This window comes from Syngnathoides biaculeatus, chromosome 11 (genome assembly GCF_019802595.1).
Source record: "Syngnathoides biaculeatus isolate LvHL_M chromosome 11, ASM1980259v1, whole genome shotgun sequence".
In the NCBI taxonomy this organism is placed as follows: domain Eukaryota; kingdom Metazoa; phylum Chordata; class Actinopteri; order Syngnathiformes; family Syngnathidae; genus Syngnathoides; species Syngnathoides biaculeatus.
Window position 1 is genome coordinate 13,359,364 of NC_084650.1, and position 144,179 is coordinate 13,503,542.

A 144,179-nucleotide genomic window follows, 5' to 3' on the forward strand; every position below is an offset into this window, starting at 1 on the left:
ACGCTGCAGCTGCTCTGGGGAGCGGCAAATACCGCTTTGGAAGGTTCTGGAAGCGAATGCGAGCTTCCCGCCTCGGGCAGCGCGCAACCAACGTGAGGCCTCCGCCGGGGTCGGCCTTTCCAAACCATAACAACCGACAAGAGCGCCATCGATTTTGAACCATAAACATGCAAGGAAGCGCACGGTCGCGTGAGGTCGACTGGCAGAGCGCTACGGTTCAAAGGTCACGCCATTGCCGTTCAACGCTCACTTATTGACACATTTTACAGCTGATGTAGCGATATTTTTGCGTGAAATATGAAATTTGTAAACAAAAACATTTGGATATTCACTTAATATTTTTTTTTTGTATGTTATTTTGTATTTTCATTGATATACGATATTCAGTCAGGGAGCGACGCGACCTCGTTGGTGCGAGTTATTGATCGGCGCCCTACTCGACAACATGCAAAGTGTTCAACGCGCTACGGGCACAGAAAACCGCATCAGCGGATCACACAAAACTAGACAATATTGTCACAGTACGGACAATATCTTGAATACGGCATACTGTACGTACAGTACGGTTGGATGGAGTTGGTTTGATCGCAAGACCAGGGCTAAGATTCCAAGACCGTCTGTGCCGTTCAGCATAGGGTTTCTATTCAGAGTCGGTCTTTCAAGCGTCACTTCCCATTTAGCTTATCTTGCTAGACTTGAAACCCTGTCTGGAAACTACAGCTCGAAAACCCTAACTTGAAACCCAAACCCCGGCTTGCAAAATAAATCAGAAACCATAGCCCCAGATTTAAAACACTACTTCGAAATCCTAACTCTGTCTGGAAACCCTACTTAGAAACCCAACGCCTGGCCTGAAAGGCTAATTTGAGACGCCGATCCTTGCTTTAAACTGTTATTCATGTGTGAAGCCTTACTTTGAAACCCAAGTACAGACTTGAAACCCTTATTAGAGACCTTAACCTGGAAACTGATGAAACAGTTTTAAATTTAGTCACCAAACTGTGAATGGAGAACCTTCTTTAGAGCCCTAAACCAGACAATCCATAATCTGGAGACCCTAAAATGAGACTTTGCCCTAACCCAAGATTGAAACCCTACTTGGAAACTCCTTCTCCTTTGAGACCGTAACTCTCGTATAAAACCCTATTTTCTGTCTTCAAATTCTGAAACACTAACCTAGACTCAGAACCGGCTCCTGAAACTTGAAACCCAAACTATGGCTTTAGAGGACACTTTAAAACCCAACGCACGACTTGAAACTTTCATTTGAAAAACCCCAACTTTTGTCTGAAAACCGCAACCCTTTCTTTAAACCCAACATCACAGACTTGAAAACCTGACCCTCCCTTCAAAACTTTGAATAATATTTCTCCTGTTATTGTTTGTAATCAATTACTTCACCGATTTATTTAATAGAACATACGAAGAGAAATACTGTCAAAGCCCAGAGGAGGTTTTAAAGACCACGTTTTGAGTCACGTCAGCAAGCGTCGTGTCCTCTGTGGGCACCCGCACTGCTGTATCCTGCCCCCCCCCCCTCCCTACGGATCGTCCCCGACCCGACCTTCACATCCCATCAGCCAATAGGACGAGGGCTGCCGATCCGCACGACTTCACGTTTTCACGTAATTTTTATGATTATGGCCGGGGCCTGAGCAGTCACGATGGCTAAACCGACCCTCCGCCGCCGCGTCTTCTCCCCTGCGGTGATGCGTTCGAGGCGCTCACGTTTATCTGGCGGATTCACTTTGCAGGTGCTAAGGCAGAGATAGCTCGCGGTTTTTATCCACAAGGTAGTTTGCCAGAAGCGGGCTAAGCTAGCTCCGTAAGCACGGTCGCCAGGGTTACCATGAAAAACTTAGATACTCTACCGATGACTAGATTTTAAAAGTAACTTGGGTACGGCGCCATGACGAGGTCACTCCAAAATCTTAAAGATTAAATTCATTCATTCGATCAACAAGTGACTCGTTGGTGTGTTTTGGCGCGTCTCCGCCATTCGACGTTTACGGTGAGTCGCTAGGCCCCGCCAAAACGAGAATTTCAAGCCGCCGAAAACCGTCTGTTTTTCAGTTTCAGACCGAAGCAAACCGTCCGAGATGGGGATGTTGTGATGTCACAAGGAAAACCTACACCTGATTGGTTAAAAGGGCCACGATTGGGAGTAGAGTCGAAGCTAACGTAGCTAACGCCGCAGACTGAAGTTACGGTAGTGAGAAAACGAAGGGAGCCGGCGACGCGTACGGGATTAACAAAAACTGTCATTTTTCATTTTGGGGAGCAATTTTTCCGTTTTACTGCATTTATATGCTAAATGGCCAGATTTATATTTAATATATATATATATATATATATATATCTGAGCAAAACAAAATGCTCAACGTGAGCTTTTCCTGAACGAATGTTGAGGCAAAACATAACGCGTTTGTGCTTGCTTCAGATGTTTTTAAATTGAGAAAATATCATGTTTTATTATCATTATATTGTTTATGAAAATGGAACACGGTAATAATAAAAAAAACCATGAACACTTGGATTTTTGAGAAATGCTATCACGCATGGCATAATGTGCAAAATACAACAGTCGTGTAATTTAGTTTATGGAGTCCAAAATCGGCGTGTCCTACTTTGCAATTTAGCGGTCCGATCTATTTCGGAACCCGCCGGTCCCCGCGCCGAACGTTGCGGAACCTCTTCCCGGAGGCAGGCAACCAGGCGCTCGGACCAAATCGGGGCGTGTGAGGAGTCACCTGATATTCTCGGCTCGGGGTATGCGACAGTTCAGGGTCGGGTCCTGAATGCAAGGGGGGCGGGGGTGGAGTGGGAGTGGGGGGGGGGTCGGGGGTGCAACCAACAAAACAACCGACCGATCAATCAATTCCAAAAAATATCGATACAATGCTTTTGCCATGTGACTGGAGTGGTCAGTACAAAACCTTCCATCACCGCCCTTCCCCCCTCCCAAAATGTGATAAACAGGAATGTAAATTTAAAAATAGATTAAAAAGGTGGGTCTTGAACCTTGAACAATCCTTGCAGTCCTGAGGTTCTCCACCAGGCTGCGAGAGGGAAACTCCCAGCGGACCTCAAAGCTTTCCAGGGATCAAAGACTGGCAACCCCAAGCCCACTTAGATGTCAAAAAATATAGAAAAGAACTTTAAAGGAGACATATTTTGCCAAAACATTTTTTTTCCAAGATTTGTGATGCAATATTGTCTCTATGGTGCCTCATTAATGTGAAATTTTGAATGAAAATCCTCCAGGCGTTCCCGAGACCAGGATGTTTTTCTGCTGAGAGGCCTGAAATCAGGTCGTTGGAATTTCTCCAACTTGTCTAAGTCACTAGCGAAGATTCTCCGGTCCCGAACACGTGGTGTGTTCTCTCGCAAGTGGGTTTTTCCTCCACAGAGGAAAGGGAAGGGGCGGCGGGGGGGGCGGGGGGGTTGTCTTAGCCCGGGTTGGACAAAGCAGATACGAAACTGGGTCAAACAGAAGTACCGCGGCTGTCACAGGGGGCATTTCCTGGACTCTCGGACGACACAGCCAAGGTGTTTTTTGGAAACTTTATACTAAGATCAGCTGGTAAAGCGTTGGCCTCACAGTTCTGAGGTCCCGGGTTCAATCCTGGACCCGCCTCTCTCTCGTTCTCCCAGTGCCTGCGTGGTTTTTCTCCGGGAACTCCGGGTTTCCTCCCACATCCCAAAACATTAATTGGACACTCTAAATTGCCCCTAGGTGTGATTGTGAGTGCGGCAGTTTGTCTCGATGTGCCCAGCGGTTGGTTGGCAACCAGTTCAGGGTGTACCCCGCCTCCTGCCAGTTGACAGCTGGGATAGTCTCCAACACTCCCTGTGACCCTTGTGAGGATAAGCGGCAAAGAAAATGGATAGATGGATGTACGAAGTCCATGTTGGAGAGTCACTGTACGGAGGTCCAAATAGCCAAAATACAGGACCTTTAAATTGGAAAAGATCTTGTCCCCCATTCCTCAGATTCTTCCAGTGGGATGCGCCGCAGCCTCCACGCCACACGGGGCACCGCTTGCTCGGAATAATCTCTATGGTGCTTCTGTTGAACGTAGTGAGCATTCTTCTTCTGAGGACCCTGCTAAAATAATTTTCGATAGAACATTTCTAAAGAATTTCTAAAGAACTATAGAACTTTAGGACCCAAGTCCTACAGAATTTCTATCGAAATTCTATTGTTCTGTAGAAATTCCATAGAAAATCACAGCCAAAGTTCTGTAGAACAAGTTGTTCTGTGCAAATTCTATAGAATTCTAATGAATAGAATATATAATTTTTTTAGCTGGGGAAGTAGTATTTATTGAAAAATATAATGCATAATATAGTGTATAGTGTCAGCAAACTACCATGTTTTCATGCTTTTATTTTGTGTGCCAGTATTCAAACGGCAGCGCTACAAGCTACGCAGCCGCCGCGCGGAACGGTAACGCCGAGGCTCAGCCGCCGCCGGTACTGGCGGTTTGACGGCTGACAGCGAGGAACTGACGCGGAGGCCCAACGGCCGAATGACGCGCTCGCTCTCCGCTTGCAGTCGGCAGACTCGAAAGGAAATGTCCTCGGGTCAAAGGCTCGTGCGCTCGTAAAACGCGGGGGGATATTCTCGCTACCGCCGCTGCTCACGTTCTCTTTTGCGGATGCAGTATTGCGTCGTACTTTTCAACTGAGTGCACTCCGATGACAAAGATATTAAATGATCCGACTCATCAACTGGATGTACAACTTCAGTTGCTCGACGGCACGTAGTCGGACAGATCGACTAGACACGTGCGACATGTATTCAATCGGGCGTTATTTTATAGTGCCGTATTGTAAATGTGCTGGAATTGTGTCATAATAATCATCCCGCAAAACAATCCGCTAGCTGGGCGACGGCTGTTTTGCAGGACTTTCGCTGGTCCACCCGACACCGGACACGGCAGCTTTGTTTGAAACCTTTGTGTCGGGTGTTTGTGCGCGGCAGCTTGTATTTCACAGACTGAAACGCGCTCGCATGCACACGCGCACACACTTAGCATGCGTGCTAAGGTCAGTCATGCCAGCCGGGCCTTGAACGCCACGTTCCACTGTGGCCGTCACCTGTCTCAAACTGTTAACCTTTTCTCTTTCCACACACGCACACACAAAACTCGCTCAGTAGACTTTGGCCAAGGCCCAGCGAAAGTACATAACTCACTAGTGCACGGAGGACGGCGGACAGACAGACTGACAGCGTTGCACGACTACAACATTCTTGACTCTGTGAATGATCTCGAGCAATTACGTTCAATTCTATTCGGCCAGAGGGCGGTTGTCGTTAAACTCAAACGAGAACGCGCCCTACAGAGCGCACCTGGTGAGAAGCCTCGGTACGCAAAGAGTTTAACGCAGGGGTCGCCAACGCGGTGCCCGCGGGCAAATGGTAGCCTGCGAGGACCATGTAAGGCGCCCGCGAGGTATGTTCTAAAAATACCATAGGCCACAAATTGTTACTGTAATTTGTGCTTTAAATTCTGAATCCGACTTGCTTACGTGAATTAAAATTTGAAATGACCTGTAATGTCATTTACTACAATAAATGAAAACGAAAATATTTTATGTACGTGTAATGAACTGAGTGTGAAATTTGCCGCAAACAGGTCACGTAGCCCTCAATACGATAGGTACTCACGAAGTAGCCCTCAGCCTCAAAAAGGTTGCTGAGCCCTGGTTTAACGCTAGCGCGGCGGCGCTAATGCTAACGCGGCGCTGCTAACGCTAACATGGTGGCACTAACGCAGCGGTGCTAGCGCCAACGCTAACGCGGCGCTGGTAATGCTAACGCGGCTTTGCTAACGCTAACGCGGCGCTGCTAATGCTAACACGGTGGCGCTAACGCGGCGCTGCTAACGCTAACACGGTGTTGCTAGCGCGACGGTGCTAACGCTAGCACGGTGAGGCTAACGCGGTGGCGCTAACGCCAACTAGCAGGGCGGCTGTGAAAAAAGGCCGGGAATTACGGTAATTTTCCTTTTTTTTCGGATACAACTGACTCTTTAGAAGTGTGTGCTAGGGTGGGGGGGGGATGCTGGTTCACGTGAAGATCAGCATACTATTCATGTCAATAAAGCCGACATTGTTATTGAGTTGTCTCTGTTGCTAATACCGCAGATAATAGTTACGGGAAGAGGGGAAAACAAAAACATTTGCAAAATTACTCATTAAAACAGTCCCAAATTTGTAGTAGATAATATTCTCCTTTGATCCGGTAGGTGGCGATAACTTCAATTTATCCATCCAGCCATTATCCAGGCCGCTTATCCTCACAAGGGTCACGGGAGAGCCGGAGCCTAACCCAGCCAGCGTCGGGCAAAAAGCGGACTACACCCTGAACTGGTCGCCAGTCAGTCGCTGTGCAGATATCGACGCCGTCACTGGGCGGGAATCGATCCGCACAAAGTCGGGCGCGTGTACCGCGACACCATCAGTGACTGGAACTTCAATTTAAAGAAGATAAAAGGTAACAGTTCCGAGTCAGCTGGTGAAGATGTTCATGCAGGTAAAAAAAAAAAAGTAAGTACACTGCTCCCAAACATTCCAAAGTGTTGGTTGAGGCACGTCGCGAGCAAAAACGTGATCAATAAAGTGATGATTCACGTTGCGAGGAATGACGAAGGAGTGCCGCCGGCCGGATCCAAACAATGTGAAAAGTCAACTACGGTATATTTACATGACGCTTGATCACAACATGAAAAAGAGTTTTTGGCAGGGTTTTTAACGTCTTGTATCGGGAACAGAACCCTGTCAAGAATCCATGTGTGCCATTTACTAGCCACATGTGTGCGCCACGTGTCGTAGCGGGGAGGGGCTCGGGGAGCCTCCCCAACCATAATCTTAACTCCCTTTCAATTCTCAATGAGGAGTTTGTATGGAAGTAAATTAGGGCCCCCGGGATCTGAATTTGAAACATGTCACGTAACCCTTCATACAATCGGTACACACGAAGTAGCCCTCATCCTGAAAAAGCTTCCTGAGCCCTGGTTTAACGCTAGCTAATGCGGCGGCGCTAAAGCGACGCTGGTAACGCAAACGCGGCGGCGCTAATCTGGAGGTGCTAGTGCTAACGCTAGTGCAGCGAACGCGGCGCTGATAATGCTAACACGGTGGCGCTATTGCGGCGGTGCTAGCGCGGCGGTGCTAAAATCACATTTTTAATAATAGTACAGCCTCGGTTCTTGAACGTCCCCATTCTCGAACAGATCGGTTTTCGAACGAAAATTTTGAGATTTTTTTTTTGCTTCTGTTTTCGAACGAAAATCGGTACTCAAATGCCCCCGACAAAACCTGGAAATAACAGAATCTGTCATCGAACCGCCTTCTGGAACGGATTGCGTTCGAGAACCGAGGTTGTCCTGTCGTTGTATTTCAGTGTAACTTTTCAATGTTAACGATTCAATTGGCTACAATTTGCTGTCTGAAATCCGACTGGCTACAAACCAAGCTGCCAGCCAATCCCAGTCACCCTTTCTTAATATGTGACGTCACGTGACCGAGAAAGCGTAACTGCGATTGGCCGGGTGTTCGGTTCTGACCTGAAGTAACCCTGCCCGGTGGCACAGACGGTGAATTTCAGACAGCGAATTGTAGCAAATATTGAAAATGTGATCACTTTACATTTAAAATTCAAATCCTGTTACCGCGAATTTACTTTGATAAGTTTGCACACCCTGCTAAAAAAATTTCCATAGAACATTGCTAAAGAATTATCGAACTTTAGTGTAGAAATTCTATAGAAAATCACAGCCAAAGTTCTATAAAACGAGTTTTTCTGTACAAATTCTATCGAATTTCGATTGAAATTTTTTTTGGCAGCGTCAAGGCAGGCACGTCTTGCCTGTCGATAAAAGTGTTTTTGTAGACGTTGACGGTGCTCCTGTGCCGTTCAAAAAATGGCAGACATTTAAAATGTCTCTGAATATGTATAACAATATGCGGTGGGTTAAATTTAGACTGGATGACATGATCTTGATTTTTCGGGGGGGGGGGGGGTGACGCACAACGCTTATGCCAACTACTGCATATAGTTTACCTGCTAATGCTATCGCTACGATATTCCAGCGGGAATCTTGCTAGCAGCCAATCATTTTGCAGTTTATAACTCAACTGGGATCCAATTTCTAACTTCCAAGTCCTGGAATACGCCCAACGTTGGCCGTGTCCGATCAATATGGACGACTTCCTGTGCAATTTCAAGTATGGCCGTCCTTTCGTGCATCCTGAGATTACAGCTCTTATTTTGAGTTATTTATTTTTAATATGAACAGTTTGGCATTACATCATCGCTCTCCGGAATATATGCAAACCGCTTCAGGCATGTCGAGGCCCTCCGGCAAATAAATGTGTTGATAGAATCATAAAAATCAAGCCAGATATTCCAATAAATAGTATCAACATGTTATGCCTTGGTCGGGGGTGACCTTTCACCCTAGTTAGTGTCATAACTGTTGTGTTTTTATATGGGATGGAGTCCAGTTACTGTTCCTGATCTCCAGCGTGTGCATGTTTGATGCAATTGGACGCGCGCGCGTTCGTGTCCGTGTGCCGTGTAAACAGAAGCGCCCCCCGCCGGCACGCGGCGTCACTGCACCCGCTCCTCCTCTTAGCCGGCCGCGAGGCTCGGCGGCGCCTCATTCACTAGAAGATGGCGGACTGCGCACCACTATTAGATGAGGAACTCTCGTCCTTCGTCTTCAGTTACCTGACAGAGAACCCCGACGGCCAGGTAAGGGTCCCGTGCGGTGTCCGCGGCGGGGGCTCGTCTCCGCTTCCTTGTCCGTCTTGGTTCGCCACCACCACCTCCGCCATCACCAGCGGTGCTCGGAGCAGCGAGAGGCCGGCTTGCCGGAGCACTTCCCCGGCTCGCCGCGGCGGCATCTCCGCGGTGTCTCGACTTGCGGCGTTCACGTGCACCGGGTGTTGGGATATGTCATCATCCTCGCTTTGGACGATTGGAGGCGGATAAACGTGTTGGCTCTTCCGCGGTGGGGATGTGCGTTGTCGTCCGCCTCGACCCCCCCACACCCCGCAGCCCACACCTCCCCCCTCCGCGCCGCAGCTGGGGGACTGCGGAGCCGCACTTTGGAAACTTTTTTTGACGCATTCTCCGCCGAGGAAGTTCGCTGTCAGTGTCGCCCGCCGTGGACACGTGGTGACAACGTCAACTCGTGCACCGAAGTCCGGCGGACCAAAGGACTTTTTAAACCCACGTCGAGTCCCCACGACACGCTCGTTCCCACATTTCATTGTATTTGGTGTTTTTGTGTGTTGCTGGTCGGATAAATACGACGCGTGCTTGTGGAGAGCACTGTTGCGTTCAGGTTCCGAGGAGGGGGATTCACTGCCTCGATGCGGACCGAACTGGGGTCAGCCGTCGCGCGGGAGGCTCCCGGTCGTGGCGAGACAATTTAATAATTTGACGTTTGCGCTTGGAAGCCGGCGCACTTCGTTTCAAAAGTGGGCTACGTAATAACAGTTTGCGTAAGGGCTTATGTTACCAAACACGTGACCGGGGTTCCTTGCGGTTCTTGTTATATATTGGCTGTATGTATTTGTGCTGCTGGTTCCCCGCCGTGAGAAGGGGGAAAAAAAAAATAAATCATCTTTTAAGCGGATTGGGAAGATCACCCGACTCGCTGATGCGCTCGTGCACCTTGCAACCGAAGCGGTACATTTTCCAAGTTGAGACGTGGCACGCAAATCCGGCCGTTTTTTTGGGAGAATGCCGGGCAAGCCGATGTGACCCGGGGGCCGTCCTCTGCGGATGGGATCTAGCGTCTTGCGCATAAAGGTGCGCTGGTTTGCAGAAAAGACGGAGCCCATCTTAAATGTAGGCTTTTTTCGAACCGGGTTCCGGCGACATGACAGGAGCGAAGGGGATCAACGCCGTAATCCCTCATTTTGCGTCCTGGATGGCTGCCGCGCTTCCCAAACACGCACGAGCGGCGCTGCTTACTGCTCCTCACGAGCTCCGTCTCATCCCCTCTCCAGGATGCGGCCCAAACCCACATCCCACCCACCTTTTTTTTTTGCAGCCCCCCCTCACAAATCCACAGCACCCACCGCTGTTTGCTTGTTGGCTGCATTACGCGATCAACCAGATTTGGCACTAGGAAACAGGTGATGTGTGTGTGCACTACTTATCACACACTGCATTAACTTTTACGTTGCACTGCATTGTGACATTGCAGCATTTAACCCCCCCACACCTCATACATATTGCCTCGTGACCTTGCTCTTAATATATTGCCAGCTCCCGTGAGGTGAGCCCCCCCCCCGCCCCCCTGCCAAATTACAAGATCAACCGTGAGTCCCGTTTGTCAACTTCCGAACGAGGGCGACGTGTGTCGGGATCGTTGCTGCAGGACAAAAAAAAATAATAAATGAAAACAAAATTAAAAAAAATTGAATATTTAGATGTATGTGCCGGAAGGCCCCTCTTGACACAAATAACAAGTGTCCCCATTGACACTTATCTTTATGTGTTAATATTTACTCTGGGTTATTAAACAGTTTTTCCTCTCTCTCTCTCTCTCTCTCTCTCTTTGGTTCCGCCACTGTGCGCCTATGTCGCTCGCCCGAGCCCTTGCAATACTACTCCTCGTGATGTGTTACAGAACCCGAGCTGCTGCAGTCATGTGATTCGTAGTGGAGGACGAAGGGAGGCGTTGACGTGACGTCCACAGTGGCGCCTCCTCCTCTTCCTCCTCCTCCTCTTTCTCGCCTCGAGCATGTGACTCTTCCTCCTCTTTTTCTCTCTATGGGCCGGCTGGCTGTCATTCCCTCGATTTTCCATTCACACACTCATTATTATTATTATTATTTTGGTCCGTCTTGACTGCAGCTTGTCGCAGCTGATGAGCTTTCAAAGAGGATATATAATATGCAAAATTGACCGTGAGTGTGTGCGTGTCTGTCCATAAATCAATCAATTTTTCAGCTCTAAAAATGTTTTACAAATGCCTATATTAATCCGTTCGTGGGCAGGGTGGCATTTTTTTGCCTTATTGAGGTAAAAGTCTCCTAACTAGGCCACAATCAAGGAATTACTTCTTTTTCGTTTATGGTTAAGTTATATGATAACTTGAGGCAGCCATGTTGAATCAGGGAGGAAAGGGAAATCACTCCGTGCTAACTTTGACCAATTATCCTCTCCTGATACCAAATTATGGCTTCAGATTAAAACACTTCAATATTTTGATATACTGAAGGATATAATGCGTGCAAATCACAATGTCTCAAAAATGGGACGCTGCCCACGAATGGGTTAAAAATGGAACCCCTAAATATACCCCAAAACACGGTCCCTGAGTTCGTTCGGTGGCCAACCACGACTGAAACGGACCCTCGTTTAAAAAAAAAAAAAAAAAAAAGTCAAATGAAAATTGGCGACTCTCACCCACGCATTGAGCAAATGCGGCCTTGCGCATCTCTTGCGGTGGAAAACCGGAACACTTGACTGGTGTTTTGAGGCATGTGCGATGTTGTACCCCATTATTTTTGTTAAATCATTTAAATGTGGAAGTAGATTAGCGCCAGCAGGATTTGAATTTGAAATATTAAGTCATCACATTTTCAATCGTTGCTGTAATTCGCTGTCTGAAATTCAACCGGCTGCAATTTGCTGTCTAAAATTCACCGTCTGTGCCACCACGCAGAACAGCCAGCCAATCGCAGTTACGCTTTCTTGGTCACGTGACGTCACACACGAAGAAAGCGTAACTGCGATTGGCTGGCTGTTCGGTCGGTTCTGACCTGAAGTAACCCTGCCTGGTGGCAAGGACAGCAAATTTTGGACAGCGAATTGTAACCGGTTGAATTGTTAACATTGAAAACTTACCGTATTTCCCGCACTATAACGCGCACCTAAAAGCTTTTAATTTTCTCAAAAGCCGACGGTGCGCCTTATAATCCGGTGCGCCTTATATATGGGTCGATATCGAGCCTTAAGCGCAGCTCCATCTAACGGATCCATAACGTTACCCCAGCCTCTACTGTAGCGTCTATTCTTTGCGCTTTATAATGCGGTGCGCCTTATATAAGAAAAATATTTTACAATAGGCCATTATATGAAGGTGTGCCTTATAGTGCGGAAAATACGGTGCACTGAAATACAACGATTGAAAATGTGATCACTTTACATTTCAAATTCAAATCCCCGGTGGCACTAATCTACTTCCATATTTAAAAAGAATTACAAAACATTGTGATGGTCAAGGAAGACGGAGGGAAGCAGGCGAGAATAAAATGGACGATTGATGGGATTCTATTGAATTGATGACGTGCGTTTCGCCACAAGAGACTGCACGCTTCACTATTTCATCCACAGATAGATATGAAATATTGTTCTATGGCATAATTTATGTGTACTGTATGGAGTTGACCCCCCCACCCACAAAATCACCTGCAGATTCGCCTATTCACACACGAGTTCATGATATTTTTAACGAGACTTTTAGTGTTTTCTTTTTTTTTTTTTTTGCGGGAACCAATCTCAAAAATGCTAAGTGCTGGTTTAACGCTCTTATTCAAGAATTTATTGGGTTTGAGGAAAAACTAAATTGGTCTATAAATATGTAAATATTTATGAAAGTAACAATTAATTATTTATTAATTAAATACTTAATAAATTATAAAGATGTTGGTCTGTAAAATATAAATAAATCTGTAAATTGGGGGAAAAAAAATTCCTTTGTGTGCTTGCCGCCGGGGGAGCCAGGTTCCGTTTACGCAACTCGGCCTGGTTCTGGTTTTGAGCCCGTCACAGCGTCGGGTTCCGCATCCGCGCACAAAAGATGTAAAGTTTTGCTACTTACCCGTCCGCTAAAATATTTTACTCATAATTCAAGTTGCATGACTATTAATTGAGCATTGACTGACAAGGCGCAGATTAAAAAGAAGGGGCGGGTGGTGGTGGTGGTGGGGGGGGGGCAGAATAGTTGTCGGAGGTCGCGATAATTGGGAAACTCGTTAGCCGATGGCGAAAAACCGCGCGCGTGCGTTTTGAGACGACCAATCAACCTTCATGTGGAAACTCTCATACCTCGAGTCGCAGATGGAAAAAATTAATAAAGCTTCAAGTCATTTCACTGGAGCCGCCCCCCCCCCTTGCACTCCCCCACACTGTGACTCAGCAACATAACTCGTGTGAGTGTGTGTGTGTACCTGTGCATGTGGATCATGTGACCATCTCAAATGTCAGTTCCTCGCTGAGCGCATTATCCCGATGCTGCAGGTGCAACCGGCCCACGTTTACATGGCGGCTGAAAGTCACCGCAGTGTATTGAATATCGTTATGAATCAGAATCGGAATCAGAATGAATCATTTTGATTTGACAAGTATTTCAAGGATTTTTTTTTTTTGCTTTCTCTTGTAATCGTAATCTGCTTGATTTTGTCTCGGAAATAATGTTTCATGGTGTTTAGGGAACTGGTTTGGTTCAGTCCGGTATGTTTTGGGTTTACGCCGTGTGTACGTAGTTAAGGTTGAAAATATGTAAAGCATAGTCATTTTTGGCAGCCTTCAGGCGGGGTGTGATTGGGGTTGGCGTTTCGGGGGTTCGGATTTAACCTCGTTTGTAATGTTCCTCCTTTGGTTTGTAGCTTGGTGTTACGGGGTTAGAGGTTTGGGCCTGGATGGTTCAGGTGAGAGGGTCAGGTTGTTAAATTTTAAGTCTTTGGTTTTAGATCGTGGGTTAGAATCAAAGGTCTTTGGGTAGTTGGTAGGATTTACAGTTCTTTGGTTCACTGAAGACTCTAAATCTTCCATTGGTGTGATTATGAGTATGAGCGCTTGTTTATGTCCATGCGCCCTACGACTGGCTGGTGATCAGTCATCCGGGATAGGCTTCGGATCAGCCGTGACCCGAGTGAGGAGATGCGATCTAGAAAATGGATGGATGGCCTGGTTGGTTGGGATTGGAGGCAGAGGGTTTCGGATTTGATGGCTTGGACTAAGTCTAGAGGGTTCCGCTTAGAGGTTTACGATTATGGGTTTGAGGGCTTTGAAGATTGCAGTTGGAGAGTTAGCGTTGTGGGAAGTGGTTAGGGTAAGGGGGGTTGATTTAGAGATGGTTCGGGTTACGTTAGGATTAAAGGGGTTCTGTCTTGATGTGTTAAAAGCAGCTGTCACTGTTTGATACAGTTGTGTCCCAATTTGCTGGATTTCGTATGAAACGCTCAGGGCGTAAATTTCCCGTCAATTTTGCTGTAAGGATCCTAGCGCCCTTCGGAGAGTTTTAGCTGTGGCGTGGGAACGCTCAGTTCCTGCCAAACCCCGGCCGGCGCGCCATTCGCCGCAGACGAACGGACAACCCCAAGGAGCGCGTCACCGTGTTGGCGCTCAATAATTCATCAAAGTGCTGACTCGGCTTCTGTTTCACGTTTCGCGGCAACGTTTGCTTTTGTGCGAGTGAGCGGACATGTTCGGTCGTCGTGCGAAAATCCAAACACTTGACGAGATGAAATTTGGGTAATAATATGCGTAAACATGAACACACACAGAAAAAAAACTTCAAGAAAACATGTCTGAAAAGACAGGAAGTCAGCCATGATGGTTTGAAGCGTCCAGTTTAGGCTCATTTTGACCGTTTCCACGGTGACCTTGAACTTGAAATTTGCTAAGCATGTCTGTTGCAAAAAGACACACACCTGCACACAAAATCCACAGAAATGAAATTTTCATCTGACGAGGCAACAACTAAAAATAACAACAAATGCTTTGTCAAGTGGCGTAACGTAAGACGACTGAACCGCCTTGTCGCGTATAATTCATAAACAAGAACATGCTGACACTGCTCACACCGGCCTGTACCTGCCCGTGGCACCTGGTTGCCACGGAGATGAAGCATGCTGGCACCTGTGTGTGTATGTGTGTGTGTGTGTGTGTCCATTGGGCAATGGAAATTTCCTTTCACCTTTTCTCTATTTTACCCTTGTGAGCCCGTATGTACACACACACATATGCGCAGAAAGCGTCAATGTTTTGTCGTAACTACAAACATCTGACAAAATCCGCCAAACGGTGCATAGTGGCCAAGTTCACGTTGTAAAATCATCAACCGGGAAGTAGCTTACCGATAAAAGGAGTGACCAACATCCATCCAGCCAGCCGCTTTCTGGACCGCTTATAAGCGATAAGCGACCCAAAAAAAAAAAAAAATTAGCAAAGTTTTTTGGGATCGCGACCTGTTAGCATGCGACCCGAAGTCCTGCAGCGGTGTTCGCCGGATTTCATTGCGTGAGCTTCACGTAGGTCACATGATTTCTTTTCAGCGAACGCGACAATTTGTTCATTTCAACTGCTAGCTTAGCTTGTTAGCGGCCCAGGTTTTGTGTTTAGCTTTTGTTAGCGTCGTGTACTCACGGATCAGACTTACTTGTTCACTTTTAGACAGGTGACAAATTCATTCACTGTTTTAGCTCTTGGAGGAATAATGCCGTTAAAATAAATCTATAAAATCCAAAGCAGAGAGCTCGTGACGTCACCATTTTTACGGCGCCATATTGCCGGTCAAACAGAACCGCTCGACATTGAACCGGAGAAGAATATTTAAAATACCCGAGACCTGTTTTGCTGTTGGTTGTCACAACAGACGAGACAGATATTCAAAGAGATAATTTTATAGAGTACCAGCTGAAAAGACCAGAAAATATCGATGGATTTCGGCAATTGAACGTGATGGATGGCGCCCGACCAAAATACACACTCGCCTGTGTACCCATCGCTTCATTTCAGGTAGGAATTATTCTTCACAATCTCAAATTAGAAGAAGTATACGGAGATTAAGTGTGGCCGCAATACGCTTCCGTGTACGTTCCACGGAGACGACTCCATCTTCTTTTTGTGTTTTTCAATCATAGTTAATGAATACGAGTTTGTGTGAAACCGGGGGGCATTTATTTAAATATTGGTATTTGTATGGAATACAAGCGGAAATGATCGATGGATTCCGGCAAATGTTAACGTGTGTCCGAACACGCTTCCGCGTTCACGAGCCGTCAATCCGTCACTATGTGGGATTTATTCCTGATTGAGAACAGATCCAGCAACGAAGTATTTATATTCGTCCAGACTTTTATTCGCTTTCACACTTTTCCGTGTAAATCTCGACAACTTACTCACCAGTGGATCTAGTTGTCCAAGACAGGCGGAAGCGAATTAACAGTCCAATTTCTTATCGGCGAAAACATCGATTTCTCTGTTAAATGCGGGCCCTCTATGCCGAGTTTATTTAATTTTTCCACGTACAGTTGTTTATTTTCACCTTCTAAATGTCTTATATATCGGACAAGACTTTGGGCGTCGTGCTACAGGATATTTCCGTGTCGTCTCCAACTGACTTAGCATTGAGCAATGCTTAGCTTGACCGGCAATATGGCGACGTAAACAAAAGTCATGTGATTTTATGACGTACGTGCACGAGCTCTATACGGGCGATCGGTCTACCTTCAGAGGTTGATTTGTTCATAGGTGGAGATGTCCATATAAATTTTGATGACCACTGGTCAAAGTTTAGTGACATTAAAATACGTTAAGATTTTTCTCCATAGTGAGCTCTTGCAGTCGCGGAGACGCCAAAAGGTCTCCAACGAAATCAAAAATGTTCGATTTCACCGCAACTCCTCGACTAACTGGCTCGTCTCCAGGAGGACTGGACTCGCCTAAATCAGGTCGCCGACTAATCTAGCTATCCAACCCCGCGTACGCCATTACCACGGCGACGGACGGCGCTCCTCTAATCGCCGAGCGACACTTTTGCGGACTTTGGTTCCTGCGTGCTCTTAAGCAGCAGGTTGCTAACTTGATGGAGTGACATAGCCAGCACTTGCCCCCCCCCCACCCCCGTTAATCCCTCTAACCTCGTAGATCCCAAAGTCTTAATCACATACACAATAATCCCGCATGTGGATTACCGAAGGTGGAAACAACACACTGGTGTATACGTTGAACTTGTGTGCGCGCGTTAACGTGCTAGCGTGTTAGCATGTGCGTTGCGTCGGTGCATTTGCGTGGAAGTTTGTGTTTGTGTGTGTTGAGTGTGTGTACTTTTGTTAACGTGTGTGTGTTTGCGTGTGAGAGTGCGTTTTATTGTGTGTTTTGTGCAAGTTAGCATTAGCATGTGCTTGTTTTTGTATTAACGCTGTGTGTTTTTGTGTTTGTGTGTGACGGCATCTGTGTGTGTTAGTGTGTACAGGGTGTCCTCGGGTTAAGACGGTCTCGACTTAAGACGTTGTGACTTTACAACGCCCGTTCCCCGTCCGCCATTTTGTCTGGCTAATGCTCGCTTGTGCGCCGGGAGTGTCTTGGCATTTTTCACCCTCCTTTTTCGACATTATCGCCCCAAAGAAGAAAGCTGTGTCTTATAGCGATGCTTCTGTAGCCAAAAGAAAGTGTGTTAGCATGGAAACGAAGCTCAAGATCATAAAAAGATTGGAGAAAGGAGCGACACCAATGCCAATCACCAATCTGTTCCAGAAGGATGGTTGAAAACCAAAATGTTCTAAAACCAAAGCATGTTTTCCCATTACAATGAATGGAAAATGAAACAATCCGTTCCAAGCCCAAACATTTTTTTTTAGCGATTTTTTTTTTTTAGCTTTTCCTGTTAATAAACTGCATAGTAGAAATACATGTATAGTTTAAATAAATTATATAATTTTATAAAGTAAAAAATATATTTATTTTTTGCTTAAAATATATGCTTTAGTCTAGTAGAGTATGCTAGGCCGGGAAAATACTTCATCTTGGTTCTCAAACACAATCCGTTCCAGAAGGCTGGTTGAAAACCAAAATGTTCGAAAACCGAAGCATGTTTTCACATAACAATGAATGGAAAATGAAATAATGCGTTCCAAGCCTAAAAAATGTTTAAGTGATTTTTTTTGGTGCTTTTGCCTAAAATAAACTGCATATTACGAATACATGTATAGTTTAAATAATTTAATAATTTAAGAAATATATTTTATATTTTAATATATTTAGTTTTTGCTTAAAATATATGCTGTAGCCTAGTAGAGTACGCTAGGCTGGGAGCGCATTGCCGTATCTGTAGGCTTCGAGCCTTGTAAACCATTTTTTATTAACAAAAGTGCAGAATAACTTTAAACAAGCAATAATGAGGGTGGGGGGGACAGACAAATTTTTTATCTGCACAGAAAGTACATAACGTAAAAAATTTTTAACTTGCAACTGGAGGTAGGGTTAATGGAAGAAAAGAAAAAAGCAATGCAAAACAATAATTTTTAATGTCTTCGGTGGGGGTGACTCGCCCCTTTTTCCACAAAGAACGAATCTAAGTCCGTTTGTTTCTGCCGTCTTTTAAGCACTTTTCTGAAGTGGCTCATAACAGCATCATTAAAATTTTGCCGTGCTCTGCAACATTCCGCTTCACTCGGGTGATGCAGTTCGATCCATTTAGCGCAGACGGCTTAAGCATTTTGACGTCAATTCCGACTTTAACGGCGGAGTCTGAGAAATCCGACTTCAGTCGAAATCCGGGTTAGGAACGGATCTCAGTCGTAGACCGAGGACTCGAGCGCGTGTCTAGATGCGATCCGAGGTGAGCTGCAGTCAAAAGGCCGACATCGTGTCAAGAGAGAGAGCGAAAAAGAGCAAAGAGTAGAAGTGTTTATAAATATATCTATTTTTCTCCCCCTTCTCTTCTTTTACTGTTATTGCAGCGAAAATGAACAGGAGCCACAAAGTGAGCGTCGTGCCTTAAGTGGGAGACACCAGGGAGGGTTTAAGCCGTAATACATCTGCGGGGAGAATCCAATTATTAGCGGCAGTAGCAATAAGGGCCACTTTAAGCACAGCAGACGGCGAGCGACGTCATCGGCAATAAATTACGCTTTCGCGGAGATGGGCCACGATGACGAGCCTCGTAATTGAACGTTAAACGCCGTTAAATTTAGACTGTTGCCCGGCTCTGGATCACATTCCGTGTGATGTACCCCGTCAAGGCATAAAAAGAAGATTCATAAAGAAAATCCCGTTAATTGAAATGTCTCTTTTATGTTGAAATTTCACTCAATAGATGGTAGGTTTTTTTTTTTTTTTTTTTTTTTTAACTTAAAATAGAAATTACATTTAATGAAACAGTACTTTGATGGAGCATTGTATTTTTTAAATTTTGCATTATATAATCACAGTATTATATGCAAGCATCCATTATTTTCCCCAGTATAAACACAGAAAAAAGTATAAAAATGTCATTTAAACCCATATTTCTAATTTTCAAATATTTTTTAATTTTCATTTTTGCTGTAAATCATTGTTGACATAGTTTACATAAAATACTTACACACAGTACGTTATATAATTTAATTGTTGCGATTTGAATTGCAAATATATATTTTTGCAGGATAGGCGAAACGGAAGATGAATGAATGAATGAATATATTTTTGTCTTAAAATGTACAAACCTGCAATTGGCCTGCAACCAGTCCTGGGTGCACCCCGCCGACTGTCCGTTGACATCTGGGATTGGCTCCAGCGATCCCGCGACCGTTGTGAGGATAAGCGGCTCGGAAAATGGATGGACTGATGATTGTAGAAACAATTCCATTTTGCAAACCTCGTTTATGGAATGGTTCAAAATGTATTTTGAGTTTTATATATTTATTATTGGGATTTCACGATTCAATTTGTATCATGATTTGCGGTCGCCAATGTACCCTGTGAAGGCATAAAAAAAGATTCATGAAAAAATCTCGTTAATTGAAATGTCTGTTTTATGTTGAAATTTCACTATAGATGGTAGATTTTTTTTTTTTTTTTTACTTAAAATAGAAATTACATTTAATGTGACTGTCCTTTTTAAATTTTGCGTTATATATCAGTATTTTATGCAAGTATCCATTATTTGCCCCCAGTATAAACAAATATAAAAAAAATATGAAAATGTCATTTAAACTCATAATTCTAATTTTTAAATATTTTTTAATTACGTCGTCGTCGCGATAGTCAACGGAAAGGAGCGAAATCGTTAAAAAAACAAAAAAAACGCTTTTTGATTTTTATTTATAGAAACGTCGGCAGCCAAGTTTGAGACGCTTTTTCAGCATGCGAGGACGGGAATTGGGTTTTTGTTTACGAGGAGGGACAGAAGGCTACGTGAAGAAAAACAAAATTCTTCTTACAAAAAATGAGTAAAAAAAAAAAGCAAAAGCAAAATAAAAGAAAATTATCTCTAATAATGGACAATATAACAATAAATAAATTACAAGCAAAGATATTAGAAAAAAAATACGAAAACAAACAGATCCATTAAATTAGTAAAAATAGTGAAAGAAAATTACAAATAAAATGAAAATATAAGAACTCAAAATGCAGAAAAAAACTAAATGAATAAAAAATGACATGAAATTTAGAAAAATGCAGAAAATTAAATAAATCAGGAAAGGTTTTTTTCTTCCATCCATCCATTTTCCAAATTTGTTTTTTCCTTACGAGGAGGGACAGAAGGCTACGTGAAGAAAAACAAAATTCTTCTTACAAAAAATGAGTAAAAAAAAAAAGCAAAAGCAAAATAAAAGAAAAGAAAATTATCTCTAATAATGGACAATATAACAATAAATAAATTACAAGCAAAGATATTAGAAAAAAAATACGAAAACAAACAGATCCATTAAATTAGTAAAAATAGTGAAAGAAAATTACAAATAAAATGAAAATATAAGAACTCAAAATGCAGAAAAAAACTAAATGAATAAAAAATGACATGAAATTTAGAAAAATGCAGAAAATTAAATAAATCAGGAAAGGTTTTTTTCTTCCATCCATCCATTTTCCAAATTTGTTTTTTCCTTACGAGGAGGGACTGAAGGCTACGTGAAGAAAAACAAAATTCTTCTTACAAAAAATGAGTAAAAAAAAAAAGCAAAAGCAAAATAAAAGAAAATTATCACTAATAATGGACAATATAACAATAAATAAATTACAAGCAAAGATATTAGAAAAAAAATACGAAAACAAACAGATCCATTAAATTAGTAAAAATATTGAAAGAAAACTACAAATAAAATGAAAATATAAGAACTCAAAATGCAGAAAAAACAAAATAAAATTAATAAAAAATGACATGAAATTAAAAAAAATGCAGAAAATGAAATAAATCAGGAAATTTTTTTTTCTTCAATCCATCCATCCAGCCTCTGAGTATAGGATACTTTCTTGGAGTTGAATCTGTCCAGTCACAAAAAAAGTGTATATGTCTATTTTTTTTGTCTAAAATATCTCGCCAATTTGACTGCAGCCCCCGCGACCTCCGACCCGCATTGGCAAAAGGGGGCCGAGCGAGGCTTAGCCGCAGCGCTGCCGCTGTTTATTAGCCGCCGTGGCTAATTGCGACGTCGGTCGCGTTCAGCTGACGTGTGAAGTGGCGCTGGGTTTATGTTCGACACTAATCTTGGCAGATCAGCCGAGGGGGGTGGGGGGGGGTGATTGGCGGGGAGGTCAAAGTTCGCAGTGTGACAAAGTGCTCTTGGAACGGACGCGGAAGTGTTACTTCAGCGCAACAGTGCAGTGTCGTGCACACTTCAAGGTCTTAAAAACACTCGTTTATTTTTGTCTTCTGAGATGTTCATTTATTTAAAAATAATTCCTGTGAAGTCGCTGATGGTGAAGCGGTAGACTCGCCTGATTTCAATGGGGGGCAGCGTGGGATCGATTCCCGCTCGGTGACGGTGTCGATACGTCCCCCTGCGATTGACTGGCGAGCAGTTCAAGGTGGAATCTACCTTGAAGTCAGAATAGGATAGGCTACGGGACTCCTGCGACCTTTGTGAGGATAAGCAACTCAGATAATGGATAATATTTGGTACATACATACGCCGCAGCTGTGTAAAAGCCACAAGTGGCCACTTTGAAACCCACATTGAAACACGAGATATTTACAAAGATGGCACACAGAGAGCGTAACGCTTGCGCCGCCACGGTAACGCTAATGCTAGAGCCGCCGCGCTAACGCTAGCCCCACGCTAACAGGGCCGGTTAAAAAAGAAAAACATACCGGTAAAAAACCACTGAGTCACGGCAGTAACACGCTAGCGCAACGCTAACAGGGCCGGACTGGTAAAAGTCACTTCCCTGGCACATATAGTCCACCGGTCTCACTCTTACCTTTTCTGCTCGAGTGCCCCCTTGTGGCCGTTGGAAAAAAAAATGCACAAATTAGCCGCATCACCGCATTAAGTCGAGGTTTATTGGCCGGAAATTACGGTTATAAATACGTTGCCTGTGCCTGTAAATGCGATTTGAAGGTAAAATACGATATCTAGAATTTGATGTGTCAGGATACAACATTTTCTTAATATTGTGTTGGAATTTAGGCCCTCGGAAACATATAATTTAACAGCACGTATGGAAAAAAATGAAAATTATTTGGAGTCTTTCTGTTGTTAAGTGTTTGTTTGGTTATTGCAAACGTTCCCGTGAGGCGCTGTTGAGAAGAGTTAATTATTGCAATGGTTTTTTTGGCCCGGCACCCATCCAAGGGTCACTGTAGGTTCTCTTCCTCTTCTTTCATCCCTCTCTCTCTCTCTCTCTCTCTCTCTCTCTCTCTCTCCCCCTCTCGCTGGCGGGGTGACCTACTTCCCAAAGGCCCGCCCGGGCTTGCGTGACCACGGCGCCGCAGCAGCTTCGCCCACCTTTCCGCTCGCTCGCTTTGCGATGCTCACACGTGCACGTTTACTAGTGTACACGCTTGATGAGCGTACACCTGATGGCGGCGCGTTGAATTATTTGCGTGATGCCGCCGACTGACTCAGCGGAGGCGGGGGAGGGGGGGCTCCTGTCACGTGACTCGACCGCAGTCAGAACTGAGTCGACGATTTTAGGACTCGGGACTCGCTTGACTCCAAATTTTAACTTTGGAATTTAGCAGGGACTCGAGCTGGTTTTTGAATTTACTGTAATTCCCGGCCGACAGAGCGCACCTGGTTATTAGCCTCACCCAGTACTTTTGTAAAGGAAATACCATTTGGTACATACATTGAAACCCACATTCAAATACGAGATATTTACAAAGAAAATACGGCAACAGAAAGAGTTTCATGCCAGAGTGGCGCTAACGCTAGCACCGCGCTAACATTTGCGCTAACGCCATGCTAAAGCTAACAGGTCTGGTTAAAATAAAGCTTACCGGTAAATATCACTGAGACACGCCAGTAACACAGCAGCAACAGGCTAGCGCAGCGCTAACGCTAGCGCAGCGCTAACAGGGCCGGTAAAGTCACTTCCTCGGCACATATATTCCACTAATATCACTCTTACCTTGTCCGCTTGAGTGCCCCCTTGCGGCCGTTAGAAAAAAAATGCGCAAATTAGCTGCTTCTAGGCCGGAAATTACGGTATGTCTTTTTGAAAACTTGAACTTTAAGACTTTTGACTTAATCATGACTTGCACATGTGGGACTTCCTCCCACGTCTGCGTCAACTTCCCGAGGGGGCCTCGCGGAGACCAATCCGCCTGCAAGTCCCCGTGATCTCTCTGTGACGTCACATTAGGGGTGACAAACTCATTTTTCCCGCGGGGCACATTGTTGTTCTGGTTTCCCTAAGAGGGCCGTTATCTCATAATATTTACATGTACCCCGCCTCCTGTCCGTTGACAGCTGGGATAGCCTCCAGTGCTCCCCGCGACCCTCGTGAGGATAAGCGGCAAAGAAAATGGATGGATGGATGGATGATTGATATGCAAATACGCCAATGCCAATTTGTAGCGGTGACAACTTTGCTGTCTTTCACGGGCCATTTTCCATCTGCCAGTGGCATCTTGTGGGGTGTCCAGCGCTCCCCCGCGACCCTCGTGAGGATAAGCGGCAAAGAAAATGGGTGGACGGATGATTGATATGCAAATATGCTAATGATTTGATGCCAATTTGTAGCAGTGACAACTTTGCTGTCTTTCAATGGCCATTTTCCATCTGCCAGTGGCACGTTGTGGGGTGTCCAGCACTCCCCCCGCGACCCTCGTGAGGATAAGCGGCTGAGAAAATGGATGGATGGATTTTGTATATTTTTCTCAGCGCTTTTCACGGCCCTCTGAGCTTCGAACTTTGGTCAGTTCGTCAAGTTCCACTGACTGGAGTCACCACGTTACTCTGTGAATAATTGACGCTCGTAGTAATTGCCCTTCAACTAATAATAAATGAATAAATATGAGGATAAGCGGGTCAAAGGTGAATACTACTTGAATCTGTGAATGGTGAGATGTGACGTCCCGCTGCGCAAGCATTACTATTTTGGGATGAGCCGATTAAATAGTATATTTCAAAATAAATTGAATGACGCGAATCAGAATCATCTTCATTTGCGCTTTGTCCTGCCGTCGCCGTTTCTGTCCAACAGGGGGCGACTATCGTCACAAGCGCGGCTTTGTTGCCTGCAAAATGTACATTTTGAATGCAAATAAGAAAAAAGATCTAAAGTTTGCTTATGGGCAGAGTCGGATTGAAATGAGGTTACGTTGGAATACTCTATCGTGCGCAATTTTAAAACTCTCATATCAGTGATGATGACGGAATTGAATTTTATTGTTCCTCTAAACATAACTTGAGTTTGCGATTGACTTTGAGGATTCCTTTTAAAACCTAAAACCTCCGATAAGGCCGTTCTCGTGGGTCTAAGGTTCTACTGTACGCGTGCAATCATTAACACGCTCTGGTTACTAAGTTACCGCTGCTAGCCTTCGATTGTTAGCGTCGTGCTAACGCGCGTCTGGCCCAGGCGTACGCACGCTTCTCATTCACGGTTATGTTTATAGGGTGTGTTTAAACTACACGCCTTTTATTTTAGTTATGCAACACTTTCCTGCCTGTCCTGTCCTGCCCCCCCCCCTCCCTTCGCTTTCCTTATTTGTTTCTTTCCACTCGTCCTCTTCTATTCACTCACATTTTCTGTTTCCCTTTGGCTAGAGCGGGGCGTCGCGCTTTCAAACGCACCCGGGGGTGGGGGGGGGGGGGGGGGGTCAACGTTTTGGACGGACGTTTAGTCGATACGCGAGCGGGGCGGCGCGTGTCCACTGATCTAAAAATAAAAAAATGAAAAAATCAAGACTGGATAGCGCATACACATCGAGCGGTATGTCGATTGGTTGAAGCCAGTCGGCCGCCATCTTGGTGCTCCCAAAACGTGTGGAGGACGTTGTTGACACGTTGGATTACATTTCCCTCAAAGTTTGGCATGTACAGTTAAAACTGGTCATGTGAGCTTGACATTTTTTCAGTTATGCTAACGTAAAGGATTTTTAATTGAACTTGGTAATCCAAAAAAGGCGAAGTGCAAAGGAAAGACGTAGAACACCGTGACTAGCAAGAAATCTTGCATATTAGCTGGGGCCCGATTTCCGTGGCATGTTAACTTTTCCCAAAATACGCTGTGAAGCACGATCAATAAAAACATAGCAAAAACTAAGCATTTTTTGTCATTAAAAAAACGAAATTTTAATTCAATTAATTTGATATATTTTTGGAAATAAGGACTCGCAATGGGAAAATAAACTAGCTAAACGCACTGTTCATTTGTTGTCTTTGCGACAACAGACAGAAAATTTACACTTGTTTCCTCGTATTTGAAAATCAAATTCAATTTGCAGAGTTCTGTATTATGAAATTCATCAAAAAAAATCACAGTTTTGTTTTCTCGCTGATGAAGTTTGGGAAAATATTTGCTTAATAAGTGCTTTTTCGCGAAAAACCGTCAGCCTATAAAAGTGAAGTGGAGAGTGAACGGTGAACAACAACCGTAAACAAAAGTTGTTGTTCAAGTGAATTAAGCTCATCAGAAAATAATTAAAAAAAAAAAAAACCTTTACAAACAAATGTTAACAGTGTCAAAGTAAATCTTTCCGACTTACCTGTGGAATGTTTTTTCATAGCCATGTAACTGGCGATTAGCGTCGCTGCGGAGGTCGGCACGGTTGTTTTGGGAGTATCAAGATGGCGGATGGGACTTCAGTCTATTTTTTTTTTCCTTTTTTTTTTTTTAGATCAGTGTGCGTTACCCATCGATATTGCCATGTTGGATTTTTTACTTAATTTTTTATATTGGACGAGTGGGAATGGCACACAGAATAAAATAGACCTTGGAAAAAAAAAACAGGCAGTTGAGAGAAGAAGGAGAGGCAAGATATTTTTTTGACAATATTATCGCAATATTTTGATGGTAATGCTAATACCACAACTGGCATTTTGAAATGCCAAATAACTCGCATTAGATTTCGCCAACCATATCAGTAATATTATGATTGGAAGTAGGAGTTGCACAATAACCCACAATATCAAAATATTTTGATCATACTGATAAGTTACCATTATGAGGGGTGGGAGTTCTACACTCGTACACACTCGTAATATTATTGCAATATTTTGACGATACTATGATGAGAGGGGGAAACTGCACAATAACTCACTATACTATGGTAATATTTGACCACCTATTTCACTTCTAGGGAGGGAATTCCACGCTTACGCTCAATACAATTTTCCCATATGCAGTTTTGCCCATCGTCCAAATTTTATCATATTACACGAACAAAACAAAGTCAAAAATATGACAGTACATATATATGACGAGTCACTGATGGTGTAGTGTTACACACGCCTGCCTTTGGTGCGTGGGATCGATTCCCGCTCAGCGACGGTGTCGACGTCTGCCCTGCGACTGACTTGCGACCAGTTCAGTGTGTAGTCTGAAGCTAGCTGGGATGGTCTCCAGCTTTCCTGCAACCCCTTGTGAGGATAAGCGGCTTGGATAATGACATGACATATATATATATGACACGCTCTAAATTGCCCCTTTGTGTGATTGTGAGTGCGGCCGTTTGTCTCGGTGTGCCCTGCGATTGGCTGGCGACCAGTTGACAGCCGGGATTGGCTCCGAGCACTCCCCGCGACCCTCGTGAGGATAAGCGGCTGAGAAAACAGACGGACGCAAATGACACCTTGTGACTCCGAGGGCCTGCGCGTCGCCCTGCCTGCCTTTCAGGGTAAACGCGTTGAATTTTTTTACCCAAGTGACTCACGGCGCTGTCGTGCTAAACTAAGCTAAGCTAAGCTAAGCTAAGCCGACGGGCAAGCAAAGCGTGGAGACGTCCAGGCTGGAGAAATGTTCCATTTATGGCCTTCGCCGTCTCCTGCGACTGAAACGAGGCTAATTAGTAAAAGGTGGGAGCGCTCGCGGTGGACCTTTTAGGGCGAAGAAGAGCCCGACGCATCCTCCTCATCCTCACCCTCCTCCTCTTCCTCCACCGCAGTGCGGGATGAAGAGCGCGCCGGTCGTCCTTTTCGACACGTTTGCGGGGCGGCCGCAATCGTGACTCCCGACTCGCCCGACGCGTTCCACGCCCCGCCGGTGTGTCGGTCACGGTTTATCCTGTGCGGTTATGCAATTTATAAAAAAAAAAAGAAAAACAGAAAAAAATGTACATCCGGTGAGTAAATGGAACGGCGTCAACGTCGCGCGTTACAATCCCCCCCCCCCCCCCCCGACCAGAACAGCGTTTTGCGTCACCGTGAACGCACCACAATAGAAATCTCATTTAATACGCCCGAAAAGATTTCAAATATCCATCTTCCTTTGAACGGCATACATAGACGTGCTCCAACCCCGGAGGTGCTTGCGAATGCATTTTTAAATCACAATTATTTTTTTTTTTCCCACGTTTATGCGATATTATTAGCCGTGCTCGTGTGCCGAAAAGAGCTGTCAGTCAAACTCGAGAGCGCGCCGGTGTTTTAATCCCTGACTCAAATAAGAGTTGTCAATTCTATGTCGAGGTGAGGAATACACGTTCGCGTTTCTGGCCAGGTTTACTGAAAATAAATATGTAGAAGAAGAAATTTTACTTGTATTTAATTTCAATACTAATTCGAAGTTAAGTCGTGTCAAAACGTCTTTTTTTTCTTTATTAATAGTGCATAGGGGTCAATTGTGAGATTAATCAAATCAAAAATCAACAAGATAATCCATCCATTCCATCCATTTTCTCAGCCGCTTATCCTCACGAGGGTCACAGGTAGCGCTAGAGCCTATCCCAGCCGCCTCAATAAAGTAATCGATTCCAAAAATTTCTCAAAGTAACAGCACTATTCATTAAAAAATACATAAATATGTACTAGTGGGGCGGCACAGTGGCTCAGCTTGTAAAGTGTTGGCCTCACAGTTCCGAGGTCCCGGGTTCAATCCCGGACCCGCCTGTGTAAAGTTTGCATGTCCTCACCGTGCCTGCGTGGGTATCCTCCGGGTGGGCACTCCGGTTTCCTCCCACATCTCCGAAACATGCAGCATTAATGGGACACTCTTAATTGCCCCAAGGTGCGATTGTGAGAGCGGCTGTTCGTCTCCATGTGCCCTGCGATTGGCCGGCGACCAGTTCGGGGTGATGCCCTGCCTTCTGCCCGTTGACAGCTGGGATAGGGTCCAGCGCTCCCCGTGACCCTGGTGAGGATAAGGGGCCAAGAAAATGGATGGATGGATTTATGAACTGGTTTTGGATTCAGAAATCAAGGCGTGATGTGTTTTGGAACTATTGGGACACAAAAAATGCTTGTAATAACTCAACTTTATGATTTATGATGTGTGACAATTTGAAATTTTCGGTACAGATTTTTACAAGAGATTCGGCTTTGCGGGCCACATAAAATCATGCGGCGGGCCAGATCTGGCCCACGAGCCTTGAGTTTGACACCTGTGCCTTGAAACAAAACAAACGAAGCAACAAACAAACTCTTCGTTACAAGTCAGTTAAACTCGACTCCTAATTTGCATTCTTTCCCCCGTGGGATGCGGCAAAACCGGGAAGCAAAATTATCGCGCCGCGAATTTCCAACCCAGGGAAAACGTCAGCGCGCATCTGCCCGCGTGACAAAAACGGCCGGCTGAACGCAAGGCGGCATTGCGCGTGGAAGCAAATGTTTTTCCACGACGGGGAGGAAGTCCAGAGAAAGCTGAACTCGCGGGGGCTTTTGTAGAGGTCGCAGAGATCCTGCAATGTGTGCGGATACGTGGGGGGGGGTCGAAGGTGGTAGTTCAATGTCTCTTTGCCCTTGCCTGTGTGCGTGTGTGTGTGTGTTGATGCCTAATATGGAGCTGCTAGTGGCAGCTACATGAGTCTGCGCGTCACGTGCAATGCAGTACGCTGACAAGTACTGTACACCCGTGTGTGTGTGTGTGGTGTGTGTGTGTGTGTGTGTGTGAGAATGTGGTCATCTCAAGTAATCTTCTCCCCTTTCTGGATTTTGTGCCGAATCGTCACTTTTTCTGTTGATGTTTTGCCGTCCCGGCCACCTTCTCTTGTTTTTTCTGAACGCTTCATATCGGAAACACCTCAGCATACCTGATTCTGATTCTGATTCTGATTCTGACCTGCGTTGCGTGTTCCACTGTTGTGACTCCCGTCTGCTGCGCCGGTTTTTGTCAATTAATTGATACGCGCACACGAAAAATGTTGAATGACTGATATGCGGCACGGTGGATCAGCTAGGAAAGCGTTGGCCTCACAGTCCTGAGGTCCTGGGTTCAATCCCGGACCCGCTCGTTCTGGAGTTTGCATGTTCTCCGGGCACCCCGGTTTCCTCCCACGTCCCAAAAACATGCCACATTAATTGGACACTCTAAATTGCCCGTAGGTGTGATTGTGAGTGGGGCTCTTCGTCTCGACGTGCCCTGCGATTGGCTGGCGAGCAGTTCGGGGTGTAACCCCGCCCCCTGCCCGTTGACAGCTGGGATAGCCTCCAGCGCTCCCCGCGACCCTCGTGAGGATAAGCGGCAAAGAAAATGGATGGATGCTGAGGGGCTGTTTTGCTCCAGCAGGAACTAGAGCGGCGACGCTAACCCTTAGCCTCACAGTTCTCAGGTCCCGAGTTTCAATCCCGGACCCACCTGTGTGGAGTTGGCATGTTCGCGTGGGTTTTCTCCGGGTGGGCACTCCAGTTTCCTCCCACATCCCAAAAACGTTGCAACATGAATTGGACACTCTAAATTGCCCATAGGTGTGATTGCAAGTGTGGCTATTTGTCTCTGTGTGCCCTGCGATTGGCTGGCAATCAGTTCAGGGTGTGTCCCCCGCCCTCCTGCCCATTGACACCCGGGAAAGCCTCCGGCACTCCCCGCAACCCTCATGAGGATCAGCGGCAAAGAAAATGGATGGACGGATGATTGATATCCAAATACGCCAATGATTTAATTCCAACTTTGCTGTCTTTCCAACCACCAGCGGCACGTTGCGGGGTGTCCCCCTGAGAACTCCGACTGGCACGAGAACAAACCCGAACGGGTCGCACTGTACTAATTCCGCGCGTTGGGCCTTCAGCCGTTCACCCGTCGTTATCTCCCGCACGGTGTTGGCGAAGCCCCCCCGTCGTCTTTCATTTTTTTTAAACGATTGGCTCAGTCCCTCCCACTTCCAATGATGTCATGTGCTGTCAGGGAAGCTTTTAGAAATGCTTTCACGGGTGTTTTTATCGCCGCTTGCTCAAAAGCGAAGGCAAACGAAGTTCTTAGTTGAAGTATAAATCCTCTGTTCCGTTATGGTTGGTCCAGTCACCACTGAATGTCGTGTTTTGAAGCCTCAAGCTACGTTAGCCGTTGTCCAAACGGCAATTCCAATAAAGTTGGGATGTGTGAAACAAATTAAAAAAAAGACACAATGATTTAAAATAAATATATCATAATAGTAATAATATTTGTTAAATTATTTTATTATATAGAGTATTTAAACTATACTGTACATGTATTTCTACTCTGCAATTTACAGTATTATCGGGAAAAGCTAAAAAAAAAATACTTTTGTTTCAAAGATTTCGTTAACTCGAGTTACAAGTTCATGTTTTTGTATGTTACTTTTTGAAAAATGTTCCCCCCCCCCCCATTATTGTTGTTTCTGCACTTTTGTTGAAAAAAAAGTCGAGTCCCTACAGATACGGCAATGCACTCCCATCCTAGCCTACGCTACTACTAAAGCATACATTTTAAGCAAAAAATAAATACATTTCTTAAATTATTTTGTGATATAAAGTATTTAAACTATACATGTGTTTCTACTATGCAGTTTATTATCATGAAAAGCTTAAAAAAATGCTCTAAAAAGCCCATTTTTTTCCAGCCTTGGAACGCATTATTTCTGTTCCCATTCATTGCAATGGGAAATATCGATTCGGTTTTTGAACAAATCACTTTTCGAACCGCCCCCTTGTTTCTTCAGTGCCACCGTCTCTCATCTGTCCATCATGGCCGGCCTCACCAATGTTTTATAAACTTTGCCCTTCATCTTAGCGGAGACTCTTCTGTCACATAGAACACCAGACACCTCCCGGCAACTGTTTCAACCCGCTTGGACTTGTTTCTTCAGTTGCTTGCCACACTCACTATTGCTCTGGATTGTTGACCCCCAAGGATTTAAAATCATCCACCCTCCATTGCCTCACTCTTCCCCCTCCACCCCTCTCATTCACGCACTTATACTTTTTACGTTTTACTTCGGCTAATCTTGACCGCTGCGGCGCCGTATTTTCCTAAATCCGACTTCTTTCGGCGACTCCGCCTTCCGCTCTCGGGCCCGTCGTAAGCGTCCGACCGCGCTGCAGCAACGGGCGGAACGATGCAGCGCTCCGAGAAGCAGGCCCCGGGGGGCGAAAGGGGCGCAAATGTTTAGCGTCGTCGCTCAGATCTGTGGCGAAATGTCAGGAAGTTGAGGAGAATTTTAATGGGGAACGCGCACGCACGCAGGCTTTGCTAATAATGTCACCGCCATTGTTTGTGCGGGTGTCAGGACGGCATCCCTCACGCCTCAAGGACGGAGATGGTGATTACTTTTGCCTTTTTCCTGTGTGTGTTGTCCTTGCATGTGACAGGTTCCGGAAATGTGGCTCGGCGGGCGGGGTTCACAGCAGGCGTTAGCTTAGCGCCAGCTTGATCGGTCTCTTCCCGCGTTTGTCTCTCTGTTTATATTCGCGCGTGTGAACAATGCTGCGCGTTAACAATCAATACGTGACCTGCGGTTCAAAACCTTAAGCACGGATCGCGTTTCACATTAGCCGGCATGGATGCGAGCTACATGCTACGCACGCGCACACACAGTGACAACCCCGACCTTGCGGAGCTGAGTTATGAAAGTGGTGGTTTCATCAAACTTCGCCACTTCGTGACGTCGACTCAAATCTTTTTTTTTTTTTTTTTTTAATCTATGTCCGTGTGTCTACCAATTGTGGTTCAAAGTCGGTAGCAATCAAAGTCTCTAGGACCAAGTTCCTCTTTGAAGGAACCCTGGAAATGGCTGAATTGACCCCAAAATGGCTGACTAACATCTTTTCCGATGCGGGTTCTTGAGACTTTTTTTGTCGGCCTACTCTTGATAGACATGTCAACAAAGTGTCATGTTACTGTTTTAAATCAAAGTCGCTCTGACGTGTCTTTGAGGCACCCCTGGAAAGAGCTGAATTGACCAGAAAATGGCTACTTTGAACCGTAACGACTGGCTTCCCAAGTTTTTTTCAGACATGGCTTCTTGAGACGTTTTTGTAGGTCTACTCATGATAGACATAGATAAAAGTAACGTTTACTATTTACCGTAATTTCCACCCTATAAGCCGCAACTTTTTTTCACACGGTTTCAACCCCGCGGCTTATGCGGCGATTCAGCTAGCGTTAGCGTTAACGCCGCACTCGTGATAGCGTCTTCCCTGCTAAAAATGTTCTATATTTCTAAAGAATTTCTAAAGAACTATAGAACTTTAGGACCCAAGTCCGATAAAATCTCTGTAGAAATTCGATTGTTCTGGAGAAATTCTATAGAAAATCACAGCTAAAGTTGTCGAGAAAAAGTTGTTCTGTACAAATTCTATAGAATTTCTATGACTTCCTGTGCATTTTCAGACTTTTTTTGCGGGTCTAAACATTGACTGAATTTCACGCCGCTAAGTTTCAATTTTTTACGTGTGATTTTGTGGCGGGGCACCGGTTTGGGGGTCACATGGCCGTCTTGAGGCTCAGCGACATGCGTAACCTTTTCCCGTGTGCCGTCGTGTTGCTATCTTCTGCATGAGCGTGGCAATGATGGATAGACAAAGCTGCATGTGCTGACATTTGTGTACATATTAATATCGGTCTACGTGTATCTGTGTGTGTGTGTGTGTGTGTGTGTGCAGATATATATATATATATATATATATGTATGTGTTAAGTGTGCATGCTAATTGCTAAAGTCCTTTCTATTTTAGCCCTCCAGCAAAAATAGGCGTCATAGCTGGCATGCGGTCTCCGAGGCGGCCGCAATTTTATCTTTAATCTGACCTTGTGAGACGCGGCTAACATGTCCTCTGGCGCGCCATTATTTTTGGCTCGTCGCCGAGCTTTTAAAGTTATGACTTTATGCGTCTTAAGCCCGAGTACGTGTATTTTTAAATTTACTTGCAAAGCTACGCGGTAGTGCCTGGAAATCAGCTAACGCGTCCCAGCGGGGCTAATGCTATCGATTAGCTCTGACGAAAACAAACAGATTCATCTTTACGTCAATGAATAATCACGTTTATATCACGAGATTTTAATACTCATCAAAATAACTTGAAATACATACCAAAAAAATAATTCATAATAATAATAAATAAAATAACACCCCAAAAAAGTTATAACGTGATATGTTTCATGTTGTAACATAATGTGTTTCACATTATAATGTGGTTAATTACACGTTATAATGTGAATCATTTCATGTTATAATGTGAAAAGTTTCATAACATATTTCACATTATAATGTGGTTAGTTACATGTTATAACATGAATCATTTCATGTAATAATGTGAAAGGTTTCATGTTATAACGTAATTTGTTTCATGTTATAGTATGAAACTTTCACGTTATAAAATGATTAATCATGTATTATTATGTATAATTATTATGTGTGTGTGGCAGCAATACGCTTCTGTAACCCAGCCATAATTATTAGTGAGGAAAAGATTCTTTCATTGAAAAAAATAAGTTTTATTATTTTTCTCTTTGGAGCCTGGACTCTGTCCAAATTTGGTCATTTCCATATTTTTCCACAAATCAATAGCATTTGCTAGTTCTGCTTTGACGATAATCTATTTTTTCCCCGTTTGTCTGTTTATTTCCCCCCAACCAAATTATGTTTTTCAGAGATGTGAAGATTCTGCCTATTTCTACACAAACTCAAATGATGAGTTTCAGAACTCGCAGTTGAATTACGAATGAAGTTGCTCAGAAGTGCCCAACAGTTAGCATGATGCTCATAGCTCCAGGTAGCGCTAACGTTAGCTTCCTTGGGTTTTAAACCGTGAAACACGTCTGTGTGGGGTTTTTGCAACTTGCTCTTTAACAACGCTAACTTCTCACCGCTAGGTCAGTTAGCCACGCTGCAGTTGTCGGCGAACGTTACAGTCGAATGTTTTTGTGTGCGCGTGTCCGTGAGTGCGTTCGTGTTTTCTCAGAGGCCAAAGTGCCGGGGTGGTGAAACTGGATCAAAGGTGCCGGACGCACAGGAAAAAAAAAAAGGACGCAAGAGTTCTTTCACTCGAAGGCTTGCAGAGTCCATATTGAGCAACAAACGGCGACGTGTTCGTGCGTCAACGGCAGGGATGCCTTCGGCCGTGATTAGTTGGCTCGTACATGTTGCCTATTGTAACGCGGAGGTGAGAGTTCGCCGTTGACCAATTAAGTCAAACTCGAGGCAAATCATGTGTATCCATTTCTGTGATTGTTGCTAAAAAATGGACCAAAATTCCAAATTTTCATATCTTAATGACAACCTCGAGATATCCCAAGCGTTTTTGTGTTGCCAAACATCAACAATAGTTGGAAAAACTCATAGCCTTGATTTGTGATTCCAAAAGTACTTCATAAATTCTGTGTCTAAACATGACTCGGCGGTGAAAGATTTGGATGATTTCACACTCGTAATGTTTCACTCCACTTCTACCACCAGTAGTCAACATAAGAGGAAGGTAAAGATGAATAATGTGATATTTCAGGAGCTTTTTCATTTGACGCTCGTTCTTGAAGTTTTCTCTGACACGGCTACCAGATTTGAACCTCCGTCCACCATTTTGGGGACGGTATCGCGTGCATCTCAACCCACCGCGAGTGAACCGTACCCGTGCGGTCACTATAGAGCCACCGTGGGTGTCAAACCCGAGGCCCGGGGGCCCGAGATCCGGCCCGCCGCATGATTTCATATGGCCCGCGAAGGCAAATCACGTGAACCGCACTCGTGCGACCGCTTCTCGACACAACAGGGGGAAAAAAAAGTGGGGAGGTGACGACGTAAACTCACAGCAGCTTTTCACGCGGGTACCGCTAGTGGAAGCTAATTTCACCACACACACACACACACACTCACACACAGGCATTTGTTGCGTTTACGCCACCATGTTGGCTGCTTCCCCAGCTTGCTGCATCTCCGTGGAGACTGAGGATTTCATGCACACCCTCTCTCTCTCTCTCTCTCTTCTCTCTCTCTTTTCTCTCTCTCTCTCACATGCCGTGACACTATCATTCAAATCTGTGAATCGTCTTCATCGTGGCAGGGAGGGAGAAAAAATGAAAAGAATACCTGCGTCCCCAAACAACCCGCCACATGCGCATCATGCCCAAAGCGCTGTTGGGGTGGGGGGGGGGGGGGGGGGGGCTTGACATGTGACACGAGAGAAAGAGGGAGTGGGGGGGTTGGGGGGGGGGGCTGTTTCTTAGGTGCAAAAAAAAAAGCGTCGCATTGAAATGCGCGACGCGCGCACCGCTCAAACGTTATTTTAGATTAGCTTTTCAAGAATCGGAAAAAGAAAATCTATTTTTCAAAAGGAATAATTTCATAACGTCGATATTATGGGATGTCGTTTGTGGAATTTCAAGGGGAAGCAAATAAATTTAATCCATTTTTGTAATCGGGGCGTATCGTAGAAAATGTGGGAAAAGTGAAGCGTTAGCTTGGTTGCTTTCAGAGCTGTGTGCGTTTTTATTTTGTATTTTTTTTTTTTTGTGGGCGCACTTTCTGTAATGCCACAAAGATGCCACAAGATGACATCAAATCCCTGCCTGACAGTAGAGAAGGAATCGGTGTCAAGGAAGGATGCTGACATGATGGCTCGCGCGTCAGAGGCGAACATTTTCGAATGGAATGAAATGCCGTCATTTCCGCCCTACAAGCCGCGACTTTTTTAGACGCATTCAACACTGCGGTTTATGCGGTGATGCGGCTAATTTGTGCATTTTTTTCTAACGGCCGCGAGGGGGCACTCTAGCAGAAAAGGTAAGCGTGAGACCGGCGGAATATATGTGCCCAGGAAGTGACTTTTAACGGCCCTGTTAGCGCTGCGCTAGCGTGTTGCTGCTGCGTTACTGGCGTCTCTCAGTGATATTTACCGTTAAGTTTTATTTTAACCGGCCCTGTTAGTGTTAGCTTTAATGCTAGCGTCAGCGGTGTGCTGGCGTTAAACTCTTTCTGTGTACTGTCTTTCTTTGTAAAGGTAAGAGTGAGAGTGGTGGAATATTCGTGCGGAAGAAGTGACTTTTAACGGCCGTGTTAGTGCTGCGCTAGGGTTAGCGCTGCGCTAGCCTGTTGCTGCTGTGTTACAGGTGTGTCTCAGTGATTTGACCGGTAAGTTTTATTTTAACCGGCCCTGTTAGCATTAGCTCTAGCGCTAGCGTTAGAAACTCTTTCTATGTACCGTCTTTCTTTGAAAAAGTAAGAGTGAGACCGGTGGAACATAAGTGCCGAGGAAGTGACTTTTACCGGTCCGGCCCCGTTAGCGCTGCGCTAGTGTGTCACTGCCGTGTCTCAGTGATTTTTAGCAGTATGTTTTTTTAAAACCGGCCCTGTCACCATGGAGCTAGCGTTAGCGCGGCGGCGCTAGCTTTACACTCCCTGTGTACCGTCCTTCTTTGTAAAATATCGTGTTTCAATGTCGGTTTCAATGTGGGCACTTGCGGCTTTTACGCGGCTGCGGCTTATGTATGTACCAAATGGTATTTCCTTGACAAATGTACTCGGTGAGGCTTGCAACCAGGTGCGCTCTGTAGGGCGGGAATTACGGTACTCCCAAGTACAATGACAAGCGCGTTCCAGTGTGCTGAGACCAGACGGCCATTATCACCTGCTCGCCCGGCGCGGGGGAATCGACGCCGTCCGAACTGTCGACGCCGACAATACCGGAAGCTCGAATAGATTTTACTAATACTAGTGGCACTTCGATTACTTGCGTTACTGTATTTCCATCCGCGAGGAAAGCGGCGCTATCGATTAGCCGCCGCACAGCCGGAGCACAGTGACAAAATCTATTAGCGGTGGCCAAAATTCATTCACGGCCGCCTGCCCTCACAGACAAAATACATAAATAAAAATGCGGGAAAGAGCGATCGCTGGCCTCGGGAGGTGAGGATGCGGCGTCTGCGGGCCCGGCGTGAGGATGAGTGTCATGGAAACAGCGCGGCTATAAATACAGCGGACGTCATGCGTGCTTCCTCCCTGTCCCGACCACAAACTGCACTCAAGTCTTTATTTATACATTTTGGGGAAGCACTTCACTAATCAATAACGTTTCGGAGTCATATTTGCTCTTCGGAGGTCCGAACGGACACGCCGTCGCCGCGTTAAGCCGTCTTCTGTCGGAGTGAATTATAAAAACGGCGCCTGGTGAAATAGTTGAATTGAATTTGGTTGTTTAGCGAGAAACGAACGGAGGACTACATTTGATGATGCGCTTTGTTGATTTAACCATCTTTGGGGGCGGGGATTGGGACAATCAGCAACGTAACGTTAATGAACTATTCCGTGACGATTAAAAGCGTACCCCGGCGCCACCGTTCCAGTTCCAGGCCAGGATTTAGCCGCTTCAACCAAAATGGCTGACTTCCTGTCTGTTGGAACGTGGCTTCCTGAGGCTTATTCATCTTGCATCTTGCTTGGTGAAAATGGCCGCGGCGCCGGAATCTTCATCTTAACCGGCCCTGTTAGTGTTAGCTCTAGCGCTAGCGTTAGCGGCGTGCTGGCGTTAAACTCTGTGTACTGTCTTTCTTTGTAAAGGTAAGAGAGAGAGTGGTGGAATATACGTGCCGAGGAAGTGACTTTTAACGGCCGTGTTAATGCTGCGCTATGGTTAACAACAACAACAATTCCGTGACGATTAAAAGCGTACCCCGGCGCCACCGTTCCAGTTCCAGGCCAGGATTTAGCCGCTTCAACCAAAATGGCTGACTTCCTGTCTGTTGGAACGTGGCTTCCTGAGGCTTATTCATCTTGCATCTTGCTAAGTGAAAATGGCCGCGGCGCCGGAATCTTCATATAGTTCTGGAGTGCGTTCCGGGGGGGCAGACAACAAACCTTTAAGTTACCCAACTGCTTAATGACATAATGACTTCCAGACGACCGTTGTAGCATCATATGTATTATTAATATTGTTATTGATCGTCCCTAAGAGCTTTTTGCACAAACACGGTAAGTGTTGTTTGTCTGGCTCTCATCTGATATTTAGAAAAATAATTGGAATACGACGAGTCGTTAATAATTCGCCGAGACGGTGGATGAGTGTGCACATGATCTCCCGAGCGCCAAATTTGTCCGGACTTTTTATAGGAAGGAGAACCTGCAGCGTGCGGCGCTCGTGAAGTGCTCAACAATGGAGGTCTATATTTAGCGCGTCTTTGTGTGCGCTTTGGCGTTTGTGACTTGCAAACATCAAGGATGTGGAATGGGGGGGCTGGGGGGGGGGACTTCAAAATGCGATCAGGCCTCTAGAATTAAAATAGTCTACGTTTTTCAGGCATCATCATCATTCAGGCAAAAATGCTCATATAAGGTTTTAAGGCAAACTTGTGCTAAAGATGAATGAAATTAGCAATATGCTAATGGTTGATCTAGAGAGAAATATTAGTGTCCTAATACAGGCTAGCTTCATTAGACTGAGTTTATAACGAACAAAATATTGTCCGTTCTGTCGTGTTGGGTACCGGTCGCAGAAGTGCTGTTGTGCTAACCTGCTTTTTGAACAAATGTTGCCTTAAGAATATTTATTTTTGTTCATAAAGCGTGAACAAGTGTCACTATTGTCAAACGGCTAAGGTTAATCAAACAGCTCGCTTAAGAGGTCAAAAGTTGAATAATTAATCCATAATGGACAGATTAAGTTTTTTTTTGTTCTGCATTTTAGCGAGAAGAACAGATGGCTAACGCTTAGCGGCGAATTGTTCGTGACGTGTCCTTGTCCTCGCTGGTGTCATCTCACATTTTCAACAAATATCACAAAGCGGCTGTGAAATTCAACACATCGCTTGCTAACAGGGTCTCTCTGTTCTTATTTAAAAACTTTATACAAAAAAAAAGAGGTCATACTTTGCTCTATAAAAGACAAACCTGTCTTCAGTGGAGTTATGAAGTATGTTTAAAGGGGGGGAAAAAAATGAAAGGATTAGGCCTCACATTTTTCTTAGAACCAGCATAAATAAGCATTAGCGTTAGCATACAAAGCCAAAGCCATAAAAGATGGTTTACAAGTCAAAGCCAACAGATAACATTCGACAAATTTAAGATAATCTGGCGGTTGTCTTGCTACGCTAGTAGTTTGACTTTAGCAAATGAAGCTAACGGTTAGCTAGAACCGTCCAGCCAAATAGTTGGAGCACTAGTTAGCTGTGTATCTAAAAGACTAGTCCCTGATTCTTTACTGGACAGCTCTCTTTATAGTACTACTAATAATAATAATATATTTTTTCAAACCACGCAAGGGCGAAGGGTAACATTTTTGTTGGTAATTGTTTCATTGGTTTGTAAATCAGCATTGACTTTCTGCTAAACTTACTTAAGCATCATTTAGCTACTGGTCGGTCAATTATTAGCTCAGTTAGCAATCAAAGCTAACACATACCCTCATATGTTTTAACTGGGCCGCTTTTATAAAACCACTTAGTTGTACCGGAAAACACGGATTAGCCGCGTAGCGCTCTCAAATAAGGCTCGCTAGGATTAGCGGGACAAAGCCACATTCAACCAATTCAGCTAATTATCAGTCATTTTTGCCGTGTCAGGTTTAAGTACGTCCACTTCCTGCTTGGGTGCTGAAAACTGCCAGTGAGGAAAACAACCCTGGAAATGTTCAAGAGCTTGCTTGCGCGATTGATTTTCTCAAAACATTTTGGGACTTTTGGGGCACACTCCAAGGAAGAAGCAATTAGGTTCTGGTCCCGATCCAAATTGTTGTGGAGGGCAACAATACTCGGGCACCTCCGCTAATGTTGTTTTCTCGGGTATTTGTTTGCCGGAAGGCATACAAAAACAAATTTATGGATTTTCACAAAACTTTGTGGAGTTTCAGGGCATGGCAAAGGAAGAAACCGTTCGAGGTTGGTGCTGATTCTGGATAACGTGGCGGATCCAGGCCCAAAAAAGATTGCACAAGAGTGCATTTTACGCCGTTTAGCAGTGAATAACACGTGAATCTTAATAACAAAATTCGTACTTGCAGATATTGATTCAAATTGGGATTTTTTTTGGGAGGGGTGAGGGGGTATCATTCCTCTTCTGATCTGATCTCTTAGTCAGGATAAAAATCATTTCAAATCATTGATCATTTTGACCGTGCCGGCTGGGGAATGATCTTAATCGGAGCAGAAACGCTGCACTTAAGTCGCTAATGGAGGCTAGCGCCAGAGGAGCGCGCGTATTATGTCGATCAGAACTCGGTTGGCATAACGAAGCGGACCGTGTACCGGCCGGCGTCTTTCGGTATGCAGGATCTGTGCGACTGCAGCTGTAATCACCGCAGCGCGGGCGTGTGCGTGTGACAGCTGTGCTTGTTTTTGCCGTTTCGGGTCTTCGCTGAGCCAAATGTCGACGCGGTTCTGAAGGAACCGGGTGCGCTGGGATTTGTCGTGCTGTAAAGTAGCGGCGCCTCATCATGCTATTGAGTGTTATTTATTTTCTATTATTTTTTTTGCATGTTTTGTCAGCCGGAAGGGGGCACTCGAGTGGAAAAGGTAATAGTGAAACCGGTGGAATATATGTGCCGAGGAAGTGACTTTTACCAGTCTGGCCTTGTTAGCGCTGCGCTAGCGTGATACTGCCACGTCTCAGTGACTTTTACTAGTATGTTTTTTTTTGTTTTTTTTTTACCGGCCCTTTCAGCGCGGCGACGCTAGCGTTAGCATTAGCGCGGCGGTGCTAGCTTTAAAATCTCTGGGTACTTTTTTTGTAAATATCTCTTGTTTCGATGTGGGTTTCAATGTGGGCACTTGCAGCTTTTACAGAGTATGTACCAAATGTTTTTTTTTTTTTTTAACCAGCCCTGTCAGCATGGCACTGGCGTTAGCATTAGCATTAGTGGAGCATCGCTAGCTTTTGCGTTAGCACGGCGGCACTAGCTTTAAACCAGGGGTCACCGACGCGGCGCCCGCGGGCGAACGGTAGCCCACGAGGACCATATAAGGCGCCCGCGAGGTATATTCTAAAAATACCGTAGAAAATACTTGTAATGTCATTTAATACAATAAATTCAGACAAAAATATTTTACGTACGCGTAATGAACTGAGTATGAAATTTGCCGCAAACAGGTCACGTAGCCCTTCGGATGATACCGTCTTTCTTTGTAAATATCTTGTGTTTCAATGTGAGGACCAGCCCTATCAGCGCGGCCCTCGTGTTAGCGTAAGCGTGGTGGCGTTAGCGTTAGCACGGCGGCGCTAGCTGTAAACTCTCTGTTTGCCGTCTTTCGTTGTAAATAAATGTGGGTTTCAATGTGGGGAATTGCGGCTTTTACACAGGTTCGGCTTGTGTATGTACCAAATGGTATTTCCTTTCCAAATGTACCGGGTGAGGCTTATAACCAGGTGCACTCCGTAGGCCGGGAATTACGGTACAGTCAGTGTATTTCTTGTACTACTCCTGTTAAAGCTACTTGATTTGTTCTATTTAGATGTTTTAGTCGAGTGAACTAAGTTCAAACAAAAATAGAAGAAAAACCACCCGCCTGGGTGTGCTACGCTGCCTGCTAGTGGCCTGGCATGTACACTGCAATCGCTTTTAATAACTCAACTTGCTAAGATGTTTTCGCCTGCGTTTGTCACATGTGGACGATTTCATTTTGGTGCCGTCGAAATGTAGCACGCTCGCGGCCGCGTTTTGATCCGGCGTGCGAGCGCTATGTTTACTTTTACAGTCGCCCCCCCCAGGTCTCGTTTCGCACGTGATATGTTTGGGAAAAGACTGCCGATGTTGTGTGTGTGTGTGTGTGTGTGTGTGAGAGAGAGACAGCTGTTTCACGCCACGTCCTTTTGACCTTCAACCTGTCACCCCAACACACAAACGCACACACACACACACACACACACACACACATAGCAACACATGTTTTGGCACCCCGGTCGTCTCCAGAAGAGCTCCACCCGTCCTGGCTGCGATAGAGTTTCAAAACAAACCTACCCCCACCCTCCAAACCTTTCTGGCACCATCTTTTCCCACCACGGTGTGTGTGTGTGTGTGTGTGCGTGTCGAGGGGGGGGGGGGGGGCGTTGTTTATTTACAGTGACACCCCCAAATATCTCTCGCAGATGCACGCACACACACGTGCACACGCACACACTGCTGTGTTCGGATTTGATAAAAAAAAAAATTCCCACACTTTTGTCATCATTTTTGTGTGTGTATGTGGAGATGGTTGTTTTTGGGGGGGTCTTTGATGTCGAGAAGTCGGGGGGGGGGGAGGTCTCATGAGATGTTGGGGGGGGGGGGGGGGGAACCCTCTGGAGAACCACAATGACGGCTTCCAAAAGGAACTTCCATATTTAGACGCGAAGTGAAGGGAAAGAAAAGTAAATCTCTCGGTCCGGTGCTTTGATCCGTCGGAGTCGGAGTTTCGAACCGTAACGGCAGTGCAGGTGTTCGATTCCCTTTTGCCTTTCAGACCCAAAGCGGGGCACGAGCGTGTCATCTTGACGCGGCATCACTTTTGGACAAAAAGGCACGCGTATCGAGTCTTGACTCTTTTTAAGTCCTCAACTTCTTTTGCGTCCTGCAAATCGCAACCGCAACGCATTTATTGTATTCATCATAATGTGAGGATTAATCAATCCTTAATGAATAAGTCTTTTTACATTTTTATTAATGTATGTCTTTTCAAGTGTTCTGTCATTGTGATGAGGTTTTTCATGAATTCATTAATACATTTTTGTCTTTGCAAATACCTTGTCCATCCATCCATCCATCCATTTTCTTTGGCGCTTATCCTCACGAGGGGTGCAGGAGCCTATCCCAGCTGTCAACGGGCAGGGGTACACCCTCAGCTGGTCGCCAGCCAATCGCAGGGCACATAGAGACAAACAACAGTCGCACTCACAATCACACCTATGGGCAATTTAGAGTCTCCAATTAATAACTATCTATCCATTTTCTTAGCCGCTTATCCTCACAAGGGATTCGCGGGCCGTGCTGGAGCCTACCCCAGCTGTCAACGGGCATGAGGCGGGGCAGAACCTGAACTGGTTGCCAGCCAATCGCAGGGCACATCGAGACAAACAACCGTTGCACTCACAATCACACCTATGGGCAATTTAGAGTTTCCAATTAATGTTGCATGTTTTTGGGAGGTGGGAGGAAACCGGAGTGGCCAGAGAAAACCCACGCAGGCACGGGGAGAACATGCAAACTCCACACAGGCGGGGCCGGGATCGAACCCGGGTCCTCGGAACTGTGAGGCCAACGCTTTACCAGCTGATCCACTTTTTTGCCGGAACGCACATAAAAACAAAATGCCAAATACCTTGTCATGAATTCATTTTCCCCTCTAAATATTCCATTTTGAAGTGTTTTATACGTTTCCACTTTGTATTAGTGTTAAAATTTCTGATATGATTATTTTGGACTTGTGTGTGTGTTTGGTGCTAAAATTGCAACATTTTAGACGCCATCACCCCCCCCCCCCCCCCGGCGGTTTTAAGTCGTGACCACCGCATCTTAGGTGCACGCGGATGAAATTACGATGGGGAGGAAGGGTGGAGCCCCACCTCCCGGCTAGCCTTGCGGAGGAGAGGAGGAGGAAGGATGGAGGACAAAGTGGAAAGAAAAGAAGAAGAAATGGTGTGTGCGTGCGTGCACGCGTGTCTCCGGGCCATTTCGATTAGTCACTGTGATGCAAGGGCCTAATCTGCCCGGATACAGTCCGTTCCATGTCCAGAAAAAAAAAAAAAAAAAAAGGTGGATAGGCATATCTCCTGTCCCTTTGATGCAAAATACATTTTCACGCAGTCGCTCGCCAACCCACACCTTTTACTACTTTCCATCTTGAGTACATCCCTCCATCCCATCTCAATAATACACGATAGCAACGTGCTAAAATGATAGAAATGAAACGTCAATGCACCCTTACATACACTCAGGTTATTGTTTTTTTTTCTTTTTTTTCTTTTATCAATAATGCATGAGTGATAATTCTTACGTGCTGTTTACTGTACCTTGCTGCCGATCTCTGAACTTGCTAAGTTCAACATTTTGGCCTGTTGGGCCTTGGACGCGGCGATTCTACGATCAGAGGTTTCGAGATGCTGGGATGGAACGAACCATTTCTCGAGGCGGGGGGGGGGGGTCGTTGGTTGACATTTCAACCAAGTTTAGTGTGGTTCTATGATTTTCTAGCTTGTTTGAAGAAGATATAAATGCGCTAAAAACGGCTACGGCCTTGGAGGTCATCTTTGTGATATGTAAAGATGAAGCAGGTGACTCAATTGCTTTTGCCAGCACGTAAAAAAATGAATTTGGATGATTATAAAATAAAAAGAGTCTATGAGGCAGTGTTATAACCCTTTAAATTATGGATATTTAAAAGCCTGCGATTGGCCGGCAACCAGTTCACTTACTCGCCTACTTCTGATACCTGGGATAGGCTTTGACGCTCCCGTGAACCTTGTGAGGATAAGCGGCCCAGAAAATGGATGCAGGCAAATAATGTAACAGTTCTTAAATGCATCTATTCTTTATCTTCTGTGATGAACAACTAATAATTCTGCTGAGCGCTTGTGTCGGTTCCTCCGTCGCCATGTTTATCTTTGTCTCCGTGTGGTATACCGCCCCCCTAGTGGCCGGAAGGAGCAGCATAATGACCATTGAATTCAAGCAAAAAAAAAAAAAAAAAAGTGAAGTTATTGTCATTCCTATACGTGCAAAATGGCATGCTAGCAAACAAACAGTTAATAAAGAGTTAATAAAGAGTTAATAGTTAATAAACATTCAAAAAATGTTGCATTTGCTATTGAACGCAAACGACATCAGGCCAACACAATCGGGCCGTCTTGGACAGGATTGGGACGGTGGAGAAGGGGGCTGATGGGAAATGTAGTCCCCTCGTCAAACAGGGCTTTCCACTCCTCCCTCCTCCCCACTCGTCTAACGTCTCACGTCGCTTATCTCGCTCTTTCCGAGAAATCCGACCCGCTGACCTTGACAAACTCCCCGTGCGTGCACGTGTGTGTGATTAGCATTTCGTGTACCACCGAAACATAATTCCTGTGTTTGTGTATTCCCAAAACATTTAAAAGCATATTCAGTCTTTATTTGCTTTTTTTGTGAAATTTCGTGCTCATGTGCCACTTTTGTGCATCTTCTGACTTTTTCATGGCAATATACCGTAATTTCCGGCCTACAGAGCGTACCTGATTATAAGCCTCACCCAGTACATCTGTAAAGGAAATACCATTTGGTACATACACAAGCCGCACCCGTGTAAAAGCCACAATTCCCCACATTGACAACCCACATTTAAACAGGAGATATTTACAAAGACGGCAAACAGAGAGTTTAAAGCGAGCGCCGCCGTGCTAACGCTAACGCTAGCGCCGCCGCGCTAACGCTAACGCTAGGGCCGCGCTGATAGGGCTGGTCCTCACAGTGAAACACGGGTTATGGGTTATGTGACTTGCGAAAATGGCAGCACCCCTGAAAATTTGTGATTGTCGGTAAAAATCTTAGGATTTAACATCACATTATCAAGACGGAGTACATATTCCGTGACCTATTGGATACATTGTTAGTGCAAACCACCGGAATTCCTCTTTAACACGTGAAACGACTCGACGGTAAGCGAAGCGACTTGAAATGGCAATTCCGTCAAGACGGAAATGGGAGCCGGCCCGCTCGTGAGTTTGCGCGCGGTCGCAAATAAGAAATAATTTACGCGCACATCTATTTACGCGAGAGCGTTGGGAGTCTGATTGGATGTGATTGAGTCCGGCCTAATCCTCATTGGCTTGCGTCAAGTGTAGGCGTGAGCGGCTGAGTGCTTTTCTATATTTAGCCCACGCAGGGGTCTCATGACTTGTTCTTGGCAGGCCGCCTCGGACTTGAGGAGCGTCTGCCGCGCACAGATGACCTCTCGCACACTCTCGCGCTGGGGGGAAAAAAAAAAAAAAAAAATCAATACGCGCGTGAGTCAATGGGAATTATCAAATTTCAAATGAATACTCTTGACGTTTTTTTTTTTTGTTTTTTTTACTTTCTCGCCTCAAGTAGTACACAGCAGGTCAAGGCTTGCGGATTCTGTCGTGTAAATCAACGATATCGACACACGCACGCAGTATGGCTGATATTGCTACGGTATATACCGTAATTTCCGGCCTATAAGCAGCGACATTTTTCACACGGTTTCACACTTGCCTTTTTCATACGCACATTTGTCAAATTTGCCGTATCGAAATTGTTTCAGTTGATTTGGAACAAACCAGCTAAAGTGCTGGTGCCTTTCACACGGATCAGGAAAACTCCGTGCGAAAGGGGTGCTCCCATAAGCGGATGACCTCTAAATGTTGCGTTGCTGGACGGCGACAACTGCCTTCAACGCAACAGGGCGGCAGAAGTGAGCGTCAGGTGTTAAACTTCACACCCCGGTCCCGGCATTACCTTTCACACGGGCGTCATCCGGGGCCTCCCAAGCCGGGAAATTGCCCCTCCATTCTGTGTCCGTGCCTCTCACACAGACAAGAAGTATAAGAGGTGTATTTATTTTTTTGGGGCGGCGCAATATCGGCGGGATGACTTTCGTCCGGCGCCGTGACAGCTCGGGAAGATGGAAAACGAGAACCAGAACAAGCCTGAGTGACGGATCTGCGGAGATGGCGGGAAGGGGGGAAAAAAAAAACCCATCCGAGGCTCGGGAATGAGACCGTCGCGGCTCGGCGGGTCGGGTGACGCCCGCCCGCCGAGGAAGGATCATCCTTGATGATCGAGCCGCCCGCCACTCTGTCAATCACACACCTGCGTCGTGGAAAAAGATCGGAACCTGCGTGAAAAATTCATAATACCATCTTGGACTTTTATGCACTTATAAGAGGTTTTAGTGGAAAGCGCAATTTCATTTTTTTTTTCTTTTTTTACATAACGCAGTGAGATGACGCATAAAGTGAAATGTTTATTTAAAAACATCAGGAAAAAAAATAACCCTGTTTAAGTCAAACGGGAAAGTGGTTCGTGAGTAGGTCTTGGAATCAAATAACAAAAATATGATAAAAATAACGATATTTACATAACAAGTCTTTTTTCTTTAGTAATAGTGCATACGGGTCATTTATTAGATTAATCGGATCAGTTATCAATAGGATAATCCATTCTAAAAACATCTTATAGTGACAGCACTGCTCGTTAAAAATGCATAAAAAATATGTAGAGTAGTTTCAAACATAGGGCCCGGGGGCCGAAACCAGCCCGCCACGGAGTCTGGTCTGGCCCGCATGTGAATTTGAAAAGTGAAAAATTGTGGTGGTGGGGATTAAAGCTTATGATGAGAGTTATTGTGCTCATGTAGAAAATTGAGTGGTAATAACTTCATAAATTAATCTTAAAGTGCAACACCAATACCATATATTTTCATTTCCAAGTACTTGTGAAGTTTTGTAGGTGTGGCCCCTTTGACAACAAATGCGGCTGCACGTGGCACCAGGGCTACGTGTTTGACACCCCTGCCGTTTTGTCCTGGCATTGGCATACTAATATATATATATGTATATATATATATATATATATATATATATATTATATATATATATATATATATATATGATACTGTGTGGTACTCGATCTGCCCTGCGATTGGCTAGCAACAAGTTCAGGGTGTACCCTGCGTCCTGCCCATTGACAGCCAGGATGGGCTCCAGCACTCCCCGCGACCCTTGTGAGGATAAGCGGCTAAGAAAATTGATGTATGGATGGATGGATGTACCAGTGGTTTCAAACATTGGGCCCAGGGGCCGAAACCAGCCCACCACTGAGTACGGTCTGGCCCGCACGGGAATTTGAAAACTGACAAAAATACATAAAACATTGTGGTGGTGGGGACTAAAGTTATGGTGATAATTATTATGCTCATGTAGAAAATTGAGTGGTAATAACATGTAGAACTTCGTGAATTAATTTTAAAGTGCAATACCGATACTAGATCTTTCATTTCCAAATACCTGTGCGGTTTAGTACCTTTACGATGCAATCAACTGACATTAGTTATGCACTCATGCAGATGATAAACTCAAGAAAACATTTCTAGAAATTTGAGGTTGTTTTGTTAGAAAAAATCTATCCATCAAGAGTTCCCTCACCACATAATAATCCAATAAATAAGGGGAGAATTTATTGTTATTATTAGGCTCAGATTTTCGCGGTGTGGCCCTTTTGACAACGAATTCGGCTGCATGTGGCCCCCGAGCTACGTGTTTGACACCCTTAGCATTTTGTCCTGGCGTTGGCATACTCATATAGAACGCTATCTTATAATAGAGGTGATGTTGTACTATATAAAGGCTTCACATTCAGTCGACACGTTTATGTCTAACGTTATCGTCTACTCAATATTAGCTTTCGCTCGGCCCAGAGAATCGATAGCGCTCGGACGTCGCGCCGAAGCACTTCCTGCCAAAGTGACCTCCAAGAAAGTGAGCCCGGGCGGGACGGCGGGGGTACGCGGTCATCTTGACGTGCGGCGATGGTGCGCGGTAATTACAGTCAAGCCGCTCTCTCATCACCATTCGTCAGCGCTTCACCTTCACGCGGCCTGGCGCGCTAGCACTGTAATACTGTATAAGTGTACGCGGAGAATTGAACACTTCCCTTTTATTTCCGCTGTAATGGAAGCAACTATCGGACTAGCAAGCATCGTAACGGTAATATACTGGAAAACTAGCTGCTGGGAAATATGGCGCTAAAATAAAAGCTGTTTCCTTCATTGGAATGAATGGAAACACCATTGATTGGTTACAGACGGTAAAAAAAATCTGCCTAAGCTAGCAATTTGGACTCTACTGACCAATTACGATAAAACTTGTTGATAATATCATCGTATCTGCCTCAGCGTGAAATTAGCATCAAGCTTGTGTGACCGCCGAGGCTAAAAGAACGATTTAATCTGGAACTCCAGGCGAATTTTAGGTAAGCAGCTAACTCGGGTTGCTGTAATTAGCTAGCTAGCACGGTTAAACGGCTCCTCTCGTGCAATCCTCGTTAGCGAATAAGATACGCTGCTGACGAGTGTCGTAATTAGCATAGGAGGACGAGGAGTAGTTTAGCATGCGGTACATCGACCAAGAACAGAGGAAAAGATGGGGAAGCCATGCTAACAGTTACGCGAATGTGAAGTTGAAAACGCCACTATATACTCCCGCAGTCGCTAACGCTGGATTGCATCACGTGACCAACTATTGTCGCAGCGTAGGTTGCCGCGCACACGTCCAAAAACGGCAGCTCTAACAGGGCGACTGAAAAAAAAAAACAACACTTAGCTAAATCACTGAGACGCGGCAGTAACGCAGCAGCAACACGCTAGCACGATGCTAACTCTAGCACGGCGCTAACCCTAGCACGGCGCTATTACTAGCGCGGTGCTGATGCGAGTACGGCGCTTACAGCGCTGGTTAAAAAAAAACCATACTGGTAAAAAAATCACTAAGACACGGCAGTAACACAGCAGCAACACGCTAGCACGATGCTAACTCTAGCACGGCGCTAACCCTAGCACGGCGCTATTACTAGCGCGGTGCTGATGCTAGTACGGCGCTTACAGCGCTGGTTAAAAAAAAAAAAACATATTGGTAAAAAAAATCACCGAGACACGGCAGTAACACAGCAGCAACACGCTAGCACAGCGCTAACACTAGCGCAGCGCTGACAGGGCCGGCAAAAAAAAACACAACAACATACCGGTAAAATTCATTTCCTCGGCACATACACTGTATATTCCACCGGTCTCACTTTTACCTTTTCCACTCGAGTGCCCTCTTGCGGCCGTTTGAAAAAAAAAATGCACAAATTAGCCGCAGCGTTGAAAGCGTGTGGAAAAAAGTCGGAAAATTATAGGCCGGAAATTTCGGTAAATCACATTAATCACTGGGGGAAAAAAAAACCATGATAACGTGTCGTCAACATTTGACCTGATTCAAATTCTTCTGAGCTGCACCGATTTTGCCTCACCTACATGAATAAAAAGCGCGATCTACAGGACAGTATTCAATTTTTGTCTCCTTTGACCTTGCGCGGCCGCGCTGCTGTCTTTCAAGTGTGTTCGCGTGTAGTGTAGCGCGTCTGACCTCACGTGACACCGCACCAACCGCGTGTATCGGATTTCCCCCCACACTCGTGGATCAATAAAGACCCTCATTAATGGACAGGGCGCGTTGGCGTTAAGGTCACATGACGTGTCCATTCCGTTCCCTATTTGAAGTGCGAATATTGTTATTATATTACAGTGGCCGCGTTTAGCCGTGGAGCCTTTTTTTTTTCCCACGTCGTACTAGCGGCTATCAGTTTCTGGGGTGACGCATTGCAGCGTTGACATCAAGACGGATGCGCACGTGCAAGTTTTTGAATAGCAACCAACGACGTAGAATTTAAAAACTAGACTGCGCGCACTCTGCATCCAACAATGGTTCCGCCATTGCTCAACAGGCTCTGACTTCCGGTCAGGGCAAAAAGCACGGTAAACAATACCCACATTGTTATGGAAAACGATGCGATAACTCTATAAACATTAGAATTCCCGGCCTGGAGAGCAGAGCGCACCTGGTTACAAGCCTCACCGGGTACATTTGTAAAGGAAATACCATTTGGTATGTACATACGCCGCACCTGTGTAAAAGCCGCCAATGCCCACATTGAAACACAAGATAGTTACAAAGACGGTACACAGAAAGAGTTTAACGGTAGTGCCAAAGCTAGTGCTGTGCTAATGCTAGCATTGCGCTAACGCTAGCTCCGCGATAAAGCTAGTGCTAACGCTAGCGCCGTGCTAAAACTAGTGCTAACGCTAGCGCAATGCAAAAGCTAGCACTAACACTAGTGCCGCGCTAAAGCTAGTGCTGCACTAATGCTAAATATCACTGAGACACGCCAGTAACACACATCTATTCCACCGGTCTCACTCTTACCTTTTCAAAGAAAGACAGTACATAGAAAGAGTTTATAGCCAGCACGCCGCTAGCGCTAGAGCTAACAGGGCCAGTTAAAATAAAACTTACTGGTAAATATCACTGAGACACGCCAGTAACACAGCGCTAACGCTAGCACAGTGCTAACAGGGCCAGTAAAAGTCACTTCCTCGGCACATATATTCCACCGGTCTCACTCTTACCTTTTCCGCTCGTGTGCCCCCCTTGCGGCCGTTAGAAAAAAAAATGCACAAATTTGCCGCGTCACCGCATAAACCGCAGGGTTGAATGCGTGTGGAAAAAAGTCACGGCTTATAGGCCGGAAATTACGGTACTGTGGTTTACACATTTATTCTAATAATAATGATAATAATTATGAAGGTTAAACGGAAACCCACTTACCTGTGAAAAGTTACTTCTTTGCGATCGCACGCACGGTTTTGACAGCTAACAGCGCAACAAGAAATAATCATATTGACAACAAAAAAGCTATACCTAACATATTCCAATATTATATTTCAGAATATACAATTGTAAAGATATCAAATGATGTCAACTTTCAGTGAAATATTAGCCAAAGCATTGTTTTGCCCTGACCGGAAGTGGAAGCCAAATTACCGCGTGAAAGGGGTCATAGGTTGCTTACAACAGATACCGCCGCAAGACGAACCCGGGCATGGATGAATCGGTTGTAGGCCTCCAGACCTTTGTAATTCTTTAGTTGGTCCACGGTACAAGCGCTTGTCGACAAGAGGAGATAGTTGACGATGTCTGGATAAGTTACCGACGCCCACTGTTCGAAATTCTTGCGCCGTTCGTGTTTCTCCAAGGCATATTGTCGATCCAAGCGCAGCTCTTGCCGTAACGGTTTCTTGACACAACATCTCGCGAGCCCCCGATAACTTTCCAAAGTCTTTTTTCGCCGTCACGCGTCACTTTTAACAGTCGTACGAACATTTGTTTAACTCCCGTCTGTATGCAAAAGCCATAGAGCGAACGGCGCGTCGGGAGAGTGAACCCATCCAACATGGCCGCGTGCCCCGGATGTAGTCACGTGGTCGAAAACAGTCTGTTGTGCATCTGAAAAAAGCAAAAAGAAAAAAAGCATCTTATAAATCTAAAAATGCCAATTTAAGTCGTGCCATCTCATTAGCACGTTAGCTTATCATCTGAATTCAAACATCCGCGAACAGCGGCCGTCTTCCGGTCTCCGTCAAAGCGAGGCGCCCCCTGGAGAAGAAGGCGTATAAATGTAGCGGAGGGGCCGGTCGGCCATTTCACGCCGCCGCTTTTCTTTTAGCGCAGTTAGCGCTCCTGCGTGCAGGCAGGCCTTCTATTAATAGCTCGGCTTTTCATGCACCGTCGTCCCGGCAGCCTCGCTCTTTTTTTTTTTTCCGCTTTATTATTTTTTTTTTTTTTCCGCTGTTACTAAGAGCGGAGCTTGACCACACATGGAAGTCAAGACACTTTCTGCTAATAATACACAAGCAGCTTTTGGACGTCGTCGGTCGGAGGCTAGGAACTGTGGATGAGTTTTTTTTTTACTATGTGAATTGTTCGTAGTCGCTCTGTTCATTTCTATTGTGCGATGTGGTTTTATTTTGGCGGGGGGGGGGGGGGAATAAAATTATGACCAAGCCTCCGGTGGAATTTATAACCGGTGAGACGAATAATTGCATTTACTATAGACAGTAACTTTACAACGGTTCCTTGATGTACGTGTTGTGTGACTTTTTATTATTTTAGGTAATTCCCCAAAAAAATGAAGCTTCAAAATATTAATTACCACTCCTAGTTCAAGTTTACTCTCAAATTACACGATGTGTATTTAAAACAACCAAACTATTTCTTAAGAATTACCAGCTAGCTTAATGATCCCATGCAATTATCCATTATCCAAGCCGCTTCACAAGGGTCACGCGAAAGCCCGAGCCTATGCCAGCTAGCTTCGTCGCAGGGCACCGTCACCGAGCGGGAATCGATCCCACGCTGCCTGCACCAAAGGCAGGCGTGGGTACCACTACACCATCAGTGACGCATGTAATTATAATATTTGACAATTTTTTTCCATAATAAAAATAAACTCTACTTAACCTAAAATGTAACTCCAAAAAAAGGGGAGGAGGGTTGAATCAATAAAACCGATATTACAATGAATCAAATGTAGCATGCCGTACCTCTACTGTACATTACTGTAGATTTATGTTTAAAATGTTTTTATTCGGCTATTATTATTAAACACAAGTCTAACGAGAGAGTTTATTCTGCTTTGTTCTTTACAAAAAGATGACCGATATCACAACGTCTTACCGAGTCACTTACAGTCGTAGTGGCGATTCGAAACGATTCGATTCTTTACTGCACAGGTGTCAAACTCAAGGCCCCGGGGTCCAGATCTGGCCCGCCACGGAATTTCATGCGGCCCGCGAAGGCAAATCACGCGCGCCGACTTCTGTGATTCTTGCTAAAAATCTGTACCAAGATTTAAAATTTCATGTATAAATATGATGAGGCGATTTAAAGATTTTTTTTATGGTTTCACAGTTATAACGGCGCGCCGAGGGAAACGTGACAATAAATGAGTTTGACACCGCCGCTTTCGAGTATTTTTATTTCTGTGAGTGTACCGCACTCGACTATGTGTACTTATTACTTATTATGTGAACGTCCGTGTATTTAATCGTCATACCGGTGCATTTAACCCTTCTGAACTCAAATTTTCCCTGGAACCGTTTCAATCACATCAACGGTATCATTCGTGTTGCATATTATTTGAATGGCCGTTTGCATAATCTGCCTTTTAATTTTTTCACTTCCTCCTAATGACCCAGTTAAATTCTCATATCAGGCGCTTAACGACACACTGACAAATTTCTTCATTCAACGGCCGCCATTATTTTTGGAGGAAGACGTTAAGGCCCGGGAACAATAAGCCGCCATTTATGTTTGCGCCTCTCCAAACGCTCGCTGTGGGCGGGCACCGCGAGGTGCTCCTCGACGCGCTTCCGGAATAATCACGGCGTGAACTTTGACTGACCTCCCCTGCGGCGGGATGGCGGGCGGGAGCGCTCTTCCCGGGAAAAGAGACGTACCCGAATGGCGGCTGCTTGCGGATCGTGGGGACTGATGCGCGGCTTGAACGTCGACTCCCGAATACAGAAGAAACTAGAAACTTGTTTTCCAGTCATAGTTAATGAATACGAGTTTGGAGTCATTTATTTAAATATTGGTATTTGTATCGAATACTAGCTAAAAAGATCCGGCAAAGGTTAACGTGTGGCCGAACGCGCTTCCGCGTTCACGAGCCGTCAACCCCGGCACTATGTGGGATTTATTCCTGATTGAGAACCGATCCAGCAACAAAGTATTCCTATGTGTCCAGATTTTTATACGCTTTCAAACTTCCGTGTGAATCTCGACGACTTACTCGCCAGATCCAAGTGTAGATCCAGTTGTCCAAGACAAGTGCAAGTGGGTTAACAGTCCAATTTCTTATCAGCGAAAACATCGACTTGGGCGTTAAATACGGGTCCTCTATGCCGAGTTTTTCTAATTTTTACACAAATCTTCGTTTATTTTCACCTTCGAAAGGTCTAACAGTATCGGACAAGACTCTGGACGTCGTGCTACAAGACGTATTTCCGTGTCGTCTCCAACCGACTTAGCATTGAGCAATGCTTAGCTTGACCTGCAATATGGCGACGTAAACAAAAGTCATGTGATTGTTTTTTTGACGCAGGTGCACCAGCTCATTAGCTGCCCACTCCAGTGATAGACGCACCACCTTTGAGATCAACTCATACGAATGCGTCCATCCATTTTCCATGTCGCTTATCCTCACAAGGGTCCCACGGAGTGCTGGAACCTATCCCAGCTGGCAGGAGGCTGGGTACACCCTGAACTGGTTGCCAGCCAATCGCAGGGCACATGGAGACAGACAAAAGCGGCACTCACGATCACACCTAGGGGCAATTTAGAATCCATCCATCTATTTTCTTTGCCGCTTATCCTCATGAGGGTCGTGGGACTGCTGGAGCCTATCCCAGCTGTCAACGGGCAGGAGGCGGGGTTACACCCTGAACAGGTTGCCAGTCAATCACAGGGTACACGGAGACAGACAACAGCGGCACTCACGATCACACCTAGGGGCAATTTAGAATCCATCCATCCATTTTCTTTGCCGCTTATCCTCACAAGGGTCGCGGGGAGTGCTGGAGCCTATCCCAGCTATCAACGGGCAGGAGGCGGGGTTACACCCTGAACAGGTTGCCAGCCAATCGCAGGACACACATAGACAGACAGCGGCACTCGCAATCACAATTTAGAATCCATCCATTTTGACAATAAATGGTACTTTATAATCACTGATGTGCAGCAAAAAAAAAAAACAACAACCTCCTGAATAATTCCCGAAAGAATGCGTGTGGATGGCGTGGAGGAAGGACCACTGGTGGACCAATCGGATTTGTGTGCTGGTTTGAATAAGATTGCGGAGGTCCGCGCTCCACTTTCGGGCTCGGATGCGCACTTTGTGAGGATAAAGAAGGAGGAAGAGGAGGAGGAGGAGGGTGTGGCTGGCCAGCGAGAGCTGAGGGCGCACGTGAGCGAGCTGTGGTGTGACGCGCATGCTAAGAGAGTGAAAATGCGCAAGCATACACCTGCACGAGCAGCTGGAGAGGAAGCAGCGGGAGTGCCCGATGGAAAGTGCCCCCCCCCCCCTTTCCTCTTTACTAGCGAGTCACGACCCCCCCGTTCGTCCCTTTACCTTCCTAATGCGCACGGTTACGGTGCAGCACAGGTACATTTGAGTCATTTTAAACCCAAAAAGGCCGACTTCTTAACTTCTCGAGGCCTTTTTTTTTTTTTTTTTTTTTGGTGAGTTTTGCATGTGAGTTACACGTCTACCGGATTTCATGGCTTCGGGGTTTGAATTTAAAATTGATTTTCCCACTTGACCCGAAAACGGGTGACTTATTTTGTCGAGTGTCTGTTATGGTAGCCATAGCAGTGATCTTAGCAGTATTTGTCAAGGTGAGCGATGTTATGGCAGCTAAGTACAGTTATAATATTTTACAAACTTGCTATATTGATATAAAATCGCTACTCGGTCCACAACGTAGGTCATATATCCAGGCAGATTAAAAACGTTAGCCAAATTAGTCACGCTAGTATAATTCAAAACTTCCCATTGTTATTTTTCTTCATCATAGAACACATAGCGTAAATTGGTACAATTAGCATGCTAGCTAATTTGCGACGCTGGTGAAGGTTAGCTACGTCGCTGTTGTTAGCTTCATTAGTTAGCATAGTGATGTTAGCAATGTTTAAGCGTTAGCCATCCTACTGTAGTTAGCCGCATATTAGCATACTTTGCTCCATCCGCACAATTACCGCATTAGTTAAAGTAACACCACTAGAAAAGTTTAGCTACATTGATGTTAGCATCATCAGTAAGGTTAGTAATGTTAGCAATGTTGAACCATTAGCCATCCTACTGTAGTTCGCCACATATTAGCCTACTTTGCTCCATTTGTACGATTACCCTTTCAGTAAAAATAATGGGAAAATAATAGGAAAGTTTAGCTACATCATTGCTGTTAGCTTCATCAGTAAGGTTAGTGATATCAGCAATGTTTAACCATTAGCCGTTGTACTGTAGTTAGCCACATATTAGCATACTTTGCTCCATTTGTACAATTACCATTTCAGTAAAAATAACAGGAAAATAATAGGAAAGTTTAGCTACATCATTGTTGTTAGCTTCATCAATTAGGTTAGCGACAGAAATATTTGTAGCTTTGGCTATGCCACTGTAGTTAGAATAATATTATGAAATTTAGCTCTGCTATTCAACTTAGTATATTTGTTTTTCATCAACAGAAGTCATTTAGTTAGCCATATCAGTTAGCACATCACTTGAGCAAAAAAATGTCATTAATCATCAGTGAGGTTATCAAAGTCATTAACCAAAGTTTGTAAACATTGTAGTTAGCCACATTGTAGCACACTTAGCTCCATAAGTAAGGTTTCTGCATCACCAGCTTTAGCGGCCATGCTACTTTACCTCAGTCGACGCCATTGTAGTTGGTTTTGTCTGTTAGCGACAACAGTAACTGAAACAACGTTGAGATCATTTGCCGTTGTTGTTCCCCGGATCTTATAACTGCGGTTTGTGTTGCGTGTTTGGTGTCTTTTTAAAGGAACAGGTTCAGTCACAATCTTTATTGTTCTTCCAGACATGTTCTCAACTGGCGTACAATAGCACACTCATCTTGTTGTTGTCTACGGAAACACAACAATGCCGACAGTGTTTCACATAGAGACGCCACAATTGTAATTCAAACTGTTGTCGCGTCACGACTTCCATTCTCATGGTGTTATTCAATGTCTCCAGTGGTGCACGCTCACTTCCTCCCACCGTGCCACAGACTCTGCTTCCTTTTTTTGTAACGCGGCGCCGCATGTGCGTGTGTGTCATAGCTGTTTCTGACTAGCGACCGCGAGGGTTGTTAGCTTCCCGTCTGGAAAATCACTCCAGCCACACCAGCAAGATATCGCTAATTCCGGTCTCGATGTCTAAATCACGTCACGGGTCTGTGAAAGGCAAAGGGTCTTCAAATTTTTGGGGGGTCTGGTGGTCAGTGGGTTGTATTTTATCACCTTCACCAAGAGAGAACATTATAGCACCTTTCACGCTGGCTGCCGTCAAAGTGAAATTTTTCACATTTTTTTCGTGTGTGTGTGTGAATGTTACAGACCAGGATTGGCGGGTTTGAAGTCGTAATCACCCCCGTAAATTTCTTGGCTTTGAACCTGTTTTTTTTTTTTTTTTTTTTATCCCGTAGGTTTTTCCAGCTCTTTCTACTATGTTATTGCGCTGTTGTGAAAGGTACTTGCATGAAATGGGGGTGTAGAGACCCTTGGGGTTGGAGTGGACGATTAAGGTAATTTTTCCAGGTAGCGGGTATGTGCGAATGGTACCAAACTGGACCTGTCCCTTTTTTACGTTTATTTTTCACATCACTGTTCTCTGTGTGAAAGGTATGTGGGGGGCCTTTGCAGTTGCCCTGTGACTTTTCAGACACCTGTTTGGTAACCAGCTGCTGGCGCTAACGCCATACCGCTATCTGATATCGTGATTCCGCATCCTCGTGAGAAAATGTTCATCGTAGAATACCCTGACCTGACCCTTTGCGGTTTTTTTTTTTTTTAGTATGGGGAGGAGGAGGTGTGCTCAGATCGACTGGACAGCGATTTTGCCGACATCGACCTCTCGCAGCTGGACACCAGCGACTTCGACAGCGTCAACTGTCTCGGCGAACTGCAGTGGTGCAGCGACCAGGCGGCCGGCGCCTCGCCCGCCTCCATCCGATACAGCACACCCGATGAGCTCTTTGAGGTGAGCCGGCAGACATTTTGTCCTCGGGGCTTCTCAGCCGGCGCCCACAGACCAAAATGGCCGACTAATGTGCGTTTGACAGCGTAGGTTTCATTTGTGCATTCAGTCACGATGGACGTACGGCATGTGCCAGATTTCCATCCGATGTCATTGATTGTTGATGCGCTTGCGTTACAGTGTTAACAGGAAATTGAAGAGTGTTTTCTGGTGGGTTCCAGATCGAAGAGGAGAACGCGGCACTGCTGGCCGCTCTGACCGACAGCCTGGACGGGATGGTGGACGCCGAGGTGGGCGGCCTGTCCGTCTTCCCCGCCCTGGAGGAGGAAGAGCCCGAGCAGGACACGGAAGACCAGGACCATCTCCGTCACCTTTCTGCCGGCACAAACCACTTCAAACGCTCACAGGACCCGGAGGACCCCTCTCTGGTAAGACCACTTGCGCTTCCTGGGTCATTCTCTCAACTTCCTGTAGTGACTGTTCTACTCTTTAGTGTCATGTCTGACAACTATCTGTACAACTCTCTTAACTTCCTGTACTTCTGCTTTTCCTTTCGGCTTGTCCCGTTCATCTCAGATGAACGCATATATTTGTTTGGTACAGTTTTACGCCGGATGCGCTTCCGAGCTTACAGTTCCCGCCATTACCGGGCGGTCTCCCATCCAAGTACTAAACAGGGCCAAACCCGCTTAGCTTCCGAGATCTGACGAAATCGGGCGTTCTCAGGGTAGCATGGCCGTAAACCCTTAAATTCCTGTACTAAATTCTCTAGTTCTAGTCTTGATTCTGCACTTCCTGCTCCGTCCTCAACAAGTTCCTGTACTACTCTCTCTCTCACGTAAATAATAATGCAATTATTTGATATAGTGTCTTTCGTGAAACCAAAGGACACTTTCCAGAAAGACAATCTCAACCAAAGACACAATGGAAGAACCAAACTTGGTGCCAAAGTCCGTGTTGTCTCGGCGCGGATTTGAAAATGTCTTATATCGGCGACCGCCCAATGGCTTCAGGAAGAGTGTACGACCAGTCGGTGATATCCAGTCGAAGGCTCCGTCCCCGAAGTTTTATCTGCTGGAGCGAAGAGACTTAGACTCAGTCGAACGCAGGTTCCCTAGAAGTGACTGATTAAATCTGACAGGTATTGTGAGGCGAGGCTGCGTTGAGCTTTGTAAATTAGGAGAAGCGGCTTATATGTGACCGAATGTACTACTCTCCTAACTTCCTTTCTCGGTACAGTACATTCTTTACTTCCTGTACTAATAGTTACTCACTGTCCTCGTCGTGTGTCTTTCTTAGCTTTGTGTGACTTTTATTTCATGTGTAAACGTCAATTCCAATTAATATGGAACAGTTCTTTCTCTTACCCCGGATAAATCCACATCAGTGTGCGTGGTGTCGCAGCACCCGGGTACTAGTTTGTTTTCCACCGGCGTGCACCCCCTTATTCACTTTTCACGTTATTGTAGGATGCTTCAGCGGACCGCCCCCTACTCTCCTGATCCCCCCCACCCCCCCACCCCCGGCCCTTCTGTTATTCTCCAAAGTCCAAAGACTTACGGGAATCTAACTTTGTTTGTCTGGTCCTGCACCTGAGCAACCCTGTGTATGCTAAATATCCTGCACCTTGATAGACTCCAGATTCAATGTTCACACATTCTTGAAGATGGAGTTGAACTCATCAGTTACTAAAGCTTGAAGGACCTTTTTGTGTGTGTAGTGTGTGCTGGAGCTGGACTACAAAGATGCTTTTGTTCCAGATGGCTAGACCGTAAATTTTCACCCGGCTTCGCCGTTTGCAAGGAGGCGTTTTTATCAAACTCCTGAATTTGGACAAAGTCGTGCTGATTTTGAAAGATTTTCAGACTAAGTGGGATTTTCTGAATAGCTGAAGGGGTAGTGGTGCGTGTGAAAACTCTATTTGGGTGTTGAAGGGGCCAAAACGGTTTTCAAAGGTTGCTTTACGATGCAAAATCGACAATGCCGTATGCTTTTTCAGGCCTTCTTTTAATTTATTTCTGTTACGTAGCATTGGGAAGTAGCCAACTCTTATCAAGGAGTTACAGTAGTTCCTGGCCTACAGAGCGCACCTGATTATAAGCTTCACCCAGTACATTTGTAAAGGAAACACCATTCGGTACATACGTAAGCTGCACCTGTGTAAAAACCGCAAGTGCCCACATTGAAACACAAGATATTTACGAAGACTGTACACAGAAAGAGTTTAACGCTAGCACCGTGCTAAAGCTAGTGCTAAAGCTAGCGCCACAGAAAGCGTTTTCTAAGTTTTAATACCTTAGCTTAGGTTAACATAGCAACAACACGGTAGCACGAACAGGGCTGGTTTTAAAAAAAAAAAAAAAAAAAAAAGCTGCGCTAGCAACATGGTAGCACACCACTAACAGGGCCAGTTAAAAGAGACGCGGCAGTAACACAGCAGCAACCGCTAGCGCGGTGCTAACGCTAGCGTGGGGCTACAGGGCTGGTTAAAAAAAAAAAACATACTGGTAAAAAACACCGAGACATGGGAGTAACACAGCAGCAACACGCTAGCAAAGCACTAAAGCTAGCGCAGCACTAACATGGCCGGTTTGGAAAAAAAAAAAAAAAGTTAAAACATACCGGTAAAAGTCACTTCCTCGGCACATATATTCCACCGGCCTCACTCTTACATTTTCCACTGGAGTGCCCCCTTGCGGTCGCAAGAAAAAAAATGCACAAATTAGCCGCATCACCGCATGAACCGCAGGGTTGAAAGCGTGTGGAAAAACTTTGCGGTTTACAGGTCGGAAATTACGGTACTTTGCATTCTGATGTCTTATACCAGAGCAGGTAATATGCTAACTATTTTTTTTGTGTGTGGGGGAGGTTTAAGTGTTGAGGATAGGGGTGCTAAGGTTCCATTATTTACTCCTAAAACAACGAGTCTCACGCTGATGTTTTCTTTGTGTTTTGACCAAAAACAAGTGCACCCCTGTCCTTGCCCTTGGGTGACATTCACGAGTCAGCGGTCCAAAAGACAAGCGTAAGCGAGCCGGTTAATCACTTATGTGAGAGGGGAAAAACAGGAAGCAAGAGAGAAAATGATTAAAAGCCAAAGTCACAATGTTGGAAAGCTACCACACACAAAAAAAAGTCCTTCATTGAGCCAACTTCAAGAACAGAAACAAGTTGGAGGGGGAGAATGTATTTGAAAATAAAATCGGTTTCAAGATGATTATGCGGCAAGATCACAAAGTCAGTAGTCCTGCAGCCTCGAGGGCGCTGGTTCCCTCTGCTGCCATGAATGTGAACTACAGTTGCCACCCACGTGCCAATCAGTCCAATCTCAATGAGCTCGAATGAATATTAAGTTATTTCCAATACAAATCGTAAGCGTGAAATGTGGTGATAAATGAAGTATGACATCAGTCGAACGCAATTGATGTTTATGAGCCAGTTTTATTGGTGGATTTGATTGATTGAACTTAGCCGTCTTTACCCAATTTACGAGTTGTTCATTGCTGGCAGGAAGGTTGCTCGGTAGGAATGTATGAATGAAGGTAAAGAGGGCGGTATGGAGGTCGGTAAGTAACTAGGTATCTAGCAAGGTGGGTAAGTCGACCAGTTTTTGCACTGGGTCAAGAACCATCTTCGCCAACGCGGCTAAACATTACAAAAATCTCCTAGCCATACTTATTTGTAGTTAGCCACAACATCACGAGTGTTTGTGTATGTATGCTAAACCGTTAGCCACACTTAGCCGCTGGTCGTCTCTGTAGAACCAATGAGCATTTAGCAACGGTGGGCCAGTTACTAGTTCACACGGGCTTGATTGTAAAGGCTCGGGGGACAAGGCCTTCATTGATGCGTCCTCGGAAGTCATCCAGAGTGGAGCAGACTGTGTTTGAGAGGCCCAGGTCACTTCCGTACGCTACCGGATGCTTGCGGGAGGGGTTGCACGTGCCCCACACTTGTACGGACCTTCAGGCTCCTCTAGTATTCTCAATTGAAGCTTCCTCTTCCTCCTCCTTCTCAAAGTAACCCTCTCAGGCAAGTTGGCTGGCCCACAAAGTGTTGAAAGGTGGCCAGGTCGCTGCCTTGACCCACAAAGCTCTTCTTCTGTGGTCTAGCCAAACTCTGTTGGTTGCTCATGTTGTACTAATTGAGGCAAGGACACTCGTAGGCAGACAGGACAGTGAATTAAGATCAGACCAAGATTTTTACCCAAGAAACACCAGACTGAAACCAGTCTTAGACCTGAATGCAACAACAATAGAACCAGATTTATCCCAGATGAGAACCAGCTCCGACCAGACTACAACTAAACCAATAAAAGACTATAACCATAACAAGACCACCACGGGACTAAAACCATCCTATAATCATACTGGTGCGAAAATAGTAACAATCAAGTGCCAGACAACTACCAGACTAAAACCTGACTGCAAATATAGTTGAGTCAACGAGACTGGTCCAGAATAATACCAGACTATCAACAGACTGATACCGGACTTTTACGTGACTAGCTAGGATCAGACTTTGGACAGCGTAGTAGTAGAGGAGAACCAGACTATTAACAGACTCAATTCAAGTTTGAACCACTCCATCACAAGATTAGTACCAGACTAGTATTGGAAAAAAATAGCCAAACCGGACAGACGAATACCATATTTGAACCAAGATAGATTTATGTTAGCACGAGGTTGGAACTAAATTAGCATCAACTTAAAGCAAGACCAGTATGAGAGTAATACGAAAAAATTGAATTGGATTAGTACTCTGCTCGAACCAGCCTAGTACAAGACTAGAACTAGACTAGTACTAGACTTGTGCCAAACTCATACCAGGGTTTTACCAGACAAGTACCAAACTGTAGCAGGCACCAACCCCCAGGGAGCAAACAGAGCTTCAGATTTAATTCTGGGATTTTCACCCTAATCCGGTATCATTTGATATGTCTGTCATGAAGCCAGACATCCCCCCGCCGATGAATATGATGAGGATGACGACGATCACGTGAAGACCTAGTTCTAGTAGACACATAGTTGCTCTACGGTGTTATGTCCAACCGATCAAATAGTCTGATAGCGCCTTTGTCTTGTGTTACCAGTTGAAGATCCTGCTGCTCACTCCGCCCAATGTGCCTGCGGGTAAAGATGGCGTCCACGGGCATCGCCACAGCAACAGAGGATTGCACCAGCGGACAGTCCGACCCCCGGTGAAGGTGAGGAAAATAGATTTGAAATAAAATATAGCCTGACAAGATCCAGGATAGAACCAAATTTCTTCCAGAGTAGGACCAGAGTAGTATCAGCATAGTACCATATTAGAACGAAGCTAGTTCCAGAGAAGCAGAGTAGACCCGGACAAGTACTTTAAGAGTACTCGATTGGCATCTGATTCAAACCAGACTAGCACCAAGGTAGTATTAGTACTGCAAAACTAGACAAGAGTAAACTAAAACCAGATTTGAGGCAGAGTAATACCATAGTTGGCCAGACTAAAACCAGACCAATACTAGACTAGACCCAGAATAGTCCCAGACTGATATCTGATTAGAACCAGTTAAAGACTAGCACCTCACAACTCAGACTAAATCAGTGTAAGACACTGTAGTAATACCAGACAAGTCCAAGATTAAAACAACACTAAAATGAGGCCAGTACCTGAGTATTACCTGACTACAACCACACGAAGACCAGACTCAAGCATAAGGGATCAGACTAATACCAAAATATAACAAAATGGTTTTGTTGATGCCAATTAACGTATAACATAAATTGCACTTGTTTACAATTCTTTTATTTATAGAGACCTTCATTCATTCTTTCATGTACCGTTCCGCTTATCCTCATTTGGGTTACAGGAACTAAAAAGACATCTAAGGACTACCACATTTACTCGTTGAGTCAGTGATACAAATTATGTTCAGAGATATTTGCTTTTTTTTTTTTTCTTTTGAAGTGATACTTCCTCTTTGTTGTTGTTGTTATCAGACTAGCCCTCCGTCCATTTTCTGTGACACCTACTATCCTCACAAGGGTCGCTGGAGCGCTGGATCTTATCCCAGCTATCTTTGGGCAGGAGGGTGGGTGGGGAGTACACTCTGAACTGGTTGCCAGCCAATCTCAGGGCATATAGAAATTCTATAAAATCATTTGTATGGGCAGAATTTTGGCAACATTGCTTTGCAGTTCATTGTGTTTTTTCCCGTGCCGAGCAACGTGAAACGACGGAGAGTTAACTGAAAGTGTCCTTTTGAATTCCAAACGCAGTCAAACTGAACATGTGACGGATTTCTTTGCCCGCTTTTCAATTGCGCTCTTCAGTCACCAGGAACATCAAACAACAGCCCTGACGTCACATTCTAGACGTGAGTGCGGTGCAGAAAGAGGCCTCCAACAAATGTGGCATTGGGGGGAGCCTCCGACTCCTCTGCACTCAATGATTGTGGTACTGCTTGTCCAACTTGGAGCAACAAAGCTAAAGCTCTCGCTCCACGGGCGGCGGTCTGAAAGAGAACAGCCTGTAGCAGTGACCACTTATTTGGTTTGATAGACCACAGCAGTTACCGTTATTGAACCGGACTGGTACCCTATCAAAATCAGGCTATTACTGCACTCGCACCAGACCGCAAACGGAGTCAAACAAAGCTAAAACCAGACTAGCCATAGTCTATGGTAGAATTTAACTCGTACCTGACTTGAACTAGATGAGTATCAGTTAAGAGACAGACTAGTACCTTTTTACAATGACGCTAGCACAATACTCGAACCAGACTACCATCTAGACTGGACTAGACTAGTACCAAATGAGACCCTGATTACTATCTGATGAAAACCAGACTAAAAACAGACTACAACTAGACTAACATCATACTAAAACCAGAATAACATGAGACCCACACTAGTACCTGTCTAGAACACGATGTGCCAGAAGAAGGCCAGACAAGTGCCACAGTAAAACATCCATCCATCCATTTTCTTCGCCGCTTATCCTCACGAGGGTCGTGGGGAGCGCTAGAGCCTATCCCGGCTATAACGGGCAGGAGGCGAGGTACGCCCTGAACTGGTTGCCAGCCAATCTCAGGCCACATCGAGACAAACAGCCGCACTCACAATCACACCAGACTGGTATCAAACTGTGACTAGCATGCTACCAAATTAGACCCACATTAATACCAGATGTGATCCACATAAGGAGCTGACTAGACCCAGTCCAGTACCAGACTAGAATCAGACGAGTATCAAATGAAAGCCGGACTAGAAATGCGTGCTGGCTTTGTAAATCGCCACTCTTACTTATCTATTTGTGAGAAACAGTCTATGGGTGAAAGAAACACGCAACGCGACAAAGTTCTGAATAAACTGTGTGAAAAGGTCCCGATGTTTGTGCAAATAATCGACCGGCATCCTCCGCCCTCTCAGATGGACACCTCTCAGATGCGGAAGCCCCGCACTGTGCGTCCCGCAGGTCGCCTGTGCACCGAGCTCCACCGTCACCTCACCACCGCCCTGCGGGACGCCGTCGAGGCTCCGACGGCCGAGACGGAGGACGATGAGGAGGACGAAGACGACGAGGACAGCGAGTCAGAGGAGGACGACGATGATGAAGAAGAAGAAGAAGAGTCGTCCGGTAGCGAGGTGGAGGGCAGGCAACACGAGGCCCCCGCCGAGCCGGCCAAGCCTCAGTTCACCTCGGAGAAAGAACTCCGCTCGATAGTGGATCTCATCACCTACATGCACACATACTGCATGCCCATGCGTAAGCAACAGAGTCTGGACCGCAAGGACCCGCCCAGGCCTCGGGCTCGAGCCGACGTCGCCCGCCCGCCCGTTACAAACTCTCACAGTCGCGTGGTCCTGGTGGCTCCCCCGGCGAGTGCCAGGCCTGGGGCTGCCCCCCGGAGGCTTCCCTTCGTCAGGCGACGGGAGATGAAGACCGACTCGCTTCTCCGTGAGCTCCTGCAACAAAGCAGCTCCTTCGACGTGCGCAAGCCTTACGGACCGCATTGTCCGCCGTACACCCAAGCGGCCACGGGACCCCTGTCTTCCAACCGTCCGCCCGGCACCGGCGCTCCTAAACTGGATCTCTGTAAGGACCATTCCTCACCCGAGAGGAGACACTCCTCCTGCGAGTCGCCGCAAAGCCCCGCGGAGGACTGCGGGTCCTTCTCGGTCCGCCGCTCCCGGCGCCTGGCCTCCTTCCCGAGCCGCTTCGCCAAGAGATCGCGTCCCGGGCGGCCCAGGGAGGGCGACAGCAAGGAAGGGGGGGGCGACGGGGACGATGCGAGCAAGCTTTCGCCGACCCAAGCGGGGGGGCGGACCACGACGGAGGCAGGAACGCAAGGCGACGACGCCGCGAAGGCCGCTGAAACCTGCTGCCACAGCGGCGAGATCGTGCCCGGAGGCTCGGCTTCAATTTTTCAAGGTGGGTTGTGGGGTTTGTGCCGTTAGGGATAGGTACTGTTGGGTTGTTCTATGGGGTATTTTGTTTAGGAAAGGTTGTTCTTTTGGGGGTTTTGTGCACCTGAGGGTGCGTGGCATAAGAAATTTGGAAAATACTATTTTAAAAATCGAATCGTGTTTTGTGTTGAAAGGGGGTGGATGATGACAAATATGGGGGTGCCTTTTTGTAGTGTAAGCCGGCGCACCCCGGGTTTGCCCATCTCACACCAAATTAGCCAAAAGAAAATGATAATTTAGGGGAAGAAAAGGCAACAGGGTAAACAGTTTAGTAGACTCGAATAGGAATTTGACATAATTTTGACAGTTTTGACAAATGGAACTCGTCTGATGAATGTTGTGCGTCAGTCACACGAGGAGGACAGCGCTTGCCATTGTCGCCCACTCACACTAACGTTTCCATTTTTTTCTGTGCGTGGACAGAGAAGCGAGCGTGCCTGTGTCTGCCTCTCGACGCCGGCAAATCCACAAGGTGAGAGTTCCCCGCCGTTTTGTCACACCCGCGCCGGCCGACCGCAACGTTGTCGGTGCCGCGGACGGGGCCGACATATTTAAGATTCCTTGTCTGAAGCCACGAGCAGGCAGCTTGTCATGAGAAGTGAAAGCAGATACACGAGCAGTTTACTTAAGAGCACACGCGGATCAGTCTGTAACTGAGCAGTTGCGGGGCCTTTGTAGGAGATCTCTGGAGGGATCCCTTGTCTTTGGAGGAGGACTCGAAGGCGATCCTTGTACGAGTCCTTAAAGGAGGTCTCTGTAGAAATGGGGGCCTTGAAAGACCTCCCTCCAGGAGTCATTGGTCTCTGCAGAAGCTACTGAGAGAGGTCCCGGTTACTAGTCCTTGATCTCTGTAAGAGGTCTGAAACGAGATCTCTGTCGAGCCCTTTCCCATTGTAAGAGTCCTTGAAAGAGGTCCCTGTCAGAGGCCTTGAAGGAAGTCGCCCTAAGAGTACATTAAACAGATCTCTGTACGAGTCCTCAAAGGTCTTTGTACAAGTCTTTGATTCAGCTCACTTTACGAGTCTTTGAAGCAGGTCCCTGAAGGAGGGAAGGAGGTCATGAGTCCATCTTGGACGTCACGTAAGGAAGTATCGATACATCCCTGTCAGGAGTCCTTAGAGGAGGTCCACTAAGGACTCCTTGAAAGAGATTTCCTTACAAGTCCTTGTGTTAGGTGTCTGTATGAGTCCCTGTCGGAGGTCTCTTTGATTCCTTGATGATGTACATCATGGCAATCCGGCATCCATTTTAATACACACGGCGCGGCTTTGCCAGGCTGTTTTTCCCCTCGTCCCAGCAGACTACAATTGAGGCATTCTAATCCAAAACAGATTGCACTCCAAGACGCTTCATAATTCCGACTGTAATCTGAGACCAGAAGGGCGCATCCTTTCTCCCTTTCCACATTAACCTGCCGCCGGCATTCCTGGAACCTCTCCAGCTCGCTCCGGCCGCCGCGGTGAGCGCTTTCCCTGGCGCGGGTCCACCCTTCACATTAAACTGCCTTTTTCAAGCGCTCGTCGCTTTTCGTCCCGGCGACTGCTGTGCTTGTGGAGCGCCAAAATAAAAAATAAAGAGTACAGAGAGAAGAGCAACGGCGGGGACGGGCCTGCATGTGGTGGCTGTGATAAGAGAGGAGGCGTCACGATGAAATCTTACACGGTTCTCTCCTTTTTGTGTTTTCCATGACTGAAGAGAGTTCAGCGGCAAGACCTACGAGCAGACACTTTGCGTGGATCTGTGCGGAACTGCAGGTAAACCTCAAGTCCTTGAAGGAAGTACCTAGAATAGACTTCTCTGGATGAGTCTTGAATGTCAGAACTCAACTGAGGTCCATGTATGAATTACTGTACAAGTCCTTGAAGGAGGTCTTTGTACAAGTCTAGGAAGTCCGTGCACGAGTTCTTGAAAGAAGTCCCCGTATGAGTCCTTGAAGGTCCCATTTCGATCCATTTACTTCCTGTCCTCTCCAGGTCTGACGCCGCCCACCACACCACCTCACAAGCTGGTGGAGGACGACCTCTTCAAGCCAGGCGAGGCCAGAAAGGTCGGCGAAAGCTTTGGCGACAGCGAGGAGTCCGTCCACACATCCGTCCACTCTTCATCCGGCGGCGTCGGCGGACTCCGGGGCTCCTGGTTAAACCGCACGCACCAGCGTAAGCTTCCGGAGCAGACTGAGCTGTACGCCCAGCTGCGGCGCATGGGTCAGGCCGGCGACGCCGACGCCCGCCGCGGCTTCGGCGACCACGACTACTGCGCGCTGAGCCTCGGCGAGACCCGCAAGCGCAGCATCGCCGTGCTGGGCGCCATGCTGCAGAGGGCCGGAGACCTCAACGCCGGCGACGCCGCGTCCGAAAACAGCGTCCGGTTCGACGTCGACGAGCCGGTGACGTCTTCGCCGCCGCCCGATCGCCAGTCGGCAGCCGCCACGCCCCCCGCCTCGGAGGAAGAGGCGGAGCGCTCCGCGCCGTCACGCTCGCCCTCGCCGACCCTCCACGTCTGTCCCGACTCCCCCGCCAGCAAGGCCGACTCTAGGTAAACACCCCCAAGGGATTATTTGTAGTTATCGTATTTTGTGTGGATGATGATTATTAATCACCAACTGGCCAGGGGAGAGATCACGTGAATTATGTGGACCTTCTTGTTTTGACTCCATGGTGGCATTTCGTGGTGTCAAGATTGAGAGCGATTTGACCAACGTAGTTCCCGTTGTCTCTCCCCCGTTGCGGTTTCCCTCACAAATTTTCCTCCTCACCGCCGTCTTCCGTTCCTTCCTCAGTGAACATTCAGAGATGTGCCCAGACGACGAGCAGAGCGGCAAAGCCAAATCCGAGGTACACGGTGTTCCCGCTGCACTCCGTCGTGAATCACCACACCGTCGTGTGCGCGTCGAGACAACATCTGCAATGCTAAAACCTCCTACGTCCATCTGCGCGCTTTCTCCCGCCCGTTGCTGACTGTTGCCATGGTTTCTTCGTTGCCAGGAGAACTGTCAGGTGTTCTACATCCACAACCTCCCCAGCAGCATGACCCAGAACACGTTGAGGAAGCGCTTTCAGGTCTTCGGCACGGCCGAGGACTGCAAAGTCATCATCTGTAACGAGTACGTAGCCCGCTGTCGAACGGACCTAAGACTTTCCACACTAGAGGAACTCGCTAAAAAGTCTCAAGGAGTCAGAAAATGAACAGAAGTTCTGCCATTTTGAGTCTTTCCTTGGGTCCTTCAAAAGATTAATTAGGTTCACGTAGCGGCACGGTGGATCAGCTGGTAAAGCGTTAGCCTCACAGTTCTGAGGACCCGGGTTCAATTCTGGCGCCGCCTGTGTGGAGTTTGCATGTTCTCCCCATGCCTGTTTCCTCCGGGCACTCCGGTTTCCTCCTACATCCAACATGCAACATTAATCAGACACTCTAAAAATTGCCCCTAGGTGTGATTGTGAGTGCGGCAGTTTGTCTCGATGTGCCCTGCGATTGGCTGGCGACCAGTTCAGGGTGTACCCCGCCTCCTGCCCGTTGACAGCTGGGATAGGCTCCAGCACTCCCCGGGACCCTTGTGAGGACAAGCGGCAAATAAAATGGATGGATGTTTTACTGTGGCACTTGTCTGGCCTTCTTCTGGCACGTCTTGTTCTAGACAGGTACTAGTGTGGTTCTCAAGTTAGTCTGGTTTTAGTGTGATGCTAGTCTAGTTGTAGTCTGTTTTTAGTCTGGGTCTCATCAGATAGTTATCAGGGTCTCATTTGGTACTAGTCTAGTCCAGTCTAGATAGTAGTCTGGTTCTAGTATTGTGCTAGCATCATTGTAAAAAGGTACTTCTCTGTCTCTTAACTGATACTCATCTAGTTCAAGTCAGGTACGAGTTAAATTCTACCATTGACTATGGCTAGTCTGGTTTTAGCTTTGTTTGACTCTGTTAGCAGTCTGGTGCGAGTCCAGTAATAGTCTGTTACAAGTCTGATACTAGCCTGATTCTGATACGGTACCAGTCTGGTTCACTAACGGTAACAGTCGTGATCTAACAAAGTTAGTCTCTATGTGCCCTGCGATTGACTGGCGACCAGTTCAGGGTGTACCCTGCCTCCTGCCCGTTGACGGCTGGGATAGGCTCCAGCGCTCAATCAGTGAGGATAAGCGGCAAAGAAAATGGAAAGGTGGATGTTTATCTTCAGGAGACTCACAAAACAAGGTCTTAATTCCTCTGAAGTGCGCATATTCTATCGTGGGCCTGCAGGGAGAGGTGCGGCGTCATAAAGATCCGCCAGTCTGGAACCCAGCGGCACCGGCGGGAACGTGAGAATGTTTTCCAGACTGCACCGGCAGGAGGGAGGAGGCTGACGAGGAAGCGCTACATTGACCTTGGTAACTAGCGCAACACGCATAGAAGAAGCTCCGACTTCCTGTGCGCTAAGCCAGGCTAACGTTAGCGTCTTGTTCCAGACGAGGCGGGCCCAGGGCCGGTCAAGAGCAAGTACGACGCGCTGGACTTCGACGCCCTCATGAAGGAGGCCCAGAAGTCGCTGCACCACCGCTGACTGTCACGCTGCACCGGCCCCCGCGCCACGCCGCGACTGTCCCGCCTTATTGAACACCGCGCCCCGCAGCAGCAGAACGAAGCGGTACACACCTCTCCATGCAAAATGTTTACATTTTTAAAAGAAAACGTTGGGAGTGACGCAACAATGAGAATTTTTTTTTTTTTTTGGGGGGGGGGGGGGGCGGCACTTTGTATTAGCCACTAGACTAGCCGCAAACGATGCGTCCCACCGAGAGACCTCCGTAGCAAATACTCGTGTGCGTGCGTTTGTTTGTGTCTCTCTGTGTGGGGGGGGGGGAATGAAAACCCCTGGTGGCGGGCGGCGTCTCATCGCTGTTAAAAACAAAAAATAACGGGAGGAAAAAAATGATACCCGCTTTGTTGGATGTTCTACATGGAAATGTGGTCTGTGTGCAAGAATATATCGTTCAATGTAAAAAGGTTGACAAAAGTTTACAAAAATTAATGTTTTTTTTTTGTAATTGTAGTGCTTCCTTGATTTGATCTATGCACCATTGGGAGGTATTTTCTGCTTTAACCGCTGTCACCGTCACCGCTAAATTCCCAAATCCCGCTTCCTACCGAGGCGCCCCCTACTGGCTCGCGTTTGTTCACCGACGTGGCGACACCCTGAATGCGATGTGGGGATGTTTCACCAGAAGCGTAAAACGCTAACGTTAGCTTCAATTGCGGTCAATTGTTCGTTGTATCCGGTTCTTGAGGGCTTTTAGCGTTAGCTTTAGCCAATAAGCCCACAACGCACCGCTATTGTAGGTATACCTTAAGGCTTTAGCATGACCATAACACAGCAGAAGCAGGAATCGGGTATTTAAGAGTAAGATACAAGTTTGTTAATGTGGGATTCATCTTTTGTGTCAAACATACTTAAATATGAACCTAATATCATGACGAAGTCAAGCAAGACGCCGCGCGGCCATGCGACGACGACACCGAACGCCCGCGTTTCCAAGTATTGATGTTAGCTAGCTAGCAAGATCACGGTCTGCCCTTACATACTTGAAGGCCTCCTTATACTTCTCTCGCTCACCCGCACAACTCGCGCGCAGTTTTGAAAATGTTCTGCCATTGTTCTCCGAGTCTGAGGTGTCGCTAACAGCTCGTAATGCTTAGGACGACAGCGGAGTTTCCGCAGCACACTTTGCTCGTTTCCGGAAGTTGTTTTTACTTTACTTATCGTAACCACCTTTGGGGTTTTTGTGCACAAAAAAAAAAAAAAAAAAGAAGACTGGATACATCGAGCGGCATGTCAATTGGTTAAAGCCAGTTGGCCGCCATCTTGGTACTCCCAAAACTTGTGGAAGAAATGGTTTACAGGTTGGATTATGGCGGGGTTTTTTTCCTCAAAGTTTGGCAGGTAGAATTAAAACTGGTCGTGTGAGCTTGACACTTTCTTGGTTCTGGTAACATGAAGGATTTTTAATTGGATAATAATTCAGTAAGCTAAAAAAGGCTAAGTGCAAAGGAAAGACATAGAACCCCGTGACTAGCAACAAACCTTGCATATTACCAAGGGCCACATTTCTGTGACGTTATCTTTTCCCAAAATACGCTGTGAAGCACTATGATCGTAACATAGCAAAAAAATATAAGCATTTTTTTGTCATAAAAACATGAAATTTTAAGGCAATCTGTTACATATATTTTTGGAAACCTGGGAAAATACATGCTAAATGCATTGTTCATTTGTTGTTTCCTCGCATTTGATAATCAAATTCAATTTGCAGAGTTCTGCATTATGAAATTCATCAAAAACTTTCTTGGTTATCCACTGATGAAGTTTGGGAAAATATTGACGTTGCTTTTTCGCGAAAAACCGTCAGCCTATAAAAGTGAAGCAGAGAGTGAACAACAACAACAACAACCGCAAAGAAAACTTTGTTCAAGTGAATTGAGCACATCAGAAAATACAAAAAAACCTTTACAAATTTTAACAGTGTCAAAGTAAATCTTTCTAAATGACCTGTGGGATGTTTTCTCACAGCCAGGAAACTGGCGATTAACGCACGTTTTGGGAGTATCAAGATGGCGGATGGCGACTTCAGTTTTGGTGGCCAATGAGCCATCCAGTCTTTTCTTTTTTTTTTTAAGATCAGGAATCGTAAAAAGGAACATAGCAACAACAATGGCGGCAGCTAAAGAGAGTCTGCTTGAACAAATGGACCTAATTGAGCAGATTATACAATTAATTATGCTGCAAAAATGATCAAAAAGGTGGCAGCGAAGCTGCTATGTGGAGAAGGGAGGATGACCACTGATTACATCATTACAGCATGTGACTAAAACAGGCCAATCACAAAATCACATCATTTGTCAGGAACCAACCCCCAAAACACTTTTTGGTGGTTTATCCTTGCTTATTTAGATTACTTGGGGGATTTTTAAAAAGTAATATAAATGTTCACTGCAATTGGCCATCATTTGTTCATGTATTTTGGCTATGCGCAGTCCATCCCGCTCGCTAGCCTCCGCCAATGGTGGAGGTCCACTGTACCTAGCTTAGGCATGCTAGCACAACCGCAGCGCGCCTTTATTTTCTCGCGTTAACTTTAGCTAGCAAACATGACCATACTGCTCCTGTTCCACGCGCATACTTGGGTTTAGCTAGGTTGCGCAACAGCATCACTCTCTTTTATTTTGTAAGTTAATCTTTAACGAGCTAACACAACCATATTTCCACTTTAGCTAGCAAGCGTGACCACTGTTTGGCGTGTTTTACATACCTTGTTAATGTTAGCCATAGTCATCAAAGATAATCACACAACTGTTTTCTGTAGGCTTAGCATTAGCCACGAGTACAACCGCGGTAAACCTTTCTCCACTGTTAGCGTTAGCTTTACCCGGCTAGCCGTGTCAATGGAACGATCAATAAAGGTGGAGCATTCCCACATTGGAGGCTGTTGAACCGGTCCAGTCCGCCGATGCAACACATCTTGTTTACATTTGAATTGATGCATGGGGCATCCCTTGAGGGGGGGGGGGGGGGGGACACACAATCATTGCTTGCTAGCGGCGGCAGTAGCTAGCGCCATTATAAGAAAGATCCTCACCCCCCCAGCTACCCCATCAAAACGTCTCGACTGACTTGTGTTGGTTTGTTCCGATGGAATGTATTTGCCATCCTGAATGTAAACATTTCCTTTAGCGGCAGTTGGTTGCACCCGACGTGGCCAGTAGGAGGCGCCAGGTTAAAAAAAAAATAAAATCAAATAAAAGGGAACGTCTGAGTTTAGTGAGAAAATGACGCAGGAGGTGTCAGCTGAGCATCTCTACCTCAAGTCCATGCGCCGATGCTCTCGCCGCCGCCATCCTGCTATCCTGACAGGGTTCGTCCTCTGAAGCCTCTTCCGCACGCCGCCATGTTTTTTGTAGCCTTACAAAAATCAAATCTGTCCGCCATTTTCCATGCCAGTACGGCCACAGGGTTTGGTTTTAGCTAATGAGCTTGACCTCATGGTACCCTTTATGTTCCATATGCCAGCTAACATGGCCGCAACTCACCTCTATTTTCTACCGCTAGTCGTCTAGCGCAACCGCGGAACACCTCTACTCTACGGACATGCTTGGCATTTGCTTTCTCCAAGAAGCATGACAATAACTTTTTAACTTATTTTCTAGCACGAACATAGTCTTTATTTTTGCATACAAAATTAACTTTAGCTAGCATGACCACAATCCGCAATGATTTTACATACAGAGCTTTGTTAGCACTTCTTTTAAATCCTTAGCCAATACACATTTAGCATTAGATTTAGCCAGCTAGCACGACCACAACGCACCTTGATTTTTTTTTTTCCGTCCACTTTTAGGCATATAAACTTGCACAAATACAGCGGGGCCTCAAATCCATGTTAGTGTTAGCTTTAGCCGTTTAGCCTGACCACAGTGTACGTCTATTTCCTTGTACAGTGACGCCTCGGTTCTCAACCGCAATCCGTTCCAGAAAAGTGAATTGTTTGAAAACCGAATCGATGTTTCCCATTACAATGAATGGTAGAAGAAATAATGCGTTCCAAGATTAAAAAAATTGGCTTTTTAAAGCATTTTTTTTAGCTTTTCCTGATAATAAACTGCATAGTATGAATAAATGTATAGTTTAAATAATTTGTATAATAGAATAATTTAAGAAATGATATATTTTTTTGCTTAAGATGTATGCTTTAGTAGTAGAGTACGCTAGGCTGGGAGCGCATTGCCGTATCTGTAGCGACTCGCCTCCCGGCCTTGTAAACTTTTTTTATGAATAAAAGTGCAGAATAGAATTCAAACAAGCAACTTGCCTTCTTTGGAGCCATAACGGTACGTAGTCCTCGATAAGAAGAAAAACAACAGTCACTACCGGGACACGTCTGTGCACAGAGGTTGCGTTATACACAATAACAAAAGTCCGCTGGTTGCGCCGCGCGCGTTATGTCATTTACGGGGGGCGTTCGAATTGACAGTAACAAAATGTGTCGTGGGTCAGCTGGTCTGGCCGCTCGCTATTGGTTATTTCCGGGTTTTGTCGGTGGCGTTGGACTACCGAGTAAGAAAAATCTTGAACTTTTCGTTGGAAAACCGAGGCTTTCCTGTATAAGCGTTAGCCACCTAGCGTGACCGCGCCGCGCCTCCATTTCACACAAACAGCGTTAGCTTTTTTTTTTTTTTCTTTTTTCTTCCCCCAAAAATGTTTGCCATTGCTTGATTTCTCTGTGGCAAAATGGCGGCGTGTCAAAGAGCCTTCATTCCGGAGCACTTCCTCTCCTCGCCAAAATAAAATGCAGCTCCGTGCAGGTTTGAGGCCTTGTGTTTCCTGGTCCTTCCGCAGCGAATCAACTCCCTCGAACGCACAGACAAACACACACACACACACAAGAACGTTGAATGTTTACATCATGGTTTACATAAAGAGAAGCTCTAATATAAGATGACATATTTACATTATGGTCGTATATAAATATATATAGTGTACATAGCACTAAACACGCTATCTTTTACCGTGGCGGCGGCGGCGGGATTTTCAGGAGGGAACGTTGACGAAACTTGACGCACCAAGTCCGACACTGTTCGAGGAAAAAAAAGAAAAAAAAATCATAAATCCCTTTAGACGATCACATTAGTTTTGCTTTGTTGGGGTTTTTTATTTTTTCGTGTTGTACGATGCAATATGTAAGAATGGTCACCCGGAGGAATGTGATCGACGTGTACAAAAAAAAAAAAAAAAAAAAAAATCAATAGTGACCTTGCACACTTGACGTCCCGACTGGGATTGGGTGGGGGGGGGGGGGGGGGGGACGATGATGATCGTGATGATGATGATGATGATGATGGTGGTGGTGGCGTTATTGGGAATTTGTGTTCACACACATTAAAACCACATGAATTATTTTCATTCTGAAACGTGTACATACACATCCATACACACAAAATATGTATCCACTGTCTTCCATACACATAAATCGGTTTAATAAAAATAAACAATATACATCCAGATGCACACATACTTTAATGCACTTAAACTTGCGTACATAATAAGTTGGACTGTTCACCCAAAAGTACTGACTTACTTTTGTCACTGAAACTGCCATTGACAACTTTCAAGTCGTTCGCCCGTGGCAACGGATTTGGAACTAGGAAGCGCACAAATTTTTAGTGGCTCATGAAAGCGACTCGCCAACAACGAGTACTCTGTGTCCACAATTGTAACATGACCGAGCTTACCAGGCGTGTTAAGTTTGGATAAAATTTGAAAAGTTCAAATGTTAAATATTTAACTACAATAATTTTGGACTTTTTTTGGGCCACAAAATAGTAATGTGGGTGTGTGTGGCCTTCAGATCCACAAAAATGAACTTACAACCAAACAGACTTGCATAGCTGTAAGTTTATATCAATTAATTTCCATCAACAATAACTGAAACCAATGCAAATGCATAAATGTACATACCGTAATTCTCGGCCTACAGAGCGCACCTGGTTACAAGCATCACCGAGTACATTTGTAAAGGAAATACCATTTGGTACATACATAAGCCGCACCTGTGTCAAAGCCGCAAGTGCCCAAATTGAAACCCACATTGAAACATGAGATATTTACAAAGACAATACAGTTTAATGCTAGCGCTGCGCTAATTGTAGCACTAACGCTAGTGCCGCGCTAACACTAGCTAGCGCTAACCCGAACAGAGCCGGTTGAAATAAAACTTACCAGTCGATATCATTGAGACACGTCAGTAACATAGCAGCAACACGCTAGCACAGTGCTAACGCTACCGCCGTGCTAACGCTAGCTACCGCTGTGCTAAAGCTACCGGTAACGCTTATGCCGCGCTAGCACTAACCCTTACAGGGTCGGTTAAAATAAAACTTACTGGTAAATATCACTGAGACGCACCAGTAACACAGCAGCAACACGCTAGCACAGCTAACGCTAGTGCAGCGCTAATGCTTGCGCCACGCTAGCGCCAGTGATGCCCTAAAGATAGCACTACCGCTAGCTAGCGCTGTGCTAAAGTTAGTACTAATGCTAGCGCTAACCCTAACAGGGCCGGTAAAAGTCACTTCCTCGGCACATATATTCCACCGGTCTCGTTTTACCTTTTCCGCTCTAGTGCCCCCTTGCGGCCATTAGAAGAAAAATGCACAAATTAGCCGCATCGCCGCATAAACCGCAGGGTTGAAAGCGTGCGGAAAAAGTCGCGGCTTATAGGCCGGAAATTACGGTATATGAATTTACATACAAGTATGCTTACTTACAGTATGTCAAAATTGCATAAACATAACATGCACACATGTCACCTAAATAAATATATATATATTTTTTCATGAACGTTATACAAACTTCATATTGGATTTGCATCATCCAATCGAAACGCCATCTCGTAACGTTGGAGCTTTTTGTCTGCGTCACATGACGGCGTCATCACATGATCACGCGATCCCGCCTCCCAAATCCGCAGGAGGCCCCTCCCACCCGAGCCCGAAACGCCACCGAGGACGTTTTATTCAAAAGAACTTTTTCAATAGCCATATTCTAAAAAAAAAAGGGTATATACATATATATGAATATATCTCAATATATATTTGTGTGTTTGTGTAGATATAGCTAGATAACGATATACTTTCTTATAGAAAACTTTGATGTTGACCTATTTTTTTTGTTGTTCTTCCTCTCCTAAAAGTGTTTTGAGAAGACACGTTTCAAGTGTAATAATAAGCACTGTCCGCTCGGGCTACTTCCAATCAATCCAAATATGAATATTAATAATAATAATAATAATCAAACCTTACGAAGGGAAACGCAATACTTCCTGATCTTTGATCTGGAAAAGGTGTGGTGGGGGGGGGAGAAAGAAAGGAAAAACTACTAAACTTGACCCCCCCACCCCAAAAAAAAAAAAAAAACATAAAACAACAACAAAAATAATTGTGTGGCTTTTTTTGTTTTCTGTCCACATGCTAAAAAATTTGATTTTTTTTTTTTTTCCCTACTATTTTCTAATTTTAGAAAATAAAAATAAATAATAATTTAACGCACAAAATAAACGTTTAAGGATGTCAGATGAACACTTGATGGGCAAATTTCATCAAATTGAAAAAAAAATGAATATGGTAGTAACTGAAAGGGGAAAAAAAAATGAATGTGAGCGGGGTGAAACTAAATAAGATAAAAGGGCATATGTTTTATTTTGACTTCTTCTAATGACTATCAAGCTCAGCTAATTTTTTTTTTTTACCTAAAATATGCTAAATAGTTCTAGCGAGATTTTATATTTTTTACGTTTTTTTTAATTATTTATGCTACACTTAGTTTGGCAAAATTTTTTTTTCATTTTTTTCTTTTGTGTGTGATTTCACGTCGGGTGAAGAATGTGGAGAGGAGAGAAAGGCGGGCGGGGGAGGGGGGTGGGATTTTGTGGGGGGGGGGCAAGGCATTTCAGTATTTTTGAATTGTTCAAATCTAGTTTCATAGATGTTATTGTTATAAATTATATTTTGATCGGTGTACATAGTTTGAAAGAGGAAACGCTGACTTTGTTTTTGACGGAATACATTTTTTCTCTTCAGAGATTGTTTACATTATGAAACTGTAGAGACGTGCTCCTCATATACTGTATAAAGGACGTATATTCATTGATTTGCCTCCAGAAATAAAATCCTAATAAACGGCAACCCCGGCGCGCAGTCTTCATTTTCGGGCCTCTCGGTCGCTACGGTGAGCGCCCGCTGGTCAGATGTTGTTGGTGTGAAAAAAATAAAAAAAAAAAAAAAACAAACAATAATAATAATAATTAAAAAAAAAACCCTGAAAAGTCTGTGGAACACCAGTGGCTCCTCAGAAGTTGTTTTCCCGAATCTTGAATTGCCCGTCGGGTCACTGATGTTAGCGTCTCACCCAATCCAAAAAAAAAAGAAAAATTGTTAATAAAAGTCCTCTTGGAAATTTGAAATTTAATAGTTTTGAGTCAATGTTTTTCTTTTTTTTTTTTTTTTAATGTAGTTTTTGAATCTGATTTCCCTCCTTTTGAAGTCTTGACTTTAAGCCACTATGTTCCCATTTTATCTTGGGGAAAAGGAAGACTTGTCATAAAATGACGCCCACGTTTTTCCATCCAGTTTAAGTACAGTAAAGCCTCGTTTTTCGAACGTCCCCGTTTTCGAACAAATCGTTTTTCGGACGAAAATTCCAAGATTTTTTTTTTTTTTTGCATCTGTTTTCGAACGAAAATCGGTACTCGAATGCCCCCGACAAAACCCGGAAATAACTTATTGCGCGCGGCCAGACCAGCTGACCCACGACGCGCTTTGATGTGTATTTCCGCGCCGCCGAAAAAACCCGAAAAGCGCAAGCAATTGACCCACCCACGATGCTTTGTTATTGTCAATTCGAACGCCCCCCCCACCCCCCGGAAAAAAAAACCCGGAAATGACAAAACGGCCGCAGCGCTATCAGCGGACTTTTCTTCTTCTGTATAACGCAGCGTCTGTACAGACGTGTCCCAGTTTCTTCTCATCATCTCATATTAACCCCCAATTATGGCTCCAAAGAAATGTTTCCTCCCCCTCATTATTGCTTGTTTAAAGTTATTCTGCACTTTTGTTAATATATAAAAAAAAAAAAAAGTTTACATGGCTGGGAGCCGTGTCGCTACAGATACGGCAATGCGCTCCCTGCCAAGCGTACTCTACTACTAAAGCATACATTTGAAGCAAAAAATAAATATATGTATTAATTTGATTATTTTATTATATAAAGTATTTAAACTATACATGTATTTCTACTATGCAGTTTATTATGAGGAACAGCTAAAAAAAAAAAAAAAAATTTTAGGCTTGGAACACATTATTTTTTTTTTCCCATTCATTGTAATGTAATGTGGCACAATCCTGACAATCCTCTGCTGCAAAGTGAAAGTGGGGGCGGGGGGGGGGGGGGATTCGTTCCTGTACTTTATCCAAAAATGTACGTTAGCATCCCTTGCTAACGAAGACAAAAAAAAAAAAAAGGTTAGCAGGGGATGCTAACGCCCCGCCGGGATTTTGAGCAGCCAGCCGGTCCGTTCGGGTCCTGCTCGGAGACAACGTCAGGCGCCTAAAAATAGTCGTCGGGGCTCCAGCTGCCTCCCCCCCCCTCCGGCGGCAGTCACGGGTGGCTTCCCGCGTCACGGCTCGGTCCGGTTTCGCCGTATACGGCAATGCTTTGAGCCGCCGTTTTACGTCAGAGGCGGCGACGTCACGAGGCGGTGACGCCACGCGCGTTGACGTCGGTGCGGCGCGGCGGGGTGGGGGGGGGTGGGGGCGGCAGAGAGGATTTTGCAGGCGGCGTTTTAGTCACGCTCGGCTGTCGCTTGCTCTCTCTCTCTCTCTCTCTCTCCGGCAGCATCCAGAAGATGCTTTTTTGGGGGTGAGGGGGGTCCCATGGACTGCCCCCCTTCCTCCCCTTGACCCCTCATCTTATTTTAATTAATGCCTAAATACTTCTCATGTCAAATTTGCCTGAAATGTCACGAAACCAATAAACAATAACGGCGATTCATGGTGTGGTACACACGCCTGCCTTTGGCGCGGGCAGCGCGGGTTCGATTCCCGCTCAGTGATGGTGTCGATATCTGACTGGCGACCAGTTGAGGGTGTAGCCCCTAAGCTAGCTGGGATAGGCTCCATCTTTCCCGTGACCCTTGTGAGGATAAGCAGCTTGGATAATGACATTATTTACGTAATCATATTTGTAATTAATTGTAAAAGAAAAAATAGATTTTTGTAAATTTGTCATTTATTGTAAAAAAAAAAAAAATCTTTAGGATTTATTTCAGATTTATTAGATGATTTCCTCCCTGAAAAACAATTATATTCATTCATATAAATAGCTTATCTTAAAAAAAACTCACCTTGTACTCAGGACCACTTTTGGCAGGTTGCAGTTGTTGCTCTCTCGCATATTCTCTAGAAAAAGACTTAATTAATCTTATAAAATGTATTATTTATTTTTCATCTTTTTAATGATTCAATTTATTCTTGAAAAAAAAAAAAAATAAAAAAAACTTCATTCAGATCCTCCCCAGTACATATTTGTATTCTCACAAACTGACAACTAATGTCTTGAAAAAGAAATCCTAATAAAAAAAAGTTTTAGCCTCATATGATTACATTTTATCTTGTAAAATTGTGACCTTTTCTTAGTTTTTTTTTCTCTCCTACAAATGTTTTCCCTCAAAAGATACAACCATAATCATGTAAAATTATGACTTTTTCTGGGATAAATACAACTGAAACATTTCAGCTATTTTTTTTCTAATCTTGAGTCTGGAAAAAAAAAACTAGTGTCATAGAATTAAATATAGATACTTTAACAATAGATATTACTAAATGCTACTGCTAAAATTACTAATATTATAACAACTTTAATCCATCTTGAAAGATTTAACTCCCTAAAATTAAAAAGTAGTGCCCCGAACTTTAAAGACAAACAAACCTGAAGTAAAAAGACAAACAAACATGTTTGCGTATGAAAATGGCAACATTTCCGATAATTTTTTTTTTTTTAAAGCAATTATATACTTGCGCATTGTTTCCAATGTTCAAGTACATCTTGAAGTACAAGTTGGCGGTACTGCCACCACAAGGCTCAGTAGCCTTGTGTTTGTCAAAGTAACTTATTTTCTAAGTACTGCACGGCAGCGTAAAAAAACTAGTAGCGCAACAACAGGTTAGTGAACCACAAGGGCTCCCTCTAGTGGTGTGTCAAAGAATCACTGAATTCTCTGTTCAAATTATTGTAAAAATAGCATTCTAGTGCATTTGCTACGTTGAGTATAATTCAGTTGTAATACTTAAGCTTTAAAGTAAGGACTTAATCTTTTAGAAATCAGTCTTTGAATATTTAGCTTCAACTTTTATTGAAAAATGAAACCTTTTCATTTCATCATTATTATGATTTTTTTTTTTTTTTTTCTGGTTTAAGTGCGGTGTTAATGTTGAAACTGTGTCTACAAGCTAAGCTACGCTCGCATGTCGTTTTGGAGATTGTACTTGATGCAAAAGGTTGGCGCGGTTTCTAGCTGAGGGTGCAAGTCTTGGACTGGGCCGCACTCGCTGCAGAAAACAAAACAAATATCGAATCAAATATGAGGTTCTGACTTTTGTCCGGCGCGGCGTCGGCGCCCACCTTGTCTGGCGGCGGCGGCCGCCTCCTCCTTGGCCTTCTTGGCGGCGTCCAGGGCGGCCACCTTGGCGTCGTGCGCCTCCTTGAGGGCGTTCCACTCCTTGCGGTTGTTGAGGAGCCGCTCCAGCATGGGCGTGATCTCCACGTGGAAGCGACTGAACTCCTGCGCGGGCGCGGCACAACGCTCGGCGTCAACATCGCCCGAAGCTACGCGACGTCCCGACTTTGGTGCTTTTTTTTTTTGTTTGTTTTTTTCTTTTCTTGCAAAAATACTAAACAATTCTTACAAGATTACAAATTGTTTTTCTTGAAAAAGATACTACCGTAATTCCTGGCCTACAGAGCGCACCTGGTTATAAGCCTCAGCTAGTACATTTGTCGAGGAAATACCATTTGGTACGTGCATACGCCGCACCTGTGTAAAAGCCGCAAGTTTTTTTTTTTTTTTTTTTTTTTTTTTTTGCACGCGTTTTTTTCATTGAAACCCACATTAAAACGAGATATTTACAAAGAAAAACGCTACACAGAGAGTTTAACACTAACGCGAACAGCGCACTAACGCTAGCGCTGTGCTAACAGGGCCGGTTAAAAAAAAAAAAAAAAACATACCGGTAAAACACAGCCGCAATATGCTAACGCAGCGCTAACAGAGCCGGACCGATAAAAGTCACTTCCTCAGCACATATATTCTCCCTTTTCCGATCGAGTGCCCCCTTGAGGCAGTTTAGAAAAAAATGTACAAATTAGCCACATCACTGCATAAACCGCAGGGTTGATTACGGCCCTTATTTTTTTTTTCTTTTCTTAATCAGTGTATTTAGCATACACTTATCGTCATTTGTCTATGACCAATTGCTTACAACTCCCCCGAAACATGGATTTCCTACAGTAATAAAAAAAATTAATAATAATACTTATAAATTAAATTCTGAGCATTCCTAAAATAAAACTACATCTTTATCTTTTCTGGAAAACATACTGTACAGTCTTATTCTGGTAAGAGTATGCGTTTTTCTTGAAAAATATAAAAACTGCTGTCTTGTAAAATTGCAAATTTATTCAAGAAAATTTCTGTGACTGATGTGCACAAAACATTTATAAAGGTATTATTATCCCACTGTTAATGAATGTAAATTACTTGGATTTTTTTTCGTTTCTTTCCTCTATATTTGTATATAAAAGCGTGGAAAAAAATTTAGACTCCCCTAAAAAAAAAAAAAAAAAATTTGTAAAAATGCCAACTTAAAAATCTTACAGCTAAGTGATAGCAATGTTGCTGGCTCCCTCTAGTGGCATTTTCAAGTATCGCGAAATAAAAAAAAAAGTCACGGTTGCTGGTTTTGTTTTGCCGGGGGCGACGTTTACTACTAACAGTTTAGTTGTGTTTAACATTAACTACAAAATATTTACAAGTAATTATTTTGAAAAGTTTTTTTTTTTAAACATTCATCTAGGTACTCATAACAGAAGTTATGACTTTCACACGATGACTTCAAAATATGACTTCTTTTTTATGTCTCTTTGCCCCTAAAAATACAACTTTGATATCATGAGATTAGGAATATTTCTGGAATATCTACATTATTCTTGTCATATTTTGACGTTTTGGAATTTTTGTTGACTTTGATTCTGGTAAGATTCTGCCTACTTCCCTCAAGAAAGCAACGACTTTATGATCTTTGAAGGACTGCGACAACTATTTTTTTTTTTTTTTTTTTCTTGCGCCGTATGTATTTGGGAGTTGACCCGACCTTGTAAACGAAGGAGCAGACGAAGTCGATGAAGCCGCACTGAAGCTTGGGGAGCTCGTCCGCTTTGTTTCTGTCCATCATGGGCTGGAAAAAGAGACAAACGTGGCCCCTTCGTTTGGTTCTGACGCGATCACGTGGCGCCTTCGAAGACTTACGATGGGCTGCTGCTCCAGGACCGTCCTCTCCAGGTCTCCTTGCTCCCAAAACTCGGCGGCCACGGAGAGCGCCACCTGCGGCCAGGTCGCAAAACAAACACGTAAAAACCCTCATGTCCCAAAAGGATATTTCCAAATGATTTCGGAATTTAAAGAACAAAAACAGAAATACAACTTTGAGATGATTTGTATCATTTCTAAGATCGCGGTGTTTTTTGTCAAGTCTTATTCAAAATCTTTTTTTAAAAAATCCTCCCAAAATACAATTTGAAATAAAGTAGAATGACAACTCTAACTTAAAAAAATGTAATCTAGAATGCCTTAAAATAAATATATTACATACATGAATATTAAAATATTTTATATAAATATATTTATATAAAACAATAATATATAATAAATACATATTAAATATTTTTTTCTCAAATGTTTCATGTAATAAAATAGGATAAGGGTTATTTTTTTAAAAACAGTACCTAAAATCCATAGAATTTGTAGGATTAGAAGTCGTGCCTTGAGATACATGTTCACTTGGTTTCGTCACCATGCTCTCATCTCAAAACAAATTTTCTGTATCAAATAATTAATTCCAGTTCCCCTCCCCCCCACCCCTCCAAAAAAAAACCAACCCTACAATTGTGTTTTGTTTCCAAGAAAGAAAAGTAGCATCCATCCATTTTCTTTGCCGCTTATCCTCACAAGGGTCAGGCAGGAGGCGGGGTACACCCTGAACCGGTCGCCAGCCAATCGCAGGGCACATGGAGACAGACAACAGTCGCACTCACAATCACATCTAGGGGCAATTTAGAGTGCCCAATTAATGTTGCATAATTTTGGAATGTGGGAGGAAACCGGAGTGGCCAGAGGAAACCCACGCAGGCACGGGGAGAACGGGGGCGTGATCGAACCCGGGACCTCAGCACTGTGAGGCCAACGCTTCACCAGCTGCTCCACTGTGCCGCCCAGAAAAGTAGCAGTCAAGCGTAAACATTTTTTTTTCTTAAAAACTGCTTTTCCCTTATTTTTTTTCTCTTTAAAACTATGACTTGATTTTCATAGTAGAGTTTTAATTTTCTTTTTTCCTTCTTTTAATGCTGTCCAGCGTCAGTCAATCTTATCCAGGAAATTAATCCTGTACCCAATTAGCGTGTGGTTGAAACACGCAGACAAATATGCACGCACGCACAGACACACAAACGACTGGACCTTGCTCTGGATCTCCCAGGGCTTAGCGATGGCCGACAGGTCGCAGGCCGTCATCATCATGGCCCTGCGAGGTCGACATGCCACATGATTGATGATTTGCGTGCACGTGCGTGTGCACGTGCACGTTTGCATGTGCGCTCACATGACAATCTCCTTGCGCGTGGTCTCCAGCATCATGTACTTGGTCCAGTCGTTCCAGCTGTCGTAGGTCTTGGACTGGTCCACAATCTTCTGGAACATGGTCCTCTTCCTGCACGGGAGGACGGCCGCAATGCATCATGGGCGGCGGCGATGGCGAGCAGCCGGCCGGTACTGACTTGAAGTAGAGCGCCAGGTCGGTGGCGATGATGGCGATGTCCATCAGCCGGATGACGATGTCGTGCTGCCGGCGGTTCAGATTCTGGTAGATGTTCAGAGACTGAAACAAAAAGTTGGGGTTTACCGTGCGTTTGTTAGAATTTATGATAAGAACCTGAATTGATGTTTTTTTATTTACATTTTTTTTTTTTTTTTTTGGGTGTGTTTTGAAAAATTCATTAATTGGACACTCTAAATTGCCCCTAGGTGTGATTGGGAGTGCGATTGGTTGTTCGTTTCTATGTGCCCAGCTGAGGGTGTCCCCCGCCTCCTGCCCGTTGACAGCTTGGATAGGCTCCAGCACTCCCCGTAACCCTCGTGAGGATAAGTGGCAAAGAAAATGGATGGATGAAAAATTGACGTTTTTGTTGAGCAAATAAATTTCTTTCAATTTTGAGTTAGAAAATTCCTTATTTCAAATGAAATCATTTTTAAAAAAATACCTGAAAAACATGTGATTACATTTTTTATTTAAAACTAGTGAAAAGCTAATTTTCATTTCAAATTTATGATTGAGTTAAAACAAATAAAGAAATGATTTTTTTTAAATAAACTTTTTGTATGTTGTATTTTAGGCATTTTTGTATTTAAAATGTAATTTTATGTTAATATTTTTGAATGCAAATTAAATTTCTTTTTTTATGTTCATATTTTTGCAAAGTAATTACAGTAGTATATGAAATGTTTGGGAGTTCAATTTGTGACTACTACACACCTCATCTCTCAGCAAAGTCTTGCCGAACTCAAGATGGTGTCTCTCCAAGATGGACGAGCCGTGAAGCTTGGCCAGAGGATTTCCGGACCTGGACACACCAAGACACACACATACAGATCCAGTCCACGCTGCTAGATGATGAATTATCATTTTTTTAATCCAACCCTCCATCCGTTGTCTTATTTTACTCCATATGATGAAGGAAAATCCTGCGCTCACTTCATCTGATAGAGGTTGTTTGTCCCGCGGTGGTCGATGTCGTGACAGAATCCGGCGGTCACCATGGCCATGCACTCCAGATCGGTGTAGTAACGCTTCAGGTCGCCCGTCTGAACACACGCGAGCGGGCGTCACCTTTCACCAGCGGTGACCCATCAGTACCGTAATTTCCGGCCTACAAGAGGCGACTGTTTTTTCCCCACACGCTTTCAACCCTGCGGTTTATGCGGTGATGCGGCTAATTTGTGCATTTTTGCAAACGGCCGCAAGGGGGCACTCGAGCGGAAAAGGTAAGCGTGAGACTGGTGGAATATATGTGCCGAGTAAGTCACTTTTACCGGTCCTGCCCTGTTAGCGCTGCGCTAGTGTGTTACTGCCGTGTGTTAGTGATTTTTACCAGTATGTTTTTTTTTTTTTTTAAACAGTCTCTGTTAGCGCGCCCCTAGCGTTAGCGCGGCGCTAGCTTTAGCATTAGTGTTAGCACGGCGCTAGGGTTAGCGCGGTGGTGCTAGTGTTAAACTGTGTACCGTCTTTAATGTGGGCACTTACGACTTTTACACAAGTGCAGCGTATTTATGTACCAAATGGTATTTCCGTTACAAATGTACTGGGGGGGGGGGGTCTTATAACCAGGTGTGCTCTTTAGGGCAGAAATGACGGTATATACGAGACAAGGTTACAGTTTGGTAAAAATCTGAAGTTGATTTTTTTTGGGGGGGAGGGTGGATTAACCACTAAAAACAGACTATATGACCCCAAAAAGTAGGATTCAAACCAAAACAAGAGGCTTCCTGTGTATTTTTCGGCCATCGCTTCTTGAGACTTTTTTTGTGGGTCTACTTATGATAAGACATGCCTACCAAATTTCCCACAGCTCAACCTAAGTGGCTTCAAGGCAGAATTTTTTTTTACAATTTTCACTTAAATAGCCAAAATGGCTGCAAAGACGTAGGTGCTTGAGGCTTTTTTTGTGGGTCTACTCGTTATAGAGATCCTTATGGCACATTTCTCAGGGATGCTGGCTTTTGCGAATGCTCTCAAATGGCCAAATGGCTCCGAAATGACCGATTTGAACCAAAATAGACTTTTTTTGTGGGTCTACTTATGATAGACATGCCTACCAAATTTCCCACAGCTCAACCTAAGTGGCTTCAAGGCAGAATTTTTTTTTACAATTTTCACTTAAATAGCCAAAATGGCTACAAAACGCCCGGTTTGTTCCCTGACCTAGGTGCTTGAGACTTTTTTGTGGGTCCACTCATTACAGACATGCTAACGCTAATGTCGTGTTTCTCGGGGATGCTGGCTTTTGCGAATGCTCTCAAATGGCCAAATGCCTCCAAAATGACCGATTTGAACAAAAATGGCAGACTTCCTGTCTTGAGACTTTTTTTGTGGGTCTACTTATGATAGACATGCCTACCAAATTTCCCGTTGCCAAACCTAAGTGGCTTTAAGGGTGAATTTAAAAAAAAAAAGTTTCACTTAAATAGCCAAAATGGCTACAAAACGCCCGGTTTGTTCCCTGACCTAGGTGCTTGAGACTTTTTTGTGGGTCCACTCATTACAGACATGCTAACGCTAATGTCGTGTTTCTCGGGGATGCTGGCTTTTGCGAATGCTCTCAAATGGCCAAATGCCTCCAAAATGACCGATTTGAACAAAAAATGGCAGACTTCCTGTCTTGAGACTTTTTTTGTGGGTCTACTTATGACAGACATGCCTACCAAATTTCCTGTTGCCAAACCTAAGTGGCTTTAAGGGTGAATTAAAAAAAAAAATGTTTCACTTAAATAGCCAAAAGGGCTACAAAATGCCCGGTTTGTTCCAAGATGTAGCTGCTTGAGACTTTTTTTGGTGAGTCCATTCGTTACAGACATGCTAACGCAAATGTTGCGTTTCTCAGCGATGCTGGCTTTTGCGAATGCTCTCAAATGGCCAAATGGCTCCGAAATGACCGATTTGAACCAAAATGGCAGACTTCCTGTCTTGAGACTTTTTTTGCGGGTCTACACGTGATGTTTGTGTGTGTGTGTGTGAGAGACCATGAGCAGCGTGAACATGGTCTGTCCGACGTTGAATCCGTGTCTCCAGTTGTGGTAGGTGATCTTCCTGTAGCCTTTGCTGAGCGAGTACATGAATCTCACCAACACCTGCACACACACATCCATTCGTCCTCCGTTTGTCCAAATAAGCGTTAAAAATAGCTTTGCAGTGAGTTCTTTTTTTTTTTTTTTTTTTTATCCCCAGGAGGACACTCAGCAGGCGACCGGCGATGCTTCATCATTAATTAAGTTCCTGCGTCGGGGCCAATGAGGGCTCGCTTGGTCTTTCTAAATAAAACTCTGCAACCGCGTCTGTTTTATGGCTTTCAACAGGGAGGCAAGTCATGAAATAAACAAAAATCCGTTCACAGGGGAGTTTGATGACATTTATGAAAAGAAAACTTTTTTTTTATGTGGCTTGATGTGGTTTATAGCAATTGGATTTTCAATGTTAATCGTGAAGTTGGATTTTAATCTCCTTAAATTAAAATCTGCTTGGCAGCAAATTGCCGATTTTCCAGTTTGTGGCCAAAATGAAGGTCATAGGTATAAGGCAACAAAAGCGACGGTCACCTCTCTGGGGATGTGGAACTTGTCCACCACTTTGAGTTCGTAGTACATTCTGACGCCGCACTTGACCAGGTCCAACTCGCTGTGCTCGAAGTCGCAGAAGTGAAACTCCAGGATCTCCGCTTTCTTGGCGTTGGGGAGAACTTCCGACTGGGGAGGGGGCGAAAAACCGCATCGTTCCGGCGAATCGTGTCGGAAAAATAAAAGGTCAGTTGTATGTTGCGTTTACGTGCGACAGTTGTTGCCGTTTACCAGGATCTCCTCCAACTCGTCCTCTTCACACTCGTCTGGTTCCTTCCCCCATCGCTCGCGCGTGTTCTGATGACGCAGAGAAAGCACCAATCAGGAACTGCGATATCGTAGCTTACATATTGATACGTAAAACTTTTTTTGTTGTGAACAAGTGAGGCAATTGAGGCTAAAACGGCTAATGAACCTCATTGGTCTCTACCAACCAAAATGGCATGTGTTTTGCGCGTGACTTCTTGCAACATTTTTGTGCGTCAGCCAACGATCGACATGAATACCAAATTTCGGATTGCTAAGCAAAAGTGGCTAATTCCAGTTTAGCATTGAAAGACCCGTTAATTGCCAAAAGGAACTCAAATCTGCACTGGGTCAAGCAGATGTACCGTACACACTGATCTAAAAAAAAAGAAAAAAGACTGGATAGCTCATTGGCCAGCAAAACTGAAGTCGCCATCCGCCATCTTGATACTCCCAAAACAAGCACGCCGACCTGTGCAGCGACAGCGATTAACTGCGCTAATCGCCAGTTTCCTGGCTGTGAGAAAACATTCCACAGGTAAGTTAGAAAGATTTACTTTGACACTCTTAAAGTTTGTTAAGTTTTTTTTTTTTTTTTCCAGATGAGCTTAATCCAAAAAGTTTTGTTTATGGTTGACTGTTCACTCTCTTGCTTCACCTTTATAGGCCGACGACCACAAAACACATTTTCTGTGAAATTTTTGATGAATTTCATAATACAGAACTCTGCAAATTGAATTTGATTTTCAAATGCGAGGAAACAAGTTGAAATTTTCTGTCTGAAATGGGACGTCGCAGAGACAACAAATGAACAATGCATTTAGCATGTGTTTTCTCATGTTTCCAAAAATATATCAAACTGATTGACTTAAAATTGAATGTTCTTATGACAAAAAAATGCTTGTTTTTTTGCTATGTTATGACTATTGCATATTTTGGGAAAAGTTAACATGTCGCAGAAATCGGGCCCTAGGTAATATGCCAGGTTACTTGCTAGTCACGGTGTTCTATTTTTTTCCTTTGCACTTTGCCTTTTTCGGCTTAAAAAGTCGAATAAAAAATCTTTCATGTGACCAGAAATGAAAGAATGTCAAGCTCACACGACCAGTTTCAATTCTACATGGCAAACTTCGAGAAAACCCCGGCTATAATCCAACCTGTAAAGCACGTCCTCCACACGTTTTGGCAGTACTAAAATGGCGGCCAACTGGCTTCAACCAATCGACATACCGCTCGATGTTTATGTTTTTTTTTTTTGATCAGTGACCGTAGATAAAAAAAAAAAAAAAAAAGTGACAGTTGGCATCTATTTTGTATCACACACTTCTGCCATCTACAGGATTGGAGGGGAACAAACATCATTATGCAGCAATGCAAAGTAATACATTGATTTATTTCTTTTTTGTACCCCTATGGGTGTTTGAAGTATTACACAATGTAAGAATACAAATCTTACAACACTAAGATAATGTATGCAATGCTGTAGTCGTGCATACTACACGAGGGACTTTAATGACGCCGCACAACCTCGGCGGCGAGGCTTTCACTGACCAGGATGTTCTGGATCTCGTCCTTACGACATTTGACGTGGTAGAGCACCATGTCCTGGAAGATGTCCTTGCGGTTCTCCAGCTTGTTCATCTTGTCATAGGTGTCCGGGTTGAGGACCGACCAGCCCAGGAACTGAGTCAGCGACTGCAACGAAAAGGGTGGGGCGGGGGTGGGTAAACGTCACCTGACAGTGGACACGCCGGGCGGCTAACAGATAATGTTTTTAAAAGTTTACATCTATTAAAAAAAAAAAAAAAAGGATAGATATTATTAATTGTTAAATAAATTCAAAAATATATAATGTAGAACAAACTAATAAGTTCTGAGTTCTAGAGCACTGAGTGAAATAAATCGTTGTTGTTATTCAAAATAAAATAAAATAAATTAATCGATAATAATAATAATAATAGATAAGAACAAACTGGTAGAGCGCAGACAGGAAAAAAAATAAATGCACTTAGATTTTAAAAATGTAGCTACAGGCAGAGCAAAGATGAAATTTCCCCCCTTTCAACAGTATTATTTTTCTAATAAAATAAATAGAATACTAGAAGTGCAATAAGAAATGCAAAGTAACTAATAGAGCACCCATAAATATAATTTTACTTAATCCTATTTGAAATAATTAATTTCAATGTTAAAAACTAAATAAATAGACATCTACCTATCGGAGAACTTTTCAAGACTTTCTGCTCCTTTCACAACACCTGACGTAAAACAAAATTCTAAATCCCTTCCTGTGAGGAATTGTCCAAATATAATGTACAGTACTTAATGGGAAAAAAAATCTCTTTGGTTTTGTGTGTTTGTTTCAAAATAACGACAACCGGACTGATGCTCAAGTGCGAGCACTCGAGCTTGTGAACAAAAGTGGAGACAGAAAAGCCTCCACGCTGATAAATAATGGACTGGCACGACGGGCTATTTGGAAACCTGCGAGTCACAAACGCACACGCACAAAAACATACTCCACCTCCATCAGCGTTTCATCCATTTCATCAAAGGGTTTCCCGTCCTTCCTGTTATAGAAGGTGGCCACGCCCACAATCTCCTCTTTCTTGTTGACGATGGGCATGGACAAAACATTGCGGACCGACCAGCCCGAGTTGTCCAGAGGTTCTTTCTGTGGAAAGGAAGTGACACGTATGTACATGCAGACGTAGAAGAACCAAATCGAACAGAGTGCCCGATAAGCGTGTAATAAGCATGCAAAAAGTGGCTTTACAAGATCAGAATTTTTGGGATTGATCACCGATCAGCGAGTTTAAAGAATCTCAGCCCGATTAATATGGTGTAAAGTCCAATGTATAACATTTACAAAACTGTGTACTGAATAAATAACAAGCCTGTACCATTTAACATGTGTATAGAAAATACATCAAAAGTGTGTATTTAATGTGGAAGTGTAATACATGCATAATAAATCTGTATTACGTATGTAATAAACTGTGCAATAAATGTGCGAACATGCAAGTGTCTAATGCAATGGAGTGAATATTGTATGTGAAATACATGTGTCAGAGATCTGTAAAAAAAAATCTACATTTGTGTAAAAGTTACTGTGAATGCATGCATAATAAATCTGTATTAAGTATGTAATAAACTGTGCAATAAACGTGCGAACATGTAAAAGTGTCTACTATAATGAGTGAATATTGTACATGTAATACTTGTGTCATAGATGTGTAAAAATAAATAAAAAAAATAAATCTACATTTGTGTAAAATTTACCGTGAATGCATGCATAATAAATCTGTATTAAATATGTAATGAACTGTGCAATAAATGTGTGAATATGTACAAGTGTCTAATGCAATGAGTGAATACTGTACGTGTAATACATATCATAGATGTGTAAAAAAAATCTACATTGGTGTAAAGTTTACCGTGAATGCATGCTTAATAAATCTGTATTAAGTATGTAATAAACTGTGCAATAAATGTGCAAACATGTACAAGTGTCTAATGCGATGAGTGAATATTGCACATGTAATACTTGTCATGTGTAAAAAAACATCTACATTTGTGTAAAATACGCCGTGAATGCATGCATAATAAATCTGTATTAAGTATGTAATAAACTCTGCGATGTGTGCGAACATGTAAAAATGTCTAATGCGATGAGTGAATGTTGTACGTGTGATCCATGTGTCATAGATGTGTAAAAAAACATCTACATTTGTGTGAAATATGCTGCGAATGCCACAGAAAAACATGAATCTTGCTCAAACTCAGCTAAGTGAACATAAACGCCAAAGGCATACTACGACACTGACCTCAAACCCCACCCCCACCCCCCCCCCCCGGCTCATCTTGTTCTGGCCGCTCGGCACAATATGGCTGCCGGCGACAACCAGACGACGGGGTGAGCATCGCTTTAATATACACAAGTTAGCTAGTTACGATGACAACACTTCAGCAAATTATTTCCGGAATTCCCTCTGGGACAAATTTCATTTTGTCAAAGAAGTGATTCTAATGTAAATTCACGTGCAGTCAAAAAAATGTGGTTGAAAAAGCTCAACTCCGTCAGTCAACTTGGCAGTGAGCGAGCGCATCCTCTCAACCTGGTGATGAGATCTCAAACGAAGGAGTAAAAATGATGAATTTTGGTCGTTAGGGTGAGCGCACCCCCCCACCGCAAAGTGGCCGTAATGGGAGGAAAGATGAGAGGAGCCGCGCAACCTGCTGGAAAGTCGGTAGGGAAACTTAAGGAGATCATTTATTCCCTTTATGACCGCGTCACGCGCACACAATCACGCCGGTGCCACAACGTTACGTACGCCCGCACACAATGGAACAACTTTCAGTTCTGAGGGAGCCCTGACGGAAAAGCGCCGCCATAAATTCACGTCGGCCCCCGCGATAGATCGCGTTGGATCGTGCGAGTGTAGCTAATGGCGTGCGCCTTGGAATGAAAGCGAGCCCCTCACCTGGAAATTGAAGAATTCATCCTCGCCGGCATTCATTATGTTGCAAATCTGTCGGAAACGTGGAAAAAGTTATTATTGTTGCTCATTTAAACCTGGAATAAGCATGTTTGTAGTCGGCAAAAAAAAAAAAAAAAGATGTAATTAATTAGTAATAAAGATATAATGTGGGTGTCATATATCTGTGATGTAATGGGCAACAAAAATGTAAACGAATTGTAATGCATTCATAAATTAAGTGTTTGGCGAAGGTGTAATAAGAGTTATTAGCCTACAGTCCAAGAGAATATTATCAGTATGAAGAGAGATGTGCTTTTGATGTCTTTGCAATCTTACCCAGTCGTGTATCCAACAATAAAAAGTGACCAAAATTCAAATATGAAAGGAAAAGATTGATAAATTCTGACCAGTCCATTTTCCGCCACATATGTCGGCAAGCCGCTGACCAGAGCCCAGTGGTCCGCTGGAGGATTCCTGCACATCAACAACAACTTACCATGTAATAATCGCAAGTCATCAACGGGTCCGATTTATATTTGTGACTGACGGGATGACTTTGATGTCCTCTTTGCCGTGTAGTATGTAGTCGATAATTTTGTAGAAGATAATCTCCTGGAAAGAAACAAATATGGCGAGTGAGCGTCCTTCCGTTTTCCTCCAAGGACCGACCGTTGTTGTCACCCACTCGGCCATCGGGTGTTTTCGGTCCGCTGTACGGGGGGGCTTCTCCCATCAGGATGGGCCACAGGTCGAAGAACTCCTACAGACCAAATATCAAAACGGATTACATTTTTTTTTTTTTTTTTTTTTTTACACATTTATGGAAGCCTTTGTCGCTCGCGTCATGCCGGTCACTTTTGTTTTGGTCATGTCCAACAAGCCCACGGAGTAGCGGTCGCAGTTGAGGAAGGCTCGGACCGTGTACAAGGCCTTGTGAAACTGCCTCTCAATGTCCGTCAGCTCCTCGAACACCTTGCTGGCCGACCACAGCAGCACCTCCGCGCAAAACACGTAAAAATATTATTCTTGTGCAGTATCATGAATGTTCAACAGAAGTTCAATATTGCTAGCTGGAACATATTAAAAATATTTTCAATAAGCTCATTCAAACGTGAGGTTCTAGACTGACAAGCACGTTAGCAAGTTAGCAGCTAGCCAACTCTACAGTCTCATTCACTGTCCCGTAATGAGGAAAGAGCAAGTTGTGTAACAAGTGTATCGTAAACAAATGTATCATATGCATGTAATAATGTAGTAACTAGCAATACATGTGTAATAATGTACAATAAAATGTAAATGGCATGCAATAAATGCAAGTTAGATTAATAGATGTAATACATTTGAAACCTAGTGTTAATTTGTAATAAATTGTTGACAAAGCTATGCTTATGTGTAATAATTGTGCAATAAAGATGTAATAAGTATGTAGTAATGTGTGACGAATTGTAATAGAAGTGCAATATTTTTTTTTTTTTTTTTTGTCTTAAGCGTGTAATGTCCAACATTGTTTGGACTCTTGAGTCGCATCAATCAGTGCTGCAACTTTGTGTTCATTTTTTTCCCCTTCTTTTATTGCAACGACCGCTCAGGGTCACAAAGTCTCTTCCTGAGTTGCACCAGTCCACAAAACCATCGCTGAAACTGTGAGAAGATAGCGAAAAACACTCACCTGCCCTCTCCTGGTTTCGCAGTTGTGCAGGTAGCTCAGGTGGAAAACCCTCAGAACTAGGTTGGCGAAGTTCAAGTACTTGTTGAGGGTCTGTGAGAATATCAATATTCCTTTTAATTATTGACAAAACGTTTTTGTGTTGCAGTAAGTCATATTAGCAACAAAAATAAATATCTTCCTCTAAAGTTTGGAATCTTTGCGTTCAAAATGTGATTACTACAGAACAGAAACTGGTTCACACTGCAATACTGGAAGGGATCTGGCCGCTTTGTATGGATTTTTGTAATTTACACATTTATTACAATGACTTAAATGTCATTTTAATTTGAAGTTGAGATGTGTGCATCCACACAATCTGTTAAGTGAATCTACAGACCCCATGTTCACTTTCCGTCAATGGGACATACTGTAGATATGGGAGTCATCGGACTAGTTGTCACAAGACAAATTAGAGGTGCATATTAGATGGCCTGGTGGAAGCATGTGAGATAAACAATAGGGGTCACGGGATTGACCCATGGGGAACGCCACAAGTCGCTGCCATCTCGTCTGAGAATGTTAATAATTTCAAGAAAAGAATGTCACTGAGATAGGACTTGAACCATTAAGGCAGCACCAGAGGACCAGATTTATTTTAATTTTTATCCGTCTATCTATCTTGGGCGAGATGTCCTTCAAGAACTATAAAGAATCTCTTTGCAAACACCAGTATTGGACCATTTTTTTGGTCAAAATCAGGATGTTTCTTAGATGCTGGACGGATAGAGTATTGAAAAACTGCCCCGGAAGACTAGTATGGAAGGGATAGAATGTGTACTTCCACCTTTAATATTAATGTAGTTTTTAAGACACCGTACAGACCGCCTTGTTCCAGGTGCCACAAAGTATTCAAAACCAACTGGATTCTTGATCAAATATGGAACAATAATCTAGGAAGGAAATAAGAAAGACTACGAGTAGGTGAAATAATCAATACTGGCACTTTGGAGTTGAATTCTAAAATCAGTATGTCATGTTTCTTACAATTAAATAGTGCATTGGGAAATGATTCACATTTATTGATTATTATTTTACGCCAGATCATATTTGGGAAAACGTGTACTACTTGACGCCTCATTCGTATCACGCAAGTATATTTTTATGCGTCGTCAACGTCTACCTCTTCATCCTCTGCAGTGAAGTGTGGCGCATCGTCCATCTTGTTGACAGCCATCATGACGGCCACCATGTCCTTGCCGTTCATGACGGGCACGGCCAGCACATTCCTGGTGGTGTAATCGGTCAGCTCGTCCACGAAGTTGCTGAAGTGAGGACTCTAAAATATCACAGGAGGAGGACGAATATTTAAACATTTCAAGCCAAAACCCTAAGGACCAGGACTGGATCATCAAAGACCCAGCGCATCTCACGTAACCTCTCTACCATTCGGTCCCCTCGGGCAGGAGGCTACAGAGCATCCAATGCAGGACCACCGGGCTGAGGAACAGTTTTTCTGCAGGAAGCTGTTAGACTATTAAACTTGAACAACGCTCTGTAGTCCGGACATGAGACTCCTGATCCCTATTCATCCCTACACAATGAACACTTTATTCTCTTCAAGTACAGAGGACAATGGAAATATCATTTAAATATTATGTGCAATTCAAGTGCCTTGCCATTTGTATTTTCTCTGCATCCTTTGCATACATTCACAATTGCAAGCACTGTTTTCATCTTTTTAAATATCTCATTTTATTTTTTTATTGAATTTATATTTCCCAAGTTTTGAGACCCGCTGGACTAATCTGCAAAATTGGGTATCAGGTTTGTATAACTCTGCGTTGGTATATTAAAGGTCGTTGAATCCTTGAATTGGCGCGGTCCTCGGGCCACTAGGAGACCTCATTAAGTGGCAAGAAAGACGAAAAACTTTCAGACTTGACAGATTCTCGGGTGACACCATCGGCGAGATTCTGTTGTCAAACTCCCACACTTGTTAGGATTATCTTTTTTCGTTTTCAAATCAATAACAAAGTTAAATTAATCAATAAGGACTTGCTTTTTCCCCTCAGTAGAATTCACTTTTCTCTAGTAAAAATGTATTTGCATTTGTCAGCTAATAAATAAATATTTGAATATAAAGTAGGTCAAACATGTACTGCAGGACTGCTGCCTCATGATTTGCTCTCATGCTTTCTATTTATCCATCCATCCATCCGTTCGTTCATTTTCTTAGCCGCTTATCCTCACGAGGGCCGCGGGGAGTGCTGGAGCCTATCCCAGCTGTCGACGTGCAGGAGCCGGGGGCCACCCTGAACTGGTCGCCATCCAATCACAGGGAACATGGAGACAATCACACCTAGAGGCCATTTTTAGAGTGTCCAATTAATCTTGCGTGTTTTGGGGATGTGGGAGGAAACCGGAGTGCCCACCCGGAGGAAACCCACGCAGGCACGGGGGGAGAACATGCAAACTCCACACAGGCGGGGGCGGGATCGAACCCGCATCCTCAGAACTGTGAGCCCGACGCCCTACTACCTGATCCACCGTGCCGCCGCTTCCTATTTAACTATTTAAAATAAAGACAATTGTAAATTGTGTCGTGATTAATATTTGCAAATCGTAAACGACGCATCCAGATAATTTCACGATGATATTGCTCAGAACAACATCATAACTTGCATTCTAAATCCAATTTTAATCCGACAAATCGTAGGTGGCTTTTTTTTTTTTTTTTTTTGATTTCTGCGGGAACCAGAAAGTGTTCTAAAATGGCCGCAAAGGGCGTTCGGCGCCGCCCCTGCTGCTGCTGAGTCAGTGGAGAGGCCTCCGCCGCAGGCCTGTGTGACCTCCGTCTGTAATCTGGGATCGCTCTAATTCGGGACAGATTAACCGCCTTCATCTTGGAAACGGCCCCCCCCCCCCCACCCGCGCACCAACACGCGCATGAATATTACAAAGTCTCGGCGTGACTAGCGTGCCGAACGTGAAGGTTAAAAGAGACACGATAAGAAGAAGAGGGGGGGGGGGTTAAAAGAGGAGCGGAAGAACACAATCCCAGCGAAATAATCTCCATCTTCAATGGGAACCGACCCCGGCAGCATCCCGCTTGAAAGGCGGCCGCGCTCGCTCGCATTAGCATCACAAAGCGGGCCAATTAGGAGGAAACGCGAGCTGCCACCAGAAGCTTTGAAATTGCCCCACTTTTAGTCGTGGCGAGCCCGTGACTCAAGACGAGGGTTGCTGCTTCATGTGGGGATGAAAGTGACCCAACACTTCCGAATGCCAAAGGAATTAAAGTGCTGCTGCGGAGGCCGCGCTGGAAAGGAAATCGGAGAATTATGTCGCCACCAAGTGGTCGCTTTTCTGCACAGCAGCAAGAGGAAAAAAAAAAACTTCCATGTCAAATTGAGAGATTATTATTAACACTGGAGGTTATAGAATGGTAGTTTTGTGGGATTGCAACCACACACCGCGGATCAGTTACATTCCTTCACCGATACAGGATAAGAAGATTATTGTGAGGGTGGGCTCGGGCGGCGCTGCTGCGTTTTAGTTATCAAAATTGTTGGAAATAAATCCATAACAATGCTAATGAATGTGTAATTACATTTTAATAACTGTAAGGAATGTGTAAGAAGTGTGCGATTAATCTGTAATGTGTAGAACAAATGTGTTTTATTTGTAATGCATATGAAACTAGCACGGTGGATCAGCTGGTAAAGCGTTGGCCTCACAGTTCTGAGGTCCCGGGTTCGATCCCGGCCCCGCCTGTGTGGAGTTTCCATGTTCTCCCCGTGCCTGTGTGGGTTTTCTCTGGGCACTCCGGTTTCCTCCCACATCCCAAAAACATGCAACATTAATTGGACACTCTAAATTGCCCAAGGTGTGATTGTGAGTGCGGGTGTTTGTCTCGATGTGCCCTGCGATTGTTTGGCAACCAGTTCAGGGTGTCCCCCCGCCTCCTCCCTGTTGACAGCTGGGATAGCCTTCAGCACTCCCTGTGACCTTTGTGAGGATAAGCGGTTGAGAAGATGGATGGATGGAAGATATGTGCCTTGGCTTAATAAAGGTCAGGAATTTGCTCACACGACGCGATATCGTCTGAACGGTGCATAATTGTCAATAGGTCAACAAGGTATGTTATAGGGCAGCACAGTGGAACGACTGGTTAGAGCGTTAGCCTCACAGTTCTGAGGACTGGGTTTCAAATCCTGGTCCCCGACATGTTTTCCAGTTTCCTCCCACCTCCCAAAAACATGCATTTAATGGGGACTCTAAATTGCCCCTAGGTGTGATTGTGAGTGCGGCTGTTTGTCTCAATGTGCCCTGGGATTGGCTGGGGACCGGTTCAGGGTGTACCCTGCCTCATGCCCGTTGACAGCTGGGATAGGCTCCAGCACTCCCCGCAACTCTCGTGAGGATAAGCGGCTAAGAAAATGGCTGGATGAAACTAGCCAACAGTCGTGAATAGTTAGTTTCAATAAGTTGTATGTAAAATACATCCGCAAAGAGATATCCAAGGTCCAAATTCTGTCTTTACAGAAATAGTAATGCTCATATTTATATGATGTTTATAATAAATTTGAAGGTGCATCGAGTTTGTACCTGCGTCACGTCAGGCACGTTGAGCATCTTCTTGGTGGAGGCCACGTGGCCCACGATGCCCAAGTCCAGCGGGTAAACGATCTCGCTGTCGGGCTGCACCAGGCAGTCGTCGAACACGGAGTCCTTATGCACGTTGAACAACCTGCAAGGTCCGAGCGGTGACACCTCATCAGTACCGCCAGATTTAACATATTGGCATTCTTACCATCCGGGAATCGATCCGGGTGGATATACAGGATTGGCTGATTTAGAAAGTTTGTGATTTATTTGTTGGGTGAGAGAGTTACTGTGCGAATTAATGAGTGAGAGTTTGGGAGTTATTTTGAAAGTTATTAGCAAGAAGTGAGTTAGCGAATGAGTGAGCTACGCGGCTAGCGCGTGGTAGCGAGAAAGAATTAGTGAGTAAAAGAGGCATCACTGTCACTTTCAGATGGTACAGTCCGCTAACATCAGAACCAGCGATGTGACTGATCCAGCCGACTGAGCCTTCCAGAGTTAAGGTTATGGCTGGGTTGCACGTGACGTCACGCTAGTTCATTCGGCTACTTGACCGCCGTTGTTGCAGACAAGCAGTCAGCTGTCCATTGTCATCGTGCCAGATTTTCGTTACGTCTAACGGATGTGGAAATCGCGGAAACGGAGACACGGGAGGCTCAGAAGCGATTTTTCCGTGTTCCAAAGATTAGATTGCATGAAGGAGAAGATACGATGGAGTTATCGGAAGAAAAAAAAAAAAAACGGTGACAAAAGTGGCTTGCGAATATACGACGTGCAGATCTGAACGAAGCTCGAATGGTTATTTGAAAGTCTGGTCTGCTCATTTCGTAAGCGGTAAGCATGCGTAGTTCTAGTGTCTGGATATTCTACTTCAGGGAAGTCTTCCAGATCCTTTGAACGTACGTCGTCCTGGAGAGTATACGGATCAATATCTTCACAGAATTTGATCTTTTGTACATATCTAGCTTTGGCGACATCATCGAGTGAATTCAAGTAGGCAGAAAACATCCGCCGCTCGCCGCTTACACGTGGGTCTGCGGACGTTGCCGCGGTGATGTCGTCTGCGACGCCTAGCTTCTCTGTAGAAATGGCGGCGATTATCACGTGATTGCAACCCAAGAATAAGTAGTTCCCTGGTTGGTAGTATTAGGCGACAACAAGGGGCGATCGTTGCATTTTGTTCCAGATCTGGGGTTTTTTTTTTTCTTTCACTTTTGTCCGTTAAAGTCTGTCTGTGTTGGAGTTGCTAGATTAAATGCACGGACGGAGCTGCGCTGGAAAAATGAGATTATCGTGTGGATGTTTTTGCAATCCACAGTCCGGCCACAAACAGCGTTTGGACGCCACGTTGAGCGTCTCGGCACTGCCTTGTGAGACCAAAATCCTACCGGTGAAGCAACACAACAAACTCCATGCCTGGCAGTATCTGCTAACAACCGCGCTGACGTAAACACCGTCAAGACCTCGACGAAGACGTCCCCACCGACACGGTGTTCGACGAACAAGCCTACGTAGGCTCCATCTAACGACGGTTGAAGACGCGGTGGCCGGCTACAAAGCGGTAGTCATCCTCGGTGGCTACCCTACCCCCGAGGTGGACGAAACCGAAATCGATCTTCCGCGGGCCACGAGATCTCAATGCTCAATGATTGTGTCGACAATACTATGGTCAACCTCTGCCAGAAATCCGGACGGGGCCCTCGCGACACGCAGCATAACTTCAACTGCGCAGCGGCTCTGAACACACTGACCGTAATGGACCTGAGGAAACTCCCGGAGGAAGCGGCTTCCTTCCTGGAACTTGAGGTCGACTGAACAATGCGATTGCCTGGCTACGACGGCAACAACAAACAAAAATTTTGATACACTCAACAGCGACAACGTCGGAGGGTCGACCTGGTGGCTAGTTCGGCGACGCCGTTCCTCTGTCGGTACATGAAGAGGCTCATGCGGTCGGCCCTCATCATGAAGCTGAGGTGCCGCATGAGGTTGAAGAGCGACTTCTCCATGTGCAGGTTGTCCTGGATGTCTCGCACCAGGTCGAAGAGGATCTCGCTCTCCTCCACCGTGGTCAACCGGTGGTAGCGGCTCACGTCCACCGCCGTGGCGCGGCCGTTGTCCAGCAGGTCGCGCACCACCTTGGGCCGGAAGTTGATGTCGTAGTACTGCTTGGCAAACTGCGGGTTGGCGTCCAGGAACTGCTCGGCGATGGCGGCGTCCACCATGACTGCGGAGCAAACAAGATCAATATCAATTTTTTGGTCCTCTCCACATTAATGTACTGAAAATAATTCCATGCTGATTTACCATCAAAATTACGTGCAGAATTTTAAGTGACAAGATATTATCGCCAAACCCAAACCTCTGAATCATAAGCCCCCTCATGACATCAGCGTAATTGTATAAAATGATCGTCATGCAAATTATTACCTGATGAAGCGTCTGTATTGTCTCCCCCGGCGCAGAAGTATCTAATCCCTCTCTCGTTTCAGGTGCGGTCTGCAGGTGGATGAGAGCGCGGCAGGGATTAGCGCGAGGGTCGCTTTTAAACGATCACATGTGCACGTAAACCCCGCACACAAATCCAATCCCGAGATTACGATACCGTCCGGTGTTGAGGGCCACCACCTCGGAATCCTCTTTCTCTTTTGTCGCAACATGTGCTTTGTTCTTTATTTAACTGCAGCTGGGAAATCGTCACGGAATCCGGCAGACGAGTGCAAACTGCTGCGTCAAACGAATTTTCATTTTTATTTTTTCCCACGGCCCACATTGTTGTTGTCGTCTCCCTCAGAGGGCCGTAAACACTTTCATCGCCTTATCGTAGTCGTACGCATGCACGTACATCAAATTGATGGATCACCAATTTTAAAAATCAGAAGTCGAGGATTATAGTTTTATCGACATTTGCTCAAGTTACTGTAAACATGGGTTTGGGGTATTCGGTATAGCAATAATAATAAAAAAAAAAACATCTAAATAGTAATATATATTTCCATCCATCCATTTTCTTAGCCGCTTATCCTCACAAGGGTCACGGGGAGTGCCGGAGCCTATCCCAGCTGTCAATGGGCCAGAAAACCCACGCAGACACGGGGAAAACATGCAAACTCCACATAAGCGGGTCTGGGATCGAACCCAGGACCTCAGAACCGTGAGGCCAACGCTTTCCAGCTGATTCACCGTGCCGCCGTTATTATTATATATTTGACACTGAAATTTTGGTACATATTTTTCGGGTTAGGTTAGGCTGACCCATCTCGGAAATTGATGTAAATGATTTGCTTTCACGGGCCACAAAATGAAGCGGCAGGCTGGACGTGCCCCTCGGGCCTCGAGTTTGACACCTGGGATTGCTTCACCTCCGAGTAATAATAATGTGACCTCTCCCATATTCAGACATTGTGATGATATTAAACCTCAGTGTAGACAATGACATATCCGATCGGGAAAACAATGGGTGGGCTTCCCGAACCTGAATAAGGTCACCAAAATATCTTTGCCGAACCACTTCACCACTGTGCTGTCCAATGCAAGCTGCCACAACCAAAGTGAACCCTATGGTTATCTTTCACCATTTTACAGGTCATTTACTACATTATTTTACAGTTCTGATCAGAATCCGAGTCAGCTTTCTTGGCCAAATGTGCAAAAACAGAGATGTAAATTTTCTCCAGCAGTTGGTGTCCTGGGTCCAAACCAGCCCTGCCTGTGTGTGGTTTTCCATGCGTTTCCTCCCACATCCCAAAAACATGCACGACTGTAATCGGAGACTCTAAATTGCCCTTAGGTGTGACTGTGTGTCCGAATGGTTCTTTGTTTCTATGTGGCCTGGCTGGAGACAAGTTCAGGGTGTAGACAGTGATGTTTAAAAAAAAAAAAAAAAAAAAAGACTGGATAGCGCATACATATTTTAGCGGTACGTCGATTGCTTAAAGCCAGTTGGCCGCCATCTTCGTACTCCCAAAACGTTTACAGGTTGGATTTTGGGGGTGTTTTTCCTCAAAGTTTGGCATGTAGAATCAAAGCTGGTCGTGTGAGCTTGACATTTTTTTCAGTTCTGGTAACATGAAGGATTTTTTAATTGGACTTGGTAAGCCAAAAAAGGCGAAGCGCAAAGGAAAGACATAGAACAGCGTGACTAGCAAGAAACCTTGCATATTACCGAGCGCCCGATTTCCGTGACGTTAAATTTTCCCAAAATGCGCCGTCTATCATCATAACATAGCGAAAAACTAAGCATTTTTTTTGTCATAAAATCCTTCAATTTCAAGTCAATCAGTTCAATATTTTTTGGTGGGAAATAAGGACTTGCAATGGGAAAATACACGTTAAACGCATTTTTTTATTTGTCCTCTCTGCGACGTCCTATTTCAGACAGAAAATTTAAACTTAATTCCTCGCATTTGAAAATCAAATTCAATTTGCAGAATTCTGTAATTATGAAATCCATAAAAAACTTCCCAGAATGTTTTTTATTGCTTGTTCACTGATGAAGTTTGGAAAAATATTGACATCGCTTTTTCGCGCAAAACCGTCGGCTTATAAAGGTGAAGCAGAGCATGAACAGTGAACAACAACAACTGTAAACAAAACTTTGTTCAACTGAATTAAGCTCATCAGAAAATGAAAAAAAAAAATTTTCAAACAAACTTTAACAGCGTCAAAGTAAATCTTTCTAACTTGCCTGTCGAATGTTTTCTCACAACACACAGGTCGGCATGCTTGTTTAGGGAACATCAAGATAGCGTCTTCAGTTTTGGTGGCCAATGAGCCATCCAGTCTTTTCTTTTTTTTTTTTTTATGATCAATGGGTGTACCCCACCTCCTACCCGAAACTAGCTGGGATAGGCTCCAACACGCCCGCGACCCACATGAGGATAAGCAATCCGGACAATGGCTCAATGATTGGACGATTCCACCGGGACTTTAATTCTCGTCAGAGTGGGATTTCGTCTCGCTCCACACCCATCTTCGTTGCGCTAGCGCCTCACGTGACCACTTCACGCGCTTCCCCGTGACGTCACCACGCAGGGTTCAGCAGCTCGTCTGACACGAAACTGAGGCGGAATGGAAAACTGCGCGGCGAGCACGAAACAAGCGCGGAGCTTCTCTTAACGCGGTCTGACGAGAGGAACAGCTCATTCAGGTGAGGGAATTTTAAATAAACATTTTTAAAAACTCCCCGAGCCACTCTGGCAAAACGCGACACTGCGCCACTTCTTCAAGAGTTTGCCTGACACGTTGACGACTTGTTGACAAAGGCGCTCATTCATAACCTTGAGTCAACACGCGAGATGGATGTTTTTCTGGCCAACGTTCTCAGAAAAAAAAAATATATATATATATATTTTTAATTCTCCAAATCTCGTTTCCTCGGAATTAGCCGTTAAATATAGCCTGGACCAATAATCTCATCAATGCGGAACTAACGTGCGGAAAGTTGCGGCGCTTTACATGAATGAGTTCGTGCTCAAAGAGGAGAAATTTATATTCAGTCTTATCTTAGTGAGTAAAAATAAAAATCATCATACAGCGTAATTTTGGACATTCATATCTCATACACATGTACAGCGCATATTACCGTGGAACACTGCTGCTACAAAAAAAAAAGTATGTGCAATTTTTCTTAAAATATAGTTATATATTTTTTCCGGACATTGTTGAATAAATTAGTCGCAAGGGGGAGGCCCTCCATCCCCCACTGACATGAAATGTGTTATGATGATTATGAAAGATTTTCCCTCACACATTGGGCAAACTTTTCCCTCCCTCACTCACGGGAGTTTCTTCACGTTCCCGATTTAAATGGACTGTACTAAAAGTACTTTTTGCTTCAGAATACAGTTCTAATTCACCAAAATTAATCGATGCGTTCTCGACCTCAGCGGCTTTACTGCGAGACATTTTGGACAATGATATGCTTTCCTCAGCAAAACTCTTTTGGAATACACATTGGGAAAAATGTGTAAAAAATAAAAAGAAAGCAGACCAGAGTTTTACTTTACTTGCTACAGTGAAGTGTTGCTATTTTTTTGGAGACTTTAGAGATGAATACACGTTTTGCTCATCAGTTCCACAAAATTTTAAAATTGTGACTGCTCCTCTCGGGAATTCAATTATAACAGGCACCTTCCATCCATTTTCTTCACCGCTTATCCTTACGAGGGTCGCGGGTAGTGCTGCAGCCTATCCCAGCTGTCAACGGGCAGGCGGCGGGGTACACCCTGAAACGGTTGCCAGCCAATCGCAGGGCACGACGGGACAAACAGCCGCACTCACAATCACACCTAGGAGCAATTTAGAGTGTCCAATTAATGTTGCATGTTTTTGGGATGTTATTGTAAAATGTGTCTGTTGGGCGGAACGGTGGAAGAGTGTTGGCTTCACAGTTCTGAGGTCCCGGGTTCAGTCCCCGACCCGCCTGTGTGGACTTTGCATGTTCTCCCCGTGCCTGTGTGGGTTTCCTCCCACATTCCCAAAACACGCACCATTAACTGGACACTCTAAACTGCCCCTAGGTGTGATTGTGAGTGCGGCTGTTTGTCTCGATGTGCCCTGCGATTAGGTAGACACCGGTTCAGGGTGTACCCTGCTTCCTGCCTGTTGACAGCTGGGATAGGCTCCAGCGACCCTTGTGAGGATAAGCGGTGAAGAAAATGGGACGGATGGATGCCCTTCGTCAACTTGTGAACAGATCTAATTTTGTGTTTACTCAGTAAAGCAACTGAAAATGTACCAGCGGCTCCATCTGCCCTTGACTAATCGGTGGGATTCTATCACATTTGAACTTGCGATGGCAAGTCTGTTAAATTAGCTAACGTCAAAACGTTACCTTGTGTTGGGGATCGTAGATGTCGCTACACTTATCTTTCTTATGTGCCAAATGATCCAAAGTCTGCTGTTCCTAGTCAAGGTCAGATTTTGCTTGGACTTGTTTTTCATTTAAATTACTAACTTACCCGAATACCTAATTAAAAGATCAACCACATGCTTGTTCGTGCCATACAAGCGTCGTACGGTTAATGCGGCGTCTCGCCAGCTAGTTGTTACCCTTAACAAAAGAAACAGAAAGGCTAGCAAAAAATGCTATTTTAAAAGACGAAACCTCCTTTCTTGGTCGCAGGGAGTTCGATGACGCCTCACGGAGATGCCAGCTTCGGGGACAAGGACGAGAGCGAGCGGCACGAGCCTCTCGTCCTGGAAAGCGTGCCTGAAGAGGCAGGACAAAGCTGTCAGACCGTGTTGCTCCGCCATCTTAAGAAACACTGCTCATGCTCACCGCAGAAGATCAAGTCCAAGGTCTTTGACTTTGTCCCCATCCTGAAATGGCTGCCGCGCTACCAGTTGAGAAACTGGCTCCTCGGAGACGTCATGTCGGGACTCATTGTGGGAATCCTATTGGTACCCCAGTCAATCGCCTACTCCTTATTGGCCGGTCAGGACCCAATCTACGGGCTGTACACGTCCTTCTTCTCCGCCATCATCTACACGCTGCTGGGCACCTCCAGACACATCTCAGTGGGCATTTTCGGGGTGCTCTGCCTGCTGGTGGGGCAGGTAGTGGACCGGGAGTTGGCATCGGCGGGGTACCTCATGGAGGGCAACGGAGACGGCCTGGCGACCGGAAACAGTAGCGCGGTAGAGGCGTGCGACAGGAGCTGCTACGCGATAACCGTGGCGGCGACGGTCACCTTCACCGCGGGGGTCTACCAGGTGCTGATGGGTCTGTTCCAGGTGGGCTTTGTGTCCGTCTACCTGTCAGACTCGCTGCTCAGCGGCTTTGCCACCGGGGCGTCGCTGACCATCCTCACCTCCCAAATCAAATACCTGCTGGGGCTGAAGATCCAAAGGCCGCAGGGCTGGTTCACCCTCTTCAAGACCTGGTTCAGCCTGCTGGCCAACCTGGGTCACACCAACCTGTGCGACCTGATCACCAGCCTGGTGTGCCTGGCGCTGCTGCTGCCCACCAAGGAGCTCAACAATCGCTTCAAAGACAAGTTGAAGGTCAGTCATTCAACTCTGGAGAATACGGAAAGGCCTTCTTTTAATTATGGCACAGTTTGGCAAACGTAGCATTATTTAACGATAAAGTCCTTTAGCTAGAACGGTTTTTACATTGCAGACAGCAGAACAAAACGAGGCAAATTGAAAACAGTACAGAAAGGTCAATGTATGTATGCATGGATGAGGTCACTCGTGTTTGCTGAGCTTGAAAGGAAATGAGGAACGGCAGTTTTCAAAAAGACAAATTATTAGTTTCAGGTCCCATCCGATCATCTCTCTGGCTTCTCTGAACTTTCCAGGGTTGACTCTTGTTCCTCCCGACATTACGTTTCATGCAGGACGCAAACGTCTCCACGTTGGGGTGAAAATAATGCTCCCCTTCTGGCCATCGCAGTCTGGTGGCAACGATCCGAAAGCGACAATATTCTCTGCGTCGCTGCGTGAAGGCGTAAAACAAGACGAGCCAATACTCTCCGGCAAAGAGCGTCAAGGCCACAAACTTCCAAAAGTATAAACAGCATGCAACAAAATTGGAGAGAAAAGTACAAATTAAAAGAGGGAAGTGAGCGGTGATCTTACAGACTGCCAGCGCCATCTTAAAAAAAGACAAACAAATACAAAATTGACTTCTAATAGCCGTTGATCATGCCGCAATTAGTTCCCAGATAAGTATTTCACCTCCCTCAGACAAATATATATGAACTGTAATTATCTTAATCTGTTGACGCCACTGTTTCAGAACAGACGTTGAATGCATGCTAAGCTAACCAAAACAGCATCGCCTATCGACTACAAATGAACGTCTTCCTCGAATAATCCGCTTGTCTGTTGCCCAGGCTCCGATTCCCTTCGAGCTCTTTGTGGTCATCATCGCGACACTGGCGTCCCACTTCGGTCGCTTCAACGCCGTCTACGGCTCGGACGTGGCGGGCGAGATCCCGACGGGCTTCCTGCCGCCGCGGCTACCGGCGTGGTCGCTCATCCCCGCCGTGGCGGTGGACGCCTTCTCCATCGCGCTGGTGGGCTTCGCCATCACGGTTTCGCTGTCGGAGATGTTCGCCAAGAAGCACGGCTACCGGGTGGACGCCAACCAGGAGATGTACGCCATCGGCTTCTGCAACATCCTGCCGTCGTTCTTCCGGTGCTTCACCACCAGCGCCGCCCTGACCAAGACCCTGGTCAAGGAGTCGACGGGTTGCCAGACGCAGGTGTCGGGCCTCGTCAGTGCCGTGGTGCTGCTGCTGGTGCTTCTGGTCATTGCGCCGCTCTTCTATTCCCTTCAGAAGTGAGTACGGGTCATCTAGATTTACGGTTTCTCCAGGTCAGGAGAACCCATTCGCATAATTGCAACTTCCTGTGTAGGTGCGTGCTGGCCGTCATCATCGTGGTTAACCTGCGCGGCGCCTTGCGCAAGTTCGCAGAGGTCCCCTGCATGTGGCACGCCAACCGCGTGGATGCCGCCATCTGGTTAATCACCATGGCCACCTCGGCGCTGGTCAACACGGAGCTGGGCCTCCTAGTGGGCGTCCTGGTGTCTGCCTTCTGCGTCCTCGGCCGGACGCAGCGGGCTCAGGCGCTTGAGCTGGGCCGGACCCAGGACAGGGACCACTACGAGGTTCTGTCGGCATACCGCGGCCTCCGCTCTCATCCGGCCGTGGCAGTCTTCAGGTATCCGGCGCCCATCTACTACGCCAACCAGAGTTTGTTTAAAAAGTCGTTGTACCGGCACGTGGGGCTCGACCCGGTGAAGGAGAAGACCCAGCGCGTCAAGTTCGAGAAGAAGCTGAAACGACAGAACGGCGAGCAGGAATCTGTCGACGGCAACGGCACAGCCGGCATCACGTTGGCGCTGGACCAGAAACCTTTACACGGCTTAGTGCTGGACTGCGGAGCCGTCTTGTTCCTGGACAGCGCCGGTGTCGACGCCCTGAAGGAAGTGCGCAAAGATTATGGCGAGCTGGGGGTGGCGGTGGTCCTGGCTCGGTGTAGCCCGACTGTTCTGGATGCCCTCGGTCGTGGAGGGTACCTTCCGGAAAAACAGGGAGTGGACTACTGCTTGACCTTCTTCACCATCGCAGATGCCGTCCATCACGTGCAGCGTTCGTCGGCGCCAAACTGTCATTCTAATGGTGCATGTTGAGATTTAAGTGACCTGATATGTTTACCAAAACTTGTGCCTTATTAAGCTGTTGTTAGTTACTGACGGTGCCTTCCTGGGGTTGGATTTACAATGCGGGTTTATGCTAGTTCGTCACTATAAAGCTGACCTCGGACAATCACAACAAAATCGAAAATAACGCACAATTTGCACTAGCAAAGATCTGAGCCACATTTCAAAGAGGCTTGAATTGGATCTGATGATCAGGATTTTGATCTGATCCCCCCCCCCCCCCTTTTGTTATAATCCATATCCAAACTGAGTTAATCATGTGGTGCAAATCCAACCATGGTGAAGTCTTCCCCGTGTTTTCATTTTTATTTTAAGTTCTATGAGAGATTTTAGAGTTTAAAAGTAGAAACTATAACTTGTCCGTGGTTTTTCCAACTCTACTGACTAGGCATGGGCTGGCTACCGGTTTACCATGGTTTTAAAAAGTCCTGGGTTTCAAAATTGCCAATTTTTTTCCATTAGCACTTTTTTTTGGGGCTTTTATTTTATATATTGCTCACCATCAACAAAAAGTAAAACGTCATTGGTGCCAGCAGACGATTAAGCTGTGGACTTAACACTTGCTCTTTTTCAACACATTCAACGTAACTTTCCGATATTACAATAGCGCTGTCTAGAAATGAACGTCTGCTACATATTGCGAGAGTTGTCTACACTTGGTGAAATAAAGACTAAATACTAGTAACTAACTAACTAAGTAGCAAGGCTATCAGTTTGTGTCCGCTCTGGCGTTACTTCACAAAGCGGAAAACCGAGAAGAAGCAACTTTTGGGAATTATTTACATTAAATTGTTCATTGTTTACTTTTTTGGGTTTCAAAAGTACTTAAGAGAACATGTTCAGTGGGAGAGTTATTTACCCAAACATTTTAATGGTAATTATTATACTGTGACAGTCACTCGCATTCGAAAAATGGTCAGTCATGCCCGCAGATATAAAGTTGCGTCTGTGTGTGTTCTTTTTGTAATTGTGGGTGTACCCCTTTAAGAGTGGAGCGGGGCGGTGTCAGGTAAACTAGAAAATAAAAGCAGGCTGAGCAGTAGCTCGTTAAGAGCTGTGCTTGCGTGTTTAAAAAAAAAAAAAAGTCAGGCTGTGGTACACTGCGCTGGATCCATTTTCATGTGCGCTGAAAGTGTGCGACAAGTGCGCAGCTTAGAGGGAACATTGGTCAAGACTACACAAAATAAGTGACGTCTTTTAATATCTGGGTATTTATACTCGTAACAAATTTTATGCGTGATTTTTCATGCTCGACTGTGCAGATTTACGATGGCGGGCGGGCGCATACGTGCCTGTCAAATCACAATGACTGCCGTGAAACAGCAAAATTTTTGTTCAGGTTTATCACAATCTCAGAATCTGATACCAGCCCATGCCTAGTATGGATCAATTTTTTTTTTCATGAACTACTGTATGTAATAATTTTCAGCAACCTCCAGTCCACAAGAGGGAAACATTACCTGGAATTTTGTGTTCTAGTTACTGAAACTTTGACATTTGCTACAATGTCAAAGTTTTACGTTTATAGCCAACGTAGCGCAACAGACGGGTTACTGACATCCAAATACCGTTTACTGTATTACAAAAGTCGCATGATGTAATTTATTATTCTACACGTGACAAAACCATAAACTGGCGTTTCTTCAACTGTCAAGCACCGCAGGTTCGATTCCTCCCTCTGTTTGCCGAGGGCGACGCACTCGCTGAACAAACAGAGTCGAGCAAAGGTCGCGGCCTGTAAAGAAATTGGGATTTTCTATGTATTTATTTTAAAAGTCAAGTCCAGATTGTGGAACTTCAAGCTTGAATGTAAAATACCATCGCAATGAAAACTCATTCTCAGGAATAGCTGCTTGTATTTTCTCTACAGTCATGTGGGCTGTGAATCATTAATATTTTGAAACATACCTGACCCGGGTTGCACGAGTTAGTGGTGTCAAAAATGATACATGCCGTCCTTAAAAAATTGAGACTGTGTTGTGCTCGGGCTAGAACTGATAAAAATGTGGGATGAGTCCCTTTTTGTAGTTACTGATAAGCCTTTTAATTAAAAAAAAAAAAAAAACAGAGCCAAGTTAGTAGCAGTGTCAAAAACCGTATATACTGTTCACTAGCAACTGGAAAGATTATTGTCTTTTGTTGCAACAAGAATGTTGTTTTGCTTGATGCGGTTAGTTTTGCCGCCGTCACAAACAGAACACAATGTCATTAATATTTTGAAACATACCTGACCCAGGTTCCCCGAGTTAGTGGCATCAAAAACAATACATGCAGTCCTTGACCGGCCACAACTGCCCAAAAAATTAAAACAGTGTTGTTCTGGGCCAAGAACCTTTTTGAACAACACAAACTGATAAAAATGTGGGATGAGTCCCTTTATTTGTAGTTATCGACAAGCCTTTTAATTTAAAAAAAAAAAAAAGTGGAGCCTAGGACTCACACAGTACATTTGTAAAGGAAATACCATTTGGTACATACATACGCTGCCGCTGTGTAAAAGCCCCAAGTGCCCACATTGGAACACGAGATATTAACAAAGAAAGACGGTAAACAGAGAGTTTTATGCTAATGCTAGCGCCGCGCTAACAGGGCCAGTTAGAAGGAAAAAAAAAAAACCATATCGGTAAAAATCACCAAGACATGGGATTAACACGCTAGCGCAACGCTAACAGGTAACCGGTAAAAGTCACTTCCTCGCCACATATATTCCACCGGTCTCACTCTTACCTTTTCTGCTCGAGTGCCCCCTTGCGATCGTTCGAAAAAATTGCACAAATTAGCCGCGTCACTGCATAAACCGCAGGGTGAAAAAAGTCACGGCTTATGGGCCGGAAATTGCGGTATTGTCTTTCGTCTGAGCAAAAATGTTGTTTTGAACAATCCGGGTGCTTGATGCGGTTAGTTTCGGCGCCGTCACGAACAGAAGGCACGTCGTCGAGCAGCCACAATTATGCTGGAACCAGACTCACTTTCATTGGTATTTCATCGACAGCGCTGGAAGGCCGCAAGTGATTCTAATGATTTTGTTCACAGCCTTGAACAAATCTTTCTTGGATGCTCACCGACTGACAGTGGCGAGCGACTACTCCATCATGACATTCTCTTAGTAAAAGTGGATGTATATTTATAAAAAAATGGCTGTGTGTCTATACATCATAAAGGCCTTAATAAAATTCGCATTATGCGCGTTACACCTTTTGTGCGTGTGATGATTTCAGCGGAAAATTTCCACTGCGTCATTTGCGCATGTGTGTAGACATGTAGCTTCTATTGATTTTGTTCTTATAAAAATATGACACTTGCCCCACCCTGCTCCATGAATGAATGAATTCATGAATGGTGTTTCGCTTCCAAGTCCCAACATGTGTTAAAAGTCAATATAAAAATACAGTTCAAAGCACACATGAGTGAAAAAAAAAACTACATTTCTTTGCCACACTACTGAAATAAGCAAAAAAAAAAAAAAATTGACAGGTAATGAATAAGCCAAAGCTCGACAATGTAAAGTCACACTTTTTTTTTTTTAATTTGGATAAAGTATGATGGAAGTATCAAATACATATTATTACTCACTGTTAGCAGAGCTCAAGCCAAATGTGGACGTCATGGGAGGTCACTTCTTGCCATGTGAAAAACACAATTGGTATGATTTAAAACAAACAAACAAACAAACAGATATAACATATTCATAGACTTATGCGTTAGAAATTTTGTCTGAAAATGAATCATCATTATGAAACAGCCACTTGACTTCAGCGCTGATTTTTGGAAATCTCGTCCCGCGTTTTCCTTCATGTTCGTGAAATCAATTGAAATGGAATGAAAACTACTTTAGTAGTGTATATTATTTATAAAAGCTTGCTTGAAGCATATTGCATTGTTGTTTGAGTGAAGTCAATTATTAGACATCGACGTAGTTGGCAGCTATCGAATCTTGCCACCATTTTGAATTTTGGAGTGAATACTGAAATGATACAAACAAACAAAAATAGGACATTCCACAGTGAACTGATTTTTTTTTTGTTCCCACACGAAAGCATTTTAGGAACAGTCACCCAAACTTTCTGTGTACATTGGTTTAGAGTTAAGTCCAAACCATACTGAAAATGCATATGGAATTGTACAAAAGAAAAACAGCATACGCCATCTTGTGAGTACACTTGCTAGCGAGCTAAGGCAACTAAAACAGATGCACTAAACCTATGTTGACTTTATCGTTCTTATTTTGTTATCTATCAAATGAATACTTTGTAAATTCCTGACCTGAAGAGTGCAGACCACACTAAAATGTTTCACCTTCTCTAATTGATTTCTTGACACTTTCCCTCGAGAATTTGTCAAGTTCCGGCCGCTTTGCACCTTTTTCCTAATCAACCAATCAGATGCAAGGGATGGGGGGAAGAGAGTCGGACCTCCTTTGATGTGAGAACAGTCCGTCACTAAAAAGATTTCGGAAGAAAAAAGTCAGAGTAAAATTATTTTCCGTCTTTATTTGCAGCGTTAATTTGTAATAACAAAAAAAAAAAAAAATAAAAAAATAAAAAATTGGTACTGTCGATTCATTCGTGAAGCTATATGACTTAAAGCTAATTTCTTTTCTTTTTTGGTATTATGGTTTTAAAAAGTATATTTTGATTTAAAGTGTATGTCTTCATTTTTCCACCAGAGGGTAGGAGTAGCTCACAGAATAACGCAGATGCAAAATGCTGATGAAACCGATTGCTGAATTTGAAATTGGAAAATAATATCGAATATTACCTGCTGGAGAATGTGCTTTGCTCGTCATATCTCCTCGTGAGTCTCATCCATTGCAAAATATAACAATTGTGACAGCTGTTGGAAAGCAATTTGCAATTCTTTCATGCAATATAGTTGCCACAAAACGCAAAATATAAGCACAAAAATGCAATATTTTACCAAAAAGTTGCCTTTATCCGCCCCAAGAAACCCGAGATGCGCCATTCCAAAAATCGGAGGACATTCAGGCACCAAACTTGAAGAAAAATGTACACAATGTAATAAACAATCATTTCAGATAGGCTCAACCATCATTTTATGAGATATTTGTCATTATCATCCACTTTGTTGTGGATGTCATAACCCTGTTGAAGATACCCAAACACCTGAAAAACAGCTATACTGTATTTAAAAAATATATATCATTGGCTAAATCGTGTACAATTTAAATAGTTACATGTTATTCAATTACTCATTGAATTTTAGTAATAATTTACTTTAGAATTTAATTGAAGAAATGAGAATTTTAATAGAATTACAGTAACTTGAAAAATCAATGCTACGTTGGAGCTTTTAATCAAGATAAAAATGACTTGTCTGTTATGCTAACTGGTCAATAATAAACAAAATTGTAATTTAAATTTTTTTTTTAATTTTGAAATGCTGGGGTCTCATTTCGAAGACATATTTTCATGTAAACATTTTTTTAAAAATTGTTTAGAACGGCCAAGGAAGGCATGAAAATGTCTTTCCTCAAAAACTCCATTTATTTGTTTATATTAGATAATATTTGGTCTCCGAAGACTTAAACAGGCCATTTTCCCTTCCCAACATTTTGCCTTTCAACCACTATACTTCATTTAAAAAAAAAATATTTTGTTTTACTAGAAAAAAAATTGTTTCTATGGTAAAAGGCAACATTGGGCATTGTACAATATTTCCGATTTTGGCTCAACCAGGCTATTTTTTCCATTGCAGGGGACTACGCTTGCTTGAGAAAAGCCACGAAAATATCTTTTGCTGTGATAAACAGCGGCGAATAAAAATGATTTGCAACCGCATCGCCATGGCAACCGCATCATAAACAGCACATACGTGTGCCGCCGTCGTCCTCCCTCGTGGCGCATTCAAGTTTTGCCCTTTGAATACAAATTGAACATCATCATCATCATCACGTTGTTGCTCTTGTGTGTTGCCTGTGACATAAATCCATTTCGGCGCTCCCAAATTGGGCGCTGATGATTTATCGCGGCTTACAAAAGTCGAGCAATGCCAAGTGACTTATTAAAAGTTGCCGGTGTTCCAGACACAAAACAAAAAAATAATAAAAAAAGATGACGAGAAGAGGGCAGGTGAGCCAGAAGAACACGTCGCTCGTCATCACTCACGAACACACCAAGGGGCAATTTAGAGTGTCCCGATTAATGTTGCATGTTTATGGGAATGTGGGTGGAAACCGGAGGGCCCGGGATCGAACCCGGGTCCTCAGAACTGTGAGGCCAACGCTTTACCAGCTGATCCACCGCGCCGCCCTAGTGGAAACATTTTTCCCCCAAAAATGAGACTATCGGAAATATTTTGGCCACCGAGATGGGGTCTTGCTTTGCCGCCAGTACCGAGGTTAGAAACATGCATCCACGAAGCCAGGTTCTTTGCCGCTTATCCTCACAAGGGTCGCGGGGGAGTGCAGAAGTCTGGTTCAAGCACAGGTGTCAAACTCAAGGGCCCACCACATGATTTTATGTGGCCCGCAAAGCCAAATCCAGTGTCAATTTCCACGATTCTTGTAAAAACCCGCACCAAAAATTTCAAATTGTCATACATCATAAATGATAAAGTTAAGATATTACAAGCATTGTTTGTGTTAACAAACGTGAATAGTTGCAAAACACATCACGCCTTGATTTTCGATTCTAAAACTAGTTCCCAATTCCATTCATCCATTTTCTTGGCTTCTTATCCTCACGAGGGTCGCCGGGAGCGCTGGAGCCTATCCCAGCTGTCAAGGGGCAGGAAACGGGGGACACCAGCCGGCCAATCGCAGGGCACATCGAGACAATCAGCTGCACACACAATCACACCTATGAGCAATTTAGAGTGTCCAGTTAACGTTGCATGTTTTTGGGAATGTGGGAGGAAACCGGAGTGCCTGAAGAAAACCCACACTGGCGCGGGGAGAACATTCAAAGTCCACGCAGGCGGGGCTGGGATTGAATCCGGGACCTCAGAACTGTACGGCCAAGGCTTTAGCAGCTGAGCCACCGTGCCGCTTGTTAGAACCATTTGGAGTCTATTTCATTTCGTCGATTGGGGGGGGGGGTTTGGGCAAGCCGAGTATTGTACCAGGAGACGGGGCACTGCCCCCCACCTTGAACCGCCAATGATGTAAAGTAACTGAGAAACAGCGAATGGACTCACCGTGACGAGATTCGGGGAACGCGACGTCAACAATGATCCGACAGAGACTGAAGGAAAATCAGGAAACTAGATTCGAATTGACGGGACAATGAGGCACACCTGGACTTGACGCGAGTGACTCGAGGGAGCCGATTGGTAGAACGAGAACAGGTGAGGCTAACACAGATAATAACCCCGCCCCTTAAAGGTCAAGTGTCCTCCCTATAAACATTCTAAAATAGATATTGCAATGAAAAATACATATAACATTATTCACTGCCAGCCGGCACCGCCTTGTCGAGGCGCCAAAGATGAGCCACCCCAGCCGAAGCCGCGAGCCGACGCGGAAGCCGTTTGACGCGCACATGGACACATTTAGCCCCCCTGTCATATGCACTCGGATCTTTTGTTACCTTATGAGAGACGGATTACGTGGTCCGCCCCAAACTATTATTTTTTTTTAGTAGCCGTATACACACCTAACTGTCATTTGGAACCCACGAACCTCTCATCCTTTGCACTTTGCGCTTTTTTCAAGACGAACCGGGTCTTTTGGAAAAGTATGAAGAATGAATCCGTCCTCCCGAGCGTTCGAGCGTTATCCACCAATGCAACGAGCCAGCATTTTGGCTAACACGAAGGAACAACGAGCTACCTTCCCGAAGGTAAAACTAATGGAAACAAACGAGTCCGTTTGATAGCGGTCCTGCCCCATACGTCACTTCCTGCTTCTTGTCGAAAACAAATCCCTCGAGAGGATTTTCATGGCGGGAGTTACGTTTTTCACGACGAACCGGGTCTCTTGCAAACTTATTAAGGGTAAATCCATCCTCCCGAGTGTTCGACCAATGTCCAGAAATGCAACGAGCCGGCATTTTGGCTAACACGAAGGAACAACGAGCTACCTTCCAGCAGGTAAAACTAATGGAAACAAACGAGTCCGCTTTAGGGCGGTCCTGTCCTTTACGTCACTTCCTGCTTCCTGTCGAAAACAAATCCCTGGAGAGGATTTTCATGGCGGGAGTTCCAAAAAGCCATATGTACGTCAAAATCATGTGTTGTGGTGATTAATAACATACCAAAAATCAGGCATTTCATGACAGTGGCCCTTTATGATGGCCACAGGACTTGCGCTGTCGGAGGAGAGGGAACTAGATCGAAAAACTAGATCGAAAAGCACGGCTGCAATGACGTGGCGACTGCAAGGACTTCACTTGACACGGATCGGACTTTCAAAGCAAATCCTAACATCTCTTCCCTCAACTAAATTGGCACAAATAAATCCACGTTTTGCTCGGGTCGCAGCAATTTTCATCTTTCCCTTTCACGTTCTCGGAACGTCGGCGGACTCTCGTTGAGCGGGTGACTTCCAGCAGAGCTTTACAGCCGCGCTCCTCCATTGAAATGTCAGAGTCACGCAGCGCGTTTCATTCTCTGCCAGTCGACATCGCGGCCTTTTTACACCCGTCGCTCGGCGCGCCTCGAAAGTCGGAGCAGGTGGGCGAAGGGGGGGGGGGGTCGCTTTCGCCGCCGTTCGGATCAATTTGGCCGGCGAAAGCGCGGCGGACGGCTGAATAATGGCCGGCGTCCGTCGCTCCCTCCGCCCCCCCCCCATCGATTAGCGCGTGAAAGATGAAGACGGGGTCTAATTTTAGCTGCCAAGGCTTCTTTCTTCGGAGGGCACGAGCCTCGTCTCGGGCGGTCAGGACAATCCTCGGAGACGCCGCCGCTAAAGTGCCCCGGGGTGCGTTCGGGCGAAAGCTTTTCACGTGGCGCGGATGGTTTTCGAACCGCAAGTAAAGCTTTCAAGACGAGGTTGGGCTTTCGACCGGAGCTGGAGGTTCAAATGATGGCCCGGCTTCGGGTTTCAAATTGGGCTTCTCGGCAAACGGTATGGAAGGGGTGGGCTGTCAAACTCATTTTTGTTACGGTTTCCATCAGAATGCCGTTATGACCATGAAACCATAAAAATCTTGAACAGCCTCATCATATTTACACATGACATTAGGGTTATGAACTAGTTTTGGAATCAGAACTCTGGAGCAGTGTTTTTCTTCCCCTAAACTATTCTTGATGTTTAGTAGCGCAAAAATGCTAGCAATATGCTAACGATTTGAAATTTTAGTGATGATTTTAACAACAATCTTTGGAAGTTGATACACATGATTTGACTTCGCGGGCCACATGATATCTTGTGGGGGGCATGGCTGGGCCCCGGGCCTTGAGTTTGACACCCATGCGGTAGGGTCAGTGGGTTTCAAAGTCAGCTTGGGGTTTCCAGTTTGGGTTTGTGGCTTGGGTTACAGTTTCCAGTTAGGAAGGAGGAATTTGGAATACGCGATAGAGAATCGACTTCAAACATGTTCTGTTCAGTCGGCATTTTGGAAGCTCGTGGGACATGGCTAAAGGGGCGGAGCTTAAGATAGCCATCGGAAAGGTCCATTCGGGTTTTAGGCTCAAGTTTCGAGCGACTGTGGGCATTTGAAATTTGTTTTGAACCACATTTAGGGCTTCAAGCCTGAATTGCCGTTTCAAATTCAGGTTTTAAGTCAGCGCCAAGGTTTTAGCCCAGGTTGAGAGATAAATGAAGGTTTCAAGAAGGTTTAAAATTGGGTCACAATTTTAGGTTTGATCTTCAAATTCGGGTCTCAAGTCAGCTTTCGACTTGCTTATTTTTAATCAATAGGGTGAATGTTTTGCATTTCTCATTCAAAACTGGGTTACGGTTTGGCATCAGGATTGCAAGTTAGGGTTTTAAATTAAGGTTCCAAACGAAGAATTCAAAAGCGGGGTGCCAATAAAATCTCTTTTTATTTACATTTTTATACAAGTCGCTTTCACAAAAATAACAAAAATGAAAAAAAAAAAAAAAACACCCGAAAAGCAAAGAAATCAATGGAAAACAATTTCGATCGTGTGTGTTTGTGTGTGTGCGACAAAGTGCTGGTGCTTCACTCGTGGTCGAGCTCACAGCTTGAAACAAATCCAAATATGATTCATACCGAGAAGAAAACAATCCACCTGCATGGAAGTACACGAAATGGGGAAAAGTGAAGAAAATGTGGATTACTGCAACCAAGTGCCGGGAGGACTTTATGGGAGATTTTGCAGTGTGTCATCCTCAAAAGGTTTTTTTTGTTTTTGTTTTGTTTTTTTGATAGGCTTCTTCTTCTATCCTAGTCCGCTTTGATGGATCTATTTGTGGGTCGACATGTCAAATCGGCTCTGGGGCTGAATTATTATTATTTTTTTTATACTGTGAATGATGAAAATGATCCAAAATGGCCTACTTTGTGCTTTCAGACGTCGCGTTTTGATGTTGTTTTGTACCTCTACTCGAATTTCATGTTGCTAAGTTAAATGGGCTCTGGGGGCTTTTTGAGTTTTTATTAGTATTTTTTTTAAAAAATGGATAGGTTTCCATTTACGCCATCTTGTGTGTCGCCACCACCCTTAGACCGATCGGATAAATTAACGATAGAAAAAAACTTCACGCTTCACCTATCACCCGTGTTCTTTGACCTCTATGACACACAAGATGGCGTAATTGGAAACCTATCCATTGTCTGAATGATGAAAATGATACAAAACATTTTTTGGAGACTTTTTTTTTGTGGGTCTACTCAAAATAAACATTTCAAAGCCAAGTGCACAATTTCGCTATTGCCACACTATTTTGATTTTCCTATTCCTGATTGTCTATTTTTTTTGTCGTTACTTTTTTTGAATTGACATTTTATTAGCGTAGGCGGCACGGTGATAAAGTGTTGGCCTCACAGTTCTGAGGTCCCGGGTTCAATCCCGGACCCGCCTGTGCGGAGTCTGCATGTTCTCCCCGTGCCTGGGTGGGTTTAAAAAACACGCAACATTAATTGGACACTCTAAATTGCCCCTAGGTGTGATTGTGGGTGCGGCTATTTGTCTCTATGTGCCCTGCGATTGGCTGGCGACCAGTTCAGGGTGTAACCCCGCCTCCTGCCTGTTGACAGCGGGGATAGGCTCTGGCACACCCTGCGACCCTCGTGAGGATAAGCGGCGAAGAAAATGGATGGATGTCTTAATATTTGAAGAACTTTCATTGTACCTCCAAGCTGGTTTGACGCGCAGCACGACTGATGTCACGTAAGTAAGCGCTACGCCCCGCCTTCAATCACCCACAGTTTTGCTAGCTAGTTAAACAGTTGTGTAATCTTGTCACCTTTTTTTTTTTTTTTTTGCTCTTCACATCAAAATTAGGATGTTGGGCACAATGGTTTGTCCGATATCCCCCCCCCCCCCCGATATCAAAGACCAATAAAAAAAAAAAAGTGAACAACCAAACAACACAGGTCCTGTTATAAGTAATTCTAATATAGAGCTTGTGCACCTATGTCATAAAAAATCACGTGACTTTTGTTTACGTCGCCATATTGCAGGTCTAGCTAAGCATCGCTCAATGCTAAGTCGGTTGGAGACGACACGGAAAAATATGTCTTGTAGCACGACGCCCAGATTTTTGCTAACCATTTAGAAGGTGAAAATAAACGACGGGAGGTGGAAAAATGAGATAAACTCAGCATAAAGGACCCGTATTTAATGCTGAAGTCGATGTTTTCGCCGATAAGAAATTGGACCGTTAACCCGCGTCCGCTTGTATTGGACAACTGGATCTACACGTGGATCTGGTGAGCAAGTTGTCGAGATTTACACAGAAAAGTTTGAAAGCCTATAAAAGTCAGGATACGAATACTTTCTTGCTGGATCTGTTCTCAATCAGGAATAAATCCCAAATAGTGAAAGGGTTGACGGCTCGTGAACGCGGAAGCGCGTTCGGACACACGTTAACCTTTGCCGGTGTGACGGTCTGAGCGCTCCCCCGTGCTGAAAAATCCCCTTGTGAGGAATCCGCATGTGTTACTAACAGGGGAACTCTGGGCACCTAGTAGATGGTTACTGGGAAATCCCCCGGTCTCGTAGTTCCCCTTCTTCTACATAGCGCAAGCTAACGTAGGTTATACCCTAACCATAACCTTAAAACAAAAGTTGATCAAAAGATATAAACATATCTGTAGGTTCCCTGTGTTGGTCTTTCTGAGACGTCTGCAGCGAACACGAACGCTCTGCGACAAATTGTCAAATGGCAAACGTTGAAGCATGGATGGGGATGCGCATTAATATACGCGCGTGCGCATGAAGACTTTTCAGCAAGGGGGAGCGCTCAGACAGTCACACGTGAATTTTTTATTTGCTCATGACGTTCTTGTCACACACACACATAAACACACGAAGGGGTTATGTAAATGTTGAACGATTAAATTAAATACTACTTTAAATTAATTGGAGACTCCAAATTGCTTGTAGGTGTGGTTGCGAGTGCGACTGATTGTCTCTCTTCGCCTCCGATTCGGTGGCGACCAGTTCACGGCGTACCCCGCCTCATGCCAGAAGATAGCCGGGGTGGGCTCCGGCACTCCGCCGACCCTCGTGAGGATAAGCGGCTCAGAAAATGGATGGCTGGATATTCAAATGAACAGAGCTTTAGAAACGTCACACCCTCAAAAGTTCCAGAAGTGGGGATTTACTCAGTTCGGGACCGCAGACAGATCGCACATCGGGGCCAGAACCAGATCCGGGTTAGGCCTCGGTCCACCCGGCGGCCACGAGGCGCCGTCCCTCCCGGTCGGCGAGGTCGCTGCGCTGCGCAGCCTTCCCGCGTACGTGCTTGGCGGAGGTGCGGTGACGCTGCGTCACAAGCAGGACTCGGCGTGTTGGTGTAGCATTTTCTTCTCCGGCGCCGCGTGGTTCCCGTTGTGGAGCGCCGAATACCTGAGAGAAAACACGTGTCAACGAGAACACCAAAACAAGACCCAAATTATTATCCATGTTAGCGGCGCCGCCCAATCGCGGTGTGTCGTCGGGCAGACGAACGCTACGTGAAAAGATGCTAATCGCGGCGGTGAGCTACGTTGTTCCCGCGCTCCTTGTAACACACGAAGGCATCACGCGCTGGATTTAATGAGGCCCAACAATGAACAAAAACTTTTAATTTGAAAAACTCGAGGGTGCGTATGTGCTGAGCATCTCCTAGTAGGCTGGAGTTTGTTACTTCCAGATGAGCGACAAACGTGATGAACCGTTACACAACTAATCGTTTTCAGGAGGGAGACTGAGCGCGTATCTGTGTGTGTAGTTGGCGGCCATGACGGTGCCCAATGAGGCGTCGTCGGGTCAACGGCCCGACTTGTGAGTTTGGAATCTGAAGTAAACAAATTCGTGCACTTCTTGTATTGCTTGATGTGTCGTCACGGCAACGAGCAAGTTTGCCTTTACTGGAACAGTTCTTTCTTTTTTTTTTTTTTTGGGGGGGGGGGGTTATTGCGACCGCAATAATAAACAACAATAATGGGCAAAATTGTCACCATGTGCGCTAAAAATCAACACTTGAAACGCTTGTAAATACCAATACCAGTTTTTTTTTTTTTTTTTTTAACTCTTTCATTCCCGTCAGGCACAACACTGGACAGCTAGTGAAAAAGTCGAAGTTGTGGGTCTTTAAAAAAAATTGTTAGACCATGTTCCCAATTCCATCCATCCATTTTCTTTGCCGCTTATCCTCACGAGGGTCGCGGGGCGTGCCGGAGCCTATCTCAGCTGTCGACGGGCGGGAGGCGGGGTACACCCTGAACTGGTCGCCAGCCAATCGCAGGGCACATGGAGACAAACAGCCGCAGTCGCAATCTCTCCTAGGGGCAATTTAAATTAATTAATTTAATTAAAATCAGGGGTATCCTAGTTATAATCCTAATATTGCTTGAAAATAAACATAGAACAGAACAAAAGAACACAATATTATTCTGTTTTTACAGAAGTTTTAGAGTTTTGTCAATATGCCGTTTCATAATTTTATTATTCTGTCAACAATTTCAAAACCAAAATTGGAAGGATGAATTATTCTTTGTAGGTTCACGTTAAAAATGTACAAATTGACGCTAAAATGCTAACTAGGAATAAATACGGGGGACTTTTATGGCACTGTGGACCTGCGCACGATGGACAAATTTCAGGCTGCTGAGGAAAATGTCGAAAAATCCGGTCGGGCACACGCAGAGTCGACGGCGCTTTAAAATGGCCGCTTCAAGCCAAAATGGCGCCATTTGTCTTTTGGGGGCTAGCTCGTAATTTAACATACTCGTTTCTCAAATCAATGAACTGAAATGGCAGTAATCCGTTTCAGAAAACATGCGAACCAGTCTGCCGCCATCATTTTTGGTGAGATTTTTGTTTGGTTATTGTTTTTAATATTTTGAGGCGATAATGTGAAATATTTGCCTTAGCATGATAAAGTTAAGGCCTGCACTGCAAAATCAAAGATTTTTTACAAAGTACTGTATATTGGTTTGGATTATATATATTATATGGATATATGTTTTTTTTCTTCTTCTTACTCAAATTACGCAATACTCTAATTCCTCAAATTTAAATTTTTTTTTTTTCTTGTCAGTTCAAGTTAAAAATGATCTTAAAATCTGTTTAAAAGCAAGATTTTTTGAGGGTGGTGAGTTTTGTTTTAAATGTGATTAAATAATTTTGTAAATTTTTTGTTTTTGTGTTTATTTATGAAAGACATTCCAAAAAAAAAAAATGTATCGGCATGTTTTTTGGGCTCGTAAGGGTCGACTTTTCGTACGATGTCGTACGGGAGGAAGAGGCCAGGCGGCCAAATTAGAAGCAAACGTCGCCGCTTTGACATCGGCGGGCCGCGCCGACGAACACGGACTTTCATCTTCGGCGCCAGACACGAAGCAAACGGAGCAGAAAGCGCCGCTTGACTTCCAGTCGCACTGCGGCCAAGCTTTACTGTTGCCCACGGCAACAAGCGCTCCTCAAGGGAAAAAAAAAAAAAAAAAAAGAACAATTTGTGTTATTAAATGTGATGCTTGGTGCCTTTTAGCCTTTCTGGTTCAGCCGGCGGGAACGCTCGCATGCGCACAACCGATTTCATCCAAACAGTGTCCAAGATTAATAAGATAAAAACTCACTGGTATAACCGAATCGAGATGTTCCGGAAGCACAACGTACAGATTGCAGAAAAAAAAAAAACAAGTCAAGCATTTGGTACAGACTTCGGGTGCTAAGATGCAATTTTACGGAGCCCCTAAAGGGACATTGGAAAAAAAACAAACAAACTTGTTTCTCATTGTAATGAGAAAGTTTCTCATTGTAATGAGAAAGTTTCTCATATACTTATATATCTCAATACGGGAATTAGTTCGTTCTAATCATTGTTGCCTAAAAATGTAAACTGAAATGAAAACTGGTCTTTTATATATGCACACATGCAATGGACCAGTTACTCATTACAACGAGAAACAAGTTTTTTTTTCAATGTGCCTATAGGGGCACCGTAATACAAGTTTTTGTTTTTTCAATGTCCCTTTTGGAGCATCCGTATTACGGAGCCCCTAAAGCCCCTAAAGGGACATTTGAAAAAAAAAAAAAAAACAAAGTTTCTCATTGTAATGAGTAACTGGTCCATTGCGTCTGTGCATGTATAAAAGACCAGTTTTCATTTCAGTTTACATTTCTAGGCAACAATGACAATATGGGAGTTACTTCGTTCTAGTCATTGTTGCCTAGAAATGTAAACTGAAATGAAAAAGGGTCTTTTATACATGCACACACTCAATGGACCCGTTACTCATTACAATGAGAAACTTTTTTACCCAATGTCCCTTTTGGGAGATCCATATTACGGACCTCCTAAAGGAAATTGAAACAAAAATGTAATGAGTAAGTTTCTCACTGTAATGAGAAACTTTGTCATTGAAATGAGTACATTTGTCATTGTAATAAGTTTCTCATTGTAATGAGTAAGTTTCTCATTCTCATGAGTAACTGGTCCATTGCACGTGTCCATGTATAAAAAAACACCCTTTTTCATTTCAGTTTACATTTCTGACATAATGAATTCACACAAAGTGCTTTACATTCCTCTGCTTTGTGTCCAACTTATGAAGTACGTTTCTGACTTCAGTCATATGAATCCACTAACTAACCCATCCTAAACCTACAACCATTAAAAAAATGAGTTGCTTTAATCTTTTTTTTTTTCATAAATGTGACAATATATTTGGAACGGTTATCTAATTAGGGCTCACTATGCACGAGCCAATCCTATTAAAACACATTTGGCGATCCTCACGACGGTTTACAGACCTTGGAGCACTGGTGTCAAACGCAAGGCCCGGGGGCCACATCTGGCCCGCCGCATGATTTTCTGTTGCCCGCGACGGCAAATCATTGTGTCATCTTCCACGATTCTTGCTAAAAATCTGGACTACGATTTCAAAATTGTGATATCTTAAATGATAACGTTGCGGTAATGCGAGCATTTGTGTGTTAATAAACATGAACAATAGTTGGAAAAAAAAAAACATTATTAGCCTTGATTTCTGATTCCAAAACAAGTTCATAAATGTAATTTGTAAATATGATGAGGCGATTAAACAATTGTATGGTTTCACCGTCATAACAGAACTACAATGTGGTCCGCGACAAATATGAGTTTGACACCCCTGCCTTAGCGGCTAAGCTAATACACTTTGGCGTCCTGCTTTGACACACAATTTACATTTGGAATATTCCATAAACAATCTGTAACACACACACACGCACGCAAACTAGGTGGCGTCCGTCCTCCGGCGGGGCTTCCTGTGGTCCAACGACGCTGTAGTCGGGTCCGGGGAGGGTGTGGGTCGGGGGGTCGGGGGGTGGTATTCGGTCGCTCGGCTGCCTGCATAGTGCAGTACCATTCAAAGAGCTATGACTACGTGCGCTCACTTATAGCTCCGAAAATGGCACTGCAATCTGCAACAGAGGCTCGTCCGGAGAAGCGCCGGTTTGATTCCCCCCCCCCCCCCCCCCCCCCCGCAAACGCACATTTTTATGCTTAAGAGGAGCGAGAAAGTTTTATTGGACACAGCACACAGATGCAAACAATCCTACAGTTGGTGTGATCTGATTAGCGTTTCTGATGTGTTCGTGGGCTTGAAATATAATGTACAAGGCCTTGACGAGAGCATCGGGACAGCTACAGATTACATGAATTACAATCAAACAAAATATGCATACATCTTTTGACATATTTTAATCCAGTACAGTAAATTATTTGAAAAAAAAAATATGAACAGTGTACAGCAGGGGTGTCAAACTCATTTTTGTCGCGGGTGACATTTTAGTCATGGTTTCCCTCAGAGGGCAGTTATGACTGCGAAGACATAAAAATCGTTTATCGCCTCATCATATTGACACGTGAAATTTATGAATTAGGTGGAACGGTGGATCAGCTGGTAAAGCTCACAGTTCTCAGGTCCCAGTTTCGATCCCGGCCCCGCTTGTATGGAGTTTGCATGTTCTCCTTGTGCCTGGGTGGGTTTTCTTCGGGCAATCCGGTTTTCCTCCCACATCCCAAAAACGTGCGACATTAATTGGACCCTCGAAATTGCCCATAAGTGTGATTGTGATTGCGACCGTTTGTCTCTATGCGCCTTGCGATTGGCTGGCGACCAGTTCAGGGTGTACTCTGCCTCCTGCCAGTTGACAGCTGGGATAGGCTCCAGCACTCCCTGCGACCCTCGTGGGGATAAGCGGCAAAGAAAATGGATGGCTGGATGGAAGTTATCAATTACTTTTGGAATCAGAAATCATTTCACCATTTCGACTATTGTTGATGTTTGGTAACATGAAAAACACTTCAAAAAATACCTCAACGTTATCATTTATGATCTGACCGATTTGAAATTTTGGTACAGATTTGAACGAGAATCACGGAGGTTGATCGACATGTTTGGTAACATTCAAAACACTTGCAATCCCTCAACGTTATCATTTTTGATGTGACCGATTTAAAAATTTTGGTACAGATTTGAACGAGAATCCCGGAGGTTGACATCCAGGATTTGCCTTCGCGGGCCACATAAAATCACGTGACGGGCCGCATCTGGCCCCCGGGCCTCGAGTTTGACACCAGTGGCGTACAGTATCCTTTCAGTACAGTTCAGTACACACATTTGCATTTAATCCTTGCAAAAATGCTCAGTTGTCAAACATTTATTCGAGTAAGGACGATCGATTGACTAACGCAACTGAAACGCGGCCTTTTCCGGTCGACTCCTTCTTTTAGACCGGAACTTTGTTACCACGACAACCAAGCCACGGAGCCGCTTCTCAGCTCGCAGTCGACATTTTTCCCGCGCGGGGGGTGGGGGGGGGTGGGGATTAAATGGCATAATTGTGTGACTTAGTTCATCAAGACGGAGGATTTAGGAGCGCCGCGGGGGCCAATGAGACGCGATAACCGCAAACACATTAATCACAGTTACTTTCTCTCAGCGCACTTTTGTTTTTTTCCCCCTCGTCCTTTCTTTAATTACGCTCGCAATAAAAAGCGAGGACGAAGGACTCGCACAGCGCCGCCTGCTCGGCAGTTCATCTAATTGCCATACTTACGCCATTAATGGACGCCGTTCGTGCCGCATTGTGGTGTTTAATAACAATTTAAAAATCACGCGCCATAATTTGCCCTTGAGGACTTTAAATTCGTACAAAAAATAAAAACTGCCGTAGTTAAACTATCCCTAGGTAGGATTAATTAAAACTATTCACAAAAAAAATTCAATTATTCATTTATTCTTTCAGAGGGATTAAAGTTAACGCATGAATAAAACAAATATTTAAATAATACTTCAATTTAAAGTTTGTTCAAAATTACCACTTTGTATGTATTCCATTCAGGAAATAAAATGAGTACAAGGAATTAAAAACACAAAGAAAATAAAATATTTGGGGATTAAAATGCTGACGAATTATTATTATTATTTTTAAATCATACTCATGTATTCATTTATTCATCTTAAAGGGGTTAAAATTATAATAAATAACAGATATGATAAAACAATTAATTATTTGATTATAATGAGTACAATGCATTGAAATGTTAATGTTTTAAAGGATTAAAATTAGTAAAATACATTGAAACATTTTTAATATTAATTTAATGAAGGAATGATCAACACAAAGAAAATAAAATACTTGGGGATTAAAATGCTGACTGATGATTTCTTTTTAATCGCACTCGTGTATTCATGTATTAATCTTAAAGGGGTTAAAATTATAATAAATAACAGATACGATAAAACAATTATTTGATTATGAGTACAACGCATTAAAACGTTAACATTTTACGGGATTAAAATTAGTACAATACGTTGACACATTTTTAATATTAATTTAATAAAGGAATGATCAACACAAAGAAAATAGAATACTTGGGGATTAAAATGCTGACTGATGAATTATTATTTTTTTAATTGCACTCGTGTATTCATTTATTCATCTTAAAGTATAAATCATCTTAAAGGGGTTAAAATTATAATAAATAACAGATACGATAAAACAATTATTTGATTATAATGAGTACAACGCATTAAAATGTTAACGTTTTAAGGGATTCAAATTAGTACAATACATTGACGTATTTTTAATATTAATTTAATGAAAGAATGATCTTATCACATAAAAATATATTAGTTGGAGAATTCCCTTCGGGGAATAAAAGTGAATTAGCAAACTAATTCAAATTAATGTGTGTGTGGGTGGGGGTGGGGGTGGGGGTGTGTGTGGGGGGGGGTCTGGGTGCATGTGTGGGTGTGCGTGCGACCGACTCACTTGAGCGAGCGAGCGAGCGAGCGAGAGAGAGAGAGCCTGCAGGTGAGGCTTAGCGTCGCTAGACAGGCACTGGCCTGGTGTTGCACAACTGCATCAGAACTTTGGAGGCCGAGGAGCAGCTGCTGGAGGCAAGAGCGGGGAGGACCACGGGGGGAAGCAGGAGGACCGGGAGGACGGAGGCGGAGATGGTTCGAAATGAGGAAGAAACGAGGTGAAGAAATGCAAAGGGAATTGACGGGGAAGGTCAAAAGGAGCCAGAGAAGACCGAAAGAAAGAGGTCAAGACGGGTTTCGGGTCCAAAGAGGAAAGGATGACGGAAGGGGGGGAGAATGGCAAGTGAATGGGGAAGAGAAGAAAACAAGGAGGACGAGTGGAGGAATGAAGAGAAGGGGGATGGAGAAAGGGTGGACAGGGAAGGACGTATAGAGGGAGAGGTAAAGAGAGGGGGATGGGAAGCATGAAAGAAGCAGTGAAGAGAGGATGGATAGACGGATGGGAAGCCGCAAAAGAGAGGGAGGACACCAACGTGAGGATGGAGGGGGGGGGGAACGGGGAAATGGATGAAAAAAGGTCGAGAGAGGAGGACAAAGAAGGGAAGAGAGGGGGAGGGTGAAGAACAAGGTTAAAGGTCACAAGCAGAATCGACCAATCGGAAAGCAGACGCGCGACACGTGCGCGACGTCACTCTCGGGTGGGAGTTTTGGGGCCCGTCGACGGCGCTCGGACGCACTCGCAAACGCGCGAGTTTACAAAATGGAAAAAAAAAAAAAAAAAAAAAAAAATGGGCGACAAAAAGCTTTCCGGTGCAATTTTGGCTGAAGCCTCACGAGTACGAAGCCACGCAAGTTTGTATTTTGAGAACGAAAAGTCGGGGAGTGGCGAATTTAGCCAAAAGCGAAACCGCATATCGAACAACTGACGAGCGCAAAGTTTCACGGATTAGGCTATTTCCATGTAAAATGCGCTTCTACTTATGAAACATTCCCGTTACGAAATGACTTCCGGAAGAAATTCATTTCGTAAGTAGAGGCAACATTGACATAATAAAAACACAATTTTAGATCCTAACTTTTGAGGGCGGATGAAGACAACAAAACACAAATTAAGATCAAAAGCCGCAAGCAGGAATTCCGCTAACAAAGATGTGCAATATTACATTGTAATGACAAAAGCTCAGAAGTGGAACACGAAACAAACGCAAAAGTTTGAGGTGAACTCAGCTAAACGAAACCTTTCAAGAACATCATTTCGATGATGAAAAGCCTTTCAAGATCTCCAAGTGCGTTCGAATCTGCTCGCGGGGAGCAGCTATGGGATGTGTGTGTGTGCATACGTGTGTGTAGTTGTGCGCGTGTGCAGTTGAAATTCACGTTTCCTGTTAGGATTTTTCTCTCCGCTTTTTGTTTACATCTACAAGACATTGTTATCCACAAACACACACAAAATACTGCCGGAAAGAAAATGGCCACAAATGCTTTTCACACCAAATGTGTTATTAATTAAGAGCACCTGCGAGGGTGTCCGGAATAAAATCCATCCATCCATTATCTGGCGCTTTTCCGGGTCGGGTGGCTTCAGCAGGGATACCCGGACTTCCCTTTCCCCAGCCACTTCTTCCAGCTCGTCCGGAGGGATCCCGAGGCGTTCCCGAGCCAGCCGAGAGACGCGGTCTCTTTCCGGTGGGACTTGCCCGGAACACTTCACCAGGGAGGCGTCCGGGAGAGATCCGGATCAGATGCCCCAGCCACTTCATCCGGCTCCTCTCAATGCGGAGGAGCACCGGCTCGACACTGAGCCCCTCCCTGATGACCGAGATTCTCACCCGTTCTCTAAGGGAGAACCCGAAATGAGGAAACTCCGCTTGTATCCGGTGGAGGGGTTTGCGGGTCCCGATGATCCTACGAGCTAAGTTGTCTGGGGCTTCATGCCAAACAGATCCGAGATGAGGGACCAGACAAAGTACGACTCCAAAACCCCAATAATGAGTACAAAAATTGGATCTTGGTTTCCCTTGCCCGGACGCGGGTCACCAGGGTTCCCCTCTGGAACCAGGCCTGGAGGTGGGGCTCGAAGGCGAGCGGCTGGGGGTCAGCCGGGCACAGCCCGAAAGGGTAACATGGGCTCACCGCCTGTGAGCGGGACCGTATGGGTCGGGTGCGATTCGAGGTGGGCGGTAGCCAAAGGAGAGGACCTTGACGATCCGATCCCCAAGAGACAGTCTCTGCAGCGTGTCCTTGGGTCGTCCTCTGGGTCTCCTTCCGGTGGGACATGCCCGGAATACCCTCACCAGGTCGGCGTCCAGGACACATCAGAATCAGATGCCCCAGCCACCTCATCCGGCTCCTCTCAATGCGGAGGAGCAGCGGCTCGACACTGAGCCCCTCCCTGATGACCGACCGAGCTTCTCACCCGTTCTCTAAGGGAGAGCCCGGACACCCTGCGGAGGAAACCCATTTCGGCCGCTCGTATCCGGGATCTTGTTCTTGCGGTCACGACCAAACCAGAGTTTTAAAACCTTATTAGAAACCCTAATCCAGACATAAAACTCTAATCCTTGTTTGAAACCCTTTTTTTTTCTGTCCTGAAATCCATATCTGAAGCCCTGGTTTACCCTAAAAATGGTTTAAAAGCTTCATTTGAAAACCATAACTTGTAAGTGGAAATGAGCCTACTTATCAAACCATAAACTCGTTTAGAAATCCACTTTTGAATTCCTGAACCGTCGACGCAGCCGCATCTAAGACTCTGAAGACTATTTGCAAACCAGCTTGGAAACGGTTTCATCAGTTCATCCAGTGATTGAGAGAAAAAGACAATCACGACAAAAAAAAGAGTTTCCGCCGACCCGTTTGTGTCGTGTGCGAGGCGAGCCGGGCGGTGGACCTTGGCGATCCGATCCCCGGCTACAGAAACAAGCTCTAGGGACACGGAATGTCGCCTTCACAATAAAATGACTTCGATGAACAAACCCCCCCCAAAACCTGTGCGGTCGTTTGACTGGTCAGTGACAAAAATCAGCAGGAAGTTGGAGGAACAACAACAAGATCCTGAGGGAAATCTGGGTTTTCATAAATTGATAATAATAATAATAACAACAAAATCTCACGACAAGTCTTATTTTGGAGACACTTTGAGCGTGTTTGCGGAACTTACTTGAGCACGTGGGCGGAGCCGTTGATGCGCGTGGCGGCGCAGGGCGCCCGGGGGTCCAGAACGGAGGGCCGGCGGTAGCGCTCGCGTCCGCAGCACAGGATGATGAGGAAGGCACGGCGGAAGGACTTGTTGAGGAAGGCGTAGAGGATGGGGTTGAGCATGGAATTGATGTAGCCCAGCCACAGGCACGCCGCCCACAGCTTGTCGGGCGCCGTGTAGCCGACGAAGGGGTCCACCACGTTGGTGACGAAAAAGGGCGCCCAGCACAGGCAGAAGCAGCCCATGATGACGCACAGCGTCTTGGCCGCCTTGGTCTCCGTGCGCATGCGGTGGTTGCGCTGCTGGTCGGCCGAGTCGGAGGCCGCCGCGCCGCCCGCCCGCTGCAGCATGCCGATCTGGAGGGCGTGCGCCCGGGCCGTCACGTAGATCCGCTGGTAGGCCAGCACCATCAGCACCAGCGGGATGTAGAAGGCCACCACCGAGCACGTCACCGCGTACGGCTTGTTCACCATGAAGACGCACGACGTCGAGTTGCTGCCTTCCGCGTGGCGACGCTCGTCGATCTGCCCGCCGACGGAAACAAAACGCTCAGCGGAAGACGACGGCCACATCCATCCCTTTTCTTTTTGCCGCTAATCCGCACGGCCAATCGCAGAGCACATCGAGACAAACAGCCGCACTCGCAATCACACCTAGGGGCAATTTAGAGTCTGCAATTAAGAACTACCCATCCATTTTCTTCGCCGCTTATCCTCACAACGGTTGCGGGAGTGCTGGAGCCTATCCCAGCTGTCAACGGGCAGGAGGCGGGGTACGCCCTGAACTGGTCGCCGGCCAATCGCAGAGCACATCGGGATAAACAGCCGCGTTCACAATCACACCTATGGGCCATTTAGAGTCTCCAATTAATTACTATCCATCCATTTTCTTAGCCGCTTATTCTCACAACGGTTGTAGGAGTGCTGGAGCCTATCCCAGCTGTCAACGGGCAGGAGGTGGGGTACACTCTGAACTGGTCGCCGGCCAATCGCAGGGCACATCGAGACAAACAGATGCACTCACGATCACACCTACGGGCAATTTAGAGTGTCCAATGAATGTTGCATGTTTTTGGGATGTGGGAGGAAACCGGAGGGCCCACCCGGAGAAAACCCACGCAGGCACTAGGAAAAACATGAAAACTCCACAAAGGCGGGGTCGGGATCGAACCTCGATCCTCAGAACTGTGAGCCCAACGCTTTATCAGGTGACCCACCGTGCCGCACCAACTGCAACATCCGAACTCAATTATGAGAGGGTGTGCACACTTCTGCAACTACATTATCTCAGTCATTTAGTTGTGTTTCCATCTCATTTATTATTAGTACAGTAGAGCCTCGGTACTCGGCCAGAATCCGTGCTAGAAAGCGGTTCGAAAACCGATTTGTTGGAAAATCGAATCAACCGACGCGCGAGTTATGTTATTTCCGGGTCTTTTTCGGGGGCTTCGTTCGAATGGACCAAAACCAAGCGCGTCGTGGGTGGGTCAGCTGGTCGGGCCGCGCGCAATACGTTATTTCCGGGTTTTTGTCGGGGTTTCATTCAAATTGACAAGAACAAAGCGGATCGCGGGTGGGTCAGCTGGTCTGGACGCACGCGTTCTGTGATTTCCCGCTTTTGTTGGGGGCGTTCGAGTACCGATCGTCGTTCGAAAACAGACGCGGAAAAATCTCGAAATTTTCGTTTGAAAACCGATTTGTTCGAAAACGGGGACATTCGAGAACCGAGGCTGTGCTGTATTATTTTTTTTATAGCCAATTCAGGGACGCACGTCATCAACAAGAATGTTGCTCATAATTCCCACCCCAAAAAATTTGCAGCTAATACGCTTAAAATGATGGCGCATGATGCAAATCGAAGACTAAATGGGGGTAAAAAAGTGGAGAAAAATCCAAATAAAACGCCAGCAGAACATTGCAACGTTCATGAAATATTGATTGGGATTGATTGGTTCAAATCCCCGATTGCATCTTTTTTATCCCCGACAAGCGAGCAATTATTATTCATCAAATATGAATATCCGATATGTTCCAAATACAAAATGATAAACATTTGCCAAAATCTGCACCCCCAGATTTTATTGCAGCAATAAAACTTGAAACTACTCTCCTGTAAAATGAAAAAAAAAAATAAATCAATATGTACTTTGCCAAATGCAGTTGCCGAATTCATTGAAGTTGCCATCCGTACACGCTAACACGCGTGAAAGTGTTTTGTTTCCCGAGCAGCGTCCGCCGGCAGAATCCAAAATCCTCCCTGAACCGAGTTGCGCTCACAACTCGCCACACTTTTAATTGGACCCTCAGAGACAAAAGTGAGTTGCGAAAGGACGCTCGGCCTCTCATCTTTTTTTTTGTGCGTTCGTGGGCCGTGCCAAATTGGACCGGGAGCCGGGTCGCCCGGCGAGGGCGAGCGAGGGCCGGCGAGGTTAACGCAGGCTGGGGAGTGGCGGCCGCCTTCGCGTTCCGTGCCGGCAACAAATGGAACTCCATCCATACGTCCATTTTATTTGCCGCTTATCCTCACACGGAGTGCTGGAGCCTACCCAGCTGTCAACGGGCAGGGGGCGGCGTAACGCCCTGAACTGGTCGCCAGCCAATCGCAGGGCACGCACTCGCAATCTCACCTATGGGCAATTTGGAGTGGCCAATTCAGTTTGCATGTTTTTGGGATGTGGGAGGAAACCGGAATACCCCGGAGGAAACCCACGCAGGCGCAGGGAGAACATGCAAACTCCACAAAGGCGGGGTCAGGATCGAACCTGGATCCTCAGAACTGTGAGGCCAACGCATTTAACTCGATGTGTCTGCCTACTGTCCTCGATTATAAGAGGGTGTGCACACTTCTGCAACTACAATATCTCAGTCATTTAGTTGTGTTTCCATCTCATTTATCATTAGTACAGCAGAGCCTCGGTTCTCGACCACAATCTGTCCTAGAAGGCGGTTCGAAAACCAAATCAACCGACGCGCGAGTTATGTTATTTCCGCAGGCACGGGGAGAACATGCAAACTCCACAAAGGCGGGGTCGGGATCGAACCTCGATCCTCAGAACTGTGAGGCCAACGCTTTACCAGGTGACCCACCGTGCCCCCTCCCCAAGTGCAACATCCACACTTCATTCATTGGTGGCGCTTTCAATGGTGCCAACTGTTCGCTGACTCCCATTTAGCTTGACTTTCGATCTGTCTGCCCACTGTCCTCAATTATGAGAGGGTGTGCACACTTCTGCAACTACATTATCTCAGTCATTATTTGTGTTTCCATCTCATTTATCATTAGTACAGCAGAGCCTCGGTTCTCGACCACAATCTGTCCTAGAAGGCGGTTCACACAGGGACGGGATTGAACCCGGGACCTCATAACTGTCAGCCCAACGCTTTACCAGCTGCTCCACCGTGCTGCCCGAATACAACTAAATACAGAAAAAAAATATTTAAAAAAATCTTCTTTAAAAGGCTTTCTGGAGAGAATTTATCATTAAACTGAGGAATTAATTCACTCTGTGTTGCTCTTGGGTGAAGTGTCCTTTTCGACATTTAGATTTGCACTTTCATATTTCATATTTTTCTCCAGTAAAAAGAAGGTTCAGACACATTTACAGGATGACAATAATGTCTCTCCCCCCCAAAGAATAATTTCTTTAATAAGATGAAAATTGTATCTTTTAATAGTGAAAAAGTGAGGTGACATTTTTGTCAATTTTGCGGTGATAAAATACCCATCCATCCATCCATTTTCTTGCCCGCTTATCCTCATGAGGGTCACGGAGAGAGCTGGCGCTTATCCCAGCTGTCAACGGGCAGGAGGCGGGGTTACACCCTGAACTGGTCGCCAGCCGATCGCAGGGTACATGGAGTCAGACAACTGTCACACCTATGGTCAATTTAGAGTGTCCAATTAATGTTGCACGGTTTTTGGGATGTGGGAGGAAACCGGAGTGCCCGGAGGAAACCCGCGCAGGCACGGGGAGAACATGCAAACGCCACACAGGTAGGGACGGGATTCAACCCGGGACCTCATAACTATGAGCCCAACGCTTTTCCAACTGCTCCACCGTGCCGCCCAAATACAAATCAATAGAGAGAGACTGGAGAGAATTTTTCATCCTCACGAGGGTCACGGGGAGTGCCGAGGCCTTTCCCAGCTGTCAACGGGCAGGAGGCGGGGTTACGCCCTGAACTGGTCGCCAGCCAATCAGAGGACACAAAATCAACAAACAGTAACCTCTCACAATCACACCTAGGGGCAATTTAGAGTCTCCAATGAATGTTGCATGTTTTTGGGATGTGGGAGGAAACCGGAGTACCCGGAGAAAAGCCACGCAAGGATGGGGAGAACATGCAAACTCCACACAGGTAGGTCCGGGTTCGAACCCTGGACCAACGCTTTACCAGCTGATCCATCGTGTCGCCAAGAATAAAGTCACATTTATTACATTTTGACTCACATTAATTTCATTCATTTTTTGAGCTGCTTATCCTCACTTTGGTCGAGGGAGTGCTGGAGTCTATCCCAGCTAGCTTCAGGCAGGAGGTGGGGTTACACCCCGAGCTGGTCGCCAGCCAATGGCAGGGCACATAGAGACAAACAACCACACTCACAATCTCACCTATGGGCAATTAACGCCGCATGTTTTTGGGATGTGGGAGGAAACCGGAGTACCCGGAGAAAAGCCACGCAGGCACGGGGGCGGGGGGGGGGGGACATGCAAACTCCACACGGGTAGGTCCGGGATCGAACCGGGATCCTCAGAACTGCCGCCCGGTAATAACATATTTTGTACGAGAAAAACAACATCATAATTGATCGTGGAAAAAAAAGTGGAAGGGCGTCGAACCCGCTCACCACGTGGTCGATGCCGATGGCGTTCCACCCTTGCATGATGGGCAGGAAGGAGATGAAGGTGGGGATCACCCAGCAGCCGCCGATCATCAGCGCCACGCGCATGGGCGTCATCTTGTTGCGGTACACCAGAGGCTGGCAGCAGATGGCGTAGTACCTGCCCACGGAACTTATCGTTATTTATCGAAAAAATTGAAGCAAAATCCAAAAAGTGGACGCGTTCGCATCGATCTTGAATCCATCAGTGCACGGACACCGCTTCCCGTTCACGTGTGAGTATCGTCGGCGGAGATCAAAACCGCATCACGTGATGACATTGTCGACCGGAGCTAGGCTACTTGAAGGTCAACCAGATCGAGGTCCTGGATCACATCTGGACCGTGTGCAGATTGAATATGGATCAACATCTACGTCAAATATGGATTATATGGCGGTCACATCTGGACAAAATATGTCTATGTAGATTTCCGATTATGTTTAGACTAGTTGCAGATCAAATCTGGACCACATCCAGCCCACGTGCACGATAGATTACGGCTAAACTCTGGGTCACATCTAGACGAGATGTAGAATCATTAAAACTAGATCACATATCGGCCATATGTGGATTACATCTTGACTAGATGATGATCAGATCTGGTCCAAACGTAGAAAAAGATGGAGATCAAATTTGGACCATGTATAGATTATACATCTGGATCAAACCGGGATCATATATCGACTCTAGTAGATTATATGTAGATCATAATTGGGCTGCATAAACATTGAGATCACACGTGGACCAAAAATAGATGAGGTGTAGCTCAAATCTGGACCACGTATAGATTATATCTGGATAAAACCGCGATCACATACCGACTCTAGTAGATTATACGTAGATCATTACTGGACTGTATCGACACTACATTGAGATCACGTGGACCAAGTATAGATGAGACGTAGCTCAAATCTTGCACCACGTATAGATTACATCTGGACCAAATCGGGATCACATATTGACTCTAGTAGATTATACGTAGATCATTGGTGGACTGCATCGACACTACATACTACTACTGTGCTCTTTTTGTGTTTGTGGACCAAATATTGATGAGATGTATCTCAAATCTGGACCACGTATAGATTAGATCTGGATCAAACCCAGATCACATACCGACTCTAGTAGATTATACGTAGATCATTACTGGACTGTATCGACACTACATTGAGATCACGTGGACCAAGTATAGATGAGATGTAGCTCAAATCTTGCACCACGTATAGATTACATCTGGATCAAATCGGGATCACATATTGACTCTAGTAGATTATACGTAGATCATTGGTGGACTGCATCGACACTACATACTACTACTACTGTGCTCTTTTTGTGTTTGTGGACCAAATATTGATGAGATGTATCTCAAATCTGGACCACGTATAGATTAGATCTGGATCAAACCCAGATCACATATCGACTCTAGTAGATTATACGTAGATCATTACAGGACTGCATTGACACTACATTGAGCTCACATGTGGACCAAATATAGATGAGATGTAGCTCAAATCTTGCACCACGTATAGACTAGATCAAACCTGGATCAGATGTAGATGATTTGTGGACCACATGGAGAGAATACGAAGATCACATGTGGTTCACGAGTCGATTATATTTTGATTATAACATCAAGGCTATATTGAGATCACATCTGGACGACCAAATCTGGACCACATTTAGACCAGATGTGGGTCAAATCTGGGTGACATTAGCAAACTTCTCTGACTGCGGTACACACATACGTAGATAACGTAGATTATATGACCATCACCTCTGGACTACATGAATATCATATCGATTTATTGTAGTTTGTGTTCCTACCGTGTGTCACTTTGCATTATTCATCTGTGAAATTGTTGCCATACAAAATATGTAGTACTAATTACTTCGGAGTGTATGTACTCGTGTAAGTTTCTTCTTCGCATGTCAACACTCCATAGATTGGTGCAACTTTAAAATAAAAACCAGGAAGGGAAAAAAAAAATCTGCAAATGTTTTATGATATTTGCGCACGCGGCGTGTCTTCATTCTGCTCTTTTGCGGCTCACATCCGTCTTCATTCATTCCCTCGCTCCTCCGTTGCGCCTTTCTGGAAGGAAGGAAGATCTTTTGTGGCGCAGCTGCTCACTTCACTTCTTCTTTTTTTTTTTTTTTATTTTCCCGTCCTGTTATCTTCTGGCCCTCCCGCCGCCGCCGCCGCGGGCGCGACGCCGCGCTCTTTTTGTGTTCGATTGTGAAGGCTGCGGCGCAAACGGCTGACTCGGCGCGTCTCCTCGTCTCCGTGCAACAAAAGGATCGGCGGGGAAAAACCTGAAACCGGGAGCCGCTGGTCTACAAACCCGGTGTAAACCGCAATAGGGCCACATGCAGGCTGCATTTAGATCAGGTCACGTTGATAAAATCAGTCTACAAAGTTGAAATCAAATATTAAACTATATATTTATATCTGACATCTGGATCACGTGAGACAAGAACGACAAAATTCTGGTCGGCAGAAATGCTGAGTGGCCGACAACTCTGGGAAACCGCAGTGGCTTCATGTCAAGTCCCAAATAAACGAACCACGAAGGCATCGGCGTGTTGCCTTCAAAGACGCCTGCAAGGAGACATCCTTCCCTGCGTTATCCAAGCCGCTTATCCTCACAAGTTTCATGGGGGAACTGGAGCCTAACCCAGCCATCTTTGGGGAAACGACACCTTGAACTGGTCACCGGTAAATCGCAGCGCAGTTATCAACGCCATCACTGAGCGGGAATCGATCCCACGCTGCCCACACCAAAGTCAGGCGTGTGTACCACTACACCATCAGTGACCCTCGCATGCGGGTCAAAACAACACCGATGCCCACAGAGAGAGTTACAACTTATTTTTTTTTTTGCTCGTCTCTCCAAGGTGCCCTGACACAGACCCGAGGCCACTCGCCAGGCAGCGCTAATTACCGTCCCGTACCCGAGTCGGACCCGAGGCGAGGTGAGGCCGCGTCGCAGCATCGACGCTTCATTAAGGTTTTATCACGCACACCAAGGTCAGGTCGACAAAACCGACCGCGGCGGAGAAGTTCGCCAATGCGAAACGGGCGCAGCGCTCATGTGAGGCACACAAACGTGAGCTACGCTAGCGGGGGAAGCTAACGGAGCCGGTCCGCGGTTATGTCCGAAATCGTTCACTCGGTTTTGCACGATATGGCGGATGGCGTAGTTGACATCATGGCGTCGAGTAAACCAAGACTGCTGCGGTATGAAAACATGATATTGTATATTTCTATCAAAGTGCCAACGATCGTTGAAGTCCGAAAAATTCACTCCCTCCGCCTGCGACGTATCTTGCTCCGGCACTCCTCTTCTTCTTCTGAAGACGCAATGCATTATGGTCGGTCCCTCCTTTTTGCTAAGCCTTGTGGGAAATTTTGCAAAAAAAAAAAAAAAAAATGTATCCAATAGGTTAATTAATATGTACTCTATCTTGACAATATGAACTCATTTAATGTTTTGAGAAGATTTTTATCGACAATTACGAATTTTCAGGGGCGCTGCCATTTTCGCCGCGAGTCACATGACCAACGTGGGCGGATGTGACGTGTTACATCCCGTTCCAAACACTTGATTAGATCGGTTTATCGGGAAGACGGAGGAATACTTCCATAGAGAGTGGCGGAGCCGTGAGCTCGGTGGGCCGGAGAACTCCCTCCGGAAAGCGGCGGGGCGAGCTCGAAGAACCATCCGAATATTCAACATTATTTACAGCCGAGCGACGGAGGTCGCTCGCAGTTGAGTGAGTTCACGGCTCCACCGCTCAGCGGCATTATATACAGCCGAAGGTTCAAAATCTGCGTAGAAGGATTCCTCCGCCCACGGCTCACGGCTGTGTATGGGAGTATTCCTCCGTCTTCCCGATCAAGCGAGTGGCTGTGCGCGCTTGGTGGCGTTATTTACAGCCGCAGGTTCAAATCTGTAGAAAAGTATTCTTCCGCCCACGGCTCACGGCTGTGCATGAAAGTATTCCTCCGTCTTCCCGATCAACCGATCAGATGAGGATAAATCCGAGAAATCGGCGCTGGGCGTAAATGGCGCCCCATGCAATCGAGCCTTTGTCGCGGCACGGTACACGTCACACCCCCGCACGTAGGTCATGTGACTCGCGAAAATGGCAGCGTCCCTGAAAATTGGTCGATAAAAATCTTCTCAAAACACGATTAAATGAGAGATGATTTAACATCAGATTGTCAAAATAGAATACATATTTACATGATCTATTGGATACGCCGTTAATGCAAACCACCGGATTTCCCCTCTTAACCACCACATAGTGCGCTACGTAGCGGTGCGATTTCAGACAGTGCACGTCTTCAAATTCCGCCTTCATTCCGACGTGATCCCGAATAGCCGGTGAGAGGCGAGTTCGCATTCATCGCGCGACGCCGACGTGGCGCACAACGCGCCGCTTAGCGTGAGTAACCGGCGGGAAACACGTGGAGAGAAGTTGTGAGCGCGACGTGCGCGGGGGTCCCGCGGGGGCCAACCAAAACCGATTAATCTCGCAATGAATTGCCGACAGAAGGTTTCCGGGGACGCGGGGGCGGCTCCGCGGCGTACAGGCCGGCGTC

The 144,179-nt window shown here is 45.0% G+C and overlaps 4 protein-coding genes and 1 pseudogene across 12 annotated transcripts in view; 2 read left to right on the forward strand and 3 right to left on the reverse strand.

Moving 5' to 3' along the window:
- Window positions 1-8,580: 8,580 nt before the first annotated feature.
- Window positions 8,581-73,684, forward strand: ppargc1b (peroxisome proliferator-activated receptor gamma, coactivator 1 beta). 3 transcript variants are annotated; one of them, XM_061834956.1, is made up of 12 exons: window positions 8,581-8,764; window positions 58,642-58,827; window positions 59,046-59,252; window positions 63,917-64,030; window positions 66,234-67,236; window positions 67,695-67,743; window positions 68,967-69,025; window positions 69,245-69,806; window positions 70,051-70,105; window positions 70,256-70,374; window positions 71,503-71,630; window positions 71,709-73,684. In XM_061834956.1, exons 1-12 carry the CDS (start codon window positions 8,684-8,686, stop codon window positions 71,801-71,803), a joined length of 2,658 nt encoding a protein of 885 aa, XP_061690940.1. In that variant the 5' UTR covers window positions 8,581-8,683; the 3' UTR covers window positions 71,804-73,684. The 3 variants fall into 3 exon arrangements, with proteins under 3 accessions (XP_061690940.1, XP_061690939.1, XP_061690941.1); XM_061834955.1 differs by lacking the exon at window positions 8,581-8,764 and adding an exon at window positions 55,929-56,226; XM_061834957.1 differs by lacking the exon at window positions 8,581-8,764 and adding an exon at window positions 56,379-56,459.
- LOC133509275 (5S ribosomal RNA) lies at window positions 59,450-59,568 on the reverse strand (annotated as a pseudogene).
- Window positions 73,685-81,187: 7,503 nt separating the features above from the next.
- Window positions 81,188-116,099, reverse strand: pde6a (phosphodiesterase 6A, cGMP-specific, rod, alpha). 6 transcript variants are annotated; one of them, XM_061834689.1, is made up of 26 exons: window positions 115,957-116,099; window positions 115,234-115,279; window positions 103,914-103,982; window positions 103,380-103,710; window positions 101,487-101,628; window positions 98,059-98,214; window positions 96,900-96,989; window positions 96,086-96,226; window positions 95,916-95,990; window positions 95,778-95,842; window positions 95,638-95,704; window positions 95,234-95,281; window positions 93,274-93,423; window positions 92,301-92,444; window positions 90,735-90,800; window positions 90,486-90,632; window positions 89,913-90,020; window positions 87,868-87,977; window positions 87,649-87,736; window positions 86,894-86,994; window positions 86,719-86,826; window positions 86,577-86,640; window positions 85,371-85,445; window positions 85,216-85,299; window positions 83,468-83,627; window positions 81,188-83,394 (listed from the first exon to the last, which is right to left on the reverse strand). In XM_061834689.1, the coding sequence occupies exons 4-26, from the start codon at window positions 103,706-103,708 to the stop codon at window positions 83,357-83,359; spliced, it is 2,556 nt and encodes an 851-aa protein (XP_061690673.1). In that variant the 5' UTR covers window positions 103,709-103,710; window positions 103,914-103,982; window positions 115,234-115,279; window positions 115,957-116,099; the 3' UTR covers window positions 81,188-83,356. The 6 variants fall into 6 exon arrangements, with proteins under 6 accessions (XP_061690673.1, XP_061690674.1, XP_061690672.1 ...); XM_061834690.1 differs by having other exon boundaries at window positions 115,234-115,276; window positions 115,924-116,099; XM_061834688.1 differs by having other exon boundaries at window positions 115,924-116,099.
- slc26a2 (solute carrier family 26 member 2) lies at window positions 108,618-114,389 on the forward strand. The gene is made up of 3 exons (XM_061834695.1): window positions 108,618-109,490; window positions 110,327-110,775; window positions 110,853-114,389. The coding sequence occupies exons 1-3, from the start codon at window positions 108,618-108,620 to the stop codon at window positions 111,628-111,630; spliced, it is 2,100 nt and encodes a 699-aa protein (XP_061690679.1). The 3' UTR covers window positions 111,631-114,389.
- A 5,577-nt stretch (window positions 116,100-121,676) lies between the features above and the next one.
- Window positions 121,677-144,179, reverse strand: part of htr4 (5-hydroxytryptamine receptor 4) — a 63,971-nt gene continuing 41,468 nt past the window's right edge. Inside the window, exons 5-7 of one of the 2 annotated variants that reach the window (XM_061835342.1) lie at window positions 139,540-139,693; window positions 134,653-135,215; window positions 121,677-124,599 (exon numbers count right to left, since the gene is read on the reverse strand). In XM_061835342.1, coding sequence (XP_061691326.1) covers window positions 124,521-124,599; window positions 134,653-135,215; window positions 139,540-139,693 — 796 coding nt within the window. In that variant the 3' untranslated portion in view covers window positions 121,677-124,520. Of the gene's footprint in view, window positions 124,600-126,442; window positions 126,656-134,652; window positions 135,216-139,539; window positions 139,694-144,179 lie in introns of those variants that run through there. The other variant, XM_061835343.1, reaches the window with a different exon arrangement.

Bases quoted from the DNA above. Each gene is read 5' to 3' on its own strand.
- ppargc1b (XM_061834955.1), top strand. From the start codon at position 56,071: ATGCGCAAGCATACACCTGCACGAGCAGCTGGAGAGGAAGCAGCGGGA. The intron at 59,253-63,916 runs GTAAGACCACTT...TTGTGTTACCAG, and splicing joins ACCCGGAGGACCCCTCTCTG to TTGAAGATCCTGCTGCTCAC. The intron at 70,375-71,502 runs GTACGTAGCCCG...GTGGGCCTGCAG, and splicing joins AAAGTCATCATCTGTAACGA to GGAGAGGTGCGGCGTCATAA.
- pde6a (XM_061834689.1), bottom strand. From the start codon at position 103,708: ATGGTGGACGCCGCCATCGCCGAGCAGTTCCTGGACGCCAACCCGCAG. The intron at 95,282-95,637 runs GTCAGAATTTAT...CGTTTCCGACAG, and splicing joins ATGTGGCGGAAAATGGACTG to ATTTGCAACATAATGAATGC. The intron at 83,628-85,215 runs GTCGGGTCAACT...GCGCCCGCGCAG, and splicing joins TCTGCTCCTTCGTTTACAAG to GAGTTCAGTCGCTTCCACGT.
- slc26a2 (XM_061834695.1), top strand. From the start codon at position 108,618: ATGACGCCTCACGGAGATGCCAGCTTCGGGGACAAGGACGAGAGCGAG. The intron at 109,491-110,326 runs GTCAGTCATTCA...TCTGTTGCCCAG, and splicing joins GCTTCAAAGACAAGTTGAAG to GCTCCGATTCCCTTCGAGCT. The intron at 110,776-110,852 runs GTGAGTACGGGT...CTTCCTGTGTAG, and splicing joins CTCTTCTATTCCCTTCAGAA to GTGCGTGCTGGCCGTCATCA.